Below are 141,192 nucleotides of genomic sequence, written 5' to 3'. Positions count from 1 at the left end.
TGGTGATATTGGGCTACACAAATAAAACTGACTTGACTTGACTTGACTTTCCCTGCCCGTAGGTGCAGCGAGGACCTGAAGCTGCCGGGTGACGAGGAGGCGGGGAAGAACAGGGCCAGCTACAACGTGGAGTTCACCTTCGACGCCGACACACAGGTGGCCATAACCATCTACTACCAGGCCATAGAGGAGTTCCACAACGGAGTGCCACTGTAAGTAGAAACATGTCTCCTGGTGAACAAATATAACACTGGATGCATGTAAAAATATTAGCTAAAATCTAAGAACCAATCACTTTGGTCAATATCGTCGTTTCCTCAAGAGACAATTAGGGATGCACGGATCGACTGAATGATACCGACCATATCAAAGTCTGTTTACAGGTGTTGGGGAGTACCACTACATAATTCAAGGCTCAATGTTATATTTTTTTTCACTTGCCTGGTCGGGCAAGTGGGTCAGAAATCTACTTGCCCAAAGTCAGTGTTTACTTGCCCCTATACAAATTGTTTTATTTATTAGTGGTTATCAAATAACAACAAAGACTGAAGTTAATTGTCATGTTTTATCAGCGTTCCTCTCAAACTTGCAGTTTCGCCCACATCCTTTAACGCCACCAAATAAACTCTTGTTTCCAGGATAATTAAAATGCTCGCTTGCACTTCAGCTCGTAAACTTTATCTTGATCGGACGCCATTTCCTCACAAGTGCCCGATCAGTACTACACATGTGCAACTCTAAACAGAGATGAGAAGGAAGCGAGATGGCTCACTCCTTAGCTACTTCTATCATCAACTCTTGGCGAGGAAACACTGGCATGGCTGTTTTCAAAGGGGTCTCTTGACCTCTGACCTCAAGATATATGAATGAAAATGGGTTATATGGGTACCCACGAGTCTCCCCTTTACAGACATGCCCACTTTATGATAATCACATGCAGTTTGGGGCAAGTCATAGTCAAGTCAGCACACTGACACACTGACAGCTGTTGTTGCCTGTTGGGCTGCAGTTTGCCAGGTTATGATTTGAGCATATTTTTTATGTTAAATGCAGTACCTGTGAGGGTTTCTGGACAATATTAGTCATTATTTTGAGTTGTTAATTGATTTCCAATAATAGATATATACATACATTTGCATAAAGCAAGCATATTTGCACACTCCCATGGTGATAAGATTAGTAAGAGAAATCTCTCTTTAAGGTACATTTTGAACAGATAAAAAATGTGCAATTAATTTGTGATTAATCACAATTAACTATGGACAATCATGCATGTAATCCTGATTAAATATTTTAATTGATTGACAGCCCTAGTTTAAATAGATTAAAATTAATTCGTAATCAACAAATGAATCATCCACATGTCAGACTGCAGCAGATATAAGTGATTAACTTCCTGGTTTATCGTTTACCTGGTTTTGTGCACTGACTGAGTGTCTCTTTGTGTTTCCTGCAGCTACCTGCCCCAGGACAGCTCTCTGCAGTCTGAGACGGTGCACTTCAAGAGAGGAGTGGGTCAGCAGTTCTGTCTGCCGTCACACACCGTCAACCTCAGCGAGTGGGCTGACGAGGAGGTAAGCAGCTCCTGTCTGTCGGCTGAATGCTGAAACACACATGAATATATGAGGCTGAGCTCTGTGCCGTGAAACCAAATTATACACAAGGACAGATGGAAATCTACTTTCTCTCCTCAGCTGCTGTTTGACATGGACAAAGAGGTGTTCCCCATGGTGGTGCAGGCTGTTGTAGACGAGGGGGAAGGTGAGTTACTGATCACACTGATGGACTGATGTGAAAGTAGAGCTGCAGGACTTTAAGCAGAGACGTGTCCGCTTGTGTTTTATCTTTGCAGAACATTTGGGCCACTCTCACATACTGCTGGCTACGTTTGAAAAGGTAAGATAGACGCTCATTATCAGAGAAGTTGTGGCAGGCGCGACATGCTTGCAGGAATTTGCTGTTCTACAGACTCTCAGATAGAGCCAAAAACGATTTATCAGCAGGGCATTTTTCAGTAGCTATTTGGATAATTGGTTAATCATTTCACTTTAGGTTCTAAAATGTGGGTATTTTCTGCTTTTCTCAGTTTTTTTTATGACTGTAAATTTAATATCTTTGGGATTTGTATAGCTGATAAAGACAAGAACTGCTGTGTGGTGATGAAATAATCTTGTAATCAGGGCCTTGATTACTGACTGCTCTGCTGAGTTTGAAACATTACATTTTGTATTTGTAATCATCAGAACAATTATGACACATTTCAGGAAATATTTATTTACAGGAGAAACAATTAATAGTATTGGGACTGTAACAGCAACACAGGAAGAACCATTCCACATTTGTTTGAAATACCTCTGAAATTGACCTCTCTTTTTAGCCCTTTGGACCACAGAAAGATAATATTTAAAGGGATGGTTCAGGTGTTTTGATGTGGGGTTGTATGAGGTACTTATCCACAAGATACAAGATTTATGGACTCTATTCTCTGTTCTAGGATAACCTGATACTAGATTAATAATCAAAAAATGTTGGTGTAGTAAAATATCTCTATATCTGGGTGTTCATTAGCAATCCGTCATTTCTTTAAGGATGCAGCAGCCGAGGCAAAACTGCTCTCTAACCTCAAACAGTTCACTCGAGTGTCGGTCAATTTTAAACAATGCAAAAGAATAAAAATGAAGGGCTTTCCGGACTAATTTTTGAATGAATTAGACAAAGTAATAAACAGCTGTTGCTTTCTTTGGCAGCACATGGACGGGAGCTACTGTGTGAAGCCTCTGAAGCAGAAACAAGTGGTAAATACAGCTGTTTATTCTTCTCTCTCTCTTCCTTCCTGCTTTTGTGTAACAATTCTTTTATGTTTTTGAAAGACAAAGATACAACAAAGCTTGAACATTACGCCTGAACCCACGAGACCTGCAGCCTTTATTCTTCACTGTGTTCCTTATTCCCAGGTGGATGGAGTGAGTTATCTCCTGCAGGAGATCTACGGGATCGAGAACAAATACAACAGCCAAGAATCAAAGGTAAACATCTGACGGCACCAAAGGTCTGATCCTCTTTGAGAGCGTCAGAAGTGACATGGCAGTAAAATAAATCTGTGTAGCTCGACTGGATGACTTAAAATATCTCTTCCTATTTTTATCTCCAGGTAGCGGACGATGAGATCAGTGATAACAGCGCTGAGTGTGTGGTCTGTTTGTCGGATGTGCGAGACACACTCATCTTGCCTTGCAGACACCTGTGTCTCTGCAACGCCTGCGCAGACACGCTGCGCTACCAGGCCAACTGCTGCCCCATCTGCAGACTGCGTGAGTTCCCACCAACGATGAAGAGTTTCTTTCCAAAATAAGAGTTTTGCAGTGGTGGAAAAGTGGTTTCCACTGCTGAAAAACATCCATCCATCCATCCATTATCTGTAACTGCTTGTCCTGTTCAGGGTCGCGGGTGGCTGGAGCCGATCTCAGCTGATATTTCACGTTAACTTTGACAGCCCTATTAAATCAATTTTATCGTCATCTTTTTTCCTTAAGCATTCAGAGCTCTGCTGCAGATCCGAGCCATGAGGAAGAAACTCAGTCCTCTGTCACCGACCAGCTTTAACCCCGTCATCACTTCACAGACGTCTGACTCGGAGGAACACTCGGTGAGGCCGAGATGACTCAAAAAAACCCTAGAGTAAATATAAAATAATGATCATTCCTCGTCCCAGTAAACTCACCAGTGTCCTCTCCCGGTTCGAAGGCGTCGGAGCACATCCCTCCAGGCTACGAGGTGGTGTCTCTCCTGGAGGCGTTGAACGGCCCCCTCAGCACCTCATCGGTGAATCCTCCTCCTCTCAACTCCGGTCCCAGCAACGTCTCCGGGGTGCTGCCCCCGTACAGCAGCGAGCCTCACCCGGCGCCGGCCCGCTCCCTCTCCCCTCTAGACCACTCCAACTCCAGTCAGGGACTCAAACTCAAGAAGAGTGGTTCAAAGTGAGTATTTACTGTCGTCTCTCACTCTGTCTACTACATCTACAGTCAAATATGTCAATATGAAGAGTGTTTCTTTTGTTTATTTAATTTTAGCAAAAGGTACGCAGATTTTTTTAAAAGGTGCAGATTGGTTTAAACTTGACTTTGACATTGATTTTATGTCCTCACTCATCCAAAATATGATGGGTTTTCTGCTGCAAGACGGCACCGTTCAATGTAGTTTATTACATCTCCTTGTTGAGTATGCTTTACATAAAAGAAAGAGAGAGAAAACGGGGAGAAAATGCAAAACAGCTGCTGATTATTTGCTATAGTTCCTCAAAATGATAAGAAAAAAAAAAAAAAAAACTTTGGGTGTGGACGGTAGAGACAAATCTATGCCAATGTTTGCACTAAAATTAATATTTTTACAAGCCGATTCTGACCTGAGTTTCATGTATTATTGATTTTTTTATATCTGTTTTTGAATAGATTTGATTCATTTTTTTAAATAGAAACAATACCCCTCATTATAGCCACATCCTACTGACTAGTGCAGGTACATCAAACCCACTCCTGTTATTTCTGTCTGAAGCTCGTCCGTTATGTTGTTTATTTTAGGTCACTTTCCCAGAATTCCTCTGTGCTTCCTGAGGAGGAGGATGAGAAGTCTTGCAGTGAATCGGAGGTCTGTCGCCACAAACTCGCCGTGGACCAGCAGGAGGTGTGTGTGTGACCGAGACAAAGAGAAAATCTATTATTGTTTATCTTACTGTCAAATATATTCAAACCTCCAAAAGGCCGTGGATGTGTACATGTTTGTGTGTGTTTGGGGAACATGTTTCGTTGTGAGCTCCTGTCTTACCGGTGTTCCTGTTATTTTACAGAGCGGAGTGACTCCAGACAGCGAGAACCTGACTCTCTCCTCATCTGGAGCCATCGACCAGTCGTCCTGCACGGGAACCCCGCTCTCCTCCACCATCACCTCCCCCGAAGGTACACACACACACACACACACACACACCTTTGTCTTTCTTCACTTACCGTAAACCTAATTCTGACCTTAACCTTAAAACCAAGTCTTAACCTTCAGATAGGGTTTTTCTACACACGTGTGCTGGCTTGGTTCGACTTGGTCTGACACGGTAAGTCAGCCCAGCACGACAGGGATTTGCATCTCCCTCCCTGTAGCTCCGTACTTAATGCACAGACACGGGAGTGTTTTCGATCTTTTCATCTAACGGGACACACTGCCCGCATGAGCAGTGCGTGACGGCTACCTCGCGTGTGGTGTCCACACTGGCAGCGTTTCTGCTGCTGCCAGCCCTTTCTTTCTACATAGAATTTGCCTTTCCTAATGTCCATTTAATTTAATTATAAATGTCATATATATTTATTTAAGACAGAAGGTTAAGAACCGTGTGGTAATTTGTAAATAAAAGTAATAATCCATAATTATGACCCGGTACTTTATTCATTCATGGAGCAGTGCAAGTCACTGCATGTTCTACAACACTGTCCTGCAAATATTTCAGAATAAAAGCCTTGTGTTATCAAATGAAACAACTCTGCCCCCCGCTTGAGGGTTGATTTAAAAATAAATCCTTGCTTTTTTCATGTCTGTGACATATTCTACAGATACAGACATTGAAACTGTAGTAATGTTGCTGGTATGATGTCAATATACTGTCAAAAGATCACGTTCACTGTCTGTTGTTGCTGTGAACCGCGTGCAGCTCGCAGTAAAAATAGGCGAGACCTCGAATCTCTAGAAGAGACGCAGCTGACACGCAGCCAAGCTGCGCTGTGTGGCTGCTCTAACCTTGAAAGAAAGTGAATAAGCATATTTCCAAAAACTATTCCTTTTAATATGACAACAAAACATTAGAAATAACAATAAAACAGTATTCAGAAAGGACAATAACCTGTTGTATAAGTTTTCTGTTGTTTGTAATTCTATGAGAGTAGGGATCACTTTCTTTTATAAATGGAAATCTCATCCGGCGACCAGAGGAAAAGAAAAAGTCCTCGCACCTGGAGCCCGACCGTGATGTGTGTCTCCGTCTGTCTGTCAGACCCAGTAAGCTGCAGCCTGGTCCAGTCAGTGATGTCCATGGCCTCGTCCCACTCGCAGCACTCCCACATCAGCACTGACACCATGTCCTCCATGTCAGGGTCCTACCTGGCCGGGGCCGAAGGCGAGCCCGGGGGGGACGAGGGGGGAGACGCTGAGGGCGAGGAGAACCAGGACGCCCCCATGGAGAGCCGAGGACCGTCGCAGCAGGACGGGGTGAGGAATCCAGGGAGGGATGGAGGGAGGGATGGAGGGAGGGAGGGAGGAGAAGTTGGCTGCACGATTCAGAAATGTATTATAAACACGTTGTCTCTCTTTTGTATCTCCTCTTTTCTTTCATTCAGGAGTTTTCCCAGGAGCCAAAGGAACAGAACTACTCAGTGGCTGTAGAGGAGCAGGACTCGGAGGTGAGGTCATTTTTAGGGCTGTCAAAGTTGACGCAATAATAACACGTTAACGCAAATTCGTTTTAACGCCACTAATTTCTTTAATGCATTAACGCAACTTGCGATTTTTAGGTTGTACCCGGCTCATTTTAAAGCTAGAGAGAAGATACTGGTATCATATTAAACTATAAAACCTCAGGAATCCATTGGTGCCAACCAGGTCACACTAGCTTGTCGTGAAGGAGGTTAAATAATGCTCCAAACTTGCGCTAAATTTTGGCGAGGAAAAACTGTCACGGCCATTTTCAAAGGGGTCCCTTGACCTCTGACCTCAGGATATGTGAATGAAAATGGGTTCTATGGGTACCCACGAGTCTCCCCTTTACAGACATGCCCCCTTTATGATAATCACATGCAGTTTGGGGCAAGTCATAGTCAAGTCAGCACACTGACACACTGACAGCTGTTGTTGCCTGTTGGGCTGCAGTTTGCCATGTTATGATTTGAGCATATTTGTTATGCTAAATGCAGTACCTCTGAGGATTTCTGGACAATATCTGTCATTGTTTTGTGTTGTTAATTGATTTAAAATAATAAATATATACATACATTTACATAAAGCAGCATATTTGCCCACTCCAATGTTGATAAGAGTATTAAATACTTGACAAATCTCCGTTTAAGGTATATTCTGAACAGATAACAAAGATGCGATTAATTTGCGATTAGTCATGGACAATCGTGATATTTAATTAATCACGATAAAATATTTTAATCGATTGAGTCATTTTATGTATTTATCTAACTTATAAAGTCTTACAACGCTTTTTTATGTTTTCACCAGGGAAACGATGTCACTGAAGAGGACTGCTCCTCACCGTCTAATGGGAAAGGTAACTATGGTGACCATCCCTCACCTTTCACCCCTGACCTCTCACCCTCCCTTTTGCATTTTGTTGCTCTCAGGCCATGTGAAAAAGAAATACACCTTTTCATACAAACTCTCCATTAAGGACTGAGTGGTCGATGTAATATATTGTTGCTGTCCCGTAAATCTTTTTGTATCATGGCTGAGTAATGACAACCCTTTCAAAATAAAAGGGATCCTGATCAGATATCAGTGTCAGATATTGTCCTCTAGATGGGGCAGTCCCTTTCAAAACGCACGTGATGTTGGCTGAAACCACCACAACATGCAGAACTGGAGTGAATGGCTTCTCATACAGTGTGTGTGCACCAGAACCTCGGTCTACTTCGCAGTGAGGGCTGAGCTCTTAAGACTTAATTGTACCGCTGTAGTCTTCTTCTGTGGTCACAAAACTGGACCGGATGTGGCAAGAGCTGGCTCCTCGAATCTGATTCTAACATTGTGATCATATAAAATCTACTCTTTTTTTAGTCTAGAAAAGGACTTTGAAGTTTTGCGTTACCTCAATTATCTTCAAATTATAAGAAAGAACCCTCACAGGTACTGCATTTAGCATAAAACAATATGCTAAAATCATAACATAGCAAACTGCAGCCCAACAGGCAACACCAGCTGTCAGTGTGTCAGTGTGCTGACTTGACTATGACTTGCCCCAAACTGCATGTGATTATCATAAAGTGGGCATTTCTGTAAAGGGGAGACTCGTGGGTACCCATAGAACCCATTTACATTCACATATCTGGAGGTCAGAGGTCAAGGGACCCCTTTGAAAATGACCATGACAGTTTTTCCTCGCCAAAATTTAGTGCAAGTTTGGAGCGTTATTTAACCTCTAGCTTTGAAACTGAGCACGGAACAACCACCAGAAGATCGATTGCCTTAATGCGTAAAAGAAATTTGTGACGTTAAAACAATTTTTTGCGTTATTATCAAGTTAACTTTGACAGCCCTAGTAAATATAATAATAAAAGAGACCAAACTGATACCAACTCTGCATCGCTTCAGAGGATCCATCCCTGAATTGTTACACAGCTGACAGATCAGACAGTGAAAAAGTCTGTATCTATATTCTTCCCCTATCTTACAATCAGTGTTTCCTTACTGCTGAATTTAATGACCGGTAATCAAGCAATTAGCAACAAATATCGACTTATCCAATCGATCGGAACATCCCTTACATTCACGACAGGAAATGAGCACGTACAGGCATCCTGTGTTGTTCAGATGAGGTTCTTCTGCACACCAGGCTGCTGGCTCGCATTTGCATGATTTACACCTCTATATATATATATACATATATATATATATATATATATATATATAAATGTTTGTGTGTGTGCATGATGTGTACGTGTGCTTGTGGGTTCACTGTATGAGGTTTATCATCTACGTGTTTGTGCTTAAAAAAGCTCTGCATCATTTGCTTTTTATAGCTGCTGCATCATGAAGTGAAAGCTTCTTCATGCTCCATCTGTGTGTATTAGTGTGTGTGTGTGTGTGTGTGTGAGAAAGAGAGTGATGTAGTGCTAAAGAAAGTGTTGTGTTGAGTGTGAGTCAATGAGCAGTACGGCTTGAAGCTGAAACAACAAGGTCACCTTCATTAAGCACCAGTTTGAAACTTGTATGTAAATTAGTTTCTCTGTGGATTGTGTGTGTGTGTGTGTGTGTGTGTGCGTGTGTGTGTGTGTGACACCTGGGCCCAGACTGAAACAATCTACCTGTGTACCTGTGAGTTACCGAATGACCTTTCAGTTCTTTAGGGGACGAGCGGACCTGTGCTGCCTGACAGACTGTGAATGTGCACTCGCGCTGTAGGATGTATGTTTGCATCTTCTGCACCGGCGCTGCCAGACAGCTTCTGTATGTGCCCTGTCTGTGTCTCTGTGCTGAGCTGCCAATCATCCAGTCATCCTCTTCCTCATTAGCACACACGCACACAAGCTGCACACACACACACACACACACACACACACATACACAGGCTTGCTGCAGGCATGAGGCACTTGATTAAACATGTCCGTATCTGTTATCTGGCCATGCTGGAAAAGGCAGAAAAATGCTAATCTAGACAGTTTATATGAATATTTCTGTCTCATTTGTCGGCTAATTAATGAGAAAATAGACGCCAAAATCTGAAGATGTTTCGCTCCAGTGTGTCGTGCTTTAGTCTCAGTAAACACTGTGTTGCAGCAGCTTTAAAACAAAACGGCAGATCATTTTAAATTATACAAAAACGTGAAATATATCCCAACATATCTGTTTATGCTTCATATATTATTTACATTTACTGAGCTGTCAATGTGACTAGTTTTAATTAGGAATGCCCCGATCCGGCTTTTCAGTCCCGATACTGTTAGCGATACTTGTTTTTGGGTATCAGCCGATACCGAGTACCGATCCAATACCAGTGTTTAATTAATGAGCTGTATGCCTCACTGTATGGAGTTGACTGGGATCATTCTTTTATGTGTAAGGCAACATCAGGCTCGACTTAAACATCACTTTCCTAACTTTGTAAAACAAAATTAAGAAATGTACTACTCACTTTACTTGTTTAGCACTTTGTCACAACAAAGTGATGCATTCAGTATATTTGATTATCACAGTTAGGGCTGCAACTAACGATTATTTTCATTGTATGTTGATTATTTTCTCGGTTAATCAATTAGTTGTTTGGTTTATAAAATGTCAGAAAATGGTGAAAAATGTCGATCAGTGTTTCCCAAAAGCCCGAAGATGACGTCCTCAAATGTCTCGTTTTGTCCACAACTCAAAGATATTCAGTTTACTGTCATAGAGGAGTAAAGAAACCAGAAAATATAAACATTTAAGAAGCTGGAATCAGAAAATTTAGACTTTTTTTCCTTAATAAATTACTCAAACCAATTAATTTATTATCAAAATAGTTGGTTGCAGCTTTAATTACAGTGGAAGATAAACTTTTCCTGTCATGCACCCTTTTGTACAAAAATATTCATTAACCAATAAATTAATGTACAACTGAAAAAAAGAGTTTTTAGACATAAAAAAATCTCCTGCTATAATGTTCTTTAACTGAAAAAAGCCCAAAACTGCCCGAGGTTTTAGTCAGAAAAGACATAAATCTCTCTCCTGCTATATTGATAGAAACTAGAGAGCAAGATGAACATCACTTGTTTTTCTTTTCTTCCCTGTAAACAATCTGTCCATTGTGTTCGTGCCATTCTGTCTAATTAGATCTTGCAAAGTGAACCTTGCAAGTATCAGATCACACTCGTTGGATTATTGTTCCTTCATGAGTCAGATTTACATACTCGCTCTGGTCATTTACGCCCCCTCAGTTTGAGCACCATTCGACTATATTATGATATATTTGTCAGAATTTATGAAGCTACAGAGATCAAATGGGAAAATATCAACAGTCTTTATGGCTCTGTTCAGACCTGGTATTAACATGCGTCCTGAGCGATCGGATCACAAGTGGACAGCTCTAAGTACAGCTGTGAACGCACTTAAGACGCATTAAGGACGCATTGAGATCGGATCTTTCAGACCACATTCAGAGGTGGTCTGGGCCACATATGGCCACGTTCTTTAAGCAGTGTGTACGCGAATGTGTCCTGGACCACATTAAGGACCGCCTACTCAACTGATGTCCCGCTGGGGTCCGCGGGGTCTCACTGAGCTTCTCAGGTGAATAGACCGGTAGACGCGAGTACTTGTCTGCCTCGCAGCATGGAAACGGCTTCTGAGCTATAAGTGTATTTTATTAAAATATATCTTATCTATAGGCTACATATCTACAGACTATCAGACTAGGCACACAAAGTGCATCATCATTATTATACTGTCGGTGATGTGTCCGTGAAGCTGACACCCGCCCGCTCACTTGCCTGCTCGCTCGCTCTCGTCCCCGGCTCTCTGAAGCTCCGTACGCCGCTGTTGTCTGGCAAAGTGATTATGCCGATGGGACGAAGGTCCGTGGGGACCGCCGGTACAATAACCTTTCATTTTTATGTTAATAAAATTTACCCAAATTCACGAATTTGTAGGATATTACTACGGACATCCCTGTAATATTACGTTGCAAAGTCTGCTGTATTAACCGTGTGTTTACTACGTGTTTAGTGAGATCCGATCACAAGTGGTCACTGGAGACGCATGTGGAGATGCATGTGGAGACGCATTCTAATGCCAGGTGTGAACAGACGCACTTAAAGCTGTCCACTTGTGATCCGATCACTCAGGACACATGTTAATACCAGTCTAGTCTGAACAGGGCCAAAGTTTAAAAATCTGTCCATCAGAAAGTCTTCTAAAGAGGATTTTGGCGTCCTTTAAATCTCACGTCACAGTCAGATCCATGGTGTTAAAATGCAGAAATATTCAATCATTCATTATTTAATTAAAGCCGTTCCAGCATGGCCGACCTCACCCCTCCACCTCTGACACCCTCCCTCCCTCCCTCCCTCACCCTGCCTGTCCCACTCCCTCCCCCCTCCCCCCTGCTGTGCCTGGCTGCTCTTGTTTGACCTTTGCCCTCGCTTGCAGGTGGGCGGAGCAGATGTCCAGAGTTGGCCAATAACAATCAGGGCGTCGCCCTCTGTGACACGCCCTCTTTGGGGTTGGATAATGAGCAGGCTCCCGACAGCCGATTCGCCGGTGAGTGGCAACCTCTCGAACATGGACCGATGAGAGCCGAGGACCGGGCATGATGAGAGTGAGGGGAGGAAACATGAGGAAGATGAGGGGGGTAACGGAGGAAGAGTGCATGAGTCAGAAGCATTAAAGATTTCTGACACATTGCTGTGCTAATAAAAATTACAGCTAGAAAAGAAAAGTTTGACTTAGTAGTGACCAGAGAGGAGGTTTTTGTAGCATCTTTGCCCAGCATGAAGATCTGGAGCCTTCCTTCTTCTCTTCATCCCTAACCCCCTTTGGTGTCGTGGTGCTTCATTGCTTCTTCAGTACCGGTTAGCTGTGCACTCTCTCCCCTCCTCTCCCTCCTTTTAGCTGAAGCCCTGGTGTGTGTGTGTGTGTGTGTTTGTGTGATGAGTGCATCTTATCGTGTGTGTGACGAGCGCTTTCTGCATGCTGTGTTTTCTTGTTTGTGTGTGTTTGAGAGAAAAGAGTCTGGTCAAGTTCATGTTCAGCGTCTGCCAGCTCCGAGCCGCTTTTGCCAAAACATCTGCAACTCATCCTCACAGCCCTCCATCTTCCCTCCCCGTCCTCTCCTAATCCTCCTCCCCCGCTTCCTAACACTCGGCGGGTTCCTGCGATGAGAGCTAAAGGTGTCAATTTTGTTCTGGTTTTGGTTGTTTTAATTAAGTAATTTGGGGTTCACGGCCTTTAGCTCTGCATCCTTCTCGTAGCCACTAAAACCCTGATTCATCCCCTTGAACCTTAACGTCACCCCTTTGGTCTTTTTATGGTGGATGGTGTGACATGTTTTCTCTTTCTGTGTCGTAAAAGTGTTTTGTTATCTCTCTGTTTCTCTCCTTTTTTCCCCCCTCCGTCATTCTTCACATCCTCTGCTGTCTTTTCCTGGACATTTTCCTTCCCTTCTCTCTCCTCTCCTCTCCTCTCCTTTCCTTTCCTTTTGTCTCTCTCTTCCTTCTTTCGCCTTCTTTCGGATGGACAGATGAGGAGTCGTGCCCAGTGCACATTGAGGACTAGGTATGGAGTTATGGTTAGATGGTAGATCAGACACCAGGGTCATATATTTTAGTTTGCATGCACCATAACAATCACCCTTCTTTTGTTTATTACTCGTTTATCATGAATTAGCTTTATTTAAAGGAACAGTGTGTAACATTTAAGGGGATCTGTTAGCAGAATTGTAATATAATATTCATAACTATGTTTTCATTAGTGTATAATCACCTGAATCTAAGAATCGTTGTGTTTTCGTTAGCTTAGAATGAGCCCTTCATATCTACATGGGGAGCGGGTCCTTTTCACAGAGTCTGCCATGTTGCACCGCCATGTTTCTACAGTAGCCCAGAACAGACAAACCAAACACTGGCTCTAGAGAGAGACTTTCATGTTTTTACGTCACCTGAAGGCCACCGTAGTTCTCAGACACGCTTGTGAAACTGCGGTAACGTGAGCCACAGAGCGCAAAACTGTGATACCACCAGCCGCCGTCTGACTTCCGTCCCACCAATATGGTGCCCACGTTGACGCATCGCCGCAACGGGCTGTCCAATGCGACGTCTTTGTATATATGTCTATGGTTTTCACGGTTTTGCGCTTGGAGGCTCACATCGCAGCAGTCTTAGAAAGGGAGGAGTGAGCAGAGGGGAACTCAGTTGGTTGCAATCTGCAACCTCACCACTAGATGTCGCCAAATCCTACACACTGCACCTTTTAAGATTTTCTTCCCCCCTAAAAAATACAGTATAATTCGTGCTCTTTTTGTTTCGGTATTTATACTTTCTCAATCACAGCTCAGAATCTACGTTACAATATATTTGCACAGTAATAGTTGAGGTGAGGTTGCTTTCATTGCTGATGTTATTCATTATTCATATCGTCCACGGTCGAGACCTCAAACTATCAATAATTAATTTTATTCCCTGGCTGATATTTACTGTTATTCACCGTGAGTCAGGACCTCGTTGGTTTGCGAGCGTTTTAGTTGCTTCTAACGGAAGTGACCTTTATTACAGGCCAGGAGGACTCTGCAGTGATGCAGGTGATTTGGGGAGATTTCCTCTGGGTGACAATATTTGCAACATAACCCTCTCCTCTCTCTCCGTCTCTCTCTCCGTCTTCTTCTCTCCTTCAGGTCTGATGTTCCTCGGGGGCTACAGGCCTGTTTTGGAGCCCCGCCCCCACCACACCTCCACCAGCAACATCAACATGGAGGAGCTGGGGGTGGAGAACAGGGACGGCCAGAGTCCTAAACACCCTCGCCGCGGACCACTCATTGTGTAACACACTCAAACAAGCGCACACACACTCACTCACACCCACAAAAAACACACAGACTTCTCCGTCCAGCTCTTTTTACCCTGCCGTAGTGCTGCATCGCTGGCTGGATACTGAGCAGGGAACCCCCCCCCCCCACCTCCACCTCCACCTCCACCATCATCCTTCTGAACACTTCCTGGATTGATTGTCGTTGCTGGCGCTGAAACTCCTCTCGAGTAGAAAGAGGAGGGAAGAGGAATGTCTGTCGTCTGTTGCACTTTTATCTCACAGGAGTTCTTTTTTTTTGTCTGTGACCTAACTTGTTGATTAGCCTACTGCTACGTTATTATTTATTACCTGTAGGTCTAACCAATGACAGCTGTGTATTGTGACACTATCTCTAGAAAAATACATGCTGCTCCTCACCTCTCCTCTCCTCTCCTCTATTACCAGCCAAACAGTCAGGGGCTACTGTGATCGGCAATCTGATTTATTACTTCTTCTTCTTCTCTCTTATAAACTGTATGTTGAACGAGTGTTCGGACACTATTTAAAGTCAGCTCACACCGGACTTCCTTATCTTGGCGAACTAAAAACGTGCTGACTCCTCTCTTCAGATCAGGGAGCTCCCGTCTCGACTTCGCATGCAGCTGTTTTTTCCTCTCGATCACCGCCATCATTTTCAAACAAACCTCTGCTGAATGTGAATACAGAAGCGGTCGGACTTGTTACGAGCCAAGAAATGGCGGCCAAACTGAACAGAGAAGGACTGAAAACAACAACAAAAATAATCACAACAGAATGTAGGACGATGTAGAACTCTTAGAAGGGGAATGTACGTCACGTGTAAAATCATCTAAACTGGAATTAAACATGAACTTTGAAACTGGTTCTCCAAACACACGCACCCACCACGCCATCCTCTCCTTCTGCAGCTTCATCTTAGCATGTCAGTATTAGTGCAACTGGAAAACCAACAAGAACAACAACCAAGCAATAAAGACGCCGACGCTCCTGCAGGAGGACGCTCATGTGCAGTTCAGACAAAAACTCTGTTTTCACTGGCATGTTGCATTCAAACTCAGACATTTAAATGTGTTATATTTTATCTTAATTTTTGTAAAGGGGATTTATTGTGAGAAAAACATCATACAGTGAGATTTAGGCCGCACCGTGGTTAGCTGGCATTTTGTTCACCCTCATATTATCATCCCGACGAGCCCATTTTTCTCCTCATTTGTGAAGCTTTTAGTTTTGGTTTTGTATAACTTTAATGTATAGCTCACCTGTTGTTGACGTTCTCCGTTACCGTGTTTTAATTTGTTGCAAAACACTGTGTCGTTTACTAGAATGTGGATGAAAATATGTGGAAAAATTTGTAAAGGTTTACACACTTGTGCGCTCACAAAACGAATAGCTGAAAAAGGGACGATATCAACATCTAATGCACTATTATCTGTTACCTAGACGACACACTTTGCGGTGCATGAGGCGATAGTAGAGTAAGCATGTTAGTCTAGGTCAGCCTGCAGCCTCCTGTAGAAAACTTGATGATGGATCACTGCACACACATAAAGCCGGATCATATCCTCCTGCAGTGTTATATATCGGTTGCTGGCTCCCTCTTCCCTTTGACCCGAACAGTTACGGTCAAGAGGACTGCACTACTATATCCAAGCTGCAAACAGTCACGTGATCACAGTCCGAATGTGTAGATGAAGCCGTTCTCTGGCACCAGTCGCAGTATGATATCAAAAGGAGTGGGTCCCGAATCCGCAAGAGACCCCCACTTTTCTAGAACTATGAGTGAAAATGTCAAAGAAAACAAACGGACAATAAAGTTTTTGCAACTAAGCGGTTACCGAGTGATTTCCTGTTGATGTTAAAGGGGAAAGATTCATTAATCAGAGCAGGGGTTTTGTTTTGATCTTGTGCCTGAACATGGAACTCAAGCTGTTTCCTAACATGGTCACTGAAATCCCCCTCGCTGCTTCATACAATCATTTCTCAAACTCTGCTCTGCAGCATTTTCCCGAGAGAGAGCTCAATTTGTATTTCTGTCACCAGTAAAAAATAACTTCTCAGAGCTCGAAATCACCACCTTTCCCACAGAAGAAACTAAAATATTTGTCTGCTTAGCTTTATTTTCACACGACTGAAAATAGTTTTTTTCTTTTATGAACATTATATTCACAGTTTTCGAGCACATGCATATATCTTCTATACAAGCAGCAAAATGTGACCATCCCTTTCTCTCTATATGCATTATTTTCATCCCACTTTATCTCCAGTTCTACAAATCAAATGTAAAAAGAGAAACAAAATTCTTAACAATTTACATAAAAGAAGCAAAACCAAGAAAAAAAACAGATAACAAACAAAACAAAGCAAGGTATACAGTTTTGTTTTTCTACACTAATATATATATATATATATATATATATTAGGGCTGTCAATCGATTAAAATTGTTAATCAAGATTAATCGCAAATTAATCGCCCATTTTTTATCTGTTCAAAATGTACCTTAAAGGGAGATTTGTCAAGTATTTAATACTCTTATCAACATGGGAGAGGACAAACATGCTGCTTTATGTAAACGTATGTATATATTAATTATTGGAAATCAATTAACAACACAAAACAATGACACATATTGTCCAGAAACCCTCACAGGTACTGCATTTAGCATAAAAAATATGCTCAAATCATAACATGGCAAACTGCAGCCCAACAGACAACAACAGCTGTCAGTGTGTCAGTGTGCTGACTTGACTATGACTTGCCCCAAACTGCATCTGATTATCATAAAGTGGGCATGTCTGTAAAGGGGAGACTCGTGGGAACCCATAGAACCCATTCTCATTCACATATCTTGAGGTCAGAGGTCAAGGGACCCCTTTGAAAATGGACATGCCAGTTTTTCCTCCCCAAAAATTAGCCCAAGTTTGGAGCGTTATTTAACCTCCTTCACGACAAGCTGGTATGACATGGTTTTCTAGTTTCATATGATACCAGTATCTTCACTCGTGTTAAAACTGAGCCCACTAAAACATCTGAAATCGATTGCGTTAATGCATTAAAGAAATTAGTGACGTTAAAAATGATTTTGCGTTAACTTTGACAGCCCTCGTTAATACACAATTATTTACTTACTTGTTAACTTCATATGGTGATAATATGTCAGTGTTGTGTTTACTTTGTGTTGCGCTGCCCCTAAGTTGCAAAAAACAGTAATGTTTGTGCTTTAAACATGACTCAGGTCTTCACACATGAGAAAATCCCCATTAGCCATATCGTAGATACTGTAAATGTTTTCCAGATTTCTTTGTAGACGGTTTGCCTCTCAGTTTTGTTTCTCTATTCCCATACACTGAGCCATTTTGTTCCACTTCAGGACAATAAGTATGTTTGCTTGCAATACATGAATACATTTTGTACTCTTTTGAGAAGTAAACTTGTTTACTTAATTAACAGAAAGTTATAATCAATTGATTGTTAACGTCCTTAATCATAACTTTGGCTAAACATTTGAATATCTTTGGGTTTTGGACTGTTGAGGAGACAAAACAAGAGACGATCACTGAGAATGAAAATAATCAGTAGTTGTTCATGAACTCCAGTGTAAGCACAGAAGGCCATTAAAATACAAAACTTTCTTTGTTTCAAAATTAAAAATGCATCAGCAAAGTCACTTACTGTCCAAAAAGAGACGTTTTACATAAATAATAAATTGTCTTTTAATGCCCGCGGTGAGCCTGACAGCGCGGTGACAAGGAGGAAGAGAAGGAGTGGGTTTAAGTGGGGTCAGTGTTCATAATGTCATTACCACGTTGTTTTGGTTATCAAGTTCCGCTCTAATTGGATTGTTCCTTCTCGTTAGATGTGGGCTGCTCTGCATGTGTTACAGTAAACGTCTGTTTTTGTAACTTGTGACTTACACCCACTCTCCTTTAGTCCCCGGTGTACAATACGTGAGCTGTAAATTCACATTATGTCTCCTTTCAGATGGATGAACCCTCTCCACCTGCCTTTCCCTCACTTTTATTATTTGTCACCTTCAGTCTCACCTGCTCATATTGCATGATGTCCCACCCCCCTCCCTCCTCTGTTTACCAATTACAGCATCAATCCATGCTGTCCACTGTGGGAGCGGTTTCTCATTTCAGGCAGAGGTCATTCATTCAGCCCAGCCCTCTTCAGCTCAAATCACAGAGACAGTCCGGTCTTCATACTCGACCCGAAGCTGCTCTCTAACTCACGGCTGCAGAGATGATGCATGTTGCTTTTCTCCTTCTGATCGTCTTCACAGGTAAGACTTGGGCATGTTTGAAGTGTGTTTATGTGTTTGAGCCTTGGGAATTCTTGCATCCTCATTTGACAGCAAAGTATCAGTGATAACTTTAGTTGTAGTAGTATTTTTCCATCATTCTAGCGCTGTTTGTATCTGATTCATGAACTGTTTGAGGATGTGGAGCTTGTACGTGTTGTCACAAAGCTATTTCACATCATATTTATAACTTAAAGCCATGACTTCTTTGGTTTGCCGGCTTCACGCTGCTGTTTTTTCTTGATACAAGAGAAAACTTAATTTGCTTAATTTAAAGGAGGAAAAAGAAAGTAAAACAAATGAGCAGAAATCCAGAAGCCCTCCTCTTATCAAAGCATCTACATTTCAAAAATGTACACAGAAGATTAGTCTAATTGCTCTCCGTCAGACAGCTAAAAATATATCAGAATATCAAGCAACTTTAAGCACATAATTAGAATCTATTGGTGTTTACTTATAGGCTCAACATAGGAGAGAGTAAATAAATCAACAACACAAACTACAATAAAAAACCTACAGTAGGTTACACACAAGACAGTTTAACATCAGTTAAACAGCTACTGTATGTGGCATTTTGTGTTGTATTATAAAAAAGATTAGCATCCAGACATTGCAAACAAATGAAATAATAAAAATCAAATAGTTTATATGAAATTAAATATATAGAAAACAATTAGGGGGGCTGCCGTGATAATTAACGCAAATATCTTTTAACGCCACTAATTTCTTTAATGCAACTTGTGATTATTAGGTTGTAGCGGGCTCAGTTCTAAAGCTAGAGTGAAGATGAACTGGGGAACTGGTATCATATGAAACTAAAAAACCTAAGGAATCCATTGGTACCAACCACGTCATACTAGCTTGTCACAAAGGAGACCAAATAACGCTCCAAACTTATGCTAAATATTGGCGAGGACAGCTGACAGCTGTTGTTGCTTGTTGGGCTTGAGTTTGCCATGTTATGATTTGAGCATATTCTTTATGCTAAATGCAGTACGTGTGAGGGTTTCTGGACAATAGTTGTCATTGTTTTGTGTTGTTAATTTATTTCCAATAATAAATATATACATACATTTGCATAAAACAGCATATTTGTCCACTCCCATGTTGATAAGAGTATTAAATACTTGACAAATCTCCCTTTAAGGTACATTTTAAACAGATAAAAAAAGTGTGATTAATTTGCGATTAATCAGGATTAAATACTTTAATCGATTGACAGACCTAATAATAATAGTAACAACTATTGTAAAGAATATAAATAATTAAAAAAAAAAGAACAAAAAATACCCCTCACATGTCTGATAACTGTTTTAATGTAGATGGGTCGTCCTCTGAGAAGGTGTGCAGTTACCAGGACGTAGTGGACTACCTGAACCTGACCACAGATAGCAGTGCGTTTAAACTGACCCGGCCCGTTCTGGACCACACACACTACACCGACGTGAAGCTGGACATCATCCTCTTTGCCATCCTGGCTGTGGTGGGTGCTGCATGTTGGCCAATGATTCATCTGCTAAATGTTGTCATTCAGTTGATCTGTTCTCACTTGTGTGTTTGTTCATTCCCAGGTTGAGAAAACACAAACTTTTATTCCTTTCATCTGGGCAACAATGGTGAGTTTTGATCGTTTAAAATGACTCTCAGCTAACACTCTGCGTGGTCACCTGTTGTTCTGTGTGTTATTTCAAATGTGTCTCCAATTTATCTTTTAATTTACTGCAGCAATGGGACGATGAACGCATCTCGTGGGACTCGGATCAGTTTTGTGGAATCAAACAGATTACCATTCCTAAAGAAATGCTCTGGAAACCCGACCTCTTCATCTATGAGATGTGAGCCTGCAGCACGCACACACACACACACACACACACACGCACACACACACACACACACACACACACACACACACACACACACACATCTGATTTTAAAGTAAAGATAAGATAAGACAAAAGGGCGTGGTCATGAGAGCCTACTCTTTGACGACGACGTATTGCCGATCTAATGTATTCCTTTAATGATGAGAAAGAAACTGCAAAGGCTCATCTAAAAAAACAGAAATTAAAGAGAACTTAAAGGGAATTGAGTTGGATGAGGAAACTAAATCATGTAGTTCAAAACAGCTAAGCAAATGTGAAACAGATAATGGGAAAACAGAAAAGAAACATTTACAACTAGAAGTGCACTCGGAGAGCGCAGACCTCCGCCAAGGTAGGTTTCATGTACATCCATCGCTGAGCGGAGTTATTAAAAAAAGTTCCCAAAGCCGGATCATGATCTGGATCGCCACCAAAATGTAATGGATTGTTCAATATGCCACACCCCACCCCTCCAAAAAATGACATTCAAATCCATCGCGGACTTTTGTAGTAATCCTCCAAACGGACAAACCAACAAACCAACAAACCAACAAACCAACGCCGGTGAAAACATAACCTCCTTCCTAGGCCTTCGGCCTTGGCGGAGGTAATAATTGGAATGAATGTAATGAAATAAATCAAAAGAAAAGGAAAGGTTTGGTAGAGAATGGGAGGTACTTCTTTGTGTTTTATTAAAGTACACACAACAGTTTTTATTCTATTGTTAAGAGCACTAATGAGCAAACACATTAACCTGAGGTGGTGACGGGAGGAGCTCCGTCATCTATTCATTCAGTTCGTGATTAATGTGGAATTGCGGTGCGGTTTGAAGGCTCCACAAACATGAACATATTTTGTGTGCGTTTGTGTCTCAGGACACAGAAGGACGACTCCCCTCAGAATCCCTACATGCAAGTGCACAGCGACGGGACGGTCATATCTGAAGAGGACTTGAAGGTGGTCAGCACCTGTTACATGGACGTCCACAAGTTCCCCTTCGACACACAGAAATGCAGCATCTCCATCGGATCTGCGATACACTCTGGTGAGTGTGTGTGTGTGTGTGTGTGACTGTCTGTACTGACGTCAGTGTTATTTACCACTTCTCCGTCTCTCCTCAGTTGATGAGATTCGTCTCTTTCCTTACTCCAATTCGTCTCGAGCCACCCAGTTTACCCGAGAGGTGATGAAGACTCAGGGAGAGTGGGAGTTCCTCCAACTGTCCATCACCAAAAGAAATTTCACCTTCAGCGATTCAACACTGTATGAACTGCTCGAATACACTGTACGTGTATAGTACGTATATATATACTTCAACTGCTCATGCATTGTTATTCATGCTCTCCAGTTTCACCTGTTTCCTATGTCAAGTATATACTCCTGACACCTGGAGTAGAAATGTCAGGTTTTCTGTTGGTGACCATTGAACCTGTTTTTCCCTAGTTCACCATGAAGAGGAGGCCCCTGCTCCACGTCATCAACTTCCTGTTGCCCATCCTGTTCTTCCTGAGTCTGGACATTGCCTCCTTCTTCATCGCAGACCATCGAGGAGAGAAGCTCGGCTTCAAAGTCACCGTGCTGCTGGCCATCTCTGTCCTGCTGCTCATCCTGAACGACATCCTGCCCTCCATGTCCAACAAGACTCCGCTCATAGGTACTGTGTCATGCTTTAAGGCCATAATGTTAACTGGTTTATGATTCATATAGTCAGGAGCTCAAGATACCAAAACATTAAGTAGTTATTGCCTGTTTCCTCCTCTCAGCGACCTACTGCATTGTGATCTTTGCTCTGATGCTGCTCAGCCTGCTGGAGACCATCTTGGTTACGTATCTTATGGAGAAAGACTCTGAATCCCAGGAGAAGCTCAAGCTGAGGGACGACTGGGAGGACAAACAGGAGGAAGTCAAAATCGATAACTGTAACAAGGGTGAGACACAGATCACAGACTTATCAGATGCTCCGTGAATGGAAGTGTTTGTAGGAATGTTCTGGCTACTGATTCTAGTTCAAATTTATACTCTTAAAGGCCTTAAAACCTCATTTTCTCAATCAGCTATTTCCAGAATCCAAATTTGATGACTTGGTTTCTCTACTTATGTTGCCAAGGAGATGCCACTGTTGATCATATCTGATCAAGTCCTGATGAAGGAGATTGGCCTGGTTTTCAACAGCTTTTTCTCTTTATATTTAGTCACAAAATGTACTAAAATAGAATAAGACATATATTTGAAACTATGCTTTCCAGTGTTTTTTACATGCAGCATATTTCCTGTGCAGTCACTCTTGTGTGTTTTCAGAGGAGAAAAGACAATCCTGCTTATCATGCATCTGTAACGCGTCTGACGGTGAGAAACAGCATGAACTGCTGCCGGTGGCTGAAGAGGTACGGACATTATAAGTTTAGATAAAGCTTTATTATCACAAAACAGGTGGACAAAACTGATGGAAACGGAGTGTTGTGACGTAGTTTAAACACAGGTCTTTCATCCAGAAGACCGCTGTTTGTGTCACGCTACAATCAGCTGTTCGTTCGTGTCCCGTGTTCACAGCGTTACGTTTAATTTTCACTGTACAAACGTAGTAATTTTAAGCCCAACCATGATGTTTTTTTCCTAAACCTAACTAAGTGGTTTTGTGTCCTAAACCTAAGCATGTGTTTTCGTTTGAATTCACAAGTTTACTGCGTCCGTAAAGTGACGCCAAGGGGTCTGACTACGCGTCACTATGTGACGAGTTGCTGCGACTGTTGTTGTTGTTGCCTAGAAACAGTGAATGGGTTCCTTGCGCACTTTTTCAATGACATACCTGGTGTTACGCTTTGCCTCTGCGCCCTACCTAGCGGTGAGCAAAGAGTAAATGTCTTATCATGTGAAGGCAGCTATAGGGTGTATATGTAAGGGATAATATACAGCGAGCCGGTCATTGTTGTGAAAGAATCCCCGACAGAGCGATGCTGTCTCTCATCACCCTGAAGGGGATTCTTTTACAACAATGACCCGCTAGCTGTACAACGGTCCGCCGGAGTCCGACATCAGAGCTGCGCCCATAGCAACGGTCTGTTATACATAGCAACGGTCTGCTATAGAGAAATTACAGACCGCAGAACGCCGTGATTGACCAATCAGAATCGAGTATTCAACACAGACGTGTAATATAATGTCACACTATATACCAACGTTTGGCTGCAGATTCATCTCTTCTCAGTGGAGATGGAAGCATCGGTCAACATTGATGTGATAACATGGCAAAATTCAACATATTTACATGCTTTTAACAACCTAAGATGCCTGATTATGATTACGATAACTTGGCCTGTAAAGAAGTAAACATCCTGCGTGATAACATGCACGAGACGATTTTGTCCACCTGGCTTGTAGTACATGACTGCATGAATGAAATCCACTCTAACTTGACTCTGTGCCTCCTGGTGTGTGCAGGTTAACAACAGCGTTCAGTCACGAGAGTCTCAGGCGTTACTGCTGATCCTGGATGAGCTGAAGGAGCTGAAGGAGCTGCAGAAAACTCTGAATCTGCACTTCAGCTGCAGACAGGAAGGAGGGAAGTACGGCCTCCGTGCTGCAAGAATCAACAAAGCTTTCTTCATTTTCTACGTCATCACCGTGTCGCTGTTTCTATCCCTCATCTTCATCGCGTGGAACACTTAGAAATGTAAAACAATACCTTGCAATACTTGTTGTGCTTATAAAAGCACATGTTGTGTGTCTCGTTGTGAATCTATTTTATGTGGATGAGATAGTTGAAAGTGAAAGTTACACGACCCTGTAGACGTGTGAGATTTATACTGTTGATAAAAGCTTTAGAGGCCAGCTTAATGCATCGCCTTTGAATATGATTGTATAAAATGTGTAGTGAATAATTCATGTTCGTTTACAGAGATTAAACAGGAAACTTTACTGCCTCCAGTTCAATCCTTCACTGACCTCACTGTTACTCTGTAATATTTCACATTATGTCTCCGCTCAGACAAACAAATCTGTCCCTCCTGTCCTGTTTCAGTCTACTTCCACCTCACAGCTCATCTGTCACTCTGACGTTAAACCAATCACGTCCGTCCTCACCAGCCTGATATCCTCTATGTTATAAACGCATCATCAGAAAGGAGGATCTGTGGTGTTATTGCAGTGGATACAAACACATGTGCATGTTCATCATGAAACTCCAGATTCTTACTATTTATGATATCAATATTTCTCAAATATGTGTTTTTATTTATAAGATACTTTCTGGTGGAAATATTCCCGAGCAGTTCAAGACGTATTTTAAAACAAATTCTCAGGTCCATTCTTACTCAACCCGTCAATCTCTAGATCTTCATCCTCCTAGATTTCTCACTAGTAGAGGTACGTTTTCGATAAGATTTAGGGGAACCAAATTATGGAGTAGCTTTTCACATCTATATAAACTGTTCATCTGTCAAAAGTTTCAAAAGTCGCTTAAAGAGTCATTTAATTGCTGTTTTGTAATTGCTTTTCCCCATGTTGTCCCTGTATCTGTTTTTATCTTTTTTATTTTTATTTTCTTCCCACTCACGTTATGTTTGGTTGCGAATGCCCAGAAGTCTTTAAGACATTTAAATCAATATCCTCCTCACAAACACTAACCATACACTTCCACGCAACACACACATCCACACACATTTATCTTTTTTGATATATTTATTGTTGTTGTTATTATATATATCTTGTTCTAATTGTTTGTTATCACTATTATGTAGTCATATTATTGCTTTATATTAATCGTCTCTAGGTGGAGGCTTCAGATAAGCCCAGTGTTTTTTTTGCCTCTTCCTGCACTGTATATTATTAATTCATTTTTTTGTTATGTGTTGTAGTCTTAAATTGTGCAAAATAAATAAACAAATAAACAAATCACTCTGACTGCCTTTGTTTCACCACATTGAATCACAGTCGATGTAATTTTTTTAATAGCCATGCTAACGAGCAATGTTTACCCACCACTTTGGTCCAGACTGAAATATCTCAACTACTATAGGATGGATTGCCAGACAGACATTCATGTTCCCCAGAGGATGAATCCTAACACGACAGCATTAGTCGTTTGCCTAGCTAACTGCAATAGCTTGCTAACAGCCAACTTCCTCACCTTAATCATCATCCATCATCATTTTCAGTTATCAACTGCACCTCTGGTCACTGCTCTGTCATCTTTGATTTGCTGAGGAATGTGTCAATCACTTTGCACCTGCAGCCACATCCCACCCCTCCAGCTCTCATGAGCCAATGATAGCCTGACTTACTGAAACCATGTTCAAAAAACCACAACAAATACAGTGAGAGGTATAAAGGAATGCTGCAGCATGACTACAGGACCAGAATTATCTGAATTATCTGACAAGAAAAAGAGGAGACTATTGAAGGAGCAGCAGCTGCAGCACTCAGATGTGAAAAGGTAAGTTTTATTTGTTCTCTAGTTGTTTAAGTTGCTGATAAAACTTGCTACCTGCCTACCTGTCTGCACCCTTTTCCTGTTTACCTGTGCACTCAGTTACTTCATTTAGGACCTCATACCTTAGCCAGTAAGCCTGTGTATCTACACCTTTTATGGCAAGCCATTTTAACATTTACCTGTAATTACATTTTACATATCCATTATAGTATTTATCAGTCAAAATTGTATTCTCACTAGTCAGTATGGTAATTAAAGATATCCACAATAACATTCAGTAGGAGAAATTGTATCTGAAGATATCTACAACTTTGATTGTACTACTCAAAGCAACATTTTTAGGAATATAAGATAGCCTTTAAAGTAAATATAAGTTTCCATTTTAACATTTAATAGCTAGACTGGATATGTATTGCAGATATCTGTAATTCAATTTTTCCTAGTCAAAAAGAACATTTCAGATATCCTCACTTTTGTCATTCTTGTGTATTTGGCTTTCAATGTCAGATATTCACAATTGCATCTTTTATATCTAGAATGAGCATTTTGGTACTATGTGCATTAGAATTCTTACTAGGAAAAACTCACATTTCAGATATCAATTGTTACTAGTCATAATTAAAGTGAAACATTTTGGCATATTGTTATCTTTTTCAAACCTCTGTTGGTCTGGAGGAGCTGCAGCATTTATTTCTGCACAAACGTCCACTGTACATTCACTAGATATTCTCAGAGCTACGAAGTCTTCTGCAGTGTGTAGTGTGCGCGCATTCACGTGAGGTGGAGCGAGCTGAGTGAAGGCAAGCAGGCAGAGTACAGCAGAGGCTCCGGCCCTGGAGACCAAAGCTACGGTCTCCCCCGCGTCCTCCGACCGCTGCCAACACTGTTTAACAGACGGGCTTCACTAGATACAACCAAGAGGTTTTGGTGCTTCCGTGTAGTTTGTGTTGGAGTCTCGTCTGAACAGCGTAGCCACACGCGAGCACGCATGGGACACCGACCCGCAATGATTTATACGTGTAAGAAGTTACAAACAGTCCCTTTAATATGTGAATGTAAAGATAAGCTGTGGATTTACAACTGGTTATATATTAGACTTCCTGTCTAGCTTTTCCCGAGCTAGCTGTTAAGTAATTGAATCCCTTGATCTCTGCTAATGCTGAACACACTGTGTTTGTTTAGAAGGTAAATTATTTCACGGTGTGCTCATTTTTATTAAAGTACACACAACATCTTTTATACTATTATTAAGAGCAATAATAAGCAAACACATTATCCTGAGGTAATGACAGGAGCTTCATTCAGGTCATGATTAATGTGAAATAGCGGTGCGGTTTAATGGCTCCACAAACATGAACCATGAAAAGATTTTGTGTTTGTTTGTGTTCTCAGGATACAGAAGGACGACAGAGTCCGTACATGTACAGTACGTGTCCTACGACGGGACGATCACTTCTGAAGAGGACGTGAAGGAGGTCAGCATCTGTCAGATGGACGTCCACAAGTTCCCCTTCGACACACAGAGATGCAGCATCTCCATCGGATCTGCAATACTCTCTGGTGAGGAAGGGAGTGAGTGTGACTGTTTTGACTACCTCTTTTCTTTCAGAGAGAGAGAAATCCTCCAACTATCCATCGCTGATGATAGACAGCTCATATACACCGTATGCAGCACAGGGAGAGAGACAGATGGGTGCCTAATTAAAGGAAAAACCTGAATGTATGAGTGGAGAAGCACTCAATGGTTTGATGTGAATGAAAATAATGTGACTAATATGCTATTGCCTTTGCAGTGAACCTGATTGAACATCTAATTTTAGAGCATTGGGCCTCATGCAACAACCACTCGTATGATCTGATTAATTCTTAAGTGGCTTGTACGAGTGATTTAGGAGAACTTCACAAATTTTGAATACGATACGAACACAATTTTACGAATGGTCCAGACGTGTCGAAGGAGTCATGTGCACTTAGTCTGCTGTTATCCAAACATGTTTTTCACTAATAGATTGTGTATTTCATTGTACTTTGAAGCAATCTTGAGTTTGAAAATCCTATATAAATTACACTTCATGATTATGTTGACATTATCCTGTTTGACTCTGCAATTAGATTTATAAAAAATTCTAAATGAATTCATATAGCCTAACGATATCATGAGTAAATGTAATAGGCCATTGATGCTTTGTATAACACTACAATATTAATACGAAGTTCCCAGTGAATATTAGTAATTTTGCTTGAAATGCACATCCCTACTGGCTATGCAAGACTAGTTTCATGAATGACTTCATCCATGCTCTTGCAATAGGCTTACATAATTTGTGTTCTCATATTACTTAATTCATACTCTTGAATTTGTGCTCTTGTATTAATAAAATGGGTGTATAAATTAACAACATAATTTTAAATAATTCAGTTTTAAGAATTATGTGATTTGTGCTCTTGTGTTACGTCATTTGGGGTCTCGTTTCTTCATCGTCCTGAAGTTACTGAATTTGTGCTCTTATTTCAACAACACAACACAACTAAACTATTTTGATTTAAAATTAAATTAAATAAATTAACAGAACATAACGTTTTATGAATTACAAATTATGAATTTGTGCACACAAATTAAGTAGATAAGACGTCAAGAGCAAATTAGTAAGTGAAGATTTAAAAAAAAATTGTACGCCTGACACCTGGAGTAAGTTTCTAACCTCAGAAATGTCATAATTTCTGTTGGTCGATCTAATCTTACCTTTGAACCTGTTGTTCCTAGTTCACCTTGAAGAGGAGGCCCATCCTTCATCAGTCTGGACCTCGCCTCCCTCTTCATCGCAGACCATCGAGGAGAGAAGCTGCTCTTCATCTCCGTCCTGCTGCTCATCCTGAACGACATCCTGCCCTGGACTCAGAGGTACTGTTGTTGGTTTGTTTGCTTATGTTGCCACGGAGATGCCACCGTTGATCATATGTGATCAAGTCCTGATGAAGGCGATTGGCCTGGTTCTCAACAGTTTAACTCTTATTAATTTATAGGCTCCAATCCAGCCCTTAACAAACTCAATCCGGCCCTTTGAGCATTTAAAATTATGAAAAAAGTATTAAAATAATAATTATTTCTTCCAATAAAGAGAGTAAGAGGGTGTTATGGACTGTTAAAAGCAATATCATTGTTTTTATTTAATAATCTCCTAACATTCTAAGTTTATGGGTGTTTAAATTGTTAGATTATTTATCATTTTATTAGTAGGCTAATTGGCCCATTCCTTAGTTACGTCTTGTTAAGCACATAAATTACTTATTTTGTTAAAAAGTTTTAACCCAGGCTGTTTAAGCAGAGGGAAATTTAGGAGAGTCAAGTTGAATTAAAAATGTTTTTTGAATGCAACATTATGTTTATTAAAACAACAACCCAACAAAGTTAAAAAGGTGTATTGTTTTAGGCCGTCGGATTAATAAAAGGTTGATAGTTTATATAATAAAAGATCGATACTTGATGTCCGTGCATCAGTACAACATTTCCACACTAAATATCGCGATACGATGCTCTATCGATTTTTTTTCCCTATCCCAACATTGAATGTTTTTTTACATGCTAGCGGTCCGTTCGGCCACCACTTTGGTCCAGACTGAAACATCTCCACAACTATCGGATGGATTGCCAGAACAGACATTCATTTTCCCCAGAGGATGAATCCTAATAACTTCTATGATCCTCTAGCACCACCAGCAGGTAAAATGTTTCACTTATCCTCTCAGATATCTCAACATCTACTAGATGGTTTGGTATACTAGTATTTATCTTTATAGTTTATCAACCCTATGGAATGTTATTGACTGAATCTTGCTAGAATAACATTAGCTGAAGTCTCTGTTTACTGGAGCAGTGAACAACGTTTCCATTGCATAAGAACCCTCAATTAGTTTTTATTTTAATGACTTTTCAATTTAATTTTAGATTAGTTTTAGATAGTTTTCATAGTGTGTTTGCTAGTTTTAGATTAGTTTCAGTTTTTCCAGAAAGTTTTAGTTTTTATATATTTAGTTTCCGTTTTTTTGTTTGTTCTTGTTAGGGCCAGGTATATTGTCTCAGAAGTATGTAGCTATATACTGTACATATAAGATACATGGTTGGAGAACAGTGTAGGAATAGCCATAATGTTTAATGTTTAATCTTTGTGCTACTTTAGTGAAGCTATTGTGGCATAACGCCATCTGCTGGAATATCAAGTCTGCTCAATTTCTGTGGTTCAATGTCTCGAGAGTTGAGGGAAATTCATGCTGTCTCCTTTTTTTAGGTAGTGATATATTATAGCTAAAACTGAAATGAATTTATGCTCATTTTAATACGTTTTTTACCCTGGAAAAATAATTTCAGTTTAGTTTTTCTTAAAGGATATAGTTTTTATTTAGAATCCGTTTACTAAAAATATTTTTCACTGCATGTTTTTGTTTTAGTTTATTATAATAACCAACAATATGAGACAGAAGAGTTTCAGGTTACTGACTGGAATGTATTTTCCGCCTGGATCTGTGTGCAAAATGTTTATTAATTGCAGTAACTGTACTTACTTTTACTGTTAAACATCATTACAGCTCCACACCTCTTGTTCCTCCCCTAAAAGACCACTGAGGGATGATGTGATGACCGCTGTGGGAGTGACCACTGTCTGGCTGTCAGACTAATGAGTTTATTAAAAAAAAAACATCAGTGATCTATGATTCAGTTTGCCCGGCCCTCTTCCAGTATGAGGCAGCGGTATTTTTTACTGTAACAGATTTGGTCAGATTACCAGAGAGTACTGGGAGGATGAGGATACACGTCAGCTGTACAGACTCAGTCTCACTGACTTTGGATTCTCGCAGGTGTTGCAGTCATGATGCTTACTGGTTTCCTCTTTCTGCTCTTCCTCACAGGTAAGCTATGTTCAGCATGATGCATTCAGGTGGATAAAGCCTAAACTTATTTGTTGTTAATTTAAAGATTTTAAAGGGTAAAAAAGTGGAAAGCTATGCAGTATTCACAGTTGTTGTTTTTGTAATGTTCATGTGTCTGCTTGGTATTTACAGTACAGTCAAGTCAAACTTTTATTTAGCACATTTAAAAACGACTGCAGTTGAACAAATTGCTGAATAGGCACAAAATAATACAAAGCAGAAAACAATACAAACAGAAGAAAACAATAAACATAATGTGCACATAATAGTAGTAAAAGAATTGCAGCACAAGATAAAGTCGATGTGTTAAACTCAACGTAAACAAACGCCAACGAGAAGACGTGTGTCTTCAGCAGCGACTGAAATGTTTCTGTAGCAGTTTTTAATTGAATAAGGAAACTGTTCCAGAGATTAAGCTGTTAGATGAAGAATTAATTAAGAAAAAATGCATTCAGTCTGAAGTGTTTCCTGTTGTGAATTTCCAGAGTAATACCAAAATGTAAAAACAACAAATAACAACCAAGAAAAATGAAGCATATCGATGTAAAAAAAAATGTCATCTGTTTTGTAATAAAATGTTTAAAAAGATTATTATAGGAACATTTAAAGAAACAAAACAAAGAGTTCTAGGAGAACTTTTAACAATAACATAACATAATAACGTTCTTAAACCCAGATTTGAGCTGAAAATTGTGCCTTAATTCGAACAACATGCATTTGGGCGACAAATAGCAAACTGATCTCGGACCAGTAAAAGCCCCATTAAACTTAAACTACAGCATAATGCTCACATTTAAAAATCATTAGTGGACTGATGAGATAAAACGTCCCGCAGTTCTGCCAACGGCCATCTCATAATGGCCTTTCAGCGACCACAGTCGGAGGTAATGGTTTCCGACCCACAGAGACTAATGTTTGGCCATTCTTCTAAATTACGTAATTAAAGCACATACCGTGAATCTGATGTCCAGACGAACAAAAGAAGTTCTACTGTAGAAGAAAAGTTAATCAATAAGAGTTTTCTTTCTGTCGTAGAGAATGATGTTTGATGTTTCTGTTGTACTGCAGATGGGGTGTACCCTGAGAGTAACTGCAGTTATCAGGATGTTTTAAACCACCTGAATCTGACCAAGAACAATGAGTTGTTCTCAATGACGCGGCCCGTTAAACACTACAAACGCCCCACGCGGGTATCCCTGGAAGTACTGCTCTACGCCATTCTGGATGTGGTAAGTGATTAAATCTTTATTTGTGAATTTTTTTAATAATAATTATTGTGTTATATTGGTTTTATTTGTCAGCATTTTGATATTCCTTTCAGTTTTATTTAGGGCTGTCAAATTTAATGCGATAACGTGTTAACGCAACTTGCGATTTTTAGGTTGTAGCGTGCTTTAAAGCTGTCGTGTTTTAAAGCTAGAGTGACAATACTGGTATCATATGAAACTAGAAAAACCTAATGAATCCATTGGTACCAACCATGTCATACTAGCTTGTAGAGAAGGAGGTTAAATAACGCTCCAAACTTGAGCTTAATTTTGGCGAGGAAAAAATGGCATGGCCTTTTTCAAAGGGGTCCCTTGACCTCTGACCTCAAGATATGTGAATGTAAATGGGTTCTATGGGTACCCACGAGTCTCCCCTTTACAGACTTTATGATAATCACATGCAGTTTGGGGCAAGTCATAGTCAAGTCAGCACACTGACACACTGACAGCTGTTGTTGCCTGTTGGGCTGCAGTTTGCCAAGTTATGATTTGAGCATATTGTTTATGCTAAATGCAGTACCTGTGAGGGTTTCTGGACAATATCTGTCATTGTTTTGTGTCGTTAACTGATTTCCAATAATAAATATATACATACATTTGCATAAAGCAGCATATTTGTCCACTCCCATATTAATAACAGTATTAAATACTTGACAAATCTCCCTTTTATACATTTTGAACAGATAAGAAATGATTAATTAATGTCTGATATCAGCAGTCTCTTGTGAGTTTTTCCTATTCCATTAATTAGATATATTAGACATATTTCTTTTTTTACAGGTTGAGAAAGAACAGAAATTCATCCCTTATGTTTGGACTGTCATGGTGAGTTCTGTCAGTCGATGATGGAGACTGAACTGTTGTTGGGAAATGTTTTTCTTTAAGGACAGACACCCCAGGTGAATAGGGTAAAAAAATTAACTTAAAGATATCGTCATGAAACTTCCCCAGTTGCTTACTTACATTAAGACAATTATTTTTTTAATTACAAGTTTTTCAGAAATGTATGTTTATATATGCATATGAGGCATTATCTTATCAAATATGTGCTAATTTGCATACATTTCCAGAACAGTAATATGAATATTGGATAAAGCCAGGTTCAAAATTCTTATTTCATTTTGTTAACATATTAGAGTCAAAGAGGGAATTTAGAATATCTCTTTTTTATCACTACATAAATCAGAAAATACTGTCAACAACCATAAAAAATACATTTTCGCCATGTTTTTAGGAATAAAATGTTGTATAAATCAGGTTATGAATGATATATGAACAAACCCCTCAGTAAAAACCTTCAGAATATAGATAGGAATGAAACTGGAAAGTTTGGTGGATGTAAGTGCTGCTGAAGTGGAGATTTCTGGCTCAGAGTCTGAGAAAAAACTCATTTTGAGAAAACAGCCTTTAAAGATATATACTGTAAAACTCCATACATTTTGCAAAACACAACAGGTAAATAGGATAACAAATTCAACTAATAGATATCACCATGAAACTTCCCCAGTTGATTACTCACATTAAGACAGTTATTTTTTGTATTACAAGTTTTCTGAAATGTTATGTTTAAATATGTAAATGAGGCATTATCTAATGCTAACTTGGGTTGAATTTAGGAGAAATCTACAAATGCAAATAGACAAAATGTAGTAAAATAAACACTTAAATGTGTATTTTAGATGTTTTCTTTCCACTAGTCTGAAAGAAGACAAAAGAAAGAAGCAAAATAGCCCAAAATCTCTGAATTGACCAGTGCATGAAAAACAATGTTTTTGCCTGGGCTGTCTCGCCTTCAATGGTATATAAATATATATATATGTTTTTGTCAGAGGTCATTTAATTTGTGTGTGTTTCTCTCACTTTGTTCCCCTTATGTTCCTGTTTTTGACTTGTTTCCCGCTGCAGAGGTGGCACAATGAATACATTTCCTGGGATCGAAATCAGTTTTGTGGAATTGATAATATTTCTCTTCCTGCTGAAGTTTTGTGGAAACCAGATCTCACTATTGAGGAAATGTAAGTGTGAATGTATTTACACACACACACACACACACACACGCACACACACACGCACACACACACACACACACACACACACACACAGTGCAGTGCAAATATTGATTTTTTAATTGACAAATTAATTCTGATGTCTAGACAGACATAATGACTCTCAGATTCTAATGGAAAAGCAAAATTACGAAAATGAACATCAGTATCATATTTCCCAATTTTTCCTCACTTACATCCATTTTCAGAGTGCCTTGTTGTTTTTCACAATTCCACATACTCTCATTAGAGTAACGAGTGGTAGGACAATGTGTTATTGTTTATAAATGACTCAATAACTGAAGCATTTGGTTGCCAAAGCACTACTTGACATTTATTAAAAGTGCCCCTCCATCGTTAGGTGCTGCAGCATTTTAACGTTTGTTTCCATCCACCTGTTTTTAATTCATATTTTCAGTTTGTGAACAAACAAACCTGAGTGGAAGCAAAGAAAAAAAAAAAGTTGAATTATTACAAAATATAGTTTTTACTCTTTGCTGAGGTAGAAAAGTTGGTATATCAATAAAAAGAAAACTCGGCTCAAGCTTCCACTCCACTGAAGAAAACGTTGGGTACGTGTGGTTCGATAAAGAAACATAATACATAAAACAAAAAAATTAGGGCTGTCAATTAAAATACTTAATCACGATTAATGGACACGATTGTCCATGATTAAATACGATTAATCGCACATTTTTTATCTGTTCAAAATGTACCTTAAAGGGAGATTTGTCAAGTATTTAATACTCTTATCAACATGGGAGTGGACAAATATGCTTTGCGTAAATGTATGTATATATTTATTATTGGAAATCAATTAACAACACAAAACGATGACAAATATTGTCCAGAAGCCCTCACAGGTACTGCATTTAGCATAAAAAATATGCTAAAATCATAACATGGTAAACTTACTAAAACCTTCACTCTAGCTTTTAAACTGAGTCCGCATCAAAAAGCAATACCCGGCCTCAAGTTGCCTTACATAAATAAATATTTCCACATAGTGAGGCATACAGATTTTGAATTTGGGAAAAATAAGAAAAGAGCACTGGTATTGGATCGATATCAGTGCATCTCTAGTTTTTAAAGCGTCCTGAAGAAATTGCCATCATGTGTGTTTTTTTTATGCTCACTTGTCGCTGTGTGTTTTCATACAGGACAGAGAAGGACAAAGCCCCTCCGAGTCCTTATCTCACCATCAATGATAAAGGTGATGTTGAAGTCCAGAACGACCAGGTGCTGGTCAGCACCTGCAGGATGCACACTTACAATTTCCCCTTCGACATACAGAGCTGCAACCTCTCCTTCAAGTCTGTCATACACACCGGTGAGAGCATGTTTACAAGCGCGTTTAATCAATCAATCAATCAATCAATCAAAATGTATTTGTATAGCCCTTTACAATAACCAAAAGGTACCCAAAGTGCTTTACATTAACATCAAGAAATAACAGGAATAAAAACATATTCATATATATCATAAAACCATAAAAAGGTGCATAAAAAGCCCAGGAAAAATGTCACCGGGCTACGAGGTATTAAAGCCCAATCTAAATAAAAAAGTCTTGAGCTTAGATTTAAAAAGTACTAGGTCAGTGAGAGGTTATACCTCGACCTAGGGACTTCTAAAAAAAGTTGACCCGATGACCGCAATGCCCTGTTATGCTCGCAGAGAGTTAAAATCTCGGACAAATAAGGTGGGGCGAGGCCGTTAATGGCTTTAAAAACAAACATCAAGGGCTTAAAATCGATTCTAAAGCGAACTGGAAGCCAATGGAGCGAGTAAAGTACGGGGGTGATGTGTTCACGTCTGGAAGCGAGCAGCAGCATTTTGCACAAGTTGGAGGCGGTTTAAGAGTCAGTTTGGTGCACAAAGTGAGAGGGAACTAATGTTGTGGGTTGATGAATAAAAGAACTGCTGTGTGACAGTGTTAACATCAAGGTAGGTTTTGATTTATAGTTTTCCGTTGGATTTTTCCCATTGATATCATCACCGCAAAGCTAAACGGATGTATCGTGCTTTAAAATGTTTACATTCTTTCATTCTCTATTCTCTCTATCGTATTTACGCTGTCTTTTCATTTACTGCGATAGAGAGCGGGGGTGGCGGTGAGCAGAAATAGCTTTGCTAAATGTGTGTTACCGCGTTGACACCATAGACTGTAAATAAGAAGTGGACGTAGACAATGTGACGTCACCCATTGGTTTGTGGACTACGGTTTTCGGTTTTCAAGTTCGGCATTTTTTCCGTTGCCATCTTGGTATTTGGCCATTGTCATGTTTTTTTTCAACCAAAAGTGACACGAGATGGTTCAGCTAAGCACAACAGGCGACCAAAAAGGTTATAATTAACTGTCATGAACTGAAAACACACTGTGAAAGGGTTAAAGTTTTAAAAACACGGACAACTCCCAGACCGGACGACGCTGTGGTAGCGACATGTCAATAACAAGGTAGCCCCGCCCTAAAGCATCCCCTGCTTTATGGTCTATTTGACTCTAAATGGGACCATAATCTACTAAATGAACATCATGCTGTATTGAAGAAGACTTGAAACTAGTGATTGAGACCATAAACTCATGTTTACAATGTTTACTGAGGTAATAAATCAAGTGAGAAGTAGGCTCATTTTCTCGTAGACTTCTGTACAATCAGACTGCTTTTTGCAACCTACTGGCTTGGCTATGAATCAAACTTACACTGGCTTACTGTCTCCCCCCCAACACACCACCAGATTCCACCACTTATCATCCATTTCCGTCTTGTTATCTCACCTGAAATAACCTTACAGTTCTTTTATCTCCCACCTCAGCAAGGGACATTCGGCTCCAGCCAAGCGACAACTCTTCAGAGGCCACCGAGTGGTCTCGTGAGGTGATGCGGACCCAGTATGAGTGGCTGTTCATCAACATGATGGTTACCGCCTACAACGCCAGTGATCTGGTCGGCCAAGACATCATCGTTTACACTGTACGTAATACAGATGTCCACGGGTAGAAAGCACTTTATTTAAGTACAGATTTAGATACTTATTTGCATTTCCTTCTTTCTTTTATTAGTTATTTCCTATTTCTGTCCTTATTCGAGTGTAATACTTCTTACTCTTGCACTGTTACTTATTGACTGTATTGCTTCTTTTACACCCGGGAGACATGAGGTCATTAGTGCAGATTACCTTGTCGTTACAGGCTGTGTACTACATAGTATTTCAAGCTGCCTTTCTCAGATGTGCAGAAGTAAGAACATCAACCATCTGACACAAACATAATTTCACAGATTACCATGAAGAGGCGGTCTATCCTCTACATTGTCAACTTCTTGGTACCCGTCCTGTTCTTCTTGTGTCTGGACTTGGCCTCCTTCCTGATCTCAGACAACGGGGGCGAGAAGCTCAGCTTCAAGGTCACTGTGCTGCTTGCTGTCACCGTGTTGCAGCTTATTCTGAATGAAATTCTGCCCTCTTCTTCAAACAGGATTCCTCTTATAGGTAAATGATCTCTTGAGTCCTTCCTTTATTGGACTGAGTCAATGAGTAAGTTATTTGTCTACATTAACGATGCTGCCTGCCCCTCCCAGCGGTCTACTGCATTGGGATTTTTGCTCTGATGCTGCTGAGCCTCCTGGAGACGATAGTCGTGATGCATCTGATGGAGAAAGACTCCCGAGCATCCCAAGACAACGAGGCCGATAAAGACCGAAGCCAGAGAGAGGACTGTAACAAACGGGGCAAGGCCAACTTCAACAACTGTCACGGAGGTAAGACCGGGAGCCAGTTGCTCCAGTTGTTCAAAAGTTCAAAATTAGCCTAGTTAAGAATAATTTAATAGACCTTATGTAGAGATTAGTTGTTACAAAACAGTTTTACTACCAATATCTTCCACGTGTAACTGTTGTAGAGCTGATTAAAACAATTACAAAACCTTTAACTTGTTTACTGTAGGTTGAAGAGTATAAGAGGTAGGGATGCACTGATACCACTTTTTTTCAGACCGAGTACAACGACAAGTACTTACATTTGGGTACTCGCTGATACCGAGTACCGATACCGAGTACCGATACAAGTACTTCTCTGTGCAAAAGACCCTCGTTAACAGCCAGCTGGAGGGTGAGAGCGACACACAGCAGGCTGGGGAGTCCCGCATACGAGTCGGTGCGCCGCGACCGGCTGTACATCGGCTTGGAAAGGCTCGGGTCGAAGGTGGCTTGCGGGCGCAGCTTTACAGCGCTCCCCGCCCGGACCTCGCCACACAATGGACAAAGGGCTTGCTGCGCCCTCTCTCCCCGCCGGGGACGGCCCTCTGCTCCCGGTGCAGACAGATTGGGGCTCGGCCCACGTAAAAGGCACCAGGGGTCTGCAGCGATGTCGGCAACCCACCCGACCCGTCTTGAAACACGGACCAAGGAGTCTAACGCACGCGCGAGACATAGGGTGTAAACAAAACCCCGTGGTCGACAATCTGACCCGACGCTTGTTCGAAAAACCTGTTTAATAATGATTAGGGATGCACCGATCCGTCTTTTTCAGTCCCAATAGCGATAGTGATTCCTGGGCTTTGGTTATCGTCCGATAACGAGCACCGATTCGATACCGGTGTTTTAATTAATAAGCTGTATGCCTCACTGTGTGGAAGTGACTGGGATCATTCATTCATGAGTAAGGCAACATCAGGCTTGACTTAAACATTGCTTTCCTTACTTTGTAAAACAAAATGTTACAAATAAATACGTAGATATAAATGTACTGAATTGTTATTTAATATTGAAATAATAAATCGTACACCAGAAACTTGGTAAAATATCTTCAAAATTAACAGGAATTACAATTCAAGGGTAAAACGTTTTATTGTAGCAACAAATTGGTCAAAACTTAAACAGGAATTAAAAGTTAAATATATCATGTATATAGTATATAAACATAGAATTTAATTGAATAGATCGGCCCCATTTTCACCGATATCCGATCCAGCTATTTGAGTCAGTATCGGCCCGATATCCGATCCAGTATCGGTATTGGTGCATCCCTAATAATGGACTTTATACACATACTTAGGAATGAATTGGCAAAAAAGCTGTTAATATTATGTCTTTTAGTTATTCATTTCTAATTTATACATGCTTTTTAATCGTATTATTTTAAATTTGTGAAAAACGTTCCTTTCAGAGGTGCACGATTGGACTCAATGTGCGTGTATCTACGATGTGTCTACTGGTGAAACTCCATCTGAGCTGCTGCCTGTGGCCAAAGAGGTTAGCATTCGGTTGCAATTTAATCACAATGGACACAAAATGCTGAATCTCAAATATATCAGCTGATAATATTACAATCCATACTTATATAAACCAGTTTAACTAAACCATTTTGTTTGCAGGGCAACAGCAGTAAACTGATGGAGGAGTATCATGCCTTGGAGAAGCTCTCAGATGAGCTGAGGGAGATGGAGAGAACGCTGTCGCTGCTCCTCTGCAACAGGAAGGAAGAGGAGAAGCCCGGCTACTGGACTGGAGTTGCTAAAATAGTCAACAGAGTTTTCTTTATTTTCTATATAACAGTGGTCAGTGTGTTTTTAATTATTATCTTTGTAAAATGGAACAATGCATAGAGGTCATCATTGCGACATAATGAAAACATGAGTAACTGTTTGCTTTGTTATTAGCTATACCCACAGCTAATTATCATTAAATGTTCCTTCTTTTCTCCCGTCTTAATTTAGCTTAATAAACTCAGAAAAAAAGTTTGGAAATTTGTGTTTGGTGGATTATTTCTCTGTTGTTACAATGCTAATTGGCATTGTATTTCACATCGTTGGAAAGCCTGTTTATTTACCTTCACAATGATGTCCAACTTGTAAGGATCATGCATTTATGGGATGAGCAGCACAGCTGATTGTGTGGGTAGCGCCCAAGAAAAATTTGCCAAAATGCTCTACCAATGGTAAACAGTGTATTCTCCTGTTGGTATTGACTCTTGTTGTGAGTTGTTTGGTGGATTGGATAATTGAACTCTCCATCAGTAACAAGGAACAAACAAGACATATTGGCAATTTTACACCTTATTCATTTAATACACCGTCAGGAGCAGCTTTGCTGCTCATCCCACAAATGCATCGGACTTACAAGTTGGACATCATTGTGAAGGTAAATAAACAGACTTTCCAATGATGTAAAATACAATGCAAATTGGCATTGTAACAACAGAGAAATAATCCTCCAAACACAAATTTCCAAACTTTTTTTCTGCGTTTATGTACCGGGTTTGCACTAGTATGTACTGTTTGCAGAAAATAGCACAGCTGTGTACTCTGACACTGCCAAAAGCTCTCCCCACTCCCACCTACTCGGCTTTTGTGTATTATCCAGTAGTAATTATTAAGATTTCAGTCCTGGTTGATTTGGCGACAAATGTGTTTGCTGGTGGGAAAGGCGAATGTGTTTTACTGCTACAATCATCCCACTGTTCTGTCTCACGTAATACATGTATTGACTAAACACCATAATGGCCTGGTCATACCAGAAAGTGATCCATCCATCCATCCATTTTTGCAAAATATTTGGCTCTAATATTTGGCTTTAGAAGCTTTTAGATGTACAGTAGTGATTATACTCGCAGGGCTAGTTGATGAGCTGCTGTAGCTGGTGAGCTAACTCGCTAGTCAGTCACAGTAAATCCTGGAGCTTCTCTCTATTTTCTCTTTACTGTTCTGTTTACTCCCCCATTTCGTTCAATAAAAAAAGTTAATGAAGAGGGACACAGGCCTCTTTCGGCCTAATGGTGCATAACGCCTAAGGCTTGAAGACCTGTAAAACTCAAATGTGTGATACATATAAACCAGGTCTAGATTTGGTACTTACCAAAGTGACGTAAGATTGAAACTTCAAAGCACTACGTCTTCAACATACTGAATTTCAACGCAGGAAACCTTTCCGTTCATTTAAGAAAGGCTGACCCTACCCGTTGTCTGTGTCCACACCTGTAGCTTGGTGCCATTTTCTAGTGCATTTAATGCTCATATGATCCAAGCATTGCAATCAAAGTCACATGCCAACATTGGTAATGCTTTCGTTGCATTCAGTTGCATCATTGTCAACAACACTGTCAGTAACTTTCACACACACCGGACACCCGCTCCCACCTGGACCTCTAGTGGAGCAGATAGTGGATAAATCATGCAAATAGTGATACAAGCACCAAATTTGGCATGATGATTCCCGAGGGGATGCTTAGCAAATATGAATGATTGGCCACTTGAAAATCAAAGATGGCGGCCATTTTTCACAATGGCCGGCAAATTGACCTGCCGAGAAATTCATCTACTTGGTCGAGTAGGGGATCAGTAGTCCAAAGTTTCCTTCCCTGAAAGACCGGATAAGCAGGAATATGACAAGCTCCATGTCCAACGCCAGGTGCTAGAACTGGAACTGTGGACTCTCAAGCCGCAAAAAACACAAAGCTAAGACTCAGCGGACAGCGAGAAAGTAAGAATAAACTTATTGGAGGATGTTAAAGCTGTAAAAATTAGATCCAGCATTCAAGAAAAACATAACTCTACATCACACATTCAAATTGACAAAGTACATGCATTTCCTTATGAAAAACATTGTTTTGCAAAAATTGTTAAAACTATCAAAATTAGATCCAGCATGCCAGAAAACATATACACTCACCGGCCACTTTATTAGGTACACCTTGCTAGTACCGGGTGGTCTTCTGCTGCTGTAGCCCATCTGCTTCAAGGTTGGACGTGTTGTGCGTTCAGAGATGGTATTCTGCATACCTTGGTTGTAACGAGTGGTTATTTGAGTTACTGTTACATTTCTAATATCTCGAACCACTCTGCCCATTCTCCTCTGACCTCTGACATCAACAAGGCATTTCCGTCCACACAACTGCCGCTCACTGGATATGTTCTCTTGTTCGGACCATTCTCTGTAAACCTTAGAGATGGTTGTGCGTGAAAATCCCAGTAGAGCAGCAGTTTTTAAAATACTCAGACCAGCCCGTCTGGCACCAACAACCATGCCACGTTCAAAGTCACTTAAATCCCCTTTCTTCCCCATTCTGATGCTCGGTTTGAACTTCAGCAAGTCGTCTTCACCACGTCTAGATGACGTAATGCATTGAGTTGCTGCCATGTGATTGGCTGATTAGCTATTTGTGTTAACAAGCAATTGAACAGGTGTGCCTAATAAAGTGGCCGGTGAGTGTAATTTGACACCATGATCACTCAAATCGATCAAGTAGATGAATTTCTATGAGATAAATCATTATCAGCAGGTCAATTTGGCAGCCATTTGGAAAAATGGCCGCTATCTTGGATTTTCAAGTGGCCAATTGTTTATATTTGCTAAGTGTCCCCTTGGCAATCATCGTGCCAAATTTGGTGCTTGTATCACTATTTGCACAATTTGATTGAAAAATGGATGTTATCCGCTCCACTACTATCCTAACTGCTGGTTCTGATAGTACTCAGCTCTGTTAGAAATGTACACTCTGCTGGAAGATGTACACTCATAGATGTTTTCCACACACTTGTTTTAGCAAAGCTGATGAAGAAATGTGTACTTTGCTGTTCAGATGTATTTAGTCCTTCAGTTAATTTTGTTTGCATGTTTTACGCTGTGCTACATCAACATCTAACGTATACACAGTATGAACTGGTCTGGTTGTATTGTAAAATTCTAGTACACTAATATGAAATCTAATATTTACATGTCTTTAGCGTGTAATATGCATCTTTGTGTATAACAGGTTGCGTAGATTCTTGCAGGAAACTTAAAGATTACTTCATATTTTCTTCTGAGGAAATGAAGTGCAATGTAGTTAGTGCTGTTAGCTTCAGCCTACATTATGTCATAATGTATTTGTTTGATGTAACAGTTCTCTAATCTGTTGTATGTACAGTACTGGCTTTAAAAACATATACCGCACAAATAAACAACTAAATCTCTTTTTTCTCCTTATACAAAGACACACATTCTTGTTTTTGTCAGTTGTGGGGATCACTGTTTTTTTGGTCACTTGTGAGGTCCACCTTTTTGCATGGACGCAATTTCTGGCGTGCTTGGCAGTAAATGTTATTTTCATCTTCTTTTTCATCCCTCTATATGCTCATTAAGGAATGCATTGGTACCAATCATGTCATACTAGCTTTGTCGCAAAGGAGGCTAAATAATTATCCAAATTTGCTCTAAATTTTGGCGAGGAAAAACTGGCATGGCCTTTTTCAAAGCAGTCCCTTGACCTCTGACCTCAAGATATGTGAATGTAAATGGGTTCTCTGGGTACCCACGAGTCTCCCCTTTACAGACATGCCCACTTTATGATAATCACATGCAGTTTGGGGCAAGTCATAGTCAAGTCAGCACACTGACACACTGACAGCTGTTGTTGCCTGTTGGGCTGCAGTTTGCCATGTTATGATTTGAGCATATTGTTTTATGTTAAATGCAGTACCTGTGAGGGTTTCTGGACATTGTTATTGTTTTGTGTTGTTAATTGATTTGCAATAATAAATATACATATATACATTTGCGTAAAGCAGCATATTTGTCCACTCCCATGTTGATAAGAGTAATAAATACTTGACAAATCTCTCTTTAAGGTACATTTTGAACAGATAAAAAATTAACTATGGACAATCATGCGATTAATCGCGATTCAATTTTGTTATCGATTGACAGCCCTACTTTATAGCCAATGTTGGTCTATTATATAAGGTAATTCACATCTAGCACCACAACCTCTTAAACAGTTTGTAACATGTACAGCTGGATCAAAGTTAAGAAGAGCTTCCACCAGAGGGGACTGTTATACTAAATTTCAGTCAACAACATTTGGGCAAAACTGCTTCTCAGTTGAGGCAGCCGGGATGTGTTTCTTTACCTCTGAGTATCAGAGAGTGCAGTTCTTTTCAACAATCAAGTCTGTAGTTATTGAGCTAAGAGACACTGTGGCCGGCATTGGTACTGACTGGTTGTCTGTTTGGAAATGTTTGTACTGATGAATTGTCTGTTGTTAATGGTTTTTGGATTGCTGATAGTGTGTCTCCCCAGTGGGATTTTAGTATTGTTCTTCTGTTTTTTTGCTTCGGGGTAGGTTATTCATTTTTGGTTTGTTTTTTAGTTTTTAGATCGATGTTTTATTGTTTTTTTTTTTTTATTAGAAAGTGTAAGGTTTTGATACAACTGATCTGTAATCTCTGTAACCTGTGGCCACTCAGGGACTACAGATAACATTAATTACTAGCTATATCTGGTACAATATATATATTGTGCATTGTGCATTCTAATATATAGCAGATACTTATTCCTGTAGCCTTAATTATAGAAGTCTTGAAACTTAAGACACTTATCTTGATTTATGTTGTCAGTCCTTCTTGTATTAGTTATTACAGATGCTGTGCTATTATTGTGGTTGCTGTGGTTTCTCTCTCTCTCTCTCTCCGGTGCAATGCTCTTGGTTGGATCTCTTGTTGGGTCTCTAAACTATAGAGTACGGTCTAAGACCTGCTCTATATATAAAGCGTCTCGAGATAACTTCTGTTATGATTTGACGCTATATAAAAATAAATTTAATTTAATTTAATTGTCTGTTTTTAACTATTTTGTCTGTTTTTGGAAGCAGTTTTTGTGTGTAGTAGTAATAAAACTTAAAGATATGTTACTGGTTTAAACTGCAAAACAAACAAATAAATAAATCAAAAGCAGCGACTGTGTGGAGCACAATGTTTTGGTGGTAAAAGAGGGCAATAGGAAGTGCTTTGGAAGGGATACGAAAGCTTGGCACAGTCACACTTGAGATTAATTGTTTATTTGTAGTAGATAATGTAAATTGTACATTGGGATATCAAACAACAATAACAGTGGAAGCAAGAATTAAACAGCTTTTGGGTTTGATAGCAAAACTGCCCACTGCCTAAGTGTCGAGGGTGTTGTCAGTTCCTGGCTTTGTTGCATTAGGCGTGTTTCTACCATTACGCTAATGAGATAAAATAAATAAATAAAGTGTTGGTCATGAAATCTGCCCATCCCTCTTCCAGTACAAGGCATATAATTACTGCAACAAGGGGCAGGGATCAGCTGTGCAGACCTCTCACAGTCATGATGCTTGCAGGTTTCATCTCTCTGCTCCTCCTCACAGGTAAGCTGGAACAATTCTGTATCATGTATGCAGGTGTGAAATTTCTTTTGCTACCTCAACACAATTGAGGTGAATGGAGTTTTGTTTGGATACGGCATAAAAAAATTAAATAAACCAATACTAATAATTATACTACAAGCAATGTCTTTTTCCTGAAACTCTTCACAGTGTGGATAATTCAGCGCAGCGGGGACACTGTTCCTGGAAAGAGATGCTGCTGTTGAATTGTTTAATTTCCATTTTACAGTCCTAGAGCTCCACAAATTAAAATCCCATTCACCTCCATTGTTTTAGGGTAGAGGCAGATATCTCAAAACCAAAACAAACTATAGCACTATCCGCAGATACACTTATTCATGCAGTGTAGAGATGTCGTCGATGTGTGTGTGTGCATGGAAATAATTTAAAGAGCTTATACTCTCTTCTGTCAGGTGGAATTACCTCCAGTTACTCGGAGCAACCAGAGCATCTTGATGATCAACATAAATTCAATCAGAGCTCTGTGGAAAGTATGTACAGGAAACAAGCACTCCAAACGTGCACAGTAATTATGTGTATGAATATTTACTGATGTCAAAAGATTGATAAGATTTCAACATTGTGTTCTGAGAGGTTTAACAACAATTTAAACTGTAATTGAATCAGGGTAAAAGCTGTTTACTTCTTTTTGTTAGATGGAAGTACCTTCAATAACTCAGCAGAGCTTTACGAAGGTATGTACACAGTAATTATATATATATATATGTATATTAGATATTTATTCCTGTAGCCTTAATTATGGAATCACAAAACCAGGTAACACCCACCAGACCAAAGGGAGAAAGTATTCAGTAAATCTGGTTTATTGAGTTATTTTTTTTTTTCAAATCTAATGATTTAGGATGTCAAAAAATGTATGAGATTTCAAAATTGTGAAATTGTGCTAACTGTTTAACAACACTTTAAACTGCTGCAACTGAATCAGGGTAAGAGTTGTATACTTTTTTTTTGTCAGGTGGAACTACCTCCGATTACACCGAACCACCAACAGAGCCTAACGAAGGTATGTACACAGTAATTATTTATATATATATATATATATATATATATTAGATATTTATTCCTGTAGCCTTAATTATAGCAGTCTTGAAACGTGTCTATTTTTGATGTTTTTTGAAAGTTTTTGTAGTATTAATAAAACTAAAAGATGTAGATGTTACTGGTGTAAACAGTAAACAAAAAAAGGTATTTTAACAAAGTGTATGAGATGTGTGGACTGACGTTAGATGCATTTGGAGAACATGTAGCGGATGCATCTCAAATGGAGAGCCCTGTTTAAACCTAAATGACTGCAAAAATGCTCACATTTAAAAATCATCAGTGGACAGATGACGTAAGAAAACCCTGCACTTCTGCCAACGCCCAGTGGACATCTACCCACAGACTAGTGTTTGTCATATCTTCAGCACATACAGTAAATCTGATCTCCAGACAAACATAAGAGCTCTTCGGTTCTAATTGAAAGCAAAAATAAGAGCATGGAAGTTGGTATTTTGTTATTTTTTCCCTTTTTAAGAATACACTCTTGATAAATCTCTGATAGAAAATGTGTCTTAATATTCTTCCAATAGATTCAGGGGACTCTAAGAAAAATTGCAGTTATCAGGCTGTTTTAAACCACCTGAATCTGAAAAACAAGGAGCTGTACTTCATGGCCCGACCTGTTAAACACCACGAAGAGATTACATACGTATACCTCCAAATGGTGATCTATGGCATCCTAGATGTGGTAAGTTTTAAATTATGCTTTATATCTTCTTAGGGCGTTTTCATATTAGGTATGATTGATTGTCAGAGTATGATTGCCCCCCCATCTCCACTCCCCCGCCGCTCCGCTTTCACATTAGTAAAGTTGTTCCGTACCCGAGTACACTTGCGTCATCATCCACGTGTATTTGTTTATGTTGAAATCAGGTGTTCTAGTGGTGGAGCATCGTAAAACCCTTCATTCAAACTTGACAGAAACAAAATAAAACTCACCAAAACCGTCGTTGTTAGTCTTTCCAACAATCACCAACTCTGGTTTGGTCGAAATAAACTCTTATGTCCCAGAGTTTGTGTTAAAAATATGCCGGCTCTACGCGTTGTTGTTGTTGTCTTGGCCAAAAACAAATGAACAATTCTTTTGTACTGATACTTTTGAAAGTCTAACAGTAGTAGTACGTTCTGCCTCCAGGAAATAGCAATATAGCATTTTAATATCTGACACTCTGCTTTTATATGTAACCAAACTAACTTCCAGCCAAATTAATGGAAGCATATTCAACCTTAAATAATGTTACAAACTCATTCAGAACTGTGTGACAGAGTGTCGCTTGCTTTGAGTTGTGTGGGTGGCGATTAATTAATGTTTTCCCCTCTGAGCTTTTCCTAATGAGGCCGTTCAGTACTACCAATCTGTATACTTGACCTAACTTGGCTGCTGCTGACCAGCTCTCTTACATACTCGCTGCCTTTGACACTTGTCATACATGCCGATTGCAGTATATCATTAGTGTGCCTTACACATAACGGCCTGAAAGGTGAACATCAAACACTGGAAGACGTAGCTGTCTTGTGGTGTGATGTAGCCTTTTGACTCAGAAGAATAAAAGCAGCTTTATAGTGTTATTAGGTTAAAGGGACTGTTTGTAACTTCTTACACGTATAAATCATTGCGGGTCGGTGTCCCATGCACGCTTGTGTGTGGCTACGCTGTTCATACTCAGACTCCAACAAAACTACACAGAAGCACCGTAGCTTTGGTCTCCAGGGCCGGAGTCTCTGCTGTTCTCTGCTCCTCTGCTCCTCTGCCTGCCTTCACTCACACACCGAGCGCATTCTCGCTGCTGCAGCTCCTCCAGACCAACAGAGGTTTCCCGTGTCTTGTGAAGTGATGGGACTCCGCAGCGAGAAACGTTATCGTCTCCGACCAAAACTCCGGTGTCTCCCCTCTTCCCTCCGACCGCGGTCGGGAGGCTGAGGCAGGAAAAGCCAACACTAGGATCAGCATTGATTCATGGAGAGACCTTCGCCTGGTCAGCTAACATTACTGCCAAGCAGCTGAAATACAGAGTGATATTGTGGTTTTAGCTGACGTGTGTCGCATCACTGTTTTGAACGATGCTCGTTCATGTCTATGTAGAGCGAGCACAAGCGCGAGCCCGACGCTGACTTTCGTTGACTTAACAGGTGTCGCTGTTAACAAGCAATTTCTGATTCCTACAAACAGTCCCTTTAATGAAGCCGTATCGTAAATTGGGTTTACTCAGGTGCATGTCATTTCCTGATGCTCAAATCATAACATGGCAAACTCAAGCCCAACGAAAATAAAATGACAAACTAAATAATTGTCTCCCCCAAAAAAACAACTGCTGATGTACAATCGCCAATAGCCGATATATTTGTCCAGTCGCCCAACCCTAGCACAAATGTCCACTTGGACTCAAGGCCATAACTCAAGAATTAATATGCTAATTATGACATTTTCACACAAATGTCTAGTAAGATGAAGTTATGATGACATTTTGGACAGATATTGATAAAAACTGTAACTTGACTGGTTGGCGAGGCATACAACAACGAGGCAGTAATTCTAGTTTTCCCTCAAAGTTTAATATGAAGTCTGATGTTTGAGAGCTTGTACTGTATCTTACAAAACCGGCATAGTGCTAAGTTTAATAACAGTTTTGCTGTGTGTATGATCTGCTACCGATTAGTAATTGTGCAGCTGGAAAGATTTTCACATATACTGTATTTCTTTGCTCATAGAGAGAGATTGAACAGACTTTCATTCCTTACATTTGGATTTATATGGTGAGTTCTCCCTGGGCAGTTTCTGATCATTCTCACCTGTTCATCGTTGGTGGAAACTCAAATTATTTCTTTTAAATTGCATCTTTTCATTTTTTCCTTTCTCTTTCTCTTCTTATTCCTTGCTTCTTGATCGCTTCCCTCCCTCTAGAGCTGGATAAATGAACACATTAGGTGGCATCCACTTGACTTTTGTGGACTTGAAAGTATAGTAGTTCCTACTGAAGTATTGTGGAAGCCAGATCTAATCATTGAAGAGATGTAAGTTTGAATGTATGTATATGCATGCTCTCACATTCACAAATCCACATACACTCACAGCAGTAATTGATTATTGAGTGTCATGTTATTGTTTAGAAATGATTCGGGCTGTCAATCGATTAAAATATTTAATTACGATTAATCGCAAATTAATCGCACATTTTTTATCTGTTCAAAATGTACCTTAAAGGGAGATTTGTCAATTATTTAATACTCAACATGGGTGTGGGCAAATATGCTTGCTTTATGCAAATGTATGTATATATGTATTATTGGAAATCAATTAACAACACAAAACAACATGGTAAACTGCAGCCCAACAGGCAACAACAGCTGTCAGTGTGTCAGTGTGCTGACTTGACTATGACTTGCCCCAAACTGCATGTGATTATCATAAAGTGGGCATGTCTGTAAAGGGGAGACTCGTGGGTACCCATAGAACCCATTTACATTCACATATCTTGAGGTCAGAGGTCAAGGGACCCCTTTGAAAATGACCATGCCAGTTTTTTTGCGCCAAAATTTAGAGTAAGTTTGGAGCGTTATTTAACCTCCTTCCCGACACACTAGTATGACATGGTTGGTACCAACACTGTGTGTGTTTGTTCTCATACAGGACAGAGAAGGACAAGGCCCCTCCGAGTCCTTATCTCACCATTTCAAGAGACGGCCGCATCGAACTTAGGAACGACCTGATGCTGGTCAGCACCTGTAAGATGCAAGTTTACAAATTCCCCTTCGACATTCAGAGCTGTGACCTCTCTTTCAAGTCTGCCGTATACCGTGGTGAGCCTGTAACCTCTTGTGTTTAAAAGTTTCTAGACATTCATCTAAAATGTGTATGTATTGTGTTTGAATGCACGTGTTTGTCACATGAGCACACGCCAGCACATACATTCCTTCTTTGTTGACCTGATGAGAACCCTAAAGGTTTTATTTTTATTTTCCACCTCAGATACCGAAATGGAGTTTCAATTCGCCGATTCAAAGATCGCTGAGACTCACAAGGTGACCCAGTACGAGTGGCTGTTCATCAACATGACAGTCGAAAAGAAAACTGTCAACAATTTGTTTTACAACCAAAGCATGATCGTTTACACTGTAAGTATTGAGTATATTTTACTGCTAAAACTTGCAATTTAAAGGGACTGTTTGTTACTTCTTATACGTATAAATCAATCCAGGTCGGTGTCCCATGCACACTCCCGTGTGGCTACGCTGTTCAGACTCAGACTCCAACACAAACTACACGGAAGCACCAAAACCGCCAAGTTCTATCTAGTGAAGCCCGTCTGTTAAACAGTGTTGGCCGCGGTAGGAGGACACGGGGGAGACCGTAGCTTTGGTCTCCAGGGCCGGAGTCTGCTCCTCTGCCTGCCTGCCTTCACTCACACACTGCGCTCGTTCTCGCTATTTCGCTCCGCTCTCATGTGCATGCACGCACACTACACACTGCACACTGCACACTCCACAAGAGTTTAGCTCTGAGAATATCTAGTGAATGTACAGTGGACGTTTGTGCAGAAATAAATGCTGCAGCTCCTCCAGACCAACAGAGGTTTCCCGTGTCTTGTGAAGTGACGGGGCTCCGCAGAGAGAAACGTTATCGTCTCCGACCAAAACGCCAGTGTCTCCCCTGTTCCCTCCGACCGCGGTCGGGAGGCTGAAGCAGGAAAAGCCAACACTAGGATCAGCAGTGATTCATGGAGAGACCTTCGTCTGGTCAGCTAACATTACTGCCAAGCAGCTGAAATATAGAGTGATATTGTGGTTTTAGCTGACGTGTGTCGCCTCACTGTTTTGAGCGATGCTCGTTCATGTCTACTTAGAGCGCGCATAAGCGCGAGCCAGATGCTGACTTTCGTTGACTTAACGGCCACAGGTGTCGCTGTTAACAAACATTTTTTTTATTCTTACAAACAGTCCCTTTAAGTTGTTAAGTAAATACTTTGAAAGCTTCTTCAACCACTGTAAACATGAGCAGAATACCTTTTTGTTGCGACCTGGATGCTACACATAGACTGTATATAGATGGATGACGTGTCTCCACTTACTTCCACTGTACAAAAGTGAAGCCAAAATATCCCGGATACAGGAGCTGCCATCTTCTCACGTCATTATGAGCCAGAGTCTGCACAATAGTGATCGGGGGACTGGAGCCACGGTATCAAGGTGGAGGAGTTGTTTTGGCTTCACTTTTTGGGGAGCTGTCATGTCGTCCATCTTTATATACAGTCTATGGTACTACATAGTTTCATTTGACAAAAGAGTTGGAAGCTCAATCCCCTGATCCTAAAAAATTTCACAGATCAAGATGAGGAGGCGGTCTGTCCTCTACATCGCCAACTTCTTGGTGCCCATAATGTTCTTCTTTTGTCTGGACTTGGCCTCCTTCCTGATCTCAGAAAGCAGCGGCGAGAAGCTCAGCTTCAAGGTCACTGTGCTGCTCGCTGTCACCGTGATGCAGCTTATTCTCAATGAGATTCTGCCTTCCTCTTCAGACAGGATTCCTCTTATAGGTAAAGATGGTCAGAGTCATTACTTTATTGGAGTGTACTTCATATGAGCAGGAGCAGCACGTATACTGAGTCAATGTGTGGTCATTTGTCCACATTAATGATGCTGCCCTTTCCCTTCAGCCGTCTACTGCATTGGGATGTTTGGTTTGATGATGCTGAGCCTCCTGGAGACGATTTTGGTGATGTATCTGATGGAGAAAGACTCTGAATCCCAAGACAACGAGGCAGCTAAAGACCAGAGCCTGAGTGAGGACTTCAATGATGGAGGTGAAAAGCATAAATCTACAAACCTCTGGATCTCAACTCAATCTACTGTTGTTCAGTTTGCTACTGCTACTATTATATTTTACTGCTATGATTTGAATACTCACAGACACATTTAAAACTTATAATACGTAATTTTGTAAATGCTACAACCGTCTTTTTGTCAAACATATCCTTTCAGAGATGAAGAAATGGACTCCCTGTGCTTGTGTCTGTGATGTGTCTGCTGATGAACCTCCATCTGAACTGCTGTCGGTGGCCAAAGAGGTTAGCATTAGGTTGCGCTTTAAAGGGATGGTTCATCCAAATTTAAAAAAAACAAAAAAAACAAACACAAAATAGGAAAGTATAAACACAGTTGACAGTATGTTCTTTGGGTTTATTCAGAGTGACAGGGATTCTGTTTCTGGGAAGAGGTGTTGCTGTTGAATTTTTTTTAGATGAGATTATTCCACTCTTTGATCATAATGAACAAAAGAATCATATTGGGATGGAGGCAGAAATATCAGAGATGGAGATCTAAAAAAACAACTCTAAGACTAACTGCATAACAAGATACCATAAGGTGTAAGTGAGAAAATGTGTATGTTTGTAATTCGGATGAACCAACCCTTTTGTTCTCACCCGGAATGTAAAATGTAGTAGTTTGCAGTTTTATATAGTCCATAATCTCGTTAATTACCAATCTACTAAATCTCTCCTGCAGGGCACCAGCAGCCAACTGACGGAGGAGTCTAACGTCTTGGAGAAGGTCTCAGATGAGCTGAGGGAGGTGGAGAAAACACTGATTCTGCTCCTCAGCAGCAGAAAGCCCGGCTACTGGACCAGAGTGGCTAAAACAATCAACAAAGTTTTCTTCATTTCCTATGTCACAGTGGCCGTCCTGTTTTTAACCGTTATCTTTTCAATTTGGATCCATGCAGATGACAAGTAGTGCTAAAGTTTAAAATGCTCCGTTTAAAGCTAGGGTTGGTAATCTTGAGAAACTAGCAAGAGTACGCTAGATTAAAAAAATTATCCAACTGGAAAAAATTAGCCCAGTGTTGCCAAATCTTTTCCAGTGAAAGTAGCTAGCAGCACTAGCTCCAAAAGTCCCTAAATTTAACGAGAAAGTTGCCAAGTCGGCAACACTGACAGTCCGTCACTTCAGGACTCCCTCCAAAGCCACTCCCCCAAATTATCATAATGAACTTAAACAATGAGAATAGCTATTGTTAGTACTCAGCTTGTGGAAGAGTCCGGTGCACAATGAGTGCACGGGCAGAGTGCGCGCAAGCAGGCAGGTAGACAGTCAGGAAACCCGTCCAATCATTTCATTTGGGTCGAATGAAATGATTGGACGGGTTTATTACAGTCCTGCGACAGCCACAGATACCGGATTTGTTTCTTTTTTTATCAGAGCATTTGATTTGTTGATTGCTATCAATATGGGATATTTACTGACATATTTATATCGCAGAAAAAAAACGTTAAAATCTGTTAGGCTTGTGTTAACCACAGACCTTATTTCAGGCATTGAACTAAAAGCCCATTCAAAAAAGCCATTGACTTTGATACAAGGGAACCGCAAGTGCAATGCTAAATCAATTCCATGTTTTACGACTTATTCCTGTAGCACTCTGCATTATTAATGTTATCTTAAACTGGGCAGACACTGTGTATTGTTATTAATCTTCTACATAAGGGATAATGTACAGCGAGCCGGTCATTGTTGTGAACTAAACCCTTAAGGGGTTTATTTCACAAAAACAGTCCGCCAGAGTTCAACATCAGAACTGCGTCCATAGCAACGGTCTGCTATAAAGAAATAACAGACCGTAGAACGATTAACCAATCAGAATTGTATATTCCACAAAGCCGAGTTATAAATTGTGTTAGCTCACATTACACGTTTTAATCAGCATTACTGCTCGGCCAGAACCTTCAAACTGTTGATGCTGACACTGCACGGATCAATTGGCATTCACACTGACGTAGCCCCTGGTTGGTTTTGTCCAGTGACAATTCCAATAAAGTTTATTAAAAAAAAATGGCCACAAAAACAGAGAAAGGCAGCATTACTTTGTGCAATTCTATTATAAACAGAAAGTGGTTTGTTCTGACATATACACATCTAACACACATACTCTGTATTAGCCTGGCCAGTCTGGTTGTATTATAAAGTCCTAGTCATATATATGCCTGATATGTAATATGCACAATTCTAGTGTTCAATGAGTGCATCAAATACATAGTGAAATATATTGAGATTTGAAGTGTAGCTCTTTTAAGTTTCATTTGAGGTTCTCTTCTGTGGAAATGCAATGTAGTCAATGCCTACTGTTTAAGTGTTTTTATTTGCTCATCCATTATACTAAACATATTTACCAAATGTTCATTTTGTTGTGTGTGTCATTGGGCAAAAAAATCCATAATAACCTTTCAGCATGTTGTGATTCAAGTGGTCTAAGAGAAAATGCTGCAACTCCTCTTGGCTCTGTTTTCAGGCTTTGGAAAATCTAGCTTGTGACGGGAGACTTTGGCCAGTGGCCTGGGGGCAGATCAGGGGCAGAGGCAGAGATCTCAGGCGGACAGCCATGGGGTTGGACAGGGACGGAGCATGAGACCCCAGGTGGACAGTCTGAGGGCAGAGGCGGGGCAAGTGACTGAAGGCGGACGGCCTCGGGGCAGGGCAGAGTGGAGCTGGTCACCTCAGGCGGAAGGCCTTGGGGGCAGGGCAGAGGCAAAGCCTGGGGGCAGGGCAGACGGGTAGAACCTCTCCGTAGGACGGAGAGCCGATGAGCAGGAGACAGGACCTCACCGGTGGTCGGCGGCGAAGGCAGGAACCATCTGGAGGTCGAGCAGGAGGCCACTCTGGAGGACGACTATGGAGGCGGGATCCCTCTGGAAAACGAGCAGGAAAATGCAGAGCAGATGAGGTAAGTGGAAGCAGGTGTGTAGATGGGTGTGGCACTCCGGTAATAGGGCAAAGAGGGAAGGAAAATAGTAATGAATAGTCTCTGAGAAAATGGGAACGTGGCTGAGTGGAGGGACAAAGGAACAAACCATGACACGAGGATTAAGATTTACTGGTTGGTTTGTAGAGAGATGATAAGAAATGAGGGAGAGAGTTACAACAAACTGTCCGACCGTCGGCTTGCTGCGTCAGGGCCTTTAGAACCAGGGATGTTGATTGGCTTCTTACCCCCCAGGTTGCAATACCCTGCCCTTAACCATTTCAGTAAGAAAAAATCAATCACCAAGCTTAATTCTTTGTGAAAATGGAAGCAAAGTATGTAATTCTGGTTTGACAGCATAATAATACGCCCAGTGTGGTAGATATCGGCGATTCCTGATATTCCCTGCATTTAGTGTTTCAACTGTTAAAAAAACAAAACAAAGGGTTGGTCATTCAGTTTGCCCAGCCCTCTTCCAGTACGAGGACAAGCGTGGGGTAATGTTTCCGAACAGCACATTTGCTGCACATACCTCCCGCAGACTTTGGATTCTCACTGGTCCTCCTGCTGCACTCATGATGCTCGCTGGCGTCCTCTTTCTGCTCCTCCTCACAGGTAACGTTTCTCTCATCTTCACATCCTCACTGTTGCTCTGAATAATCCTCAGACCTCACTGTGAACAGCTTTCAATGGAAAATCATTTCTACCAAGGAAATAATCTCAGTGACAACTGTTCGCAGTTGTAGAAATGTGGACGCAGTTTCTGAAAAGATGTGTTGCTGTTTTTTAAATGTTTTTTCATGCTGTGAGCAAAGACCGAAGCCAGAGAGAGGACTGTAATAAACGGGGCAAGGCCAACTTCAACAACTGTCACGGAGGTAAGACCAGGAGCCAGTTGCACCAGTTGTTCAAAAGTTCAAAATTAGCCTAGTTAAGAATAATTTAATAGACCTTATGTAGAGATTAGTTGTTACTAAACAGTTTTACTACCAATATCTTCCACGTGTAACTGTTGTAGAGCTGATTAAAACAATTACAAAACCTTTAACTTGTTTACTGTAGGTTGAAGAGTATAAGAGGTAGGGATGCACCGATACCACTTTTTTTCAGACCGAGTACAACGACAAGTACTTACATTTGGGTACTCGCCGATACCGAGTACCAATACGAGTACTTCTCTTTGCAAAAGACCCTCGTTAACAGCCAGCTGGAGGGTGTGAGCGACACACAGCAGGCTGGGGAGTCCCGCATACGAGTCGGTGCGCCGCGACCGGCTCTAGATCGGCTTGGAAAGGCTCGGGGCGAAGGTGGCTCGTGGCCGCAGCTTTACAGCGTTCCCCGCCTGGACCTCGCCACAACGTGGACAAAGGGCTCGCTACCCCCCGCCGGGGACGGCCCCCTGCTCCCGGTGCAGACAGATCGGGGCTCGGCCCACGTAAAAGGCGCCAGGGGTCTGCGGCGATGTCGGCAACCCAACCGACCCGTCTTGAAACAAGGACCAAGGAGTCTAACGCACGCGCGAGTCGTAGGGTGTAAACAAAACCCCGTGGTCGACAATCAGACCCGACGCTTGATCGAAAACCTGTTTAATAATGATTAGGGATGCACTGATCCGTCTTTTTCAGTCCCAATACCGATAGTGATATCTGGGCTTTGGGTATCGGCCGATAACGAGCACCGATTCGATACCAGTGTTTTAATTAATAAGCTGTATGCCTCACTGTGTGGAAGTGACTGGGATCATTCATTCATGAGTAAGGCAACATCAGGCTTGACTCAAACATTGTTTTCCTAACTTTGTAAAACAAAATGTAACAAATAAATACATAGATATAAATGTACTGAATTGTTATTTAATATTGAAATAATCAATCGTGGTTGATTTGGCGACAAATGTGTTTGCTGGTGGGAACAGCAAATGTGTTTTACTGCTACAATCATCCCACTGTTCTGTTTCACGTAATACATGTATTGATTAAACACCATAATGGCCTGGTCATACCAGAAAGTGATCCATCCATCCACCCATCCATCCATTTTTGAAAAATATTTGGCTCTAATATTTGGCTTTAGAAGCTTTTAGATGTACAGTAGTGATTATACTCGCAGGGCTAGTTGATGAGCTGCTGTAGCTGGTGAGCTAAACGCTAACTCGCTTGTCAGTCACAGTAAAAAGAGTCAAAGAGTGGATAATGGAAAAATCATGCAAATAGTGATGCAAGCACCAAATTTGGCATGATGATTCCCGAGGGGATGCTTAGCAAATATGAATAATTGGCCGCTTGAAAATCAAAAGTGGCGGCCATTTTTCATGATGGCCGCCAAATTGACCTGCCGAGAAATTCATCTACTTGGTCGAGTAGGGGATCAGTAGTCCAAAGTTTCCTTATCTGAAAGACCGGATAAGCAGGAATATGACAAGCTCCATATCCAACGCCAGGTGCTAGAACTGGAACTGTGGACTCTCCAGCCGCAAAAAACACAAAGCTAAGACTCAGCGGACAGCGAGAAAGTAAGAAACAACTTATTGGAGGATGTTAAAGCTGTAAAAATTAGATCCAGCATTCAAGAAAAACATATAACTCTACATCACATATTCAAATTGACCAAGTACATGCATTTCCTTATGAAAAACATTGTTTTACAAAAATTGTTAAAACTATCAAAATTAGATCCAGCATGCCAGAAAACATATACACTCACCGGCCACTGTAGGGACCCAGCAGATGGCTGGTTTCAAGTGACCTCATGAACTCAGTAACATGATCCTTGACCACATGACTCAGCTCAGCTTTTCATTGGCCAATGTAACATTTCACACCTAGGTGTGAAATTCACACAGAACAAAACCAGAGGAATGCCTTTGTTCCTGCTCTTCCTTGCTCATCTCCTCAACCCAGGCTGACCTGCTTGAGGTGAGCGGCTCTCCAGTCCAGAACCTGCAAAGCAGTTCTGCTTCTGATCTATGGTCTGTTAGGAAACAGACCTAGCAACACAAGGAACCAAAAGGCAGAAGACGCGAGAGCCTGACTTTTGACCAACTAACTTCAAAGACGACATCTTTGATTTGGAACCACAACTTCAACACATGGAATTACAAACCCTGTTCTTCCATGGATCTGTAACGTACTGGGCTTACCTTAGCATTAGTAATCGCACATGGCACTATTCATTGAGTTTGACTGTGGTGATTCATTTGTAGTAATTTTTATTTGGGTATCTGGCTTCGCCACATCTGATGTGTTTAGTTTATGCTTCACATAGACAAGGTCCTGCATGCAAACTAACCATCTTTTCTAACCCACTGCATATCTAACACACATTAAGATCACATACATAAACTGTGAATTAGTTAAACATAAACATACAGCTTCAGATAATCTTAACCCCCACATCACCCTCCCCCCCTCCCCCCTCTCTGTCCTTCTTGAGCACATGTGCTCAGAAGAACAAAGAGGTCATGTGATGATATGCTGGCGGCCATCTTTGATTCCGCCATCTTTGTAGTCTTACAGTGCTCGCCATTTTGTCTAGGCCATACAGACATCCTGAGACAAGAAGCCATCTTGTCTAGAGTCACTCTCTCTCTCTCTCTCACACACACGCACACACACACACACACACACACACACACACACACACACACACATGCTTACACACTGTGTTTGGTTTGTTTAGTTATTTAGTTATTTAGTTAGATTAATATTGTGTTTTAAACCTTTATTATCTTGTAAATAAATGTTTGTGGAATATACATGCTGGTCTCTTTAATGTTGCACAAGAGTGAATAATGCCAACCTCTGCTATGTCAAGAACTCCAATATCCTTCAACCTTTACTATCTATTTTGGTTATAGTTATTAATTTAATTATTAATCAACGTTCCAAATTGATAGTTTAGCATACATAATGAGACTATATTAACGTTTTGGTCATTGGTCCCTGATTCCAGGGTGGTGCCCCGTTTATTATTAATGTTTATTGATAATCTTTATTAATATTAATAATTCTATTATTATTTATTAATTAATTTGCTAATAACCAAAACCTACTAAGTAGAATCCCTACACCACTTTATTAGGTACACCTTGCTAGTACCGGGTGGTCTTCTGCTGCTGTAGCCCATCTGCTTCAAGGTTCGACGTGTTGTGCGTTCAGAGATGGTATTCTGCATACCTTGGTTGTAACGAGTGGTTATTTGAGTTACTGTTGCCTTTCTATCATCTCGAACCACTCTGCTCATTCTCCTCTGACCTCTGACATCAACAAGGCATTTCCGTCCACACAACTGCCGCTCACTATATATTTTCTCTTTTTCGGACCATTCTCTGTAAACCCTAGAGATGGTTGTGCGTGAAAATCCCAGTAGATCAGCAGTTTTTAAAATACTCAGACCAGCCCGTCTGGCACCAACAACCATGCCACGTTCAAAGTCACTTAAATCCCCTTTCTTCCCCATTCTGATGCTCGGTTTGAACTTCAGCAAGTCGTCTTCACCATGTCTAGATGCCTAAATGCAATGAGTTGCTGCCATGTGATTGACTGATTAGCTATTTGTGTTAACAAGCAATTGAACAGGTGTGCCTAATAAAGTGGCCGGTGAGTGTAATTTGACACCATGATCACTCAAATCGATCAAGTAGATGAATTTCTATGAGATAAATCATTATCAGCAGGTCAATTTGGCAGCCATCTTGAAAAATGGCCGCTATCTTGGATTTTCAAGTGGCCAATTGTTTATATTTGCTAAGTGCAATCATCGTGCCAAATTTGGTGCTTATATCACTATTTGCACAATTTGATTGAAAAATGTATGTTATCCGCTCCACTACTATCCTAACTGCTGGTTCTGATAGTACTCAGCTCTGTTAGAAATGTACACTCTGCTGGAAGATGTACACTCATAGATGTTTTCCACACTTGTTTTAGCAAAGCTGATGAAGAAATGTGTACTTTGCTGTTCAAATATATTTAGTCCTTCAGTTAATCTCTCTCTCTCTCTCTCTCTCTCTCTCTCTCTCTCTGTCTCTCTCTCTCTCTCTCTCTCTCTCCCTCTCTCTCTCAACCCAACCGGTCGAGGCAGATGGCCGCACACCCAGAGCTCGGTTCTGCTCTAGGTTTCTACCCGCTAAACGGGGAGTTTTTCCCGGCCAAAGCGCGCTCCGGTGCAATGCTCTTGTTGGGTCTCTAAACTATAGAGTACGGTCTAAGACCTGCTCTATATATAAAGCGTCTCAAGATAACTTCTGTTATGATTTGACGCTATATAAAAATAAATTTAATTTAATTTAATTGTCTGTTTTTAACTATTTTGTCTGTTTTTGGAAGCAGTTTTTGTGTGTAGTAGTAATAAAACTTAAAGATACGTTACTGGTTTAAACTGCAAAACAAACAAATAAATAAATCAAAAGCAGCGACTGTGTGGAGCACAATGTTTTGGTGGTAAAAGAGGACAAGAGGAAGTGCTTTGGAAGGGATACGAAAGCTTGGAACAGTCACACTTGAGATTAATTGTTTATTTGTAGTAGATAATGTAAATTGTACATTGGGATATCAAACAACAATAACAGTGGAAGCAAGAATTAAACAGCTTTTGGGTTTGATAGCAAAACTGCCCACTGCCTAAGTGTCGAGGGTGTTGTCAGTTGCGGCTTTGTTGCATTAGGCGTGTTTCTACCGTTACACTAATGAGATAAAATAAATAAATAAAGTGTTGGTCATGAAATCTGCCCATCCCTCTTCCAGTACAAGGCATATAATTACTGCGACAAGGGGCAGGGATCAACTGTGCAGACCTCTCACAGTCATGATGCTTGCAGGTTTCATCTCTCTGCTCCTCCTCACAGGTAAGCTGGAACAATTCTGTATCATGTATGCAGGTGTGAAATTTCTTTTGCCACCTCAACACAATTGAGGTGAATGGAGTTTTGTTTGGGATACGGCATAAAAAAATAAAATAAACCAATACTAATAATACTAATAATTATAATACAAGCAATGTCTTTTTCCTGAAACTCTTCACAGTGTGGATAATTCAGCGCAGCGGGGACACTGTTCCTGGAAAGAGATGTTGCTGTTGAATTGTTTGATTTCCATTTTACAGTCCTAGAGCTCCACAAATTAAAATCCCATTCACCTCCATTGTTTTAGGGTAGAGGCAGATATCTCAAAACCAAAACAATCTACAGCACTATCCGCAGATACACTTATTCATGCAGTGTAGGGATGTCATTGATGTGTGTGTGTGTGCATGAAAATAATTTAAAGAGCTTATACTCTCTTCTGTCAGGTGGAATTACCTCCAGTTACTCGGAGCAACCAGAGCATCTTGATGATCAACATAAATTCAATCAGAGCTCTCTGGAAAGTATGTACAGGAAACAAGCACTCCAAACGTGCAACGTAATGGATGTCAAAAGATTTCAAAATTTTGCTCTGAGAGAGCTTTTGCTAACGGTTTAACAACAATTTAAACTGCAATTGAATCAGGGTAAAAGCTGTTTACTTCTTTTTGTTAGATGGAAGTACCTTCAATAACTCAGCAGAGCTTTACAACGGTATGTACACAGTAATTATATATATATATATATGTATATTAGATATTTATTCCTGTAGCCTTGATTATGGAATCACAAAACCAGGTAACACCCACCAGACCAAAGGGAGAAAGTATTCAGTAAATCTGGTTTATTGACCATAGTTTTTTTTTTTTTCAAATCTAATGATTTAGGATGTCAAAAAATTTATGAGATTTCAAAATTGTGAAATTGTGCTAACTGTTTAACAACACTTTAAACTGCTGCAACTGAATCAGGGTAAGAGTTGTATACTTTTTTTTTGTCAGGTGGAACTACCTCCGATTACACCGAACCACCAACAGAGCCTAACGAAGGTATGTACACAGTAATTATTTATATATATATATATATATATATATATATATATATATTAGATATTTATTCCTGTAGCCTTAATTATAGCAGTCTTGAAACGTGTCTATTTTTGATGTTTTTTGAAAGTTTTTGTAGTATTAATAAAACTAAAAGATGTAGATGTTACTGGTGTAAACAGTAAACAAAAAAAGGTATTTTAACAAAGTGTATGAGATGTGTGGACTGACGTTAGATGCATTTGGAGAACATGTAGCGGATGCATCTCAAATGGAGAGCCCTGTTTAAACCTAAATGACTGCAAAAATGCTCACATTTAAAAATCATCAGTGGACAGATGACGTAAGAAAACCCTGCACTTCTGCCAACGCCCAGTGGACATCTACCCACAGACTAGTGTTTGTCATATCTTCAGCACATACAGTAAATCTGATCTCCAGACAAACATAAGAGCTCTTCAGTTCTAATTGAAAGCAAAAATAAGAGCATGCAAGTTGGTAATTTGTTATTTTTTCCCTTTTTAAGAATACACTCTTGATAAATCTCTGATAGAAAATGTGTCTTAATATTCTTCCAATAGATTCAGGGGACTCTGAGGATAATTGCAGTTATGAGGCTGTTTTAAACCACCTGAATCTGACCAAAAACAAGGAAAGGTACTTCATGGCCCGACCTGTTAAACACCACAAAGATATTACATACGTATACCTCCAAATGGTGATCTATGGCATCCTAGATGTGGTAAGTTTTAAATTATGCTTTATATCTTCTTAGGGCGTTTTCATATTAGGTATGATTGATTCGTACCGTGCCAGAGTATGATTGCCCCCCCATCTCCACACCCCCGCCGCTCAGCTTTCACATTAGTAAAGTTGTTCCGTACCCGAGTACACTGGCGTCATCATCCACGTGTATTTGTTTATGTTGAGATCAGGTGTTCTAGTGGTGGAGCATCGTAAAACCCTTCATTCAAACTTGACAGAAACAAAATAAAACTCACCAAAACCGTCGTTGTTAGTCTTTCCAACAATCACCAACTCTGGTTTGGTCGAAATAAACTCTTATGTCCCAGAGTTTGTGTTAAAAATATGCCGGCTCTACGCGTTGTTGTTGTTGTTGTCTTGGCCAAAAACAAATGAACAATTCTTTTGTACTAATACTTTTGAAAGTCTAACAGTAGTAGTACGTTCTGCCTCCAGGAAATAGCAATATAGCATTTTAATATCTGACACTCTGTGTGACAGAGTGTCGCTTGCTTTAAGTTGTGTGGGTGGCGATTAATTAATGTTTTCCCCTCTGGGCTTTTCCTAATGAGGCCGTTCAGTACTACCAATCTGTATACTTGACTTAACTTGGCTGCTGCTGACAAGCTCTCTTACATATTCGCTGCCTTTGACACTTGTCATACATGCCGATTGCAGTATATCATTAGTGTGCCTTACACATAACGGCCTGAAAGGTGAACATCAAACACTGGAAGACGTAGCTGTCTTGTGGTGTGATGTAGCCCTTTGACTCAGAAGAATAAAAGCAGCTTTATAGTGTTATTAGGTTAAAGGGACTGTTTGTAACTTCTTACACGTATAAATCATTGCGGGTCGGTGTCCCATGTGCGCTTGTGTGTGGCTACGCTGTTCAGACTCAGACTCCAACAAAACTACACAGAAGCACCAAAACCGCAAAGGTATATCTAGTGAAGCCCGTCTGTTAAACAGTGTTGGCCGCGGTCGGAGGACCCCGGGGAGACCGTAGCTTTGGTCTCCAAGGCCGGAGTCTCTGCTGTTCTCTACTCCTCTGCTCCTCTGCCTGCCTTCACTCACACACCGAGCGCATTCTCGCTATTTTGCTCCACACGTGCATGCGCGCACACTCCACACTGCAGAAGAGTTAGTTTAGCTCTGAGAATATCTAGTGAATGTACAGTGGACGTTTGTGCAGAAATAACTGCTGCAGCTCCTCCAGACCAACAGAGGTTTTCCGTATCTTGTGAAGTGATGGGGCTCTGCAGTGAGAAACGTTATCGTCTCCGACCAAAACTCCGGTGTCTCCCCTGTTCCCTCCGACCGCGGTCAGGAGGCTGAGGCAGGAAAAGCCAACACTAGGATCAGCAGTGATTCATGGAGAGACCTTCATCTGGTCAGCTAACATTACTGCCAAGCAGCTTAAATATAGAGTGATATTGTGGTTTTAGATGACGTGTGTCGCATCACTGTTTTGAACGATGCTCGTTCATGTCTATGTAGAGCGAGCACAAGCGCGAGCCCGACGCTGACTTTCGTTGACTTAACAGGTATCGCTGTTAACAAGCAATTTCTGATTCCTACAAACAGTCCCTTTAATGAAGCCGTATCGTAAATTGGGTTTACTCAGGTGCATGTCATTTCCTGATGCTCAAATCATAACATGGCAAACTCAAGCCCAACGAAAATAAAAAGACAAACATCAGCAAAATATTGCCCCCCGCCCCCAAAAAAACAACAACTGCCGATGTACAATCGCCAATAGCTGATATATTTGTCCAGTCGCCCAATCCTAGCACAAATGTCCACTTGGACTCAAGGATGAACTGATTAGATTTTGTGTCAAAGGTCAAGGTCACTGTGACCTCACAAAACAAGTTTTTTGGCCATAACTCAAGAATTAATATGCTAATTATGACATTTTCACACAAATGTCTAGTAAGATGAAGTTATGAGGACATTTTGGACAGATATTGATAAAAACTGTAACTTGACTGGTTGGCGAGGCATACAACCACGATGCAGTAATTCTAGTTTTCCCTCAAAGTGTTATATGAAGTCTGATGTTTGAGAGCTTGTACTGTATCTTACAAAACCGGCATAGTGCTAAATTTAACAACAGCTTTGCTGTGTGTATGATCTGCTACCGATTGGTACTTGTGCAGCTGGAAAGATTTTCACATATACTGTATTTTTTTGCTCATAGAGAGAGATTGACCAGACTTTCGTTTCTTACATTTGGATTTATATGGTGAGTTCTCCCTGGGCAGTTTCTGATCATTCTCACCTGTTCATCGTTGGTGGAAACTCAAATTATTTCTTTTAAATTGCATCTTTTAATTTTTTCCTTTCTCTTTCTCTTCTTATTCCTTGCTTCTTGATCGCTTCCCTCCCTCTAGAGCTGGATGAATGAACACATTAGGTGGTATCCATCTGACTTTTGTGGACTTGAAAGTATAGTAGTTCCTACTGAAGTATTGTGGAAGCCAGATCTAATCATTGAAGAGATGTAAGTTTGAATGTATGTATATGCATGCTCTCACATTCACAAATCCACATACACTCACAGCAGTAATTGATTATTGAGTGTCATGTTATTGTTTAGAAATGATTCGGGCTGTCAATCGATTAAAATATTTAATTACGATTAATCGCAAATTAATCGCACATTTTTTATCTGTTCAAAATGTACCTTAAAGGGAGATTTGTCAATTATTTAATACTCAACATGGAAATCAATTAACAACACAAAACAACATGGCAAACTGCAGCCCAACAGGCAACAACAGCTGTCAGTGTGTCAGTGTGCTGACTTGACTATGACTTGACCCAAACTGCATGTGATTATCATAAAGTGGGCATGTCTGTAAAGGGGAGACTCGTGGGTACCCATAGAACCCATTTTCATTCACATATCTTGAGGTCAGAGGTCAAGGGACCCCTTTGAAAATGGCAATGCCAGTTTTTTCGCGCCAAAATTTAGAGTAAGTTTGGAGCGTTATTTAACCTCCTTCCCGACAAGCTAGTATGACATGGTTGGTACCAACACTGCGTGTGTTTGTTCTCATACAGGACAGAGAAGGACAAGGTCCCTCCGAGTCCTTATCTCACCATTTCAAGAGACGGCCGCATCGAACTTAGGAACGACCTGATGCTGGTCAGCACCTGTAGGATGCAAGTTTACAAATTCCCCATCGACATTCAGAGCTGCAACCTCTCTTTCAAGTCTGCCGTATACCATGGTGAGCCTGTAACCTCTTGTGTTTAAAAGTTTCTAGACATTCATCTAAAATGTGTATGTATTGTGTTTGAATGCACGTGTTTGTCACATGAGCACACGCCAGCACATACATTCCTTCTTTGTTGACCTGATGAGAACCCTAAAGGTTTTATTTTTATTTTCCACCTCAGATACCGAAATGGAGTTTCAATTCGCCGATTCAAAGATCGCTGAGTGGACTCGAAAGGTGACCCAGTACGAGTGGATGTTCATCAACATGACAGTCAAAAAGAAAACTGTCGACAATTTGTTTTACCACCAAAGCATGATCGTTTACACTGTAAGTATTGAGTATATTTTACTGCTAAAACTTGCAATTTAAAGGGACTGTTTGTTACTTCTTATACGTATAAATCAATCCGGGTCGGTGTCCCATGCACACTCCCGTGTGGCTACGCTGTTCAGACTCAGACTCCAACACAAACTACACGGAAGCACCAAAACCGCAAAGTTATATCTCGTGAAGTCCGTCTTGCAAAACAGTGTTGGCCGCGGTAGGAGGACACGGGGGAGACCGTAGCTTTGGTCTCCGGGGCCGGAGTCTCTGCTCCTCCGCCTGCCTGCTTGCCTTCACTCACACACTGCGCTCGTTCTCGCTATTTCGCTCCGCTCTCACGTGCATGCACACAAACTATACACTACAGAAGAGTTAGTTTAGCTCTGAGAATATCTAGTGAATGTACAGTGGACGTTTGTGCAGAAATAAATGCAGCAGCTCCTCCAGACCAACAGAGGTTTCCCGTGTCTTGTGAAGTGACGGAGCTCCGCAGAGAGTTACGTTATCGTCTCCGACCAAAACTCCGATGTCTCCCCTGTTCCCTCCAACCGCGGTCGGGAGGCTGAAGCAGGAAAAGCCAACACTGGGATCAGCAGTGATTCATGGAGAGACCTTCGTCTGGTCAGCTAACATTACTGCCAAGCAGCTGAAATATAGAGTGATATTGTGGTTTTAGCTGACGTGTGTCGCCTCACTGTTTTGAGCGATGCTCGTTCATGTCTACTTAGAGCGCGCATAAGCGCGAGCCAGATGCTGACTTTCGTTGACTTAACAGCCACAGGTGTCGCTGTTAACAAGCATTTTTTTTATTCTTAAAAACAGTCCCTTTAAGTTGTTAAGTAAATACTTTGAAAGCTTCTTCAACCACTGTAAACATGAGCAGAATACCTTTTTGTTGCAACCAAGATGCTACACATAGACTGTATATAGATGGATGACGTGTCTCCACTTACTTCCACTGTACAAAAGTGAAGCCAAAATATCCCGGATACAGGAGCTGCCATCTTCTCACGTCATTAGGAGCCAGAGTCTGCACAGTAGTGATCGGGGGGCTGGAGCCACGGTATCGAGGTCCCACCCACAGGAGCACCACGGTAGCTGTTTGCCACCAGGGGGCGATCGAGATGTTTTGGCTTCACTTTTGGGGAGCTGTCATGTCGTCCATCTTTATATACAGTCCATGGTACTACATAGTTTCATTTGACGAAAGAGTTGGAAGCTCAATCCCCTGATCCTAAAAAATTTCACAGATCAAGATGAGGAGGCGGTCTATCCTCTACACCGGCAACTTCTTGCTACCCATCCTGTTCTTCTTTTTTCTGGACGTGGCCTCCTTCCTGATCTCAGAAAGCAGCGGCGAGAAGCTCAGCTTCAAGGTCACTGTGCTGCTCGCTGTCACCGTGATGCAGCTTATTCTCAATGAGATTCTGCCTTCCTCAGACAGGATTCCTCTTATAGGTAAAGATGGTCAGAGTCATTACTTTATTGGAGTGTACTTCATATGAGCAGGAGCAGCACGTATACTGAGTCAATATGTGGTCATTTGTACACATTAATGATGCTGCCCTTTCCCTTCAGCGGTCTACTGCTTTGGGATGTTTGGTTTGATGATGCTGAGCCTCCTGGAGACGATTTTGGTGATGTATCTGATGGAGAAAGACTCTGCATCCCAAGACAACGAGGCAGCTAAAGACCAGAGCCTGAGTGAGGACTTCAATGATGGAGGTGAAAAGCATAAATCTACAAACCTCTGGATCTCAACTCAATCTACTATTGTTCAGTTTGCTACTGCTACTATTATATTTTACTGCTATGATTTGAATACTCACAGACACATTTAAAACTTATAATACGTAATTTTGTAAATGCTACAACCGTCTTTTTGTCAAACATATCCTTTCAGAGATGAAGAAATGGACTCCCTGTGCTTGTGTCTGTGATGTGTCTGCTGATGAACCTCCATCTGAACTGCTGTCGGTGGCCAAAGAGGTTAGCATTAGGTTGCGCTTTAAAGGGATGGTTCATCCAAATTTAAAAAAAAACAAAACAAAACAAACACAAAATAGGAAAGTATAAACACAGTTGACAGTATGTTCTTTGGGTTTATTCAGAGTGACAGGGATTCTGTTTCTGGGAAGAGGTGTTGCTGTTGAATTTTTTTTAGATGAGATTATTCCACTCTTTGATCATAATGAACAAAAGAATCATATTGGGATGGAGGCAGAAATATCAGAGATGGAGATCTAAAAAAACAACTCTAAGACTAACTGCATAACAAGATACCATTAGGTGTAAGTGAGAAAATATGTATGTTTGTAATTCGGATGAACCAACCCTTTTGTTCTCACCCGGAATGTAAAATGTAGTAGTTTGCAGTTTTATATAGTCCATAATCTCGTTAATTACCAATCTACTAAATCTCTCCTGCAGGGCACCAGCAGCCAACTGACGGAGGAGTCTAACGTCTTGGAGAAGGTCTCAGATGAGCTGAGGGAGGTGGAGAAAACACTGATTCTGCTCCTCAGCAGCAGAAAGCCCGGCTACTGGACCAGAGTGGCTAAAACAATCAACAAAGTTTTCTTCATTTCCTATGTCACAGTGGCCGTCCTGTTTTTAACCGTTATCTTTTCAATTTGGATCCATGCAGATGACAGGTAGTGCTAAAGTTTAAAATGCTCCGTTTAAAGCTAGGGTTGATAATCTTGAGAAACTAGCAAGAGTACGCTAGATTAAAAAAATTATCCAACTGGAAAAAATTAGCCCAGTGTTGCCAAATCTTTTCCAGTGAAAGTAGCCAGCAGCACTAGCTCCAAAAGTCCCTAAATTTAACGAGAAAGTTGCCAAGTCGGCAACACTGACAGTCCGTCACTTCAGGACTCCCTCCAAAGCCACTCCCCCAAATTATCATAATGAACTTAAACAATGAGAATAGCTATTGTTAGTACTCAGCTTGTGGAAGAGTCCGGTGCACAATGAGTGCACGGGCAGAGTGCGCGCAAGCAGGCAGGTAGACAGTCAGGAAACCCGTCCAATCATTTCATTTGGGTCGAATGAAATGATTGGACGGGTTTATTACAGTCCTGCGACAGCCACAGATACCGGATTTGTTTCTTTTTTTATCAGAGCATTTGATTTGTTGATTGCTATCAATATGGGATATTTACTGACATATTTATATCGCAGAAAAAAAACGTTAAAATCTGTTAGGCTTGTGTTAACCACAGACCTTATTTCAGGCATTGAACTAAAAGCCCATTCAAAAAAGCCATTGACTTTGAGACAAGGGAACCGCAAGTGCAATGCTAAATCAATTCCAGGTTTTACGACTTATTCCTGTAGCACTCTGCATTATTAATGTTATCTTAAACTGGGCAGACACTGTGTATTGTTATTAATCTTCTACATAAGGGATAATGTACAGCGAGCCGGTCATTGTTGTGAACTAAACCCTTAAGGGGTTTATTTCACAAAAACAGTCCGCCAGAGTTCAACATCAGAACTGCGTCCATAGCAACGGTCTGCTATAAAGAAATAACAGACCGTAGAACGATTAACCAATCAGAATTGTATATTCCACAAAGCCGAGTTATAAATTGTGTTAGCTCACATTACACGTTTTAATCAGCATTACTGCTCGGCCAGAACCTTCAAACTGTTGATGCTGACACTGCACGGATCAATTGGCATTCACACTGACGTAGCCCCGGTTGGTTTTGTCCAGTGACAATTCCAATAAAGTTTATTAAAAAAAAATGGCCACAAAAACAGAGAAAGGCAGCATTACTTTGTGCAATTCTATTATAAACAGAAAGTGGTTTGTTCTGACATATACACATCTAACACACATACTCTGTATTAGCCTGCGACACCAGTCTGGTTGTATTATAAAGTCCTAGTCATATATATGCCTGATATGTAATATGCACAATTCTAGTGTTCAATGAGTGCATCAAATACATAATGAAATATATTGAGATTTGAAGTGTAGCTCTTTTAAGTTTCATTTGAGGTTCTCTTCTGTGGAAATGCAATGTAGTCAATGCCTACTGTTTAAGTGTTTTTATTTGCTCATCCATTATACTAAACATATTTACCAAATGTTCATTTTGTTGTGTGTGTGTGTTTTGAGCTGTTATCAACTTTCCACTGTAGTGACGCAGAGCATGCGTTTTAAATCTCCAGGCTGCAACGCCGGGTCCCGTTCACAATGAATAGAAGCCTTTCACTGTCCCAGCTTTTGAGTGCGTACGAACGGCCTGTTTTCTAGTGCATCGTCTTCTTCACCTCATTAAGGTGTACTAAGCCTTAAAGCATCATTGGGCAAAAAAATCCATGATAACCTTTCAGCATGTTGTGATTCAAGTGGTCTAAGAGAAAATGCTGCAACTCCTCTTGGCTCTGTTTTCAGGCTTTGGAAAATCTAGCTTGTGACGGGAGACTTTGGCCAGTGGCCTGGGGGCAGATCAGGGGCAGAGGCAGAGACCTCAGGCGGACAGCCATGGGGTTGGACAGGGACGGAGCATGAGACCCCAGGTGGACAGTCTGAGGGCAGAGGCGGGGCAAGTGACTGAAGGCGGACGGCCTCGGGGCAGGGCAGAGTGGAGCTGGTCACCTCAGGCGGAAGGCCTTGGGGGCAGGGCAGAGGCAAAGCCTGGGGGCAGGGCAGACGGGTAGAACCTCTCCATAGGACGGAGAGCCGATGAGCAGGAGACAGGACCTCACCGGTGGTCGGCGGCGAAGGCAGGAACCATCTGGAGGTCGAGCAGGAGGCCACTCTGGAGGACGACTATGGAGGCGGGATCCCTCTGGAAAACGAGCAGGAAAATGCAGAGCAGATGAGGTAAGTGGAAGCAGGTGTGTAGATGGGTGTGGCACTCCGGTAATAGGGCAAAGAGGGAAGGAAAATAGTAATGAATAGTCTCTGAGAAAATGGGAACGTGGCTGAGTGGAGGGACAAAGGAACAAACCATGACACGAGGATTAAGATTTACTGGTTGGTTTGTAGAGAGATGATAAGAAATGAGGGAGAGAGTTACAACAAACTGTCCGACCGTCGGCTTGCTGTGTCAGGGCCTTTAGAACCAGGGATGTTGATTGGCTTCTTACCCCCCAGGTTGCAATACCCTGCCCTTAACCATTTCAGTAAGAAAAAATCAATCACCAAGCTTAATTCTTTGTGAAAATGGAAGCAAAGTATGTAATTCTGGTTTGACAGCATAATAATACGCCCAGTGTGGTAGATATCGGCGATTCCTGATATTCCCTGCATTTAGTGTTTCAACTGTTAAAAAAACAAAACAAAGGGTTGGTCATTCAGTTTGCCCAGCCCTCTTCCAGTACGAGGACAAGCGTGGGGTAATGTTTCCGAACAGCACATTTGCTGCACATACCTCCCGCAGACTTTGGATTCTCACTGGTCCTCCTGCTGCACTCATGATGCTTGCTGGTGTCCTCTTTCTCCTCCTCCTCACAGGTAACGTTTCTCTCATCTTCACATCCTCACTGTTGCTCTGAATGATCCTCAGACCTCACTGTGAACAGCTTTCAATGGAAAATCATTTCTACCAAGGAAATAATCTCAGTGACAACTGTTCGCAGTTGTAGAAATGTGGACGCAATTTCTGAAAAGATGTGTTGCTGTTTTTTAAATGTTTTTTCATGCTCTGAGTGCCACAATATAAATATTATTGAAATGGAAGCAGACATCTATCTCAAAACCTGGATAAATGATGTCATAACTGTATGCAGAGCTAGAGCCAAGTGAAAAATAAATTGTTTTTTGGGGGGCGATATTTGCTTATTACAGCTTATTGTTAAATTAAAAAAGGGACATCTGTATGATTTCAGAACATGTTGTCAAAAGCTCTTTAAGTCGCTGCAACTGAATGAGGTTTTCAGACAGTTCCGAGTGCTGCTGACCATAATTTTATTATCATGCATTTAATGGTTTATAGCAGATGGATCTCAAATGGAGAGCCTATTTAGACTCCGGCGACTGTGAAAGATCATTTAGCGGTCAAGTAGGTGAGCCGGTACTCCACATGCCTGCCAACCAACATCCATCTGTGACCACAAGTACCAGATATTATTGCAGATATTAGTGAGCTGATGTTTACTATGGACTTCAAAAAGCTAAATTGAGAAGCAGTTGCTAACTAGACAAACATACGGTAAGGGCTCTGAAGTTATAATTTGGTTTCTGTATTTCTTTCTGTATAAGATCAACTCTCATGAATGTGTCTTGATATTTCTAGCTGTGGATGGGGAGTCCAATGAGACAGTGTGCAGCTATCAGGATGTTTTAAACTACCTGAACTTGACCAAAAACAATGAGCTGTACTCCATGACCCGGCCTGTTAAAGACTACAAACACCCCACACAGGTATCCCTTGAGGTACTGCTGTATGCCATCCTAGATGTGGTAAGTAAGTAAGTAAGATTTGACATCGTAACTAAAGTTGCTACGAAAGTTTGAGTGATTTGAAGCTTTATGACAGTTTGGGTTGTGTTGGTTGTGCCTTTTTTCACACATATTTCTTTGCTTGTTTTTAGAGAGAGATTGACCAGAAATTCGTCCCTTACGTTTGGACTATCACGGTGAGTTCTCTCTCAGAAAAACTTGATTTGATCCTCAACCAGTCACTCTTTTGGGAAACTCATTTCTTTTCTATTTCTAAGAACTTTTAGCTTTTAACCAGACTCCTCTGACGTCTGCCCCCTCCTCCTCCTCACTCCCCCAATTTCTGATCATATTCCTGATTTGTGGTGGAATGTAACACATACATGTACTCAAATACTGTACTGAAGTACAATTTTGAGGTACTTATACTTGAGTATTTCCATTTTATGCTACTTTCTACTTCTTTGCTACATCTCAGAGGGAAATATTGTACTTTTTACTGCACTATATTTATTTGACAGCGTTAGATGCTTGTACTTTGCAATATGAATCTTTGCAGATTCAGATTATTAATACAAAATATAAATCAACTAATGAATTACATCTTATTATCATAGGTTGAGCTATCCATCAGTGTAGAAAAGTAATTAAAATGAGCTCCACCATTACCAGCTGCAACATTAAAGCACTAGCAGTGCATTTTGCACTCAGCGGCTCACGTTACCGCAGTCTTGGAAAGGGAGGAGTGAGCGGAGGGGTACTCAGTTGGTTGCAATCTGCACACTGTACCTTTAAAGGTCCCATATTATAAAAAAGTGAGATTTTCTTGTTTTTTTATTATAAAGCAGGCTTAAGTCCCATATAAATACTGTGAAAGTATCAAAATGCTCAATCCACAGGGAAATACACACAGCCCGTATTCAGAAACTCTGCATTTGAAACAAGCTGTCAGGATTTCTGTCCATTTGTGATGTCACAAATATACAATATTTAGACCCTTTACACAGTTTTAAATGTGAACATTCTGAATGTGTCCCAGTTTATTCCTGGTTGCAGTGTATGTGAATGTCTTCAGCTGACAGGAAATACACATGGACCCAAGTTGTTGCCTTGCAATGCAATTCTGTCGAAATGCGCTAAAACAGAGCGTTTAAGACAGAGGGTAAATACAGGCATATTCAGGCCGACAGTATGAGGAAAATAAAGTGTTTTTTTAACATTACAGCATGTAAACATGTTCTAGTAGAAACATAAAATACAAGTATGAACCTGAAAATGAGCACGATATGGGACCTTTAAATAAAATATCTGAATACTTCTGATTTCCCCCCTTGTTTGCCTCTGTAGAAGTGGCAGAATGAACACATTTCCTGGGATCCAAGTGACTTTTGTGGTATTCAGAGTGTTTCTCTTCCTACTGCGGTTTTGTGGAAGCCAGATATAACTCTTGAAGAAATGTAAGTGTGAATGAGCTTTCACATGCACTCACGATCACAAATCCAGTCACAACAGTAATTACAGTAATCGGTGTATCATGTTACTGTTTAGAAATGACTCAACAGCTGAAGCATTAGACACTACTTAAGACATAAGCAAACTTAAAGGGACTGTTTGTAAGAATCAGAAATACTTGTTAACAGCGACACCTGTGGCCGTTAAGTCAACGAAAGTCAGCATCCTGTTGTCGTGCTCGCGCTTGTGCTCGCTCTACATAGACATGAACGAGCATCACTCAAAACAGTGAGGCGACACACGTCAGCTAAAAGCACAATATCACTCTATATTTCAGCTGCTCGGCAGTAATGTTAGCTGACCAGATGAAGGTCTCTCCATGAATCACTGCCGATCCTAGTGTTGGCTTTTCCTGCCTCAGCCTCCCGACAGCCGTCCGAGGGAACGGGAGACGCCGGAGTTTTGGTCGGAGACGATAACGTTTCTCTCTGCGGAGCCCCGTCACTTCACACGACACGGAAAACCTCTGTTGGTCTGGAGGAGCTGCTGCATTTATTTCTGCACAAACGTCCACTGTGCATTCACTAGATATTCTCAAAGCTAAACTAACTCTTCTGCAGTGTGTAGTGTGCGCGCATGCACGTTAGAGTGGAGCGAAAGCGCGAGAACGAGCGCGGTGTGGGAGTGAAGGCAGGAAGAGGAGCAGAGACTCCGGCCCTGGAGACCAAAGCTACGGTCTCCCCCGCGTCCTCCGACCGCGGCCAACACTGTTTTGCAAGACGGGCTTCACTAGATATAACTTTGCGGTTTTGGTGCTTCCGCGTAGTTTGCGTTGGAGTCTCGTCTGAACAGCGTAGCCACACGCGAGCGCGCATGTGACACCGACACGGATTGATTTATACGTGTAAGAAGTTACAAACAGTCCCTTTAACATGTTGTTTACAGTCAAATAGTGAATTCTTGCTATTGCTGTGTATGTGTGCATGTGTGTGTTTACTTATATATCAGCGTGTTATCATACAGGACAGAAAAGGACAAAGCCCCTCCAAGTCCTCATCTCATCATCGACTCCAGCGGTTTAGTCTCTGTTCAGGACGACATGGTGTTGGTCAGCACCTGCAGGATGCACGTTTACCGATTCCCCTTCGACATACAGCGCTGTAATCTCACGTTCAAGTCTGTCCTGCACTCTGGTGAGCCTGTAATCTGGTCCTACAAGTTCTTGTTCTGTGTCCCTGTGTCTGTCCTTGTAATCACTTTTACAGTTTATTGTCACCTGAACACACACCAACAGATAAAACCTCAGTTGTTGTTGTTTTTTTTTTCATCTCTCACATCAGTCAAGGAAATACAACTCGCTAACCTGCTCAACTCGTCTGAGGCCACAGATTGGTCGCGTGAGGTGATGCGGACCCAGTACGAGTGGCTGTTCATCAACATGACAGTCACCAACAAAACTGTCAACATGATCGTCAAACAAGATGTGATCATTTACACTGTAAGTATTACTATGTATCTGCTTATACACGGGTTTCTGTGCAACGTCATCACAGAGATGCGCACGCAGCCAGGGGGCAGAAAGCACATCACGTCTAGCAGAGCCGAGCTACAAAGCAGAGATGACGAGGAGTTGAACTGCAACCAACCGCAGAAAGGATGGACTGAAAATGTTTAATATTTCTAGGGGATGTCATGCCTTTGCTGAAAACAGGAGTTCGTGGATCCAGACCTGATGGGCAAAAGCTTACTAGTCACACAGCGCTAGCGAATTAGCAGGTGATCATGGCGAGCTGTCCCGCTCCACAGATTGATAAAAATGAACCGATCAACAACAGGATGATCGACCCACACTCTGAGGAAATATTTATATATATTTAGTGACTATGACTTATAACTTAAAAGTGATGAAAGACTTCGTTATGGCTCTAAATTGCTGTGACGTTACGCAACTACAGCGGAAGGAAGCTCACTCCGGTAGCCTATGCCGTAACGTTACATTTTGAAGGGAAGCCTTCTGTATGTCTACCGAGGCAGCAGCTCCTCCTCCAACACAATCACAACAACAAGCAGCCGTAGAAAATAACGTTAACAGTGTAGCATTAAAGCGTGATGGAATTAGCTATCTTGCTAATTCCATCATGCTTTAATGCTGTTTGCCAGCGGCAGCGCTGAATCCAACGGTCCCTCCCTTTCCCCGCCGCGCCAGAGAAGGACAAAATACCTAGCTAACTCGCCAGCCATCCATCTCCGGAGCTGCGTCCGCTTTCATCCCAGCGAGCTGCGACCACACTTCAATGTCTGTTCTACTCCTACTGTTATTTCTATGGTCGTTATGTTGTTTGTCAGGAGTTCAACGCCATTTGGCTGTTTGTATTCCTTTAAACATGAATAATAACAGCGAATGTCCTCCGAGGCTGAGACACAGTCTTGAGCTCTGGGGTATAACACATGTGCGCAGTGTAACTGGAGCTGCGGTCGTGCGTTGCTATTGGCTCAATTTCAGCGAGTGCAGGTCAGATTTTACTGCTCATGTGTTGTACCCCAAAGATATAACACGTTGATGACATGTCCTCTTTTCCCCCTCCTTGATCTCCTCGTTCAACCTCTCTTCAAAACAAGCATCCATTTTGTTGTCTTCTTCTTGGCACACCAGTTGGAGGTGCGTACGCCACCAACTGGACTGGAGTCTGGAAATAAACTTATATTCCCTTACATTTAATATTTATTTTTTCATCTTTTCATTCTTTCTGTCCATTTTTTACATACTACTTTCCTTCCTTTCTTGCTTGACCTGATCTCAAAATATGAAAATCCCCATTATACACTTGAAAATTTGACTTTTCTTTTTCCACGCTGGACTGGTGCAGATTATCTGCTGTGTACAACATGGTTGCTCCCTCCTCAGATGTGTGTGTACATCAACCATTTGACCCTTAAAACCTCATTTCACAGATCACTATGAAGAGGCGGTCTCTCCTCTACATTGTCAACTTCTTACTACCCATCCTGTTCTTCTTTTGTCTGGACGTGGCCTCCTACCTGATCTCAGAAAGCGGCGGCGAGAAGCTCAGCTTCCAGGTCACTGTGCTGCTCGCTGTCACCGTGATGCAGCTTATTCTCAATGAGATTCTGCCTTCCTCTTCAGACAAGATCCCTCTTATAGGTAAAGAAGCTCAGAGTCATTACTTTATAGGACTGTAATTCATATGAGCAGGAGCTCTGAGTCAATGTGTGGTTATTTGTCCACATTAATGATGCTGCCCTCTCCCCTCAGCGGTCTACTGCATTGGGATTTTTGGTTTGATGATGCTGAGCCTCCTGGAGACGATTTTGGTGATGTATCTGATGGAGAAAGACTCTGCATCACAAGAGTGCAGAGGTACTTCTAATTTTACTGTTATTATGATGTCCACCTTTAGTTACTTTCTGAACATTTATAACTTATAATTCATACTGGATCTTTTTATGTCCTTCCAGAGGAGAAGAAATGGACTCCGTGCATCTCTGATGTGTCTGCTGATGAAACACCAATCGCACCGCTGAAGGTTGGGATTACATTACACTTTGAAGGGCTGGTTCAGCCAAAATTACCAAAAAAGGATATCAAATATTTTCTCAAACCGTGTTAATTTCGTTAACGAAAACTATGACGAAATGTGTTCGTCAATGACCTTTTTCTCCAAGACCTTTGCAATCAAAAGTCATCAATCATTTGCGTTTTCATGCAACATTGGTGATGTGGCATGGCGGTAAAAATAAGCGCCTTTTGCCATAAAACAGGAAGTTGTTGTAACTTCTGCGTACTTTGTCAAATCTTTTCCAAATTTCTTAGGCACGATAAGGGTCCAGGCCTGAAGATATTTACGTGCCAATACCGACGTGCCAATATCAACTCATAGTTCCACCCCTAAACTTTATCCCCGCCCCCTTTCATAACCCATGAACCGTTTGTCGTAGACAGTAGAGGGACGCATCATTGCACTCAGCAGAGTTCCTCTTTCATTGCGTCTGGCCACGACGACCGGTGTCCCGCAAGTACCCCTGGCGTGCGTGAATGTGCAAAGGCCCGTTCATCGCTGCTTGCAGCTTTAATTTGGTTTGTAATCTCGCTGATTAACCACCACCTCTGCAGGGAAGCAGCAGCAGCCAGCTGACGGAGGAGCCCCATGCCTCGGATGAGCTGAGGGAGTTGCTGAAAACGCTGGTTGTGCTCCTCAATAGCAGGAAGGAAGAAGGGAAGCCCGGCTACTGGACCAGACTGACTAAAACTATCAACAGAGTTTTCTTCATTTTCTATGTCACAGCTGCCAGTGTGTTTTTTATCTGGATGTTTTTCCACTGGAATGCACACGAATAATGGTGCTAAATAATGACGCGTAAGATAGAGATGTAGTTCCCATTGTCATTACTTACAAGACTTGCAACCTACAGTAGGAAACCCTTCCCTGTATATTTGGCATGGTCACAAATGAGTGTCAGACTACACAGATGTTTAATGCATTTTGGACAAGCTATCCTGCATCATCAGAACTGTTTAGATATATGTAGTCCTTCAATAGTGTTGTTTGCATGTTTTACAGTATACACAGCATATATTCTGCACAATGCTAGTGTTCAATGAATCCACCAGATACATAATAAAATACATTTAAAAACAAAGCATGCAAGTGTAAGAGAACTTGTATCATGCTCTCTCAGGTTGCAGTATAATGTGGTTAATGCCTGCTGTGTAATTGTTCTTGTTTACCTGTCCATTAAACAAAGTATGAGACTGCATAGGCTACATGATGATTTTCATTATCTATATATATATCCTATACACACACAGAGGAGACGGAGGTCTGCAGGTTAACCACCGTGACAGATGTTTTTTTACATGGTATTTTTCACCGTTTGACTGCTTTTAATGTGAAGCAGCTGCAGCAGGTTATTAATATTGTAACCTTTATTATGGAGAGGACTGTTTGTGAAACACCTCAAGTTGGACTTCTTTCCTGTTAGCAAATACAAGGGAGTGCTGAGCTTTTATTGTGAAGGTAAAGAGGAAGTGTAATGTTTATAACGGGATGCTACTGTGACTAGAACGGGAGTCTGGAGATGGGAACGAGTAAAGACGCCAGCATGTTCAAGCCTCCGTCTCATCGTGTCCTTATTTCACATGATAAATAAGTATAAACGCACATAAAAGACCTCTCGGTTACACTATCAACAGTAAGTTAATGCAGCTCTGATACGGTGAAGCAGGTTTTAAAAACTGTGAGGTGGGGAGAGTTGAAGATGGACGTGATGCATGAGGCGTGAGAGCGACTGGTAATAATCATGTTGGTGCCCTAACAACAACGGAAACTTAAGTTATTCTAGTTTAACCCGCTGACTTGACCTGTTCACCAACACAGTCAGCAGCTAGCTACAGGCTGTGACACAGCTAACGGTGGCAACTGAGGTAAAAACCGTTAGCGCCGATTAGCGTCAAAAGTCAACAGTCTCACGGCAGTTTGTGAAATAGTCACGAAATTTAATCTATTTGATTTGTGTACATAGACACAAATTTACTTTTTTTCGTTACGCTCAGTACGACTTTCAACAACGTATTTTTGTGCGTTCTCCTGCGAGTGTCCGGCAACACGAGACGCACGTGTCAATTTCCAGTTATCAATTACACAGGATTACATTAGAGCTGCAACGATTAATCAATTAGTTGTCAACGATTAAATTAAAAATCTTAAATGTGAATATTTTCTGGTTTCTTTACTCCTCTATGACAGTAAACTGAATATCTTTGAGTTGTGGACAAAACAAGACATTTGAGGACGTCATCTTGGGCTTTGGTAAACCATTTTCTAGACCAAACAACTAATCGATTAATCGAGAAAATAATCAACAGATAAATCAACAATGAAAACAACCATTAGTTGCAGCCCTACATTACATGCATGAATCTCTTTTCTAGTGAAATGATGGAATCAACCGGCGACTTTACTATCACAGTACAAGGTACAGTATGTGCCTAAACCATTATTTATTCTTCACCAAATTATAATGTATCTTGTCAAATTAACTGAGCTGCTCTTCAATATTTCCAGGTATGCCCTTGCAACTGCAGAAGTACACGATGGAGTTCATCTGGTTGGGAATCACTGCCTTAGACGATAAAAAACGATTGGTCAGTTTGCCCTGCCCTCTGCCATTACGAGGATGACCGCTCATCGGGTAATGTTTCCAGAGAGCACATTTGTTGTACAAACCTCTCACAGACTTTGGATTCTCACTGATCCCGATGTCATGATGCTGTCAGGGTTCCTCTTTCTGCTCTTCCTCGCAGGTAAGGTTTCTCTCATCCTCACAGCATCCCTGTTGCTCTGAATAATCCACAGACCTCACTGGAATTAAGTCTGTGGCTCATCAAGAGTAACAGTTGGACACTGATGGTTTCTGAAAAGAAAACCTGGACAGACTCAAAACTATCTGCATACCACTAGAGGTTGAGTGAGATATTTAGTATAATGTTTATTTCTTTTTTGAAACTGTTTGAAAGTGATGTTGATGCAAACTTTACGATCATTTTGGAAGATGTAGTTTGTGGTGCTGGTGAATGCTGGGAGGTGTGTCTAATATTTAGCCAATTCACTGATACAAACATGATAAAATATTAGAGACACTAATGCAAACACTAAAGGTCACAATGTCACTGTACAGTAATAGCATTTATATCGTATTACACTGGGTTGATTTTAGCTACGTAGGTGTACCTAAACAACTGGCAACTGAGTATATATAATTTTGATTGTACTTTTGCTTTCTAAATTGCTGCAACTGAATTAGGTTTTCAGACAGTTCTGAGTGTTGCTGGCTATGATTTGATTACATGCATTTGGTGATATATATAGAAGATAGATCTCAAATGGAAACCTATTTAGACTGTAAAGTGACTGTAAATATTTAATGCCCATATTTAAAAATTGATGTAGTGGTTGGTTAGTGCTGGTCCGGTTCTGCCAACACCCCTCTCATGATGGCATTTGTTTGACCATAATCATATTACTGCAGATATTTGTGAGCTGGATTAATATTTAATGATTGAAAAAGAGCCTTTCATTAAGGGGATGTAGTTGAAAGTGCTTTACAATAAAGTGAAGAAAAAAGAGAATAAAAACGGGCAAATTAAACCAGAAAGCCCTTTCTGTCAGAAATCTCCTTAGATTTAGGCAACAAAACTACTTGGTTAGGTTAGGAAAAGATATTTCATGTCTGGGTCAAAGTGGCGGATTGACTGACAGACCGTCATAACCGTGCCAGTAGAATAGCTGAAAAACAATCAAATTCATATGATGAATTCAGAAGCAGTGAATACATACAATGATTTTATTTTAATGAGTAACTGAGATGACATCATGAGTGATCTGAAGTTCTAATTCAAAGGAAAAATGAAGAGCATCACATTTCCTGAACCCTCTCATTGAGAATGTGTCCTGATGTTTTCACTGTAGAGGCGAAGTCCTCCAATGGTTCCTGCAGACATCTGGATGTTTTAAAGCATCTGAACTTGACCGAAAATAATGAGCTGTTCTCCATGACCCGGCCTGGGAGCGCTGAATCGCCCACAAAGGTATTCCTGGATGTACTACTCTATGCCATTCTAGACATGGTAAGTGGTTGTTTCTAATTATAAATTACAATTATCATTTACTGTTGAGGAGGTTATATTGGCTCCATTTCTCTGTTTGTTTGTAATGTAACAGGATATCACAAAATCAAGTAACAGCATACCACGATATCACAGAAATGACAACTAGCAGCGATAGCAGGGCGACTAGCAGCGACAATGACTAGCAGCAACAACTAGCAGCGACAACGACTAGCAGCGACATTGACTAGCAGCTACAACGACTATCAGCGACGACTAGCAGGGTGGACTAGCAGCGACGACTGGCAGCAACAACGACTAGCAGCGATGACTATCAGCGATGACTAGCAGTGATAGCAGCGACGACTATCAGCGACAACTAGCAGTGATAGCAGCGACGACTAGCAACGACATTGACTAGCAGCTACAACGACTATCAGCGACGACTAGCAGCGATGACTATCAGCGACTAGCAGCGACAACTAGCAGTGATAGCAGCAACGACTATCAGCGATGACTAGCAGTGATAGTAGCGACGACTAGCAGGGTGGACTAGCAGTGACGACTAGCAGTGATAGCAGCGACAACTATCAGCGAAAGCAGTGATAGCGGCAACTAGCAGTGACAACGACTAGCAGCGGCGAATAGCAGCAATGATGCCTAGCAGTGGCGACGACTAGCAGCAGTGATAGCAGCGACGACTAGCAGCGACGACTAGAAGGGATAGCAGCGACCACTAGAAGTGACGATTAGAAGTGATAGCAGCGACGACTAGAAGTGACGATTAGAAGGGATAGCAGCGACCACTAGAAGTGATGATTAGAAGGGATAGCAGCGACCACTAGAAGTGACGATTAGAAGTGATAGCAGCGACCACTAGAAGTGACGATTAGAAGGGATAGCAGCGACCACTAGAAGTGACGATTAGAAGGGATAGCAGCGACCACTAGAAGTGACGATTAGAAGTGATAGCAGCGACCACTAGAAGTGACGACTAGAAGTGATAGCAGCGACGACTAGAAGTGACGATTAGAAGTGATAGCAGCGACTACTAGCGGCAGCGACGACTAGAAGGGATAGCAGCGACTACTAGAAGTGACGATTAGAAGTGATAGCAGCGACGACTAGCGGCAGCGACCAGCAGTGGCGACCAGCAGTGGCGACGACTAGCAGTGATAGCAGTGACGACTAGCAGCTTTGACTAGCAGTGATAGCAGTGACGACTAGCAGCGATGACTAACAGTGATAGCAGCCCTGAAAACCCAGGGTTAAACCTGAAGTTACTTCGTTAGCCTCAAATTCTGCTTCTTGGTACAGGCCTCAGGTGCGCCTGTTCACAACTGTCATATGAACTGATGTTTACGAACTTGCATTAACATTGAATTTGTGCAAAGTTTCATGACAGTTCCCGAGACGTCTGACATATTTCTTTGTTCACAGAACGAGAAGGACCAGAAATTTGTTTCATACGTTTGGATTGATTCGGTGAGTTCTCTCTGAGGAAGAAAGCACTTTCTGATTGAATGAAAACCTCTCAAACCTCTGTTGGGAAACTCAACTTTCTTTTGTTTAAATGCATGTTTTCCTCTATAGTGGTGGCAGGGTGACGACATTTCTTGGAATCCTGATGACTTCTGTGGTATTCAGAGGATTTATCTTCCTACTAAATTATGGTGGAAGCCAGATGTAACTATTGAAGAGATGTAAGTTTGAATGTGTCTGTTCTGACATGCAACAAACAGCCACTACTGAACCACATATACTGCAGTTATATGGTGCAGTTCATTGCATTCTTTCAGTATGTTTTACATGAAGTTATGTTCTATAGTATTTTAATAACATTATATGAAATTCAGTTAACAGCATTTGTGTGTGTGTTCTCATACAGGATAGAAAAGGACAAGGCCGATCAGAGTCCTTATCTCATGGTTAACAGTAGCGGTTGCGTCATACTCAGAAAGAACATGGTGGTGGTCAGCACCTGCAGGATGCAAATTGACAAATTCCCCTTCGACATTCAGAGCTGCACCCTCACTTTCAAGTCTGTCATATACTCTGGTGAGCATGACCTGTTCTTGTGTCTGTTTGAGTTTGAATGCATGTGTGCTTCAATGATTTTAACAGTCAGTTTACTGAATGTTACCTGAATACACTCACTCACTCACTCTCACTCATCTTCAACTGCTTATCCGGGGTCGGGTCGCGGGGGCAGTAGCTCCAGCAGGGGACCCCAAACTTCCCTTTCCCGGGACACATTATCCAGCTCTGACTGGGAGATCCGAGGCGTTCCCAGGCCAGTGTGGAGATATAATCTCTCCACCTAGTCCTGGGTCTTCCCCGTGGTCTCCTCCCAGCTGGTCGTGCCTGGTACCACGTACACTTATGAGCATCCTTATGTTCGAACATGGTGTTCGTTATGGACAGTCCATGAGTAGCACAGAAGTCCAATAACAAACGACCACTCTGGTTTAGATCAGGGAGGCCATTCCTCCCAATTACGCCACTCCAGGTGCCTCCATCGTTGCCCACGTGCGCGTTGAAGTCTCCCAGCAGAACTATGGAGTCCCCTACTGGAGCCCCATACAGGACTCCATTCAGGGTCTCCAAGAAGGCCGAATACTCCGAACTGCTGTTCGGTGCATATGCACATACAACAGTCAGAGTTTTCCCCCCCATAACCCGAAGGCGTAGGGAGGCGACCCTCTCGTCCACCAGGGTAAACTCCAACGTAGCGGCACATAGCCGGGGATTTGTGAATATCCCCACACCCGCTCGGCGCCTCAAACAATGGGCAACTCCAGAGAAGAATAAAGTCCAACCCCTGTCCAGGAGTACGGTTCCAGAACCGAGGCTGTGCGTAGAGGTAAGCCCTACCAGATCTAACTGATAGCGCTCCACCTCCTGCACAAGCTCCGGCTCCTTCCCCCACAGAGAGGTGACGTTCCACGTCCAAAGAGCCAGCCTCTGCCACCCGGGTCCGGTCCGTCGAGGTCCCTGGTCTTCACTGCTACCCGTGTGACATTGCACCCGACCCCAGCGGTTCCTCCCGCAGTTGGTGAGCCCACAGGATGGCGAGGAGGGGGTTGCCACGTCGCTTCTTTGGGGTGTCCCTGGCCAGGCTCCGTGGCAAACCCGGCCACCAGGCGCTCGCTGACGGGCCCTCCTTCTGGGCCTTGCTCCAGATGTGGGCCCCGGGCTTCCTCCAGGCCGGGTACCTTCTCCTCTGTCTCGTTTCTTCATTGGGGTTTATGATCCATTCTCAGTCTGGCCCCTCGCCTGAGACCAATTTGCCATGGGAGACCCTACCGGGAGCATCAGGCTCCAGACAACACAGCCCTCAGGGTCATAGGGACACACAAACCTCTCCACCATGTTAAGGTGATGGTTCCAGGAGAGTACCTGAATACACATACCATATATTCCTTCTTTGTTAACCTGCAGGGAAACCTCACTGTTTTATTTTTATCTCCCGCCTCAGACGAGGATATAGAGTTGGTTCCGTCAGGTGACATCTCATGGAACTTAGAGTGGTCTCGCAAGATGATGCGGACCCAGTCCGAGTGGCTGTTCCACGACTTGACCATGGACAACAAAACTGTTAATAATTTTGGCTTCAACCAAAGCATGTTGGTTTACACTGTAAGTATTTCTGAACAGGTAATGATTGATTGATTCGGTTTAGCCTTTGACAAATGTAAACATCAACAACCTAACATCGTTTCACAGATCACCATGAAGAGGCGATCTGCCCTCTACATCGCCAACTTCTTGCTACCCGTCCTGTTCTTCTTTTGTCTGGACTTGGCCTCCTTCCTGATCTCAGACAGCAGCGGCGAGAAGCTCAGCTTCAAGGTCACTGTGCTGCTCGCTGTCACCGTGATGCAGCTTATTCTCAATGAGATTCTGCCTTCCTCTTCAGACAGGATTCCTCTTATAGGTAAAGAAGCTTAAGAGTCATTACTTTATTAGACTGTAATTCATATGAGCAGGAGCAGCACGTATATACCTACTCAATTTGAATTCATTTGTCCGTATTAATGATGCTGCTTTCTCCCCTCAGCGGCCTACTGCATTGGGATTTTTAGTTTGATGATGCTGAGCCTCCTGGAGACAATTTTGGTGATGCATCTGATGGAGAAAGACTCTGCATCCCAAGACAACAAGGTAGATAAAGACCAAAGATGACAACACTAATAGTCCCATTATTTAACCACAGCTTATTTAAAGGGACTGTTTGTAACTTCTTACTCGTATAAATCATTGGGGGTCGGTGTCCCATGCGCGCTTGCGTGTGGCTATGCTGTTCAGACTCAGACTCCAACACAAACTACTGGGAAGCACCAAAACCTCAAAGTTATATGTAGTGTAGCCCGTCTTGCAAAACAGTGTTGGACGCGGTCGCAGGACGTGGGGGAGACCGTAGCTTTGGTCTCCAGGGCCAAAACTCCGGTGTCTCCCGTTCCCTCCGGCCGCGGTCGGGAGGCTGAAGCAGGAAAAGCCAACACTAGGATCAGCAGTGATTCATGGAGAGACCTTCGTCTGGTCAGCTAACATTACTGCCAAGCAGCTGAAATATAGAGTGATATTGTGGTTTTAACTGATGTGTGTCGCATCACTGTTTTGAGCGATGCTCATTCATGTCTATGTAGAGTGAGCACAACGCAAACCCGACGCTGACTTTCGTTGACTTCACGGCCATAGGTGTCGCTGTTAACAAGCATTTCTGATTCTTACAAACAGTCCCTTTAACTGTTTTTTTCAGGGTAGCAGCAGCCAACTGACGGAGGAGTCCTGTGACGTTGAGGAGCTGTCAGACGAGCAGAGGGAGGCGGTGAAAACACTGACTCCGCTCTTCAGCAGCATGAAGGAAGAAGGGAAGCCCGGCTACTGGACCGGAGTGGCTAAAACGATCAACAGAGGTTTCTTCATTCTCTACATCATAGCTGCCAGTCTGTTTTTAGTCTTCATGTTTTTCAGTTGGAAAAGTGACGAAAATAATAGTGCTAATATTTCTGATAACTGACGACAAGTCATGCTGCAGGTCAAATTGTGCAGCGGCGAAGCTGACCATTTATACTGCCATTTCAACATCACCTTATATTATCTTTAATAGGTAAAACAACCATTTTGAAGAGATATACGTTTGATAAATCACATCTTTGTTTTATGCACGTGTTACTGAAAACATACGCATTTTAAAATACTTAATAAATGAGAGAAAATAAATGCATTTAGGCGGAGTTAACAGGCTCTTGTGGTTTTCCTCTCATCAGTAAAACAAACTGAATGTACACTAGCCTTTCATATGTTATAAATAGGCTACAATCAACAGAACAATATGAACATTCAGGCTTCCTTGTGTGGCTCAAATCTGTACTTCAGATAGAAACCTTAAATAAAAGACGATGGAAGAAATTCTGCAAATTTATTTGGCAACCCTAATAAAATCTCCTGTCCCAGTCTTTGGGAAAATGTATGCGTACAGGTGTTAACAAAATTGCATGAAGTCTTACATAAATATGTCATATTGGGCAATCCTTTTAATCCACCCAAAACATTAAAATATGTACAATTTATTGTATACAATATTTAAACAATGAAGGATGTAATTAAGTGCAAGCAAATTCCTATCACACATGTTTTCACAGCTTTGTCTGAATCTTATCTAAGCTTTATGAACCGACTTTGCCAGCGCTAACATGGCTAAAGTAAGAATTATTAAAATCATTGCAGCAGAGATATCCTGACCTTTAGTCTCGAGTATGCATCAAGCCAACCAGTTTGCAACGCAGGATTTCTGTTAAAGATTTGTAGTAATTTGAGCAATTTTCTCTGACTTGGATCCTCCGGAGTCACAGAAGTTATTCTACAACTGAAACACATCTATAATATTCTGAAGCCATTTAATGGGTTTTTCTGTATATGGGTTCAGTATTATCATGTAGTCTTTCTGTGGTGTTCTTTCACATCTCTCTCTCTCTGTATTACTTTGCTTTATTCATGAAATAACAGTCCTGATATCTGCTTTCTATACTGGCTCTGACAACATGTATCAGATTCTATATAATGCAAAAATAAATAATAAAAACAAAACATATTCTCTCTGTGTTTTTTTACTCTGTATGTGTGTGTGTATGTGTGTGTGTGTGTGTGTGTGTGAGGGCGGTGAGAGTGAACCAAAACAGTCCAGTAATAATGTAACTTCACCTCACACAAATTGCAACAAAGGCTATTTTACTTGTATCGTTCCCCTAAAGGTACAGTATGTGCCTAAACCATAATTTATTCTTCACCAAATTATAATGTATCTTGTCAAATTAACTGAGCCGCTCTTCAATATTTCCAGGTATGCTCTTTCAACTGCAGAACTACACGATGGAGTTCATCTGGTTGGGAATCACTGCCTTAGACGATAAACGATTGGTCAGTTTGCCCTGCCCTCTGCCATTACGAGGATGACCGCTCATCGGGTAATGTTTCCGGAGAACACATTTGTTGTACAAACCTCTCACAGACTTTGGATTCTCACTGATCCCGATGTCATGATGCTTGCAGGGTTCCTCTTTCTGCTCCTCCTCGCAGGTAAGGTTTCTCTCATCCTCACAGCATCCCTGTTGCTCTGAATAATCTTCAGACCTCACTGGAATTAAGTCTGTGGCTCATCAAGAGTAACAGTTGGACACTGATGGTTTCTGAAAAGAAAACTTGGACAGACTCAAAACTATCTGCATACCACTAGAGGTTGAGTGAGATATTTTGTATTATGTTTATTTCTTTGTTGAAACTGTTTGAAAGTGATGTTGATGCAAACTTTACGATCATTTTGGAAGATGTAGTTTGTGGTGCTGTTGAATAGTGGGCTAAAATGGGAGGTGTGTCTAATATTTAGCCAATTCACTGATACAAACATGATAAAATATTAGAAACACTAATGCAAACACTAAAGGTCGCACTGTCACTGTACATTAATAGCATTTATATCGTACTACACTGGGTTGATTTTAGCTACGTAGGTACCTACCGTAGGTGTACCGAAACAACTGGTAACTGAGTATATATCATTTTGATAGTACTTTTGCTTTCTAAATTGCTGCAACTGAATTAGGTTTTCAGACAGTTCTGAGTGTTGCTGGCCATTATTTTTTACATGCATTTGGTGATATATAGAAGATGGATCTCAAATGGAAACCTATTTAGACTGTAAAGTGACTGTAAATATTTAGCGCCCATATTTAAAAATTGATGTAGTGGTTGGTTAGTGCTGGTCCGGTTCTGCCAACGCCCCTCTCATGATGGCATTTGTTTGACCACAATCATATTACTGCAGATATAGAGCTGGATTAATATTTAATGATTGAAAAAGAGCCTTTCATATAGGGGATGTAGTTGAAAGTGCTTTACAATAAAGTGAAGAAACAAGAGAATAAAAATGGGCAAATTAAACCAGAAAGCCCTTTCTGTCAGAAATCTCTTTAGGTTTAGGCAACAAAACTACTTGGTTAGGTTAGGAAAATATATTTCATGTCTGGGTCAAAGTGGCGGATTGACTGACAGACCGTCATAACCGTGCCAGTAGAATAGCTGAAAAACACTCAAATTTATATGATGAATTCAGAAGCAGTGAATACATACAATGATTTTATTTTAATGAGTAACTGAGATGACATCATGAGTGATCTGAAGTTCTAATTCAAAGGAAAAATTAAGAACATCACATTTCCTGAACCCTCTCATTGAGAATGTGTCCTGATTTTTTCACTGTAGAGGCGAAGTCCTCCAATGGTTCCTGCAGGCATCAGGATGTTTTAAAGCATCTGAACTTGACCGAAAATAATGAGCTGTTCTCCATGACCCGGCCTGGGAGCGCTGAATCGCCCACAAAGGTAGTCCTGGATGTACTACTCTATGCCATTCTAGACATGGTAGGTGGTTGTTTATAATTATAAATTACAATTATCGGCTCCATTTCTCTGTTTGTTTGTAATGTAACAGGATATCACAAAATCAAGTAACAACATACCACGATATCACAGAAATGACAACTAGCAGCGATAGCGGCGACTACCAGCGACAACGACTATCAGCGACAACGACTGGCAGCAACAACTATCAGTGACAATGACTAGCAGCGACAACGACTAGCAGCAACAACTAGCAGCGACAACGACTATCAGCGACAACGACTATCAGCAACAACGACTGGCAGCGACATCGACTGGCAGCAACAACTAGTAGCGACAATGACTAGCAGCTACAACTAGCAGCGACAACGACTAGCAGCAACAACTAGTAGCGACAACGACTAGTGGCGACAACGACTGGCAGCTACAACTAGCAGCGACAACGACTAGCAGCAACAACAACTAGCAGTAACAACGACTGGCAGCAACAACTAGCAGCGACAACGACTAGCAGCAACAACTAGCAGCAACATCGACTAGCAGAAACAACTAGCAGCGACAACGACTAGCAGCAACAACTAGCAGCGACAACGACTAGCAGCAACAACTAGCAGCAACATTGACTATTAGAAACAACTAGCAGCAACGACGACTAGCAGCAACGACGACTAGCAGCGACAACGACTAGCAGCAACAACTAGCAGCGACAACGACTAGCAGCAACAACTAGCAGCAACAACGACTAGCAGCAACAACTAGCAGCGACAACGACTAGCAGCAACAACGACTAGCAGCAACAACTAGCAGTGACAACGACTAGCAACGGCAACTAGCAGCAGTGATAGCAGCAACGACTAGCAATGATAGCAGCGGCGACTTACAGTGATAAAAGCGACGAATAGCAGCAGTGACTAGCAGCAGTGATAGCAGCGGCGACTAACAGCGACGACTAGCACGACTAATGCCCCTGTGGACACTTACCATTATCTCAAACATAACCTGCTCTGGAGCAGCACTTATGAAACCCAGGGTTAAACCTGAAGTTACTTCGTTAGCCCCAAATCCTGCTTCTTAGTACAGGCCTCAGGTGCGCCTGTTCAAAACTGTCATATGAACTGATGTTTATGAACTTGTATTAACATTGAATTTGAGCTAAGTTTCATGACAGTTCCCGAGACGTCTGACATATTTCTTTGCCCACAGAACGAGAAGGAACAGAAATTTGTTTCAAAAGTTTGGACTGATTCGGTGAGTTCTCTCTGAGGAAGAAAGCTTTTTTTGATTGAATTAAAACCTCTCAAACCTCTGTTGGGAAACTCAACTTTCTTTTGTTTAAATGCGTGTTTTCCTCTATAGTTGTGGCAGAGTGACAACATTTTTTGGAATCCTGATGACTTCTGTGGTATTCGGGAGATTTATCTTCCTACTAAATTATGGTGGAAGCCAGATTTAATTATTGAAGAGATGTAAGTTTGAATGTGTCTGTTCTGACATGCAACAAACAGCCAGTACTGAACCACATATACTGCAGTTATATGGTGCAGTTCATTGCATACTTTCAGTATGTTTTACATGAAGTTATGTTCTATAGTATATTAATAACATTATATGAAATTCATTTAACAGCATTTGTGTGTGTGTTCTCATACAGGATAGAAAAGGACAAGACCGATCAGAGTCCTTGTCTCATGGTTAACAGTAACGGTACAGTCACATTCAGAAACAACATGGTGGTGGTCAGCACCTGCAGGATGCAAATTTACAAATTCCCCTTCGACATTCAGAACTGCACCCTCTCTTTCAAGTCTGTCATATACTCTGGTGAGCATGACCTGTTCTTGTGTCTGTTTGAGTTTGAATGCATGTGTGCTTTAATGATTTTTACAGTCAGTTTACTGAATGTTACCTGAATACACTCACTCACTCACTCTCACTCATCTTCAACCGCTTATCCGGGGTCGGGTCGCGGGGGCAGTAGCTCCAGCAGGGGACCCCAAACTTCCCTTTCCCGGGCCACATTATCCAGCTCTGACTGGGAGATCCGAGGCGTTCCCAGGCCAGTGTGGAGATATAATCTCTCCACCTAGTCCTGGGTCTTCCCCTTGGTCTCCTCCCAGCTGGTCGTGCCTGGAACACCTCCCTAGGGAAGCGCCCAGGGGGCGTCCTTACTAGATGCCCGAACCACCTCAGCTAGCTCCTTTCAACGCAAAGGAGCAGCTGAGGTACTTGAACTCCTTCACTTGGGGTAAAGACTCATCCAGTGAGTGCTGGAGGTCACAGACCGATGACGCCAACAGGACCACATCATCTGCAAAAAGCAGCGATGAGATCTTCAGCACACTGAACTGCAAACCCTCCTCCCCCGACTACGCCTTGATATCCTGCCCATGAATATCACAAACAGGACTGGTGACAAAGCGCAGCCCTGCTGGAGGCCAACCCCCACCGGAAACGAGTCAGACTTATTGCCGAGAACCCGAACACAGCTCTCGCTTTGGGCGTACAGAGATTGGATGGCCCTGAAAAGTGACCCCCTCACCCCATACTCCCGCAGCACCCCCAACAGTTTATCCCGAGGGACCTGGTCATACGCCTTCTCCAAGTCCACAAAACACATGTAGACTGGAAAGGCATACTCCAAGGCCCCCTCCAGGATCCTTGCGAGAGTGAAAAGCTGGTCCGTTGTTCCACGGCCAGGACGGAATCCGCGTTATTCCTTTTCAATCCGAGGTTCGACTATCGGCCGAACCCTCCTTCCCAGCACCTCGGAGTACACTTTACCAGGGAGGCTGAGTAGTGTGACACCCTGTAATTGGCACACACTCTCTGGTCCCCCTTTTTGAACAGGGGAACCACCACCCCGGTCTGCCACTCCTTAGGCACTGTCACCAACTTCCACGCAATGTCGAAGAGACGTGTCATCCAAGACAGCTCCTCCACACCCAAAGCCTTCAGCATTTCTGGACGGATTTCATCAATCCCCGGGGCTTTGCCACTGTGGAGTTGTTTGACTACCTCAGTGACCAGAACCAGGGTAATTGATGATGGTCCCCCATCAGCTTCCAGCTCTGCCTCTACAATAGAGGGCGTATTAGTCGGATTCAGGAGTTCCTCAAAGTGCTCCTTCCACCGCCCGATTACCTCCTCAGTTGAGGTCAACAGTGTCCCATCCTTACTGTACACAGCTTGGATGGTTCCACGTTTCCCCCTCCTGAGGTGCCGGACGGTTTTCCAGAAGCACTTTGGAGCCGACCGAAAGTCCTTCGCCATGGCTGCTCCGAATTCCTCCCACACCCGCTGCTTTGCCTCCTTCACAGCCGGAGACCTCCGAGATAACATATCCCAGAAGGCCTCCTTCTTCAGTCGGACGGCTTCCCTGACCACCGATGTCCACCATGGTTTTCGAGGGTTGCTGCCTCTTGAGGCACCCAAGACCTTTAGACCACAGCTCACCGCCGCAGCTTCAGCAATGGAAGCTTTGAACATCACCCACTCGGGTTCAATGCCCCCAACCTCCACAGGGATGCCAGAAAAGCTCCGCCGGAGGTGTGAGTTGAAGATCTTTCGGACAGGGGCCTCCTCCAGACGTTCCCAGTTCACCCGCACTACCCGTTTGGGCTTACCAGGTCTGTCCAGAGTCTTCCCCCACCCTCTGACCCAACTCACCACCAGATGGTGATCAGTTGACAGCTCGGCCCCTCTCTTTACCCAAGTGTCCAAAACATGCAGCCTCAGATCAGACGATACGATTCCAAAATTGATCATCGACCTTCGGCCTAGGGTGCTCTGGTACCACGTACACTTATGAGCATCCTTATGTTCGAACATGGTGTTCGTTATGGACAGTCCATGACTAGCACAGAAGTCCAATAACAAACGACCACTCTGGTTTAGATCAGGGAGGCCATTCCTCCCAATTACGCCACTCCAGGTGTCTCCATCGTTGCCCACATGCGCGTTGAAGTCTCCCAGCAGAACTATGGAGTCCCCTACTGGAGCCCCATACAGGACTCCATTCAGGGTCTCCAAGAAGGCCGAATACTCCGAACTGCTGTTCGGTGCATATGCACATACAACAGTCAGAGTTTCCCCCCCATAACCCGAAGGCGTAGGGAGGCGACCCTCTCGTCCACCGGGGTAAACTCCAACGTAGCGGCACACAGCCGGGGATTTGTGAGTATCCCCACACCCGCTCGGCGCCTCACACAATGGGCAACTCCAGAGAAGCATAAAGTCCAACCCCTGTCCAGGAGTACGGTTCCAGAACCGAGGCTGTGCGTAGAGGTAAGCCCTACCAGATCTAACTGATAGCGCTCCACCTCCTGCACAAGCTCCGTTTCCTTCCCCCACAGAGAGGTGACGTTCCACGTCCCCAGAGCCAGCCTCTGCCACCCGGGTCCGGTCCGTCGAGGTCCCTGGTCTTCACTGCTACCCGTGTGACATTGCACCCAACCCCAGCGGTTCCTCCCGCAGGTGGTGAGCCCACAGGATGGCGAGGAGGGGGTTGCCACGTTGCTTCTTCGGGGTGTCCCCGGCCGGGCTACGTGGCAAGCCCGGCCACCAGGCGCTCGCTGACGGGCCCTCCTTCTGGGCCTTGCTCCAGACGTGGGCCCCGGGCTTCCTCCAGCCCGGGTACCTTCTCCTCTGTCTCGTTTCTTCATTGGGGTTTATGATCCATTCTTAGTCTGGCCCCTCGCCTGAGACCAATTTGCCATGGGAGACCCTACCGGGAGCATCAGGCTCCAGACAACACAGCCCTCAGGGTCATAGGGACACACAAACCTCTCCACCATGTTAAGGTGATGGTTCCAGGAGAGTACCTGAATACACATACCATATATTCCTTCTTTGTTAACCTGCAGGGAAACCTCACTGTTTTATTTTTATCTCCCGCCTCAGACAAGGATATAGAGTTGGTTCCGTTAAGTGACATCTCAAGGAACTTAGAGTGGTCTCGCAAGATGATGCGGACCCAGTCCGAGTGGCTGTTCCACAACTTGACCATGGACAACAAAACTGTTAATAATTTTGACTTCATCCAAAGCATGTTGGTTTACACTGTAAGTATTTCTGAACAGGTAATGATTGATTGATTCGGTTTAGCCTTTGACAAATGTAAACATCAACAACCTAACATCGTTTCACAGATCACCATGAAGAGGCGGTCTGCCCTCTACATCGTCAACTTCTTGCTACCCGTCCTGTTCTTCTTCTGTCTGGACTTGGTCTCTTTCCTGATCTCAGACAGCAGCGGCGAGAAGCTCACCTTCAAGATCACTGTGCTGCTCGCTGTCACCGTGATGCAGCTTATTCTCAATGAGATTCTGCCTTCCTCTTCAGACATGATTCCTCTTATAGGTAAAGAAGCTCAAGAGTCATTACTTTATTGGACTGTAATTCATATGAGCAGGAGTAGCACATATATTGACTCAGTGTGTGGTCATTTGTCCGTATTAATGATGCGGCCTTCTCCCCTCAGCGGTCTACTGCATTGGGATTTTTAGTTTGATGATGCTGAGCCTCATGGAGACGATTTTAGTGATGCATCTGAAGGAGAAAGACTCTGCATCCCAAGACAACAAGGTAGATAAAGACCAAAGTTGACAACCCTAATAGTCACATTATGTAACCACAGCTTATTTAACTGTTTTTTTCAGGGTAGCAGCAACCAACTGACGGAGGAGTCCTGTGACTTTGAGGAGCTCTCAGACGAGCAGAGGGAGGCGGTGAAAACTCTGACTCTGCTCTTCAGCTGCAGGAAGGAAGAAGGGAAGCCCGGCTACTGGACCGGAGTGGCTAAAACGATCAACAGAGTTTTCTTCATTCTCTACATCATAGCTGCCAGTCTGTTTTTTGCCTTCATGTTTTTCAGTTGGAAAAGTGACGAAAATAATACTGCTAATATTTCTGGTAACTGACAAGTCATGCTGCAGGTCAAATTGTGCAGCGGCGAAAGCTGACAATTTATACTGCCATTTCAACATCACCTTATATTATCTTTAATAGGTAAAACAACCATTTTGAAGAGATATACGTTTGATAAATCACATCTTTGTTTTATGCATGTGTTATTGAAAACATACGCATGTTAAAATACTTAATAAATTTGAGAAAATAAATGCATTTAGGCGGAGTTAACAGGTTCTTGTGGTTTTCCTCTCATCAGTAAAACAAACTGAATGTACACTAGCCTTTCATATGTTATAAATAGGCTACAATCAACAGAACAATATGAACATTCAGGCTTCCTTGTGTGGCTCAAATCTGTACTGCAGATAGAAACCTTAAATAAAAGACAATGGAAGAAATTCTGCACATTTATTTGGAGACCATAATAAAATCTCCTGTCCCAGTCTTTGGGAAAATGTATGCGTACAGGTGTTAACAAGATTGCATGTAGTCTTACATAAATATGTCATATTGGGCAATCCTTTAAATCCTTCCAAAACATTAAAATATGTACAATTTATTGTATAAAATATTTAAACAATGAAGGATGTAATTAAGTGCAAGCAAATTCATATCACACATATTCTCACAGCTTTGTCTGAATCTTATCTAAGCTCTATAAACCGACTTTGCCAGCGCTAACATGGCTAAAGTAAGAATTATTAAAATCATTGCAGTAGAGATATCTTGACCTTTGGTTTCGAGTATGCATCAAGCCCACCAGTTTGCAACGCAGGATTTCTGTTAAAGATTTGTAGTAATTTGAGCAATTTTCTCTGACTTGGATCCTCCGGAGTCACAGAAGTTATTCTACAACTGAAACACATCTATAATATTCTGAAGCCATTTAATGGGTTTTTCTGTATACGGGTTCAGTATTATCATGTAGTCTTTCTGTGGTGTTCTTTCACATCTCTCTCTCTCTGCATTACTTTGCTTTATTCATGAAATAACAGTCCTGATATCTGCTTTCTATACTGGCTCTGACAACATGTATCAGATTCTATATAATGCAAAAATAAATAATAAAAACAAAACATATTCTCTCTGTGTTTTTTTACTCTGTATGTGTGTGTGTGTGTGTGTGAGGGCGGTGAGAGTGAACCAAAACAGTCCAGTAATAATGTAACTTCACCTCACACAAATTGCAACAAAGGCTATTTTACTTGTATCGTTCCCCTAAAGGTACAGTATGTGCCTAAACCATAATTTATTCTTCACCAAATTATAATGTATCTTGTCAAATTAACTGAGCAGCTCTTCAATATTTCCAGGTATGCTCTTTCAACTGCAGAACTACACGATGGAGTTCATCTGGTTGGGAATCACTGCCTTAGACGATAAACGGTTGGTTTGTTTGCCCTGCCCTCTTCCATTACGAGGATGACCGCTCATCGGGTCATGTTTCTGGAGACCACATTTGTTGTACAAACCTCTCACAGACTTTGGATTCTCACTGATCCCGATGTCATGATGCTGTCAGGGTTCCTCTTTCTGCTCCTCCTCGCAGGTAAGGTTTCTCTCATCCTCACAGCATCCCTGTTGCTCTGAATAATCTACAGACCTCACTGTAATTAAGTCTGTGGCTCATCAAGAGTAACAGTTGGACACTGATGTTTTCTAAAAAGAAAACTTGGACAGACTCAAAACTATCTGCATACCGCTAGAGGTTGAGTGAGATATTTAGTATAATGTTTATTTCTTTGTTGAAACTGTTTGAAAGAGATGTTGATGCAAACTTTACAATCATTTTGGAAGATGTAGTTTGTGGTGCTGGTGAATGCTGGGAGGTGTGTCTAATATTTAGCCAATTCACTGATACAAACATGATAAAATATTAGAAACACTAATGCAAACACTAAAGGTCGCAATGTCACTCTACAGTAGTAGCATTTATTGCAGGGATATCGTATTACACTGGGTTGATTTTAGCTACGTAGGTGTACCTAAACAACTGGCAACTGAGTATATATCATTTTGATTGTACTTTTGCTTTCTAAATAGCTGCAACTGAATTAGGTTTTCAGACAGTTCTGAGTGTTGCTGGCTATGATTTGATTACATGCATTTGGTGATATATAGAAGATGGATCTCAAATGGAAACCTATGTAGACTGTAAAAATGCCCACATTTAAAAATTGATATAGTGGTTGGGTATCTATTTGTGAGCTGGATTAATATTTAATGATTGAAAAAGAGCCTTTCATTAAGGGGGTGTAGTTGAAAGTGCTTTACAATAAAGTGAAGAAACAAGAGAATAAATAAAAACCGGGCAAATTTAACCAGAAAGCCCTTTCTGTCAGAAATCTCCTTAGGTTTAGGCAACAAAACTACTTGGTTAGGTTAGGAAAATATATTTCATGTCTGGGTCAAAGTGGTGGATTGACTGATGTAACATATGCCTCTTGCATGTTACATTAGATACATATTGCAGCTTTAATAAATTGTTACTCTTGTTACTATTTATATTTTTAGTAATTTTACCTTTATTTGATAATCGTTAGGTGTATATATTTGTGTTATTTTCATATTTTTATGCAGTTATTTAATATTTAGAATGTAATACTACGGTATCCATGGTAACGATGGAGCTATAAAAGCTTATCACTGGGGGAACAAATCAGACCGGGCTCGTATCTCCCAGGTGAGTGTGTGTGTGTGTAAACTTTAATCTGTAAATGTTAATGTATAGTCTATATATAGTGTATAATCTTGAAACCGGGCTTGTATCTCCCAGGTGAACGTGTGTCCCGAAGTGCTTGTAAGCAAAATTAATATCTGTTGAATCAACATCGGAGCTGTCTGTGGTCGTTGGAGTGAAACATTAACCATTAACCGTCAGCCGTTGGTCTACAAACAAACACAACGCAGAGCCTGTTGACTGCCACCGCTATCAGCGGTAAAATAATAAGTTAACGGGCCGTCATGAACTGTTTTTAGAGGAAGTAAACAGAGGACCAGAACCCCCCGTTACACTGACAGACCGTCACAACCTTGCCAGTAGAATAGCTGAAAAACACTCAAATTTATATGATGAATTCAGATGCAGTGAATACATACAATGATTTTATTTTAATGAGTAACTGAGATGACATCATGAGTGATCTGAAGTTCTAATTCAAAGGAAAAATGAAGAGCATCACATTTCCTGAACCCTCTCATTGAGAATGTGTCCTGATGTTTTCACTGTAGAGGCGAAGTCCTCCAATGGTTCCTGCAGACATCTGGATGTTTTAAAGCATCTGAACTTGACCGAAAATAATGAGCTGTTCTCCATGACCCGGCCTGGGAGCGCTAAATTGCCCACAAAGGTATTCCTGGATGTACTACTCTATGCCATTCTAGACATGGTAGGTGGTTGTTTCTAATTATAAATTACAATTATCATTTACTGTTGAGGAGGTTATATTGGCTCCATTTCTCTGTTTGTTTGTAATGTAACAGGATATCACAAAATCAAGTAACAGCATACCACGATTTCACAGAAATGACAACTAGCAGCGTTAGCGGCGACTAGCAGCGACAATGACTAGCAGCAACAACTAGCAGCGACAACGACTAGCAGCAACAACTAGCAGCAACAACAACTAGCAGCGACAATGACTAGCAGCAACAACTAGCAGCGACAACGACTAGCAGCAACAACTAGCAGCAACAACAACTAGCAGCGACAACGACTGGCAGCAACAACTAGCAGCAACATCGACTATTAGAAACAACTAGCAGCAACAACGACTAGCAGCGACAACTACTAGCAGCAACAACTAGCAGCAACAACTAGCAGCAACAACAACTAGCAGCGACAACGACTGGCAGCAACAACTAGCAGCAACATCGACTATTAGAAACAACTAGCAGCAACAACAACTAGCAGCGACAACGACTAGCAGCAACAACTAGCAGCAACATTGACTATTAGAAACAACTAGCAGCGACAACGACTAGCAGCGACAACTAGCAGCAACATTGACTATTAGAAACAACTAGCAGCGACAACGACTGGCAGCAACAACTAGCAGCAACATCGACTATTAGAAACAACTAGCAGCAACAACAACTAGCAGCGACAACGACTAGCAGCAACAACTAGCAGCAACATTGACTATTAGAAACAACTAGCAGCGACAACGACTAGCAGCGACAACTAGCAGCAACATTGACTATTAGAAACAACTAGCAGCGACAACGACTAGCAGCGACAACTAGCAGCAACATTGACTATTAGAAACAACTAGCAGCAACGACGACTAGCAGCGACAACGACTAGCAGCAACAACTAGCAGCGACAACGACTAGCAACGGCAACTAGCAGCAACAACGACTAGCAGCAACAACTAGCAGCAACAACTAGCAGCGACAACGACTAGCAACGGCAACTAGCAGCAACAACGACTAGCAGCAACAACTAGCAGCAACAACGACTAGCAGCAACAACTAGCAGTGACAACGACTAGCAACGGCAACTAGCAGCAGTGATAGCAGCAACGACTAACAATGATAGCAGCGGCGACTTACAGTGATAAAAGCGACGAATAGCAGCAGTGACTAGCAGCAGTGATAGCAGCGGCGACTAACAGCGACGACTAACAGCGACGACTAGCACGACTAACGCCCCTGTGGACACGTACCATTATCTCAAACATAACCTGCTCCGGAGCAGCACTCATGAAACCCAGGGTTAAACCTGAAGTTACTTCGTTAGCCCCAAATCCTGCTTCTTAGTACAGTCCTCAGGTGCGCCTGTTCAAAACTGTCATATGAACTGATGTTTATGAACTTGTATTAACATTGAATTTGTGCTAGACGAAGACGTCTGACATATTTCTTTGCTCACAGAACGAGAAGCACCAGAAATTTGTTTCATACCTTTGGATTGATTCGGTGAGTTCTCTCTGAGGAAGAAAACACTTTTTGATTGAATGAAAACCTCTCAAACCTCTGTTGGGAAACTCAACTTTCTTTGTTTAAATGCATGTTTTCCTCTATAGTGGTGGCAGGGTGACGACATTTCTTGGAATCCTGATGACTTCTGTGGTATTCAGGAGATTTATCTTCCTACTAAATTATTGTGGAAGCCAGATTTAACTATTGGAGAGATGTAAGTTTGAACGTGTCTGCAAACAGCCAGTACTGAACCACATATACTGCAGTTATATGGTGCAGTTCATTGCATACTCTCAGTATGTTTTACATGAAGTTATGTTCTATAGTATATTAATAACATTATGTGAAATTCAGTTAAAAGCATTTTTGTGTGTGTTCTCATACAGGATAAATAAGGACAAGACCGATCAGAGTCCTCATCTCATGGTTAACAGTAACGGTAGAGTCCTACTCAGAAAAAACATGGTGGTGGTCAGCATCTGCAGGATGCAAATTTACAAATTCCCCTTCGACATTCAGAGCTGCAACCTCACTTTCAAGTCTGTCATATACTCTGGTGAGCGTGACCTGTTCTTGTGTCTGTTTGAGTTTGAATGCATGTGTGCTTTAATGATTTTTATAGTGAGTTTACTGTATGTCACCTGAAAACAAATAGCATATATTCCTTCTTTGTTAACCTGCAGGGAAACCTCATTGTTTTATTTTTATCTCCCGCCTCAGATGAGGATATAGAGTTTGTTTTGGGAGATAACGTCTCATGGAACATAGCGTGGTCTAGCAAAATGATGAAGCGGACCCAGTCCGAGTGGCTGTTCCTCAACTTGACCATGGACAACAAAACTGTTGATAATTTTGGCTTCAACCAAAACGTGGTGGTTTTCACTGTAAGTATTTCTGGACACAGACACACAGAAGTGTAAAATAAATGTTCCATTATCATTTCCACCTACAAGTAGTTTACTGAAGTATTTCAATTTTGTTAGTCTTTATACAGGCATGTCATTGGTAAATGTCCAAAAAGCAGGAACATATTAGGGCCGTTGATCACGATTAATCGCATAGTTAATCGCAGTTAATCGCAAATTAGTCACACATTTATTATCTGTTCAAAATGTACCTTAAAGGGGGAATTGTCAAATATTTAATACTCCTATAAACATGGGAGAGGGCAAATATGCTGCTTTATGCAAATGTATGTATATATTTATTGTTGAATATTAATTAACAAAACAATGACAAATATTGTCCAGAAACCCTCACAGGTACTGCATTTAGCATAAAAAATATGCTCAAATCATAACATGGCAAACTGCAGCCCAACAGGCAACAACAGCTGTCAGTGTGTCAGTGTGCTGACTTGACTATGACTTGCCCCAAACTGCATGTGATTATCATAAAGTGGTCATGTCTGTAAAGGGGAGACTCGTGGGTACCCATAGAACCCATTTACATTCACATATCTGGAGGTCAGAGGTCAAGGAACCCCTTGTAAGTTTGGAGCGTTATTTAGTCTTCTTCCCAACAAGCTAGTATAACATGGTTGGTATCAATGGATTCCTGAGGTTTTCTAGTTTCATATGATGCCAATATCTTCAATATCTTCTAGCTTTTAAACTGAGACCACTACAACCCAAAAAATGCAAGTTGCGTTAATCCGTTAAAGAAATTAGTTGAAGTCACTTGTTGTGTACATACCTGTAATACCCGTAGTTGATTCGGTTTTGCCTTTGACAAATGTAAACATCAACCACCTTACATCATTTCACAGATCAAGATGCAGAGGCAGTCTGCCCTCTACGTCGCCAACTTCTTGCTACCCATCATGTTCTTCTTTTGTCTGGACATGGCCTCCTTCCTGATCTCAGACAGCAGCGACGAGAAGCTCAGCTTCAAGGTCACTGTGCTGCTCGCTGTCACCGTGATGCAGCTTATTCTCAATGAGATTCTGCCTTCCTCTTCAGACATGATTCCTCTTATAGGTAAAGAAGCTCAAGAGTCATTACTTTATTGGACTATAATTCATATGAGCAGGAGCAGCACATATACTGATTCAATGTGAGGTCATTTGTCCGTATTAATGATGCGGCCTTCTCCCCTCAGCGGTCTACTGCATTGGGATTTTTAGTTTGATGATGCTGAGCCTCATGGAGACGATTTTAGTGATGCATCTGAAGGAGAAAGACTCTGCATCCCAAGACAACGAGGTAGATAAAGACCAAAGGTGACAATCCTAATAGTCACATTATGTAACCACAGCTTATTTAACTGTTTTTTTCAGGGTAGCAGCAACCAACTGACGGAGGAGTCCTGTGACTTTGAGGAGCTCTCAGACGAGCAGAGGGAGGCGGTGAAAACTCTGACTCTGCTCTTCAGCTGCAGGAAGGAAGAAGGGAAGCCCGGCTACTGGACCGGAGTGGCTAAAACGATCAACAGAGTTTTCTTCATTCTCTACGTCATAGCTGCCAGTCTGTTTTTTGCCTTCATGTTTTTCGGTTGGAAAAGTGACGAAAATAATACTGCTAATATTTCTGGTAACTGATGACAAGTTATGCTGCAGGTCAAATTGTGCAGCGGCGAAGCTGACCATTTATACTGCCATTTCAGCATCACCTTGTATTATCTTGAACAGGTAAAACAACGACTTTGTTTTAAGCATGTGTTATTGAAAACATATATGCATGTTAAATACTTAAAGGGACTGTTTGTAAGAATCAGAAATTGCTTGTTAACAGTGACACCTGTGTCCGTTAAGTCAACGAAAGTCAGGGTTCCTTTAAAGGTCTCATATTATGCTCATTTCCAGGTTCATAGGTGTATTTTAATGTTGTACTAGAACATGTTTACATGCTTTAATGTTCAAAAAAACCTTTATTCTTCTCATAGTGTCCTCCTCACTCTGCCTGCTCAGAGCCTATTTTAGCCTCTGTCTGAGAGACCCTGATTTAGAGCCTGTCTCCTCCTACTCTGCCCTGATTGGTCAGCGTTTCCTGCTCTAAAGTTATAACTTTATTCTCGTAATATTATGATTTTTTTTCTCGTAATATTATGACTTTATTCTGGAAATCTCCAATTTTTTTTTCCCTCAATGTGGCCCTAATATCCAATCTTTCCCTTCATACAATTCCCTAGTACATTTTCCTCTGATTCAGAACATATTAAGGACACAAAATCCATTGAGTTTGTTTCTATTGCATTCGTGTGAGGTTGACTCACATTTTTAGGTAAGACTAAAAGGCCAGAAAACGAAAACAATGAGCTGAAAGATGGTAAAATGCTCCTCAGAGCTGAGATGGAGCTGCAGATTCGGTTGATAATTATCTGTGGGTTCATCACCACAAGTGACCGCTTTTCACCTAATAAGTAGTCACAAGATCCATTGTTACTGTAACAGTATTGATTAGAGACGCTTTAGAGGTGCTCTCAGCTCTTTTGTGGTTTCAAAGTGATGAATCATACAAATGAGGAGCTCTCAGACTGTTTCTCCTTAATGGCGTTCATGACTTTGCACAATTACTGACTAAAATGTTAAGAATGAAAAGAAAACAGAGCTTGAGAGAGAAGTTAAAAATCTGCCATACTTTAAATATTTGCTTTTCTTTAACAACTGTTTTTTTTTTTATTAATGGGGAAAATCTAAATTTATAAAAAGACACGTGCTGACTCCAAAACAAATTTTGGACAATTGTGTTAAGATGGCACCACAATTAAATAATTTATATATATTCATATTTATACTGCTGTCTATATTGTACATATTGGATGTGTTGTGTATTTACTGTATTCATATCATATTCATACCTCAACCTGTAATTACACTCTGCATTGTATATTTCATACTTATATTATACCTGTACTGCTATAGAGGATGGAACCTGCCAAAATAATAAATAAATGAATAAATAAATAAATGACTCGATAAATAAATAAACATGTCATTAAATGTAGCAAAAAATAATATTAAAGATACATGTAGCTATTAATTAATTGATCAAATGTGACATAAATTGATATTTCTGTTTTAATTTATTTATTTAATTATTTATATTTGTATTAATTTCCTTATTTATTTACTCTTCTGTTTATTTTCCATTTTATTTATTTATGTATTTATTTGCATCACTTTTTAAATGTATTTATTTAGATTAGCATTTATTTTTATTTATTTATTTTGAAATGTTTGTAATTATTTATTTATCTTTGTATTCATTTCCTCATTTATTTACTCTTCTGTTTATTTTCCATTTTCTTTATGTATGTATTTATTTGTATCTTTTTTTTAAATGTATTTATTTAGTTTTGCATTTATTTTTTATTCATTTATTTATGTTTAAATGTGTGTATTTATTTATTTCTGCACTATTTTCCCCTTGCATTTCATCCCTTATTTATTTTCCCAAACTTTATTTTTTCTCTATTTTTTTTCTTTATACATTTCTTTATGCATTTCTGCCTCATTATGCAAATGAGGGTGCTGTCATGGGGTGGATAGATTGACTATATGCTAGAAAAAAAACAGGTTAATTATATGCATGATGAGTGACATATAGCATGTATATTATTTTGTTCATTTAAAGGTCCCATATTGTAAAAAGTGAGATTTTCATGTCTTTTATATTATAAAGCAGGTTTAAGTGCTATATAAATACTGTGAAAGTATCAAAACACTCAATATACGGAGAAACACACACCGCCCGTATTCAGAAATTGTGCGTTTGAAACAAGCCGTTAGAATTTCTGTCTATTTGTGATGTCACAAATATACAATATTTAGACCATTACACGGTTTTAAACGTAAACATTCTTAATGTGTCCCAGTTTATTTCCTGTTGCAGTGTATGTGAATAACATGAGCTGACAGGAAGTAAAGATGGACCCAAGCTGTTGCCTAGCAACGCAATTCCGTTGCAGTTCCCTTGAAATGCGCTAAAACGGAGCGTTTCAGACAGAGGGGTAAATACAGGTATATTCAGGCTGACAGTATGAGGAAAATAAAGATTTTTTTGAACATTACAGCATGTAAACATGTTCTAGAAGAAACACAAAATACAAGTATGAACCTGAAAATGAACACGATATGGGACCTTTAATAAATAAATAAATATATATGAAATAAAATATAAATAAATAAATATAAAATATAAATAAATGAATAAACAAATACATAAATATAAAATTTAAATAAATATATAGTATATTTATATTTACATTTACATTTATATTTATATTTATATTTATATTTATATTCATTTACGTGCGGTTCCTGTACATGTCCTGTAATTGTCCTGTAGTTGTTCACTAAAAAAATAAATGAAATAAAAAATAAATAAAACATAAATAAATAGTATATTTATATCTATATTTATATTTATATTTATATTTATTCTTATATTTATATTTATTCTTATATTCATATCTATATTTATATTTATTTTTATATCTCTATTTATATTGATATCTATATTTATACTTATATTCACATTTATTTTTATATCTATATCTATATTTATATTTATATTTCATTTTAAATTAATATTCATTACGTGCGGTTCCTGTACATGTCCTGTAGTTGTCCTGTAGTTGTTCACTAAAAAAATAAATGAAATAAAAAATAAATAAAATATAAATAAATAGTATATTTTTATTTATATTTATATTTATATTTATATTTATATCTATATTTATATTTATATTTATTATTATATTCATATCTATATTTATATTTATTTTTATATCTCTATTTATATTTATATCTATATTTATACTTATATTCATATTCATATTTATATCTATATCTATATTTTTATTTATATTTACATCTATATTTACATTTACATTTATATTTACGCTCAGTTCTTCTACATGTCCTTCAGTGTGCGTTTTGTCCTCCGGGGCTGCAGGTGGCGCTGTTCGCTCCTACGTCACCGCGCTGTCGTTCAATCAGTGACGTGGATCTCCATTGAGTCAGTCAGTCAGAGCTACACTCAGACTCTCCAACATCTCTCAGCTTCTACCACCAACTTTACTCACATTTACAAGTTGGAACCAACTGTGTTTATTCACCTTCGTTTCATCACACTTCAACACAGTTTCTTGTCACCGTTTTTCCATAAACAGGTGAGTTAAACGGTGTGAAACGTGAAGGTTTAAACGGGGTTTCCTGCTCTCTGCTAGTCAGAAGAAGAAGAAGAGACAAACTGTGTTTTTAAATGTGTTTCACCTCTTTTAGGTGTTTTATTTTCACATTTTAACTGTGTTTTTTTCTCGCTTCACTTCCCCACAGCCTCCAGGATGAGTAAAAGCAGCAAAGTGTTGAATCTGAAGGATAAAATCAACGGTAATGAGGTGGACCTGAGCCTGAGTAACCTCACAGAGGTGCCAGTCAGAGAGCTGGTGAGTTAGCTACTCAACATGTCAACATGCATATATAAATGCATAAAACAAATACACACATTTAAAAATATAATACATAAAAATAAATAAATAAATAATTAGATGCAAAAATATATCAATACATTTAAAAATATATATATAAAAAAATAAATGCATAAATAAAAACACATTTAAAAATAAATATTAAATAAATAAAACATAAATGCATAAATAAATAATTAGATGCAAAAATATATCAATAAATTTAATGCATAAATAAATACACACATCTAAAAATAAATATTAAATAAATAAAACATAAATGCATAAATAAATAATTGGATGCAAAAATATATCAATATTTTTGAATTTATAAAAATACATAAATAAATACACACATTTAAAAATAAATATAAAATAAGTGAAAATAAATGCAAAAGTAAATAAATAAAAATTTGATGCAAAATAATAATAATAAATAACAAATTAATATATCAATCATTCAAAAAATAATATAAATAAATACATAAATAAATCAAAGGGAAAATTAAACAGAAGAGTAAATAAATGAGGGAATTAATACAAAGATAATAAATAAGGAAGCAAATTAAAACAGAAATATAAATTTATGTCACATTTCATAAATTAATTAATGGCTACATTTATTTTTTTATATTATTTTTGCTGCATTTAATTACATTTATTTATTTATCAAGTTATATATTTATTAATTTATTTTTTTAATTTGGCAGGTTCATACTAAAGATCCTTAAAACTAAACAACAGGCCTTTTTCACAGCAAACATTTTGACTTGACATAGTGGAACAAAGCACAGGTGTTACTAATAACACTAACAATGGCTCTGTTCCATTCAAGTGTCCCAGTGAGACTGACAATAAATCAGCATGCACAATACCAAGATCCTGAAATTAAATAAATAAATGAACATCTAAATAAATACATTTAAATAAATAAATGTACATTTAATGCTAAGAATTTAAACTGATGATTTCTGTGATTTTATCCCAACAGGCTTTATTCACCAAAGCAACTGTTCTGGACTTGTCTTGCAACAACATTACCTCCCTTCCTGTAAGTACAAACACACAGCATTCTGCATTTAAGTACACCCTTAAATGTATGGTTTCCAATCTTTTTGATCCTTTAAAATTAAGTAATGTGTACTTTTTCCATGGAAGACATTTTGATATGTCATAGTAGGAGAAGCACAGGTGTAATTAATTAATGGAACTAATGATGGCTGAATTCAATTTAGTTGCTTTAATTTCAGGATCCTGGTATTGTGCATTCTGATTTATTTATTATTTTTATTTTTATTTATTTTTAAATGTGTGTTTTTATTTTTGCATTTATTTTTATGTATTATATTTTTAAATGTGTGTATTTATTTATGTATTTATGCATTTATATATGCATGGTTTTCCCTTTGCATTTCACCCCTTATTTACTTTCCCAAACTTATTTCTGTATTCTTTTCTTTATACATTTCTTTATGCATTTCTGCCTCATTATGCAAATAGCGGCTGTCACTCAACGTGTGTCATCATGGGGTCAAGGTGCATGACTATATGTTAATTAGCTAAACGGTGTCTTCTTCTGCTTATCAACTCCAGTCTTCATTCCCGGCTCGACAGCATATGCCCGGCTCTGTACAGGACACAGATAATACAAAGATAAATAAACAAAGAATCAAATTAAAACAGGAATATCAATTTGTCCCATTTGATCAATTAACTAATTATTTTTTTATATTATTTTTGCTACATTTAATGACATATTTATTCATTTATTGAGTCCTTTATTCATTTATCTTTGATTTTGGCAGGTTCCTTCCTCCTTACTTTAGAGGCCTGATGTTGCCTTACACATAAAATGTTCCCAGTCACTTCCACACAGTGAGGCATACAGCTTATTAATTAAACACTGGTATATGATCGGTACTCGGCATCTGCCGATACTCAAAGTCCAGGTATCCTATCGGTACTGAAATAGTCGGATCGGTGCATCCCTAGGTCTATTTAGTGTCACAGCCATTCCAGTGAGTCAGCATGCGCAATACCACCGCCCTGGCACACCTTAATGGAACAGGGCCGTAATTAATGTTATTAATTACACCACCTGCAATGACATATCAAAATAGGCTGCAGTGAAAAGGGCCTATAAAGGAGGTGAATTAAGAGGAATCTTCATTTGTTTTCAGTAGGTGTTTTTATGGGAATGTGGATCTTTCAGATCAATTTGAGGAGCGCCTGTTTGCATTGTCCACATTTTATCATAAGTGTGTCATGTAGTGTGGGACTCGCACTGTTCTGGTCTTGATTCGGTCTCAACCCCTCAAAGTCTTGGTCTTGATACGCTCTGGTCTTTGTTTAGGTGGTCTTGACTACAACACTGGCATAATGAAGTGAGGATTAATGTGAATCAAATGTTACTTTGTCCTTTCTTTGTCTGAATCAAAAGAGTCTGAGGATAGAGGGTGTTGTATGTTTTAAATCCCATCCGAGGCAAATCTGTGAGACTTGACTGTACTATTTTTGAGCAAACTCTGATACTAATATCCTTTATTTACAACCTAACCTTCAACTTTACCTGCAGAATTTCCGACGTCATCACTGTCACTAACAAAGTACGAATATTAAGACTTGAGTTCTTATTTCTTTGGCTTGGGTTTCCTTCTTGTAGCCAGAGTTCTGCAACCTGACCCACCTGGTGAAGGTGGATCTGAGTAAAAACCAGCTGACCTGTCTACCAGACGACCTGGGGAACCTTTCCAGCCTTCAACATCTGGACCTGTACAACAACAAGCTGACTGTCCTGCCGGTCAGCGTCTCTCAGCTCAGGGTGGGTGCCAGACACAAGCACTGTTTGTTCATGTTACATTTATATAAGGCTGAACGATTTTGAAAAACATATCTAATTGCGATTATTTTGACTAATATTGCAATGTGATATGATTTGTAATATTAGAGGGAATGATCATTTTTACATAATTATTCTCTTTTTCATTACTTACTTCCATTATGTGTGAGCTGGCTGTGTGTTTGTTCTCAGAGTCTGAAGTGGTTGGATCTGAAGGATAACCCGCTGGAGGCCGTCCTGGCCAAGGCAGCAGGAGACTGTCTGGATGAGAAGCAGTGTAAACAGTGTGCCACCAAGGTGAGAGAGACAGAGAAAGATAGAGCGAAGAATGACAGAAAAGAGATCAGTTAAGCAGCGTACAGTATCTAAAACTAAAAGACATTTTCTTCCAGGTTCTGCAGCACATGAGAGGTCTTCAGGACGAGGTCGATCGCGCACGAGAGAAACGCCTTTTGAGGGGAAAAGGTGGGTGTCAGGACATTTTATTTTATTTGAACCTCAAAATAATTTCAGCAGATCAACTGTATTTTGATCAGTAAGGCTAGATATCAAGCCTCAATACTTTTGATGCCTCCGAGACAGCTGTGGCCGTTTTCGTGGGTTCATTCTCGTGAACACGATATCTCAGGAACGCCTGGAGGGAATTTACAATTGCAAGGTGGTAATACTATTTTGGTATGGTACTGAAAACTGGCATCAAATGTCTGGACAGATTTGTAGTCTTGCTTTCTTACTCTTTGATGAGATAGTTCCTGTTTAAATAACAAACAGCTGAAACTCCAGTATCATATCAATCTCGTTCTGTAAATCAAAGTGTGTAGCACGGTGTCATTTACTTGTACTGGAATAAGTACTCAGATCCTCTACTTAAGTAAAAGTACCGATACATCAATGTGAAAATACTCCAACAAGTAAAAGTCCTGCATTTAAAAAAGATGCGAGATTGGGAGCATTTCTATTGCCTCCGCACGGCTCTCAGGACGGCGTTATCAGCTGTAACCGCCGTATGAGTGCGGTACAGAGCGGCGGCCGTGAGTTAGCCAGTGAGGCACGCTCACTTGCATGAAATGCACTAAAAAGGGCACGCACAGCCGGCTATGTCAACAAAGCACAAAGAAGCTTGGATTACAACACAAAGAGGGAGATGGACTTCATCCTCTGCTCAGGTAGACTTTACTTCACTATATCTTTACATGGCAAATAGTTGTTTGCTGCTATATTAATGTTCTGGATATCATGTAGAGCAGTGGTTCTCAACCAAGGGTCCGGGGACCCCCAGGAGTCCTTGAAGGAGTTCAAGGGGGTCCCCAGAAAAATGGGGAATGGAGAAATCTTTTCAGACGGAGTTCCATGACCTAATGTGTATCTATCTAGACACGAAAAAGGTTGAGAACCACTGGTATAGAGCTCCTTTTTCAGCAAAATCTACTTAAATGATCAAAAGTAAAAGTACTTGTTCCCCCTCTGTGACTGATATTTTATTATATGACATTATTAGATTGTAAATACTTGTGCATTAACATGTAAGCAGCATTTTACTGTTGTAGCAGGTCGAGGTGGAGCTAGTTTGAAGTAGTTTATATACAGTTAGCCAGTTTAGTCCAGTTACTCCCAGCCTAAAGGAGAGAATAAAGGTCTAAAAAAAAATAAAGATAGTAATGATTGTTCTTTTGTATTCTCAGGAGCTTTACCTGCTGGGATGACGTGTATTTCATTGATGGCTGGAAACCATAAATACAGTTATATTAATGTCTGACTGCATCTCTTCTAAACACAATATTTTCTTGTTCCCTCCATCAGAGCTGGAGAGGAAGAAGGAGGTGAAGCAGAGGGAGCGGGAGGCCAAAGAGAAGGAGGCTCGTAAACGGGAGAAGGCGGAGGAGAAGGAGAAGAGGAGGAAAGAGTACAACGCTCAGATGGCGGCAGTGGCTGCGAAGGAACAACAGAAGAAGAAGAGCGAGGAGAAGAAGAAAAAGAACGGACAGGCAGCAGGTGAGACTAAAGGTCTGGATGATGCACCTCTTAAAGGGCTAGTTCATGTCTTTCTTTTACTAACTTAAACTTAGTAGAATAAAGTCTGTAGAATATGATGTGTAGGCCAGGACATCTCTGCAGCACGACAATATTTAATTCAAAATGGTATCTTGACACGCATTTCACCTTTAACAAATATTACGATTTCTTTCTCATCATGTGATTTGAAAATTGCTATATTGCAATTTCAATAAAATTGATTAATTGTGCTCTCTCCTTAAAATACAAGGGAAGATTAACACAGAATTACATTAAATATGATACAAAATAAAGGAAAAAAGTAAAAATAAGTAGAAAAGAACATATATATTTAACAATTATTTATCTTTCCAGTAGTTGTCCCACAGTCGACACTGTAAAAGGGAAGTTAACCATGTTTGTTTAAGATGTTTTTAAAAGTAAACAAAGAGGAAATAAAAATGCTGAAATAAAATGTTATAAATAAACATACACACATACAAGTCTGTAGATTGTTGATACTAAAGACAGTTAAAAGATTAAGATGTCTAGTGCATCGGACTGATGCATTCACAGATGATTCAACATCCAACATTTGATCATCAGTTGTCAAAAAAGCATCACATTCATGAGCTGAGATGTTGAAAAATAAACCTAGAAAACAAACATTAAGCATAAATGGATTTTGGGAAAAGCATAGTGATAATTCAGTTTTTTTTTGCAGCAGATTCTCTTGTTGAACTGTCCTTGATCCCAGGATCTGTTTTGTATACTTGATTAGTTGTTTTAAGAGTTTGTCTTTAGTGTTTTAGGAGTTGTTCTAACGTCACCCTCTCTCGTGTCATCTCAGCAGATAAAAAGGCCGTTGTGGAATCGGCGCCTAAACCTCGACGCTCTCTCATTGGCATGATGTTCAAGCTCCTCCTCCTGCTGCTGCTGGGATTGGCCGGAGTCGCCGCCGCCTGCCGGTTGACGGACCTTCAGAAGGAAGCCATGTGTGTGCCCGTCAACGTCGCCGTGGACGACGGCCTATCCTGGGCCAAAGAGCAGGAGGTCGTGATCAGACAGCTGGTGCAAAATCTGTCGTCCGCAGCGAAGGAGTTTGTCGAATCTCAGCAAGCGTCTAAGAACTAAACTCTCATCTGCCGCCATCGACTTCCGGAGCTGCAGGTTTTCCGCTCCCACCTGTGAATTCTGGGATTTTTTTTGTTTTTTTAATATTCGGAAATCATGAATATCATTTAAGATGGGCAACCCTGCATCCCCTCACCCTGTTTGTGGTGCTGGGAGGTGAAGAGTCTGTACAGATAGACAAAGGGGGATGGACAGATGTGTTGAATCGTCTTAAATTCCTATGGAATTGTTGTCGCTCTTGTACCCTCTTTGTACTACAGCCTGTTTTTAAAAAAACTCATCGTCTTAAACGTCTCCCCGTCGACTATTTTTCTGGACTTTGACCAGGTTTATGTTTTGCTGCACTACATGGAGCGTGGGGTGTATTTGAGAGATATTCAGTGAAATGTCTGAGCTGCATCAGAGCGTCGAGTCACATGTTAACTGCCAGTCAGAGTTCTGCATAAAGCCGGTGTTGGATGTGGCAGTCTGAGCATGTGCAGTGAAGGTTGTGTGAATGTAGAGCTCATCAGTCTTTATAGTCTTACATCAGTCAAACCAGCTCAATCTCACAGCTAATACACAATGTCTGGCATGCAAACTAGAGCCCAACTGAGTGGATCTTTCATCATATCACAGATATAAGGTTATCATGTGAGTAAATGTCAGCTACAACTTACAGCGCTACAGAAATGCCAAAGATATGATTGAGGTCGTTTAGAAACAGTGTTGTCATTACATAGTTTGTCCAGCAGAGAGCAAAATGTCCCGCTCACTGTAAATGAGGATTTACAAATAGTTATTTGTTATTTTCTGTCAGTCTACTAATCGATTAATTGACTAATTGTTTCAGCTCTAATTTATGTTAAAAAACAAAAATGTTATCAGATTTTTCTCAAATATTTATCTGTATTGGCCTCAAAAATCCGGTATAATTAGTCAGGCTCTCATATATACACCCTTCCCAGTGCACAAACTATATTAAAAGGTCTGTAAAGGGGAGACTCGTTGGTACCCATAGGACCCATTTTCATTCACATATCTTCAGGTCAGAGGTCAAGGGACCCCTTTGAAAATGGCCATGCCAGTTTTTCCTTGCCAAAAATGTGCGTAATTTTGGAGCATTATTTAACTTCCTTTGTGACAAGAAAGTACCGATGGATTCACTAGGTTTTCTAGTTTCATATGATGCCAGTATCTTCACTCTAGCTTTAAAACGGAGCCCGCTACAACCTCCGAAAGATTAATTTGCGTAAATGCGTTAAAGAAATTAATGGCATTAAAACAAATTTGTAGCCCTACTTAAAATGTATTATTGTGTCGCCAATAAGCGCAGTGAAAAGTTTTGGGTGCACCAGTGCGACCAATATATAAAAACTTAGTCTGAGGACCTGTCTTGCTAAAGATGTGGAGTCCTTCACAGTAAACATCAAGTCTGCAATAATTAGTGTTAAAAAAAAAGACATTTCAACTCAAACTGCACTTTAACAGCATTAATACTGTAACTTCAACACAAATATGACCCAGACTTGATGTTCACTATGATGGATTACACACCTGTACCAAGATTCAAGAGTCTGCAAATTGATTTTCAATAGACAAAATGGAAACCAGTGGCTGCATGGAAGGTAAGAAAAGTACAGAAACAGGAGCAAAATTTACAAAACACCTCATCTGTAATATATAAAGTATACACGTTTTGTTGTTAAAAGGCTATCGCTTGTAAAAACAGAAGTATGGTCCTTTTTTTAAAGAGTGCAGTAGTTACAATATTTAACTTCAATCTGGCTCAGAATCGTTAAATCATCTGCTATAATAAGTAATATTGAACTAGCGATCCAAAATCTGAAATACCTTCCTCGTTGTAATCGGTTAACTAAAGAAATAAAAAGGCAACTGACAGATTATTTAACTGTTCTCTCAAAGTTTAAAGGTAGGGTTGGTAAGTGCTGTTTAAATACTTTTTTGTTGTTGAAATTCTCATTAAATCCATCAATAAATCCAATGCTCTGACAAAAAAAGAGAAAAAGATCCGGTATCTGTGGCTGTCGCAGGACTGTAATAAGCCCGTCCGATCATTTCATTCGGCCTGATGAGTGAAATGCTTTGCTTTGCTGCTGTGGTTTCTTGTACAGATTCGTCCATGCTCTCAAACAATGTCAGCGTTAATAAATGGCTATGCACTACAAGAAATGTTTGAACGTTGTCTGTCTTTATAACAGAAGAAGAATGGTGGTGAGTATTCATGCACACATATCATAGTATGTCGTAAAAAATGTCAGTACACTGTAGCATGCTGTGAGAAAATGTCAGTCTTTTATGATTTTTTATGACAATTTTTGTGGTATTTTTTTATGACATGGTATACCGTGACATGTTTTATACTATATTATGTTTTTATGATATTATATACTCCCTGTACACCAACAGTTGCACCTCAAGTCACCAGTCCGATCGATGGTTGTGGATTTCTGGACCTGATCCAATCACCCTGTGTGACGCCCCAGTAGACACTGTGGAGTCGTTCTGCTTCCTGAGCTCCATGATCGACCAGGACGTCAAGTGAGAGCTGAACAACCACTGAGAAGGTGATTGGCCGTTGCAATATGCTATACTACACAGACATACTATACTGTACTCTGGTATTTTTTTGTGACTTGTTTTTGACATGCTATATTATGATATTTTTAATGATGTTTTATGACATACTACGTATACATAGCATAGCATACTATGTCAAGAAAGCTATAGTATGTCAGAAAAGTCATAGTATAGTATGTGAATTAAGTCAAAGTATATTATGTCAAAAAAGTGTTTAAAAGTCTGTCGAAAAAAGGTCAAAAAAGGTCATTGCACAGTATGTAAAAAAAAAAAATCATAACAGTCATAGTATGTGGATTTTTTTTTTTAAAGTAATAATATAGTATATGGGAAAAAAGTTAAAAAAAATCATAATATAGTATGTAAAAAACAAAAAATCATGGCATAGTATGTTGAAAAAAGTCATAAAAAAAAGTCAAATTATAGTATGCCATAAGAAACGTCACAAAAATGTCTAGTATATCATAAAAATGTTATTAAAAATGCTGAGCAGAGGTTTTTCCAGCCCTGAGTATGATCTGCAGGCTCCCTCTAAAGCCTCATATTATAGCACAGTGAATGTTTAACATCATCAACTCTACTAATTCACTCGTCTGGATTTTCAAAACTACATGCTCCAAATAAATATCTCTCTCTCTTGATGTCAAAAACATTGAATTTACTTGACTGGAACAGGAGGAAATAGATAAATTAGCATTATATGCTTCCATTTCACATTTGGGGTCATTTTGTGGTGCGAGATGAAAGCTGTTCGATAAAGCTCCTGCAGTTTTTCCGGTTTTGAACGACAAAATTATGAGAAATGCAGCAGACTAATGCAGCAATTAGAGGAGGAAACTGAAACAAATATGTTTGTCGTAATGTAAGAGATGTTTTTCACTTCGATTAGACCTCAGTCGTTACCGGTTGTGCACCAGAAAATGGAAACGCTACGCTTTCCTACATCATTTATTCTGCACTTAAATTACAAGTACCCTGTTAATTTGTGCACAAAAAACGGACATACTTTAAATTAAATGGTTATAGTTCTCCAAGCCTTTTGAATAAAGTCGTGATCCTGGTCTCTTCTGAAAGGTAACGGTTTGAAGTTTACTACCAAATAGTCAGAATTAGCCTAAGTTGTATTGAACCAAATGTAAAGAGGTACTAACTTGACCTTCAGCTATACATACTTTTTATTTTACAGTTCAGTTTTATATGCAACGCTGCTACAAAACAAGCGCCTGTGGTCACTGTTGTATTAGGAGCTTTAAACGGTTCACGCAAACTAACTCATAAACCATTTTGTGTTTTCAATTGATGAGAATTCAATTGGATGCACAAGTCAAATATAATTTACCACTTCCACTAGAAACATGAAAAAAACACAGGACATTTCTATCCTTCATCTTTTATTTCTCTCTCTCAGCTACAAATGCTTTAGAGAAAAGCAGTTTAGTCTGGATACTTTAAAAACTGCAGGCCATTAAAGCTGTTGGGTGTTTGTGAGCTTTTAGTGTGGTAGTGCACAAGAGGAAGTGGAAGAAGAAGACGTGTGTGTGTGCTTTTCAAATTAAAAGAAATAGTTAAACTAGCAGGTATTTACTTTGTTTAGGGGAGTTAGATGAGAAGATCGATATCACTCTTAAGAACCTACTAGCACCTTTAAATCTCCTTAATTAACAAGTTATATCTTGTTTGTTTAATGTGTACAGTGCTGGAAGACGCATTCAGAAATAGTGGCAACACAAAAACAGAAAAATACTCCACAAGTAGAAGTTTTACAGTGAGAATTTTTACTCAATTAAAAGTAAACAAGTATAAGCAGTTAAATGTGCTGCTATCTACAAAGAAAAAAGTGCTGATTAACAAGAAGAGCAGAGTTTCATGTCCGGAGGAATGAAAGAGACAGAAACAGGAAAGACAGAAAGAGGAAAAGGAAGAAAAGAATTAAGAAAGACAAGACACTGGTCGCGTTCGAAATTGCACACTAACATGCTATTTAATACGCTAAAACAGTATATGAGATATTTTAGTATGTCTAAAACCTTAGTATGAAACAAATAGCACGTGACATTGCATACTATTTCTGGTGAAATAGTACAGTTTGCAAACACTGGACACTACGGCCTCAAAAATATCCCACAATGCAAAGTGGTATTGACAACAATGTTGATAACAGACATTGACGAACGGCTCTGAAACGTCAATAACGCTTCAATTGAAGTATAAGTAAAAAAGTACAATATTTCCCTCTGAAATGTAGCGTTGGAAAAGTAAAATCAGGGCAGTCAAAGTTAACGTGTTAACACAAATTCGTTTTAACGTAAGTTTTTAAGATAGTGACGATACTGACATCATATGAAACTAGACCTAAACCTAAAGGAATCCATCAATACCAACCGTGTCATACTAGCTTGTCATGAAGGAGGTTAAATAACGCTCCAAACTTACGCTAAATTTTGGCGAGGAAAAACTGGCATGGCCATTTTCAAAGGGTTCCTTGACCTCTGACCTCTGAATGTAAATGGGTTCTATGGGTACCCACGAGTCTCCCCTTTACAGACATGCCCACTTTATGATAATCACATGCAGTTTGGGGCAAGTCATAGTCAAGTCAGCACACTGACACACTGACAGCTGTTGTTGCCTGTTGGGCTGCAGTTTGCCATGTTATGATTTGAGCATATTGTTTTTATGTTAAATGCAGTACCTGTGAGGGTTTCTGAACAATATCGGTCATTGTTTTGTGTTGTTAATTGATTTCCAATAATACATATATACATACATTTGCATACTACTACCACTCCCATGTTGATAATAATATTAAATACTTGACAAATCTCCCTTTAAAGGGACTATTTGTAACTTTCAGAAATGCTTGTTAACAGCGACACCTGTGGCCGTGAAATCAACGAAAGTCAGCGTCGGGCTCGCGCTTGCTCGCTCTAAATATACCTGAACAAGCATCGCTCAAAACAGTGAGGCGACACACATCAGCTAAAAGCACAATATCACTCTATATTTCAGCTGCTTGGCAGTAATGTTAGCTGACCAGACGAAGGTCTCTCCATGAACATGATTTAGATCTGATCCTAGTGTTGGCTTTTCCTGCCTAAGTGCAGGCTGAGGCAGCGGGGCTCTGCAGCGTGTCTCCCTGCTCTCTCCGCCCGCAGCCGGAGAGAGCAGAGGAGACACCGGCACCCGGTCAGTAACGAGAAGACAACGTAACTCTCTGCACAGCTCCGTCACTTCACAAGACAAGGAAAAGCTCCGTTGGTCTGGAGGAGCTGCAGCAGTTATTTCTGCACAAACGTCCCCTGTGCATTCACTAGATATTCTCAGAGCTAAACTAACTCTTCTGCAGTGTGGAGTGAGCGCGCATTCACGTCTAGAGGTGGAGCGAGCTGATCGAGAACGCGCGCGCTGTCTGAGTGAAGGAGAGCAGGCAGAGGAGGAGAGTACAGCGGCTACACGCGAACGCGCATGTGTCTTACAAAGTTACAAACAGTCCCTTTAAGGTACATTTTTAATAGATAAAAAAAATGTGATTAATCTCGATTAAATATTTTAATCGATTGACAGTCCTAATATTAACGTAAAAAGTACAATAGTTCCCTCTGAAATGTAGCGGTGGAAAAGTACAATACATCCCAAAATGTAAATGTTTACATAACCTGTAACAACCTGTAACCTCAAAGCTACTTGAGTAAATGAACCTCCCACCTCTGCAGGTGTGTAAATATCTAAAAAGGTTAAAGCACACACCAGTTTCCATCTCAGATTTTCCCTGCAGAATGATCTCCTTCACAGCTGGAAGTCTTCAGGATGCAGCTCAGCACGTCACTGTGAAACCAGTTCCTGTCTGTTGCTGCAGGTGTGTCTGTAGTCTCTCTCCTTCATGTCGGCCGTGTCGTCCTGCAGCCTCGTCCGAACGGACTCGTCAACCGTCATCTCGAGAGTCACCTCTTTGAACACCTTACACACCGACACCTGCAACAGACATGAGGACGACGGTCAGTAAGCTTGCCGCGGTAGTCGGTTACACGGTGTTCAGGCACGCACTGATAACATTAATTTGATTACACCGTCGTTTTGCTTTTTTATAAAAATAAAAACCCATTAATTCATTATCGTGCATCAGCACCTTGTTATCAATAGTTGGAAGACAGACGCTACAAACTAAAAGTGAATGTGTCTGCTCCATATGGAGTCTCAGCTCAGAGTAGCAAGAGTCGGATCATATTTTGAGGCCTTCACACACAATGACATCATGCGATCTTCTCACCTCCTTGAAGTGGAGTTTCTTGAACATGGCGATGCTGGCCTTGTTGTCCAGCCCAATCTTCGTTTCAAACTGTTTGACCCCGAGTTTGGTGACTCCTGGTGGAAGACAACATCACCAAAATTCACGAGTTATCATTCATAATTTGCTTAATTTACTCCACAGGGCTGGCTGCAGTCTGAAGTGAAACATGCTTGAAAGTTTAGTGATTTATAGGTCATTGCAGCAGCACTTCTCTGCCATACGTGAATTAAAACCTCAAACTATGTTAAAGCCACTGTGTGTAGAATATGTATGTGATTATAACATCTTTTAAATTATTCCACAAAAGTTTTTGTTTGCTGAAAATTCATAACAATTCTGGTGGAATTTGGTTTATGTGTTACTTCCTGTCACTGAACAGAAAAAGCAACATGGAAAAGAACAGGGATAGAAATAAATAAATGATATTATATAAAAATAAATAAATATTAATTTAATTTAATTTAATTTAATTTAAAAAATAAAATATTAAAAGTATATCAAAATATTTTTTATATATATATATAAATAAATATATACAGAAATAAAACAAATAAAGGTGAAAACAAATTAAAATGTTTAGAATTATTTTATATTTCCACATGTATTTATTTCTCTGAATGTATTTATTTACTTATTATTTTATTAATTCCTCTGATAGCTCCACATTTATCTTTTTTTATGGCACTGTAATTCCATAATAATGAGCACAACACAAGAACTATTTGAATTGCTGAAAAATAGAAAAATTGCCAAAGTCTACACAGTGGCTTTAACTTCCTGATAACCTGCAGTAAGTAACATGTTTACATGTTTAGTAAATTTCCCCCTTTAACGAGCCTTCTGACAGATCGTATAAGCTGCTCACCGTAGCTCATCATCATGCGTGTCACCTCTTTCCCGATGCCCTTGCCTCTGTGACTGGGCTCTGTTCAAAACAAGAAGTATCAGGTGATGAAACATACGACTACTGTAGCGTTGAAATAGAGAGACAAATGCAAGGAAATGGTTCACATGTAAAAACCAAAGCACAGGTTCATTGATAAGCCTTTCATGTTGGGCGTCACCTGCTATCATGACCTCCAGCTCAGCCAGGGACGGGTCTGAGGGGTCAGTCAGGAACAAGTTGACATCTCCCACCATGCACTGCTCCTCTTCTACACTGCCGTCCGCCCATCGCTGCTTGTCCAAGATGATGAACGTGCACTCTGGAAAGACAGAATTTTAAAAAAAATAATATTAATGAATTCTTTAAATAAAGGTAGAAATATTTTCTTTGTGAATCTGTTATTTATAATATATAATATATATTTATCATATTATATTTATTATTTCCATATCATATCCCAGGTTATTTACAAAAGCTATGAGCAAAAGAATAACAATAATACATGTTGACTGATCTGTAGCGATAACGTCGGCTCTTTAGACCAGCGAGTAAGTGACAGATTTTATGGATATTTCATATTATATTCAATGCTTAACAATATCAGTCCAAAACAACTGATAAACTAAATAATTAACGCAAATAGTGAACACAATAACTGCAGGAAGTTTGTGTAAAATTTAAAATTTGGATGACTTTTGAATCAGAGATGAGTTTTCCTGGTATTTTTAGGGACTTTTAATACAATTCTCTGTATTTTTATTAATTTTTAACAATCATTCATAATTAATATGCTTCTTTTTTGACAAATTGAGTGTTTTTCTTCTCCCTGACGCTTGGCCATTGTTCTATTAGCTCTGTGGTTGTTTTAACTGCGTACTTTTCTAATGCAGGATGTGGCTGTTTAGCAGGGAAGACTGTGAATATAGCTTGTGTTCAGGTCTTCACCTTGTTTTATCTTAATTAAAAATATAAACAATTTCATTTAGTTTTCTTCACAGAAATGAATGAAATGCTGAGATATAGGCCAACTGTATATTTATTTAAAAGTTGTTGTTTAAATCGAGAAGGCCTCACAACCCCCTGTGAAGCTTTGGCGACCCCTAGTGGTGGTTGGGACCCCAGGTTGGGAACCAGTGCTTTAAAGCATTTAAAAAGACAGAAAGTGTTATTTTTCTGTGTGCACATTGCAGGCAGAAGATGACCGCTTACTGTCATCATCTTCCCTCCAGCTCTTCTGCATCTCGTACTCCTGTTCCAGGGTCAGCGGCTCTGAGGCGGTCAGCAGCTGCAGCTCAGGAGACTTCATCCACTCGTGATACCTGAAACATAAAAGCATATAAAACAGAGACAGTGCTGAAGTTAGTTGTCAGACACGTTTACAAAACAATAAAGACACTAATCCAGTGGTGGAAGATGTACTCAGCTCTTTTACTTAAGCAAAAGTAGCAATACTACAATACAGTGTAAAAATACTCTGCTTCAAGTAAAAGCACAAAAGTATTAGCTTAAAAATATACTTAAAGTATAAAATAAAATTACTCATTATGCAGAATGGCTCATTTCAGAATAATATATATTACTGCGGGTGGCTGGGGCTAATTTTAATTACTTTACATACTACTGGGTAGCTTAACCTATAATTTAAAAAAATAATAAAAACATAAAATTAAAATTAATTAGTTGATTTATATTGTGTATTAATAATCTAAATCTGCAAAGAAAATAAAGCTGTAAAATAAATATAGTGGAGTAAAAAATACAATATTTACTTCCAAATTGTAGTGGAGTAGAAGTATAAAGTAGCATAGAATGCTAAATTAAATATAAATAATACAATATATAAAAATATAAATTAACTTCAGCCTCTTATAATAAAATGAACCATCAGAAACATATACTTAGAACTCAAATCAAAACAAAAAATCAGCCATATTTAAACCTGAAAGTAAAATAATAACACAGGGCATCAGCAGAGGACCATTAATGAAGGAGATGAGCAGATAGAAGGTGTATACAGGTATATAAAGGTGTATAAAGGTAACAGTTACCTGGGCACGTGCTCTGCATTGTAAGGAACCAACACGACTCTGGTTCCCTCCAATAAAGTGTTCTCATTGATCTTCATGATGTTAAAACCTGATTTAAACCACCGAGATGTGACTGAGAGCTTCAGCTGTTCAGCTCCACATGTTCACTCCTCTTTCACTTCCGGGTCAACACAATGCTTCACACATGCGCAGACAGACATACAGGTGGAGGGCGCCCCCTGCTGGACAACATAGAGAACTGCTTCTCATTAAATTATATTATTATAAAATAAATAATAGTAAATAAATAAATAATAATAAATGTATCATATTTAGATAAAGAAGCATTGAGATATTTTACTCAAGTAGAAATAATAATACCACAATATAAAAATACTCCATTACAAGTAACAGTCCTGCATTCAAAATCTTACTCAATAAAAACTAAAGTATTAGTATTAAAATAAAAAGTAAAAAGTACTCCTTATACTTATTTTATTCTTTTTAATTTAAATTTTTTTTACTGGTGTATATTCTTTTTATTTATTTATGTATTTTTTTGTATATAATATGTTTTTCTTGTATCTATACTGGCTTATTTTATATTAATATTAGGTTTGTTAAGTTTCTTTGCTTCGAGAATGTTATTATTGGGGAAGTTTGTGAAAGTTTGTTCTGTTCAAAATGAACAAAAAAAACAATTAATATAATATTGAAAAAAAAAAAGTACTCCTTATATGCAAAATGACCCCACTCATATTACTGTAATATTATTACTGGTGCATTTATGTAAGTCACATTTTAATATTGTCAACTACTTTAACTACTTATTATACTGTTATGTAGTTTAATTTATAATTAAATATAAATAAATATAATAAATATATAAAATAAATATAAATACAAATATAATTAAAATCTATATTTTTATTTATTTATTAAAAATGAATAATATTTTTTAAACTGATCATGTGTTTTACATGTTAAATCTTGACCTGAAAACACAGCTGTCAGATAAATGTAGTGGAGTACAAAGTACAATATTTGACTCTGAAATGTAGTGGAGTAGAAGTATAACGTAGCATAAAATTGAAATACTCAAGTACTTTTAAAAGTAAAATTGTACTTAGTACAGTACTTGAGAGTAAATGTACTAAGTTACATTCCACCGCTGCATATAGACACACGCGCATAACGAAATTAAATAAAAGAACAAAATAAGCTGTAACCCTGTAGAGGCTATCAAATTAAAACCATGCTTTTACTGTCTGCATTTGTTTTCTTATAATCAATTTTATTTATTTTTCCCCACTGGCATTGCCAGTTTCTTACCCAATCTACTGTCTTATTTAATGCTATTTTAAACATATTTTTATTGACGCTTTGTTCACAAACAGAAAACTTTGATTTAGTTGTTGCTCAGTTTAAAAATGATAAACCCAAAGGATGTAATATAAAGGTATTTGTATAAGAAAGAGAAAAAGCTAGATAATCTCACCGTGTCAATTTATTCCGCCTACATTCCCTGTAAATGTTTTACTCATATGTGTATGATACTGTGACATGTTACAAATATGTATAATGTAAATTATCTTCTAATTCCCAGCTGCAAGAAACTTAAATCGAGGTTGTTTTTAAAAAAACATATCAACTCTTCTCTAGATGAAGGGTATTAATTAGGACGCACAGCCACATTAAAGGTCGAGACTGTAGTTTTCTTCCCACATGTGATCATATATATTCTTTCTGTGATTAGGGAATAAGAAAAAAAGATATTCTGAGCTGGCGAAAGGTTCACGTATGATGAAGAATCAGGTTCTAGATTAGAGGTGATGACTTTTAGAAATAATGTGTTGTTAATGTTAATAGTGTGTGTGTGTGTGTTAAGGATTCAGATAAAAAAAATAATTCAAGTTAATGTTATTATTGTTTGTAAAATCCCCAAATTGGGTTTTTGCAAATGATGATTTTATTATGTCAAACGCTGTGTATAAAAACATTGTGTGTGTGTGTGTGTGATGTGTGTGTTAAGTGGCCCTGCCCAGTCCGTGCCACAGTTCGACCGGCTCCTGTGGCATGTTGACCATGTCCATCCAGTGCTGCAGCTGCGGGCCCCTGGCGTACATGAAGGGACCCAACACCAGCACTCCCAGCAGCGCCGGAGGCTCTGGGAGGGACAACAATAAAGATAAAGTTGAATACACAGTTTATGTTTATGCAGCAGGACATAAGATATATCACAAACATTAAGTTCTACCTGAGCGGATGTCGTTTGGCTGCAGCAGCTCAAATCTCAGACAGGCCTCGTCCAGGTGCTGCGAGCGCAGTTTAAAGGTCGTCCTGTGGTCGAAGTAGGGGTCGTTTCCACTTTTCACCACACAGCTGCGCTTCATCTTCACCACCTGAGTGTGTATCTGTAAGCTCACCTGGACACACACACCTGGGAAACACAGAAAACCTTGTTACCAATATTTACAAGGCTACTCCTGTGAAGATGTCAGATGAACAGTGCTTACATGGACGCACACATCCACCTGAAACACCTCATACCTGCATCTGTGAGCAGCTGGAGGCCTCGAGCCCTCAGAACCGCCACAGAGAGGCGCTGCAGAGACGGACTGTAGCTGAGAGATATCTGCACATCACCCAGCTCTGAACACTACAGACAGATTACAATGATTATGAGCTTTCATGACCAATTTAGTGCACATGCAGACGTCCTGTGTGTTTCTGTGTTTAACTGGACGAAGTATTCAGATCTTTTACTTCAGTAAAAGTACTAATACAACACCAAAAATACTCCACTACAAGTAAAAGTCCTGCATTCAAAACCTTACTTAAAGGAACAGTGTGTAACATTTCAGGGATCTATTAGTATGTTTTCATTAGTGTATAATCACCTGAAACTAAGAATCGTTGTGTTTTTTCGTTAGCTTAGAATGAACCCTTCATATCTACATAGGTAGCGGGTCCTTTCCATGGAGCCATGTTTCTACCGTAGCCCAGAACGGACAAACCAAACACTGACTCTAGAGAGAGACTTTCACGTGTTTATGTTACCTGAAGGCCACTGTAGTTCTGCAACACACTTGTGAAACTGCGGTAACGTGAGCTGCAGAGTGCAAAATCGTGGTACCGCCAGACACCGTCTGACTTCCGTTGCTCCTAAAGTAGTGTTATTATGGTAAGGATGACCTCTGAGCGAAGTGAACGGCGTTTTGCACTCAGCAGCTCTCGTTACCGCAGTCTTGGGAAGGGAGGAGTGAGCGGATGGGTACTCAGTTGGTTGCAATCTGCAATCACACCACTAGATGCCACCAAATCCTACACACTGTACCTTTAAGAAGGATTTTCTTAACACATAGAGGAACATTTCATTGTTTAGTTTATCGCAACCATTCAACGTCAACACATCTGGAGATACGTGGTTCTCACTGGACAGAAAGGAGATGAAAATTAATTGAACTTTTACTAAAGTAAATGTACTTAGTTCCTGGTACCTGTGTGTCGTCCTCTGTCTCAAGGTCCCTCCAGAGCACCCTGCCGGCCTGACCGAGCTCGCCCTCCAGAGGAAACAGCACCCTGCCCACCGCGTGGCGTTTGCCGTCCTGCTCCACACTCAGCACGCACACGCTCAACGTGCTCTGAGGCACGCACACACCTGACACCTGTGGAGGGAAACATACAGGATAGTGTGTGAGACACAAACTGGTCTTTTGTCTCTGCAGGTTGCATCACTTTCTCCAGCTTTAAAACTTTCAGTGTCCTCGCCTGGAAAACGAAGCAGTCGTTGAACTCTGGGTCGGGCCCCGTGCCCCGGGCCTTGGCCTGGCGAGGCCGCCGGTCGTCGGGGAGAAGCCTCAGCTCCACCAGCGTGACGTTGCCGTGGAAACGTGGAGGGAGGTTGGCGAGGCGGAGCAAGGAGACCATGAGCTGCTCGCTGCTGTGCCGGTACTCCACAGAGAAGCAGAGACGGGTGGCCATGCCGGGAGGAGGCGCCACCACCTCGTTCAGAGGAGGAACCGAGTAGAGACCGGCCAGAACCGTCCCCACCGGGTACCATCCTGATGGAGACAATAACAACAATATATACCAGTATTTTACTTGCAGTTAGGTTTCAAATGACTGAATTACACTTTAAAAACTCAACGGAACATCTAGACATGCAGTCAAATAAAGGCAGTGATGACCTACTCGTTACTGAGAGCGACCCACGATGGGCCAGTATGTCTCTCCGGGCCTCCATCTTCATCTCCTCCTCTTCTTCTTTCTCCTCCTCATTCTTCAGGTTACCATGGTTTTGTGTCGTGAAGCGAGGAGGCAAAGTGAAAGGGATCTCACCGGGCCTTTCACACACAAACAGAGACAGGAAAATGTTATTAATTGTGGCTTCTGCAGCATTTTAAACATCAACTAAACTAAAGACTACAGGTCCTGTAATAAAAAGTGAGAGAAAATCATTATGGTCATGTTGTTTACTAACGTGTTCCAGGAGCTCTGCGACACCAGAATCACCGGAGCAGAGCATGCTGGGACTGAAGGCACTGTGGAGAGCAGCTCCTCGTATTGACTCTGACTCTTCTTCCTCTTCATCCTCCTCCTCCACAGACAGGACACCATCAGACCGAGCAGCAGCAGGAGACCCACAGACAGACCGACAGCCAACAGCAACACCTGGTCTGAACAAACAAACACATCAACAAGGAAAATAAGTCAAAAAATGACGTCTAATGTTTGCAATTTACTGCTTACCTGCCATGATTATTTCTCAGTTTTAGCATTAATGTGAGAGTCTCTTGTTGTTGACCTGTTTAGCTGTGAGGTGTGTGTGAAGTGTGGACTGGATGTGACCCTGGAGAACAGAGAGAGGACGACACAGCTGGATGATTCCCACCGTGTCACGTTGTTATCTGGAGGCACCAAAAGTTAGTATTAGATAATGCCTCATTTGTATATTTAAACATAAAATTTCTGAAAACTTGTAAAACAAAAAATAATTGTCTTTTATTAATGCCTTGATCGATTTGTTAGTTTGTGTTATTGTGTGACTTTTTGGTTAGTTTGGATTCACCAAAGTCACACAATAATGCAAACTAACTAACAGATCGAGGCAGCGGTAGACCAGCATCTCCTGTGTTCTGCAAAGTAAAATTACAGTTTTTTCCAATGGAGTCTGGACGCTTTGGCGAAAACATAGATGATGGATACAACTGCTTCAGTTCCCTGTTTAAAAAGGCTGTCTGACGACAACATGAAGCAGTGAAAATATTGTAAATATAGCGTACACTTAAACTGATATTGATTTTTTTTAGGTGTCTAAAATACATTTTGCTGCTGGTCCCTGTCCACAGCAGTACATTGCTTTTCTTCCGTGCTGGTACTCCTGTCTGTTTCTCCAAACTGGAGGTGTAACGACCGTCATCTACTGTAGGTAATACACTGATTATGGATAAGTACCTCATACAACCCCACTTCAAAACACCCAAACTATCACTTTAAATTAGCTAAAAACAGTGATATAGTCTTGTAGTTTTTTTTTGTCTCTCACTTCGTTTAATTTTTAGCCACGCTGGCGCCACTGACCTTGGTCCAAACTGAAAATATCTGGACAACTATTTGAAGAATTGCCATTACATTTGGTACATATATCTATGGTACCAAGAGGATGAATCCTGCCAACTTTGGTGATCCTCTGACTTTTCCTCTAGCGCCACCATGAGGTTAACATTTACTGAACTCTCTCACAAACTGTTGGATGGATTGCCGTGAAATGTGACACGTGTAACTAAATAATAAACATGTAATATGGCTGCTCTGACCACTGATCTGATCTTAACTCAGAATCAAAATGCCCATTAGCCACTCACCAGACACATACAGACTCAGGCTGTTCAGAGATTGGCCGGTAGCTAATGAGATGACAGATAATCCTCAGAGCTAAAGGCAGAGCAATGGCCCGCTCTTCTCTTACACGCATATGTGCACATCACACACTCACAAAGAGAAATCCTCATTGTTACTCTGATGCCAACTTCACATGAGGTCCAGTTATGAGAGAAGAGACAGAGGAGAAGATCAGGTGTGTGTTTGAGGCTCGGAGGGCAGCTGGAAACAAGAGAGACTTTCTGAAGAAGTGAATGAGGCGAGGAAGGAGAGACGCCATTTAGTGCTACCTGCTGTGTTGCAGGACAGAGAGCAAAACAACGTGTGAACTTAAAGGTAAGATGTTATTTTTCTCTTTTATCAGACATGCAATGTATTTTTGTGCACACAGACAGTCATATCTGTGTGTTTATTCTTCCAATACAGACACATTTTAAAGGTAGTAGTGGTCGAAACACTACTAGTTCAGTTTGGGACGGAGGTGGATTTGACAGTTTGGTTAGTTTTAACATAAATATGGATGTTTAATCCACTAAATCAGGCAGAGTAGCATTGATTTTCAGTAAGTGAGGGGCTGAATAACTGGTATAATCGTCTTTTTTAAAAGCATAACTACAAAGAGGAAATAAAATTAGGCACAACATGCTATTGGAAGATAAGAAATAACCAAGTTAATTGTAATCTCTTATAATCTCTATCATCCATTCCTGCTGTCTTCTCTCTCTTTGTCTCTCCTGTCAACTGGAGGCCAAATGCTCTCTTAAACTGTCTTGATTAATCTGCATTTTGTCTCAATAATCAATTAATCTGGATTGTGTAATCCCATTAAAGGCTAATCTGGGGAGTGCCAGTGAATGTGTGGGCGTCTGTGTGTGTACACTTGAACGTCTATCTTTGTGAGGACCAATTTGAGTTCTAGACCTTCGGAGTGACGATTCAGACTTGGTTTTTAAAATTCAGGTTAGGATTAGGTTTAGGAAAGGGTAAGGGTTAGGGATTTAGTTGTAATGGTTAAGTGGTTAGTTTGGATGTTTTGAAGTGGGGTTGTATGAGGTAGAGGATGGTTGGCACGTTCCCAGTTTGGAGAAGCAGACAGGAGTTACCGCACGGAAGCAAAGCAATGTACTACTGTGGATGGGGGAAGCAGCAAAATATAGTTTAGACACCTAAAAGAAAGGCTCACCTAAACAAATCAATATCAGTTTATGTGTACGCTATATGTAGAATATTTTCCCGGTTTACCCTGCCATTTGACAGCCTTTTCCGATGGAGAACTGTATCCATCTACGCTCTTGCAAAAGCCACCAGACTCCATTGAAAAAAAACTGTAATTTTACCTCGCTGAACACTTGGGTTGCTGGTCTACCGCTGCCTCGATGGGTTAGTTTGTTTGTGTTATTGTGTGACTTTGGTGAATCCGTACTAACCAAAGTCACACAGTGACAAGCAAACGAACTGATCGAGGCAGCGGTAGACCAGCAACTCCTGTGTTCTTTGAAGTAAATTACTGTTTTTTTCAATGGAGTCTGGTGGCTTTGGCGAGAGCATAGATAACAGCTTCAGTTCCCCATCGAAAACCTAGACTGTGTAGCTGTCTGACGACAAGGTAAAGTGGTGAAAGTATTCTAAATATATCTTACTCTTAAACGGATATTGATTGTTTTTAGGTGAGCCTTCTATTAGGAGTCTAAAGTACATTTTGCTGCTACTCTGTTTCTCCAAACTGGAGGCGTGACGATCGCCATCTACTGTCGGAAATACACTAAAATTAAAAGGTGTTGATGTTGTGTTCACAACTTGTTCCCTAAAGTGGCCAAAAAAATATCTGTTATTGAAGGTTTAAGGAGAAAAAGCTATTTAACACTCAAAGATATGTCTTTCTTTGCAGGTTGGTGCTGTTGCCATGGCGAGGCCCGGGCGCCCCGTGTCTGAGAGCTACCAGAAAGTCTGTTATTCAGTCAGTCAGTCGGCCTCTTACTCCAGTGAAGCGAGGCTCGTGGCGCCGGAGGACGGCGATGACCAGGCGCCCATTTTCTCCCTCTCCAAGAGCTCCATGGATGTGGTCATGGCGACGGGGCCGCCGCACAAGCGGGACCCGGCCTGGACCCGCTTGAACCTGAGACGCAGCTCCAGCACCAACACCAACGCGCACTCGGAGCAGAACTCGGTGACGCTGCAGCAGCTGCAACTGCCGCACATGTTGCAGCACTCCAACTCCACCACCAACAGCCACCAGTCGCCGCTCGCAGCCCAACACGTGGACGTGCACGGCCATCCCGCCCTCAGCGAGCGCTGGATCACCAACACGCATCGCTGGAGCGGGCAGAGCGGCAGTACGCACAGCCGCAGCAGCACTCCAGACACAGTTGTGTGGAAAGGTGGGACTTCCCGCCCCTCGAGTCTCAACCAGGAAGCCCCTTTCTCTCCCATGTCCATACCTCCTTCTCCACCAACCACACCCTCTCCCTTCATCTCTCCGCTGCAGACACCAACTTTACCACCTGGAGATCCTTTAACTTCTTCTACTTCAACGCTAACGTCGAGCATGCATCAGCTGGAAGACTTACTTGCATCCTCGCCCCTACGCTCTCCACTACTGTCACCCCAGCAGCCTCACACCTCCTCACCCTTGCCGTCCAACTCCCCCGTTCTCCTCCAGCCCGCCACCACAGAGGACGAGGGCTTCCTGGAAATTAACTCGCTTTCTTTTAGATTCCCATCGCCGATCCCGTCGTCCATTAGTTTAGCAGAAGGAGGTGCGTCGTCAGATACTGGATGCCTCGTCGATGACGTGACAGGAGAGCTGCAGAGTCCTGGAGGCACGCAGTTATCGGAGGGTGGAGGTGTGAGAAGTGAAAGGTTAAGCTACCTGAAGCCTAATTCTCCCGCAGATGGAGAATCAGGAAGAGGAGCCTCAGTTCGCCATCTTGAGCTGCCATGGCAGCCGGCCCAAAGTGGTCCGAAAGGCCGAGGTTGGAGGTCACCCCTGGTTTCTTCCTTGAGCGACTCGCTATTGGGTAGCTGCTGCAGCTGCAACTTGAGCACCAGAAAGGGCATCACGAAGGCTGAGGTGTTCAGGGAGGAAGGTACAATGACTTCACAGCGGGAGCTGGTGGACGCCGCGGTGCAGACGACCTCTCCCAACGGCTCCACGTGGGGCCTCCGGAGGTACAACACGGGCTCCCACTCCTTCTTGGGCTCGCCGCCTGGATCGAGACTGAACCTGAAGACCTCAGTGGGGTCCAACTCCAATCTGGTGTCCCCGTCCTCCAGCATGTTCCCAGTGAGCAGCGAAGATGAGGAGGAGGAGGAGAGGCAAGAAGGCGACCCGACGTGGGACGACGACTCTGCGTCCTCGCACGATCTGGAAAGGAGGAGGTCGTGTCTGAAGATGAAGATCGAGAGGGGCGCGGTGGGGAGGAGGAGCAGCATGAAGCAGGTGCAGTGGGACGAGGACGGGATGACGTGGGACGTCCACGGGGCGTCGCTGGACCCGGAGGAGCTGAGCACAGCCATACGGAAACATCTGGAGATCCAGAACAGCCCCCGACCTAAAAAACGTACGTCGAAGAAGAAGAAAGCGCCGAAGCCTCCTCTCATATCGAGCGTGGTGAAGGCCATGACCCCAGAACTGCATCCACCTGTGATGATTATCACCTCCGCTTGTACGGATGGCGAGAGCGAGGAGACACCAGACGGAGCAAGGAGAGAGCCGGAGGAGGCGGGAGGAGGCAAAAAGGAGTTAACCGTAGAAGCTGTTCGTAGAATAAGCAGAGCAGAGGCAGCTTACGCTAGAGAAGACGACGAGGTGCTCAGAGAGGAAGGCACCAGCGATCCTAAATCACCCTCCACTGGGAGCGGACACAGCCGCAAGAGGAGTGGGATCAGGTCTCTGAGGTGGTGTGGAGGCTCCAGGAAGGCAGACGACTGATCCTGGAGACTAATCTAATTATATTGATTACCCATAGCTGATCAGTTTGCACAATAACAAACTCTGAATGAAGCTCAAAGAGACACTGGGAAGCAGCTCTCACGTTCATTTTATCCTGCTGTTGTCGAAACTTTTGGTTGTTTGGTAAAAAGGTGGAGATGAAATGTTAGAAAATTTACTTCATTTTACAGGTCTGCAAATTTCATGGTAATTAGGTGATAATTAGCAAGTAACCTATTTGAAATTTATTTGGAATTACTGCAAAATTACCACAATATTTACCTAAAAAATTATCGAAAATGACTTTATTATATCATTATTTAATGCTAAAATAGCATATAATGGTTAAAATAGACTTATTGTCTATACAAATGTAGTTTTTTAAGAAATTTCAAATAAGTTATTTGCTTATTATTTTCTATTTATCAGCAGACATGGAAATAAAGGATATAAATTAACTTTGTATTCTTTTCCTTGATATGTATTAAATAAATTACCAGCTATTGGGAAATAGCGGAATATAATTATTAAATTATGTTTATAATAAAGTAATTTTCGACAGATTTTGAGGTAAATATTGGGGTAATTTGGCAGTAATTCCAAAGAAATTTCAAATAGAAATTAAATTTGTGGACCTGTAAAATGAAGTGTTACTAAAATTTGTTCCTCTACTCATTAGGATCCGCTGTTTAGAAATGGAGTAATTTCAGGTGACCAGATAGCCGAGTGGTTAGGACGCAAATGTCTGAGCAGCGAGCCCCCAGTTTTATTTCCGGCTTACCAGACCGTTCCCCACATTTCCTGTCTCTCTCCCAAGGCCCAAAAAATAAGCTTAAAATAAAAGAAGGGGCGTAATTTCTACTTGTAATTTCTCTATTTTCTTACTAAAATCTCTCTACACATTGTCCTCTTACTGTACAGTCCTATAGTGCAGATGAGAGAAGAGAGGAGTTAATAAAATGTTGATTTTTCATCTGAGTTAAATTATATGTATCTGTACATACAGGCTGCCCTTACTTGATTGTTGAGGTTTTTTTAAGGCTGACAGGAATAATACCTGTAGACACTATTCGTAACATAAAAAGCAATTCATCCTCCTCTGCATGTTTTTTTCAGATACATCTTATTTGTTTAATTTAAAGATTTCTAAAAAGGCAGTAAAGGATTCACCATTCATGTAGAATTTTATCTTTGTATCTCTGTTGCTAAAAAAAAAACCTTTTTGTTTTTAGATAGCAGTTGAAAAATATTTATTTATTTATTTACTTATTTTTAATATTATTATTATTATTTTATTTATTTTTATTATTATCATCATAACTGCAGTTTTGAAGTACTTGTACTTTTCTTGAGCCTGACCAATTCTGGACTTTTGAGGCAAATACTGATATCAATATTTGAGCGTTTTTAAATGTCTGATAACGACGTATCTTTTCTTTTAAAAAATACATAAACACATAACATAAACCAAAACATTTTTATATGGATCCTTTAAATTTGGTCATTTAATGAATGTGACATGAAACATATCTTGCAATGTCTTGTTACTTATCGGCCACACACAGATGAATCTGTGATAACGGATAATACTTTGTACGTCTACTTTACTACATTTCAAAGGGATATACAATACATTTTACTCCACAACATTATTAAAGTTATTTTGCTTGAGTGTAAACACAAAACATAAATTCCATTCATAACATATGATGAACTGTTACCAAGCAGGATATAAAGTAGTTAAAAGTACCTCCACCTCAGCCAACGACATCAGTAAAATGCTGTTTACACATAATATTTAGAATAATATAACATGGTTAAAGGCGCAACTCTGCATAATAAATCCTTTTACTTTTGACACTTTAAGTACATTTAACTGACAATAATTCTGTACTTGAACTGAAGTAAAAGACCTGTATACTTCTGCCACTTATATTTGTGCACTTTTTTGTTTTTTGCACACTTTTGTAACAAGTTTCTTGAGTCTTTGTTTGTCATAAATCTTTGAGCCTGAGACAATTTATTTTTCTGGACATAAGAAAAAAAAAAATCCCAGCCGAGATCTGACAAATGTGGGAAGTGATACGGAGGCACAAATCAGGATTAACTCTCAAATATTTACAGAGATAATCACACAGGAGGTGACTCAGCTCAAACATATTGTTAGAGAATAAACACTAACTCAAAAACACACCAAACTCTCTCTCCCTCTCTTCCCACACTCAACTCACTCACTCACTGTGGAAAAACATACACAAAGTTGAGTTGCATGTAAACTTGGTGAACCACGGCGGTGGAGAGGTTTGACCATTCAGGCGCTGCCATTCAGATGAGCGGGCACATTCTCTCTCTTTCACCGACGGGAAAAATAGCTCAACTCACTAGCGGCTTCCACTGCAGTTATTGTTGTCATATTTTCACAGATGTGTGTAGAGCGGGCAACAGGTTCTCTGCTGCTTTCTGTTTATTTATTCTTATTTTCTGGTCTTAAAGGGTCAATGCACCCAAATTACATAAAGATATATGTTTTTTTTCACTGCCCTCTTGTGGTATCTAGCCACGCAGATAGTTTAATTTGCCCTTTCAGGTCAAATCAGTGCAGCTGTCACTTTAAATTTTCCATAAAATACTTTAGTGAGTAGTTCCACTGACAACTGTCAACATCTGACAACTGGAAATATGCTAATAAAAGTATATTTTTTGTTATTTGTAAAAACCGACTAGCCTGACCGGTACTGGATTTTTTAAGCTGATACAGATATCGATATTTAAGAGTTAGAAAAATGTGATAACGTTATATTTTCTTTTGAACAATTGTGACCTTGATATTGAATGAAGTTGTAATGATTGAAGTTGAAAAACAAGAGAGAGTCATACGTCAGCATATGTCAGCAAATATGCTCACAGTAATAATTTTAACATGTTGATTTGTAGCAGGTATAATGATCAAGTTCACCATCTCAGTTTACCATGTTAGCATGCATTAGCACTAAACACAAGGTACACCTAAAGCCGATGGAAATACTGTTAGTTTTGCAGATATTTCATCATAAAACATTTTATTGGACACATTGAAATGTTGACCTGATGATGGCGCATGATCACCAAAGTTATTACAATTCATCCTGAATGTCTGTACCACAGACTGTATATAAGAAGTGGATGTAGTCACTGTGACGTCACACATTGGTTTGTGGACGGATTTGAAGCCTCAGTTCGTCATTTTGGCCGTAGCCATCTCGTTTTTTTGCAACCAGAAGTGACATGAGTGGGTGGAGCTAAATAATACATTTTTAGTGGACCAAAAAGGTTATAATTAACTTTCATGGACTGAAAACACCCTGTGAAAGAGTTAAAGTTGTAAGACGTAAACACGGACAACTCCCAGACCAGACAACACCGTGGTAGCGACCTGTCAATCACAAGGTAGCCCCGCCCTAAAGCATCCCCTGCTTTATGGTCTATTTGACTCTAAATGGGATCATAATTTACTAAATGAACATCATGCTGTATTGAAGAAGACTTGAAACTAGAGATTGAGACCATAAACTCATGTTTACAATGTTTACTGAGGTAATAAATCAAGTGAGAAGTAGGCTCATTTTCTCATAGACTTCTATACAATCAGACTTCTTTTTGCAACCAGAGGAGTCTCCCCCTGCTGGCTGTTAGAGAGAATGCAAGTTTAAGATACTTCAGCTTTGGCTTCACTTTTCAGACCTGGAGGTTGCCCACTGGTCGGTGACTAACTTCATGGCAATCCATCCAAAAGTTGTCGAGATATTTCACTTAAAATTACACATGTTAACGTCCCGGTGGTGATATAGAGGGAAAGTCAGGGGATCACCAAAGTCATTATGAGTCATTCTCTGAGGATCATTAATGTCTGTGCAAAATGCAGCGCCAATCCATTCAATAGTTGTCACGTTATTTCACTTAAAACTGAAAGTGGTTGGACAACATTGCCATCCACAGAGTCATGCTCAAACTTGTCAGTGCTCTCTGATGAAACAAAACTTTCTGTGCAATTTTATGTTATTTATCAGCCAGCGTCTAAGCTGATACCAATATATCTGACATAAGCTTCAAGTCTTTTCTCTCTTCATCTGACTCAACAAGTATAAATGTCCATCTTTAGGCAGGTAAACACGCCGGTAACAACATCTTTTGTCCTGAGTCATGTTTACACAGGATGAACTATAGTGGAGATTTGGTATATCAGAGAGAAAAGTCACGTTAAGGTCACTATGTCACTGTTGTAGGTCACGTGACATGATGTGATGTTTGTGTAGGGTAGTGTATCGCCTTTGTGCTGCGTGCATGTTGCTGTACTGTGAGCATACTACAGTTTATGTATGTGAAAGTGCTGATGGGACTCCACGAAATCCCCTTTTTTTCTCAGCTGCAGTGGAAACTCGCAGCTACAGGAGAACAATCCAGCGCTCGGGCTTTGTTGTGACACGGCTCATTGTCTCCGCTGTAACGTGTGTGTGTGTACTGTATTTGTACTTGTGTATGTATATTTGCATGCTGCCTGGTATAAATAGCGTGGGATGTGTGCCGGCCGGTGATTCTGTGATTGACGATGGCTGTACCTGGACCTCCTCTGCTCCTCTTTCTGTCTCTGCTGCTGCCGCTGCTGTTGAGCAAGGCATCGCTGCCTGCAGATGCGTACACACTGACCCCCGGACGACAGCCACAGCACAAGCTGCTCCACTTGGGTGAGGGCAAAGAAACACAGAAACACGTCACCTTCAAGGCTCCTGTTAAAACATACTTTAATATGTCTGATGTCTGTTTTTTGGGGCTTCATCTTCTCTCCTCTCAGACTGGCCGAGGGACTGTGGTATGGCTCACTTCAAGCCCAACATGGCGGAGAGGATCGTGTCTGGGAACGAGGCCAGACCTCACTCCTGGCCCTGGCAGGTCTCTCTGCAGGTAACTCTCACTTTGTATTGACCAGGGTTATTATAGTAATCTAAAACTGAAACTAAAACGAAAATAAACAGTGAAAAATAGTTTTAGTGAACTGACACTAAATAAAAACTATATCCTTTAAGAAAAACTAAACTGAAACAATATTGCCTGGGTAAAAAAAGAAAAGAAATTAATTTAAATTCATTTCAGCTTTAGTTTTTTACCGAAAAAAGGAGACAGTATGAATTTCCGCCAACTCTGATGAAACTGAACCACAGAAATTGAACCGTCCAGGAGATGGCGCTATGTTGTAATTGCTTCACTTAAAGCAGCAGTAAGTGAGATTGGAGCAAATATGATTAAAAAAAGTTATTTTTATAAAACGATCGCTATATCGTGACTGTCCAATAATAAATATAGACATACATATATATGAAGGGCTCATTCTTAGCGGACGAAAACAACGATTAATGAAAACATAGTTATGAATACTATAATACATTTCTGCTAATAGAGCTCCTGAAATGCTACACACCATTCCTTTAATGTATGTAGTTACTGTGAATTAATATTCCTTAATTGATGATCTATTGAGTGTGAGCTAATCGCATGGTGAGCAACAGGAATTTGTGATTCATTCTGCATTAGGTCATGTGTTAAATCACTACGAGTGACATTAGTTAGGCATTATGTATGTATATGATTTGTGCCTTTATTATAAAGTGTGATCTCACATCACTGAGGAAGCTGTCTGGTTGTTTCTCGTAGGTTCGTCCCAGGGGAAGTAAACATTACATCCATGTCTGCGGAGGAACTCTCATCCACAAGAACTGGGTCCTCACTGCTGCTCACTGCTTCCAGAAGTAAGAAACCATAAACACAGAAGAAGAAACACAGATTTAGTTGTTTGAATAATTTTTTTGTGGGAAAAAAAAAACCACAGTGAGAACCACAAAGGTCTTGCTTTAACTGTTTTTGTGTGGCCTCTCAGGGGTAAAGCTGAGGATGCTGGGAGCTGGAGGATCGTCCTGGGGAAGCACAAGCTGAGGCGCTCAGAGACGGCAGAGAGGATTTTCCCCGTGAAGAGAATCTACCGGCACGAGAACTTCCGGTACCCGACTCACAGCGAGCTGGACTACGACATCGCCCTGGTTAAGGCCGCCACGGATATCGTCCCTTCGAACTTCATCCGCTACGCCTGCCTGCCGCGCAAGCAGACCAGCCTCACTCCGGGACACTACTGCTGGGTCACAGGCTGGGGGGACACCCGGGGTGAGTGGAAGACAATGATCAACCAGCTGGTGTCGCTATAGGAAAATAATCAATAGGATTCATCCTCTGGGGAGCATGAACGTGTACAAAACGTTGTGGCCATCTTGTTCAACAGTTGTGATATTTCAGTCTGGACCAGAGTGATTATCATGCCGCTAGCGTGGATAAAAAGTCAAGAGAAGTAGAAATCTAAATGCAGGTTTTAGGGCTAACCTCCTTGAGTCGAATAATCTGTCATTTTGGTCTCGGTCGACTGAGATTTCTTCAGTCGATTAGTCGTTTTTTTTATGCTTTTTTCATGCTGAATGACTTATTTCCATGAAACTTATGAGCACATCTCTGGTAAACGCAAGATTTAAAGTGGTGCTTTTGTGATTCTTTGAGGAGAAATTCAGTTTTACAGATCAACTAATCGATAAGTCGACAAAATATGTGTGTTAGTCGATTGAGAATGTCTTTGGTCGAGCACAGCTCTTGTTTAAATCTAAATTATTGTCCTTGAACAGGTGGGAAGGAGAATGTGTCTCTGGCAGAAGCCCTGAATCAAGCCCGCCTGCCCATCATTGACCACAAGACCTGCCGGCAGAAGAAATTCTGGGGCGACCGCGTGCGAGACTCTATGATCTGTGCCGGGATCAGGGACACGGAGGGCCCGCCTGCTGCATGCCAGGTAGGACTGAGGTTTACAGACGCAACTGTTGGAGGTAGAAGTGAGAATTAATTATTTAATAAAAAGGATGTCCTGATATAAAGTTTATCAGCTAATTTTATCTGTAGTTTGGGATTTATCCTGTAATTAAATATTAATGTCAATGTGTACTTTATTTATTATTATTTATTTATTTATTATCTTTTTCTTTTTTTTTGTTCTTTATCGTCTTTGCAACTGGCAATGGGTGAGGGCAAAGCTGGCATAAGGCATAGACCATATAGGCGGTCGCATAGGGCGCCACCTTCTGGGGGGCGCTGGTGACCCTTTCCTAAATAAATAAATAAATAAATAAATAAATGAATGAATGAATGAATGAATGAATGAATGAATGAATGAATGAATGAATGAATAAATAAATAAATTATTATGGGAAAAAAAGGACGTCCTTACCATAAACTCTCTCCTCCTTCCTCTCCCAGGGTGACTCTGGTGGTCCTCTGCTGTGCCAGCAGGGCCAGGACCGCTGGGAGGTTCACGGCGTGGTGAGCTTCGGCCCCATCGGCTGCACCGTGGAGAACAAACCCAGCGTCTTCACCCGCACCCGCACCTACATCCCCTGGATCGAGGCAACGCGCATCAGGGACTTCTTCCTCCACTAAGTGGGCCGCCTGACTCAGCAAACATAAGCTCTGTTTCATGTCTGACGTCTGCAGACGACTACAATCTGTTTTTTTTCTAAAAGTCTCACATTCAACAACCACTTCAAGATGTAAATATATGTTCTGAATGTGAAATTGTTTTCTAACACACCATATTACAGTCTACACTGTGCACTACTCTGTGGCAGAGCACTGCACAGTATACACTACTCACAACCTTTTACACCCAGACTACATTTACGCAATAAAATTGGTTAAAAGCAACATCTTTGTCAACATTTCCAATTTTTTTTAATATATTTTTCAACACAATGGATTTGATGGAGACACATAAACAGCTTTACAGTGATTTCTTCTTGCAGTGCAACAGAAACCACTGCAGATACGCTTCAATAAATATGAGTAGAGCTGACCCGATAAGGCTAAGCTCTGTCTGTAGATCGTAGATGAAAATCTCTTTGCTCTTCTACTACAGAAGAGTCTTTCAGTCCAGAATCAGTACATTCATCTGGTGAACCACACACACACCAGATGTCATCTTACAAATTGGCTCATTTAACCCAAACATCATGGGTTCATTGATTTCAAAACTAGCATCAAAGAAGACTAATAAGACTCCCATAAACAATGATAGAACAAACACACCTCTATAAAACATCCCCACGGTGTCTTCTCATTACTGATCACATCAGTGACGGAGGATATTATGAGGAGAGGGGTGTTACAGGACGGTCATCTGGATTCACAGAGGAATTTAGTCCAATCTTCTTTTAATTCCCCAGAGTGCTCCAGGAAAGGAAAGTGGTTACAGAAGGGGAACCAGCGAATTGGGACCGACCCACACTTCCCTGAAAAGCACACTGCATTTGACCAGAGTCTAATTCCTCTTAGCGCTGTGGTTAAAGGCGGTGTCCCGGAGAGATATTTGGCCCTAAGTGTAGAAGTAGATGTATGTGGGAGGAAGTTAATACAGCCTGGAGGGAGAGGGGGAGCCGGTGATGTGGTCCCAGTTGCTGTAGAGAGCGTAGGCACCAGACAAGGCTAAACCAGCCAGACCTCCTCGGGCCACACCCTTTAGGCCACCTGCAAACACACAGCAGTAACAGAATGAGTGGTGACGCTAATAAAATAAACATGCATCAAAAAACATCTGTCCAACAGCAACTTCAGGAAATAATTTCTTATTTTAATTCACCCAAAGTAACAGATGGTTAGAGCTCAACAGATTTAGTGTAAGATGATTTATCGACTCTCAAAAAATTGGTGCTTTCCAATGAATT

At 40.7% G+C, this 141,192-nt stretch overlaps 11 protein-coding genes and 1 long non-coding RNA gene across 22 annotated transcripts in view; 8 read left to right on the top strand and 4 right to left on the bottom strand.

The window, feature by feature from the left end:
* Window positions 1–16,092, top strand: part of rnf157 (ring finger protein 157) — a 28,058-nt gene extending 11,966 nt beyond the window's left edge. The window contains exons 5-21 of one of the 6 annotated variants that reach the window (XM_037755710.1): window positions 63–212; window positions 1,457–1,574; window positions 1,695–1,761; window positions 1,853–1,896; window positions 2,748–2,795; window positions 2,955–3,026; window positions 3,152–3,311; window positions 3,534–3,646; window positions 3,745–3,977; window positions 4,578–4,680; window positions 4,844–4,952; window positions 6,032–6,246; window positions 6,375–6,437; window positions 7,261–7,309; window positions 11,875–11,985; window positions 12,965–12,999; window positions 14,114–14,251. In XM_037755710.1, coding sequence (XP_037611638.1) covers window positions 63–212; window positions 1,457–1,574; window positions 1,695–1,761; window positions 1,853–1,896; window positions 2,748–2,795; window positions 2,955–3,026; window positions 3,152–3,311; window positions 3,534–3,646; window positions 3,745–3,977; window positions 4,578–4,680; window positions 4,844–4,952; window positions 6,032–6,246; window positions 6,375–6,437; window positions 7,261–7,309; window positions 11,875–11,985; window positions 12,965–12,999 — 1,690 coding nt within the window. In that variant the 3' untranslated portion in view covers window positions 14,114–14,251. Of the gene's footprint in view, window positions 1–62; window positions 213–1,456; window positions 1,575–1,694; window positions 1,762–1,852; window positions 1,897–2,747; window positions 2,796–2,954; window positions 3,027–3,151; window positions 3,312–3,533; window positions 3,647–3,744; window positions 3,978–4,577; window positions 4,681–4,843; window positions 4,953–6,031; window positions 6,247–6,374; window positions 6,438–7,260; window positions 7,310–9,047; window positions 9,076–11,874; window positions 11,986–12,964; window positions 13,000–14,113 lie in introns of those variants that run through there. The other 5 variants (XM_037755708.1, XM_037755707.1, XM_037755711.1 and 2 more) reach the window with 5 other exon arrangements.
* A 1,263-nt stretch (window positions 16,093–17,355) lies between these two features.
* On the top strand, window positions 17,356–24,348 carry LOC119479781 (5-hydroxytryptamine receptor 3A-like). The gene is made up of 10 exons (XM_037755726.1): window positions 17,356–18,548; window positions 19,889–20,049; window positions 20,138–20,182; window positions 20,292–20,401; window positions 21,304–21,473; window positions 21,550–21,713; window positions 21,872–22,082; window positions 22,192–22,356; window positions 22,727–22,812; window positions 23,867–24,348. The coding sequence occupies exons 1-10, from the start codon at window positions 18,509–18,511 to the stop codon at window positions 24,092–24,094; spliced, it is 1,380 nt and encodes a 459-aa protein (XP_037611654.1). The 5' UTR covers window positions 17,356–18,508; the 3' UTR covers window positions 24,095–24,348.
* A 2,824-nt stretch (window positions 24,349–27,172) lies between these two features.
* Window positions 27,173–28,738, bottom strand: LOC119479813. Its single transcript, XR_005204759.1, has 2 exons — window positions 28,600–28,738; window positions 27,173–27,413 (listed from the first exon to the last, which is right to left on the bottom strand). It is a non-coding gene; the product is annotated as an uncharacterized LOC119479813 (long non-coding RNA).
* LOC119479780 (5-hydroxytryptamine receptor 3A-like) lies at window positions 28,640–39,913 on the top strand. The gene is made up of 11 exons (XM_037755724.1): window positions 28,640–28,758; window positions 30,711–30,761; window positions 31,851–32,011; window positions 32,831–32,875; window positions 33,956–34,065; window positions 35,256–35,425; window positions 36,910–37,067; window positions 37,374–37,584; window positions 37,674–37,853; window positions 39,259–39,344; window positions 39,467–39,913. The coding sequence occupies exons 2-11, from the start codon at window positions 30,722–30,724 to the stop codon at window positions 39,695–39,697; spliced, it is 1,392 nt and encodes a 463-aa protein (XP_037611652.1). The 5' UTR covers window positions 28,640–28,758; window positions 30,711–30,721; the 3' UTR covers window positions 39,698–39,913.
* A 5,227-nt stretch (window positions 39,914–45,140) lies between these two features.
* LOC119479777 (5-hydroxytryptamine receptor 3A-like) lies at window positions 45,141–53,182 on the top strand. 2 transcript variants are annotated; one of them, XM_037755721.1, is made up of 13 exons: window positions 45,141–45,234; window positions 45,666–45,743; window positions 45,909–45,947; window positions 46,229–46,276; window positions 46,845–47,002; window positions 49,024–49,068; window positions 49,217–49,326; window positions 49,943–50,112; window positions 50,282–50,427; window positions 51,635–51,845; window positions 51,966–52,112; window positions 52,291–52,376; window positions 52,816–53,182. In XM_037755721.1, exons 1-13 carry the CDS (start codon window positions 45,195–45,197, stop codon window positions 53,041–53,043), a joined length of 1,506 nt encoding a protein of 501 aa, XP_037611649.1. In that variant the 5' UTR covers window positions 45,141–45,194; the 3' UTR covers window positions 53,044–53,182. The 2 variants fall into 2 exon arrangements, with proteins under 2 accessions (XP_037611649.1, XP_037611650.1); XM_037755722.1 differs by lacking the exons at window positions 45,141–45,234; window positions 45,666–45,743; window positions 45,909–45,947; window positions 46,229–46,276 and adding an exon at window positions 46,120–46,199.
* An 8,620-nt stretch (window positions 53,183–61,802) lies between these two features.
* On the top strand, window positions 61,803–68,889 carry LOC119479854 (5-hydroxytryptamine receptor 3A-like). Its single transcript, XM_037755822.1, has 10 exons — window positions 61,803–61,936; window positions 62,515–62,675; window positions 64,881–64,925; window positions 65,074–65,183; window positions 65,747–65,916; window positions 66,086–66,234; window positions 67,482–67,689; window positions 67,810–67,956; window positions 68,135–68,220; window positions 68,662–68,889. Exons 2-10 carry the CDS (start codon window positions 62,598–62,600, stop codon window positions 68,887–68,889), a joined length of 1,221 nt encoding a protein of 406 aa, XP_037611750.1. The 5' UTR covers window positions 61,803–61,936; window positions 62,515–62,597.
* Window positions 68,890–72,554: 3,665 nt separating this feature from the next.
* On the top strand, window positions 72,555–104,345 carry LOC119479788 (5-hydroxytryptamine receptor 3A-like). 4 transcript variants are annotated; one of them, XM_037755746.1, is made up of 8 exons: window positions 72,555–72,652; window positions 83,148–83,192; window positions 83,301–83,410; window positions 83,596–83,765; window positions 85,186–85,346; window positions 102,210–102,420; window positions 102,542–102,645; window positions 102,720–104,345. In XM_037755746.1, exons 1-8 carry the CDS (start codon window positions 72,575–72,577, stop codon window positions 102,978–102,980), a joined length of 1,140 nt encoding a protein of 379 aa, XP_037611674.1. In that variant the 5' UTR covers window positions 72,555–72,574; the 3' UTR covers window positions 102,981–104,345. The 4 variants fall into 4 exon arrangements, with proteins under 4 accessions (XP_037611674.1, XP_037611672.1, XP_037611675.1 ...); XM_037755744.1 differs by lacking the exon at window positions 72,555–72,652 and adding an exon at window positions 81,525–81,728; XM_037755747.1 differs by lacking the exons at window positions 72,555–72,652; window positions 102,210–102,420; window positions 102,542–102,645; window positions 102,720–104,345 and adding exons at window positions 81,525–81,728; window positions 85,434–85,644; window positions 85,768–85,871; window positions 86,457–87,604.
* A 1,991-nt stretch (window positions 104,346–106,336) lies between these two features.
* lrrc59 (leucine rich repeat containing 59) lies at window positions 106,337–113,111 on the top strand. 2 transcript variants are annotated; one of them, XM_037755759.1, is made up of 8 exons: window positions 106,337–106,555; window positions 106,722–106,831; window positions 107,844–107,903; window positions 109,515–109,673; window positions 109,884–109,988; window positions 110,084–110,156; window positions 111,492–111,683; window positions 112,534–113,111. In XM_037755759.1, the coding sequence occupies exons 2-8, from the start codon at window positions 106,730–106,732 to the stop codon at window positions 112,815–112,817; spliced, it is 975 nt and encodes a 324-aa protein (XP_037611687.1). In that variant the 5' UTR covers window positions 106,337–106,555; window positions 106,722–106,729; the 3' UTR covers window positions 112,818–113,111. The 2 variants fall into 2 exon arrangements, with proteins under 2 accessions (XP_037611687.1, XP_037611688.1); XM_037755760.1 differs by having other exon boundaries at window positions 106,340–106,555; window positions 112,537–113,111.
* Window positions 113,112–118,887: 5,776 nt separating this feature from the next.
* nat9 (N-acetyltransferase 9 (GCN5-related, putative)) lies at window positions 118,888–122,811 on the bottom strand. The gene is made up of 6 exons (XM_037755778.1): window positions 122,620–122,811; window positions 121,781–121,890; window positions 120,750–120,890; window positions 120,551–120,610; window positions 119,665–119,759; window positions 118,888–119,369 (listed from the first exon to the last, which is right to left on the bottom strand). The coding sequence occupies exons 1-6, from the start codon at window positions 122,694–122,696 to the stop codon at window positions 119,220–119,222; spliced, it is 633 nt and encodes a 210-aa protein (XP_037611706.1). The 5' UTR covers window positions 122,697–122,811; the 3' UTR covers window positions 118,888–119,219.
* Window positions 122,812–124,550: 1,739 nt separating this feature from the next.
* Window positions 124,551–127,275, bottom strand: syt15 (synaptotagmin XV). Its single transcript, XM_037755767.1, is given in 7 exon segments — window positions 124,551–124,765; window positions 124,856–125,038; window positions 125,149–125,257; window positions 126,099–126,353; window positions 126,355–126,662; window positions 126,793–126,944; window positions 127,082–127,275. Coding segments are annotated over 7 exon segments (1,284 nt in total). The 5' UTR covers window positions 127,219–127,275; the 3' UTR covers window positions 124,551–124,625.
* A 9,704-nt stretch (window positions 127,276–136,979) lies between these two features.
* On the top strand, window positions 136,980–140,177 carry zgc:112285 (uncharacterized protein LOC561476 homolog). Its single transcript, XM_037755761.1, has 6 exons — window positions 136,980–137,133; window positions 137,241–137,350; window positions 138,098–138,192; window positions 138,321–138,601; window positions 139,108–139,271; window positions 139,733–140,177. Exons 1-6 carry the CDS (start codon window positions 136,998–137,000, stop codon window positions 139,910–139,912), a joined length of 966 nt encoding a protein of 321 aa, XP_037611689.1. The 5' UTR covers window positions 136,980–136,997; the 3' UTR covers window positions 139,913–140,177.
* Window positions 140,178–140,186: 9 nt separating this feature from the next.
* Window positions 140,187–141,192, bottom strand: part of timm23a (translocase of inner mitochondrial membrane 23 homolog a (yeast)) — a 3,983-nt gene continuing 2,977 nt past the window's right edge. Inside the window, exon 7 of the mRNA XM_037755779.1 lies at window positions 140,187–140,995. Within this exon, the coding sequence (XP_037611707.1) occupies window positions 140,877–140,995 (119 nt within the window). The 3' untranslated portion in view covers window positions 140,187–140,876. The remainder of the gene's footprint in view (window positions 140,996–141,192) is intronic.

The sequence above is a fragment of the Sebastes umbrosus genome, chromosome 20 (genome assembly GCF_015220745.1).
Source record: "Sebastes umbrosus isolate fSebUmb1 chromosome 20, fSebUmb1.pri, whole genome shotgun sequence".
NCBI classification, from domain to species: Eukaryota; Metazoa; Chordata; class Actinopteri; order Perciformes; family Sebastidae; genus Sebastes; species Sebastes umbrosus.
This window is presented reverse-complemented; position numbering and strand designations above follow the sequence as displayed.

What these genes read in the sequence shown, in the direction of transcription:
- LOC119479781 (XM_037755726.1), top strand. Translation starts at nt 18,509, where the DNA reads ATGATGCATGTTGCTTTTCTCCTTCTGATCGTCTTCACAG. An exon ending in CGGATCTGCGATACACTCTG is followed by an intron (nt 21,474 to 21,549) that starts GTGAGTGTGTGT and finishes GTCTCTCCTCAG; the next exon opens with TTGATGAGATTCGTCTCTTT. An exon ending in CAACAAGACTCCGCTCATAG is followed by an intron (nt 22,083 to 22,191) that starts GTACTGTGTCAT and finishes TCCTCCTCTCAG; the next exon opens with CGACCTACTGCATTGTGATC.
- LOC119479780 (XM_037755724.1), top strand. Translation starts at nt 30,722, where the DNA reads ATGATGCTTACTGGTTTCCTCTTTCTGCTCTTCCTCACAG. An exon ending in CTTTCTGCTCTTCCTCACAG is followed by an intron (nt 30,762 to 31,850) that starts GTAAGCTATGTT and finishes GTTGTACTGCAG; the next exon opens with ATGGGGTGTACCCTGAGAGT. An exon ending in AAACAGGATTCCTCTTATAG is followed by an intron (nt 37,585 to 37,673) that starts GTAAATGATCTC and finishes TGCCCCTCCCAG; the next exon opens with CGGTCTACTGCATTGGGATT.
- LOC119479777 (XM_037755721.1), top strand. Translation starts at nt 45,195, where the DNA reads ATGATGCTTGCAGGTTTCATCTCTCTGCTCCTCCTCACAG. An exon ending in CAATCAGAGCTCTGTGGAAA is followed by an intron (nt 45,744 to 45,908) that starts GTATGTACAGGA and finishes TCTTTTTGTTAG; the next exon opens with ATGGAAGTACCTTCAATAAC. An exon ending in TCTATGGCATCCTAGATGTG is followed by an intron (nt 47,003 to 49,023) that starts GTAAGTTTTAAA and finishes CTTTGCTCATAG; the next exon opens with AGAGAGATTGAACAGACTTT.
- LOC119479854 (XM_037755822.1), top strand. Translation starts at nt 62,598, where the DNA reads ATGGCCCGACCTGTTAAACACCACAAAGATATTACATACGTATACCTC. An exon ending in TCTATGGCATCCTAGATGTG is followed by an intron (nt 62,676 to 64,880) that starts GTAAGTTTTAAA and finishes TTTTGCTCATAG; the next exon opens with AGAGAGATTGACCAGACTTT. An exon ending in TGCTGTCGGTGGCCAAAGAG is followed by an intron (nt 68,221 to 68,661) that starts GTTAGCATTAGG and finishes TCTCTCCTGCAG; the next exon opens with GGCACCAGCAGCCAACTGAC.
- LOC119479788 (XM_037755744.1), top strand. Translation starts at nt 81,546, where the DNA reads ATGTGTCCTGATGTTTTCACTGTAGAGGCGAAGTCCTCCAATGGTTCC. An exon ending in CAAGTCTGTCATATACTCTG is followed by an intron (nt 83,766 to 85,185) that starts GTGAGCATGACC and finishes CTCCCGCCTCAG; the next exon opens with ACGAGGATATAGAGTTGGTT. An exon ending in AAAGCATGTTGGTTTACACT is followed by an intron (nt 85,347 to 102,209) that starts GTAAGTATTTCT and finishes ATCATTTCACAG; the next exon opens with ATCAAGATGCAGAGGCAGTC.
- lrrc59 (XM_037755759.1), top strand. Translation starts at nt 106,730, where the DNA reads ATGAGTAAAAGCAGCAAAGTGTTGAATCTGAAGGATAAAATCAACGGT. An exon ending in TCAGCGTCTCTCAGCTCAGG is followed by an intron (nt 109,674 to 109,883) that starts GTGGGTGCCAGA and finishes GTTTGTTCTCAG; the next exon opens with AGTCTGAAGTGGTTGGATCT. An exon ending in ACGCCTTTTGAGGGGAAAAG is followed by an intron (nt 110,157 to 111,491) that starts GTGGGTGTCAGG and finishes TCCCTCCATCAG; the next exon opens with AGCTGGAGAGGAAGAAGGAG.
- nat9 (XM_037755778.1), bottom strand. Translation starts at nt 122,696, where the DNA reads ATGAAGATCAATGAGAACACTTTATTGGAGGGAACCAGAGTCGTGTTG. An exon ending in CTGGAGGGAAGATGATGACA is followed by an intron (nt 120,891 to 121,780) that starts GTAAGCGGTCAT and finishes CTGTCTTTCCAG; the next exon opens with AGTGCACGTTCATCATCTTG. An exon ending in AGAAACTCCACTTCAAGGAG is followed by an intron (nt 119,370 to 119,664) that starts GTGAGAAGATCG and finishes TGTCTGTTGCAG; the next exon opens with GTGTCGGTGTGTAAGGTGTT.
- zgc:112285 (XM_037755761.1), top strand. Translation starts at nt 136,998, where the DNA reads ATGGCTGTACCTGGACCTCCTCTGCTCCTCTTTCTGTCTCTGCTGCTG. An exon ending in GCTGCTCACTGCTTCCAGAA is followed by an intron (nt 138,193 to 138,320) that starts GTAAGAAACCAT and finishes GTGGCCTCTCAG; the next exon opens with GGGTAAAGCTGAGGATGCTG. An exon ending in GCCCGCCTGCTGCATGCCAG is followed by an intron (nt 139,272 to 139,732) that starts GTAGGACTGAGG and finishes TTCCTCTCCCAG; the next exon opens with GGTGACTCTGGTGGTCCTCT.